At 31.4% G+C, this 144,179-nt stretch overlaps 1 protein-coding gene across 50 annotated transcripts; it reads left to right on the forward strand.

Annotated features, from left to right (window-relative positions):
* The first annotated feature begins 15,841 nt into the window (after positions 1-15,841).
* On the forward strand, positions 15,842-98,485 carry LOC139488479 (paired box protein Pax-5-like). 50 transcript variants are annotated; one of them, XM_071274108.1, is made up of 13 exons: positions 15,842-15,947; positions 37,859-38,252; positions 60,265-60,288; positions 74,829-74,994; positions 77,908-78,105; positions 84,799-85,028; positions 88,634-88,686; positions 88,954-89,239; positions 89,524-89,631; positions 90,349-90,501; positions 91,642-91,758; positions 95,518-95,616; positions 96,333-98,485. In XM_071274108.1, exons 2-13 carry the CDS (start codon positions 37,973-37,975, stop codon positions 96,419-96,421), a joined length of 1,803 nt encoding a protein of 600 aa, XP_071130209.1. In that variant the 5' UTR covers positions 15,842-15,947; positions 37,859-37,972; the 3' UTR covers positions 96,422-98,485. The 50 variants fall into 50 exon arrangements, with proteins under 50 accessions (XP_071130209.1, XP_071130207.1, XP_071130243.1 ...); XM_071274106.1 differs by lacking the exon at positions 15,842-15,947 and adding an exon at positions 33,254-33,453; XM_071274109.1 differs by lacking the exon at positions 15,842-15,947 and adding an exon at positions 33,325-33,453 and having other exon boundaries at positions 95,518-95,607.
* Positions 98,486-144,179: the final 45,694 nt, after the last annotated feature.

A 144,179-nucleotide genomic window follows, 5' to 3' on the forward strand; every position in this document is an offset into this window, starting at 1 on the left:
AAATCATTATGCAATATGTCTGATCATGTTACTTAAATAGTTTGCCCAAATGTGGCTATAAATTACATAGGCACGAATTTGGCAATCTAGTATTTATGCAAAAACTTGACAAAAGTTTACTCTAAACCAAAGCTAGAATTTCATCGTAAAACAAGATATGTATGTTCTTTCAACTGCAAATGTAATTACGTGGTAATGGAGATCTTTGTATGAAAATTCGGAAGAACATGTCATATTAGAAGAATCATAACAAAATTGGAAATGGATAAAACTACTAAACAAATCTTTTAAGTAAAGCATGTTTGTCTTTTGGAATAATCAACTATAGTTGTTAAGATTTTTTTTTTAACCAAACCTATTTATAACCTTTTTGGTTTTGACGGAAAACAAAATCCGGTGGTGAAATTGGTACTGCCTGTTTTGCATATTCTATGGCCACTTTAGATGTTGGTTTTTCTAACCTGAACATTGATGTGTTTTGGTTTATTTAAGATATGTTTGGTGTGGTTTGAGTATTACTGACGTTAAATATATACTTTCAAAAGAAGGCCAAAGATACCAGAGGGACAGTCAAACTTATAGATCGAATATAAACTGACAACGCCATAACTAAAATTAAAATGACAAAGAGACAAATAACAGTACAATGGAAACAACATAGAAAACTATAGACTAAGCAACACGAACCCGACCAAATTGAAAACTTGGGGTGATCTCAGTACTACTCCGAAAGGGTAAGCAGACCCTGCTCAACATGTGTTACCCGTCAAAAAAGGCATGTCGTGAATAAACGATCATCGATATCTTGTATTCATTCTTCATTACATCAAATATTTGATACAAATTTCAAAAGAAATCCTCAGCTAACTTGATCGTGAAGTCTCTGCGTATGTACATTGCGAATTCTTTCATCACAATCTTTGCATGATTTATCTCCCTTTACCTGTTAGTTATAAGAAAATTATTCAATTGCATTCCCTTGCTTCATGCTCTTGTTCTTATTACAGTTATTATGAAAATATAAATGTCTACAAATTTTAGAATATCAGGAATAATAAAACAAGTAAATATATATAGCTTTAAATGAACATGTAAACAAAAACATACAAGTGTTCGTGATTAATATACTAATAAAACAATAAGGTTTTAAAACAATTTCTGAACTCCAAGTCTAATAAAAATGGGAAAGTCCATACAAAATGAAATAATCAAACGCTATCGAATAACTGAACAAGTACAACAAATCAAAAATAACTGTCAAATTCGTCACTTTATACATTCATTTTCCTTGGAATATGGTGGTTATAGCAGGTTTTTATAGCTAGTTAACCCTCAAACTTGTATGATAGCTGTTTATGCTTCCGTTAAATTGTCAAATTTGGGAAACCAACCAATCCAAAGACAAATACATAGGTTTGAGTGACTTTAATTTGGATCCAGCAGGCAAACTATGTAAACATACATCACAGACATGCAACACAACTGACTAAATAATATAAACCGACATACTAATTTATCTAATAAGACGCAAACAAAAACGTTGCAGTTTAATAGTAATAACTCATTATAGAAGCCAAGATCAAAAGTGTGTTCATCAGTCTCACGTCTCGTCTACAAAAATAAGACAATGACGTCACAAAAAAAAACGAGAAAAGTTATGTCGTAAATTGTATATACTGTACATTAAAGAGGAGCGAAAGATACCAGACGGACAGTCAATTCAACTTCTCGATAAATTAAAAATCAAATAGATAGAAATGAGAGGGAAAATAAATACAAACAATACTGTAAAATCTCTTCTTGTTTGAATCACACCTCAGAACCAACCGATTCAGAAATGCCCAACGTTGCTACATTTCAAATGTGTATCCTTGATGTGCCATTGTCTTTAGTGAATATCATCAAATTTGAGTTATAACTATTAAACACAAAAAAAGCTGACAGAACGTTTCGCAGTATATTTTGATGCACTTATTCATATTCTGTTAACGAAACACGTTTCTGACTCGCTAGATGATAATATCAGTAACGATACCAATTGGCCTGCACCAGATGCACATTGCAACAATAAATATCTCATTGATGAATCTCGACGCCAAAATACTTGAACATTGGTTTTAACAACCACTGAGTGGATGTCTCTGATTATTGACTTTTCGTTCTAAAGGTAATCACCAGCTGAGTAGTGGGCACTTTTACAGCACTGAGTCGATACCTCTGCTGGTGGGCTATAATAACCGAGGTATCATCAGCTCAGTAGTCAGTACTGTCATGATTATTAACAAAATTTTTATAAATTTTGAGGTTATAAAGAAAGGTTCCTCCGGCAAAGTTTGCTTTAAATGGATTTTGCTATCTTTTTAGATTCTTTTTGATTACATAGCTCTTCAATTGTTTCCGTTCTTATAAATCATTGGCTGTGTGTGTTGCTGATGAAAATAAATCCAAAAAAGTACGCATGAAACACTATAAGACGTGTGGTTTTCATTTTTTCCATAGATGTTAAGATAATTTAAAATACAACGGATTTCTTTATAAAAGAGTTGCTATGGAAAAGAAAACTCTGTATTCAATAGGTCTTAATGAAAAATTTGAAGTAATAGTGTCGGATATGTACCTTATGTGATTTATAACCGACTAAGATGGCTGTTTCTGTTAGTCCCGTCTTCTTTCACTTTCATGACTAACCAATGTACTTGTCTTGTCCATAAACATAATTAGTAGAAGAGAAATACAAACTAAAATGGTTTTGGTTTTTAGAACAAAATCATTAATAATACAATTCTTATGTAATACAGAAGTCAACATAAAAGGAATTATTTATTTATTTTTTATAAACACTTATAATTAAGACTTGGCGTTAATCGTTTAAACTTTTTAAATTGCATTGTAATTAATGCAGCTTCCTGTATTAAGTTTGAATATTAAATAGAAGTTGATTGAAAAGCAAACTTATTAATCTTCAAATATATTTTGCGGTGTAATACAAGCATATTATTAATTTTAATGCATGAGCTATTTAAATGGGGTTAATGATCTTACAAATCAGAGATGCACAAAATGAGAAGGAGGGGGAAATCCAAAAATGGAGGAGGAAGGGGAATCCCTGAATGGTGGTCTGAGGACGCAATGAACTTGAATAGTTCAAGGTTTTTTGTTTCACTTAAAGTGATCCATTGTCTTAAGTAAGTAAGATGCAACAGTAGTTAAAGTTGTAAACTAACATAAAATTAGGACAGAATCGCATGAATTACAAACGGAGCAAGACAAGTAACAGCGACATGCGATGCAAATCCAGAAACAGCCAAAATAATACAAAAAGGCATAATTAAAAAACTGGTAAATTTGACTAACTTAGGCCTAGTCTAAAGGTACCAAAGAGATATACAAACTAACATATTTAAAAAAAAATCCAACACCAAGGCAACACAATCCGACCAAGGCAACAAAATCGGAGGGGATCACAGGTGCCATGAAAATAAAATTAACAAATCTGCTTTGTCTCTCTCTCATTGTAGAATAAATTACTTCATAAAATGGAAAGCTTTTTATAGCGAGAATAGAGTAGCACACTGAGAAAAGGTATAAACCAATAGCTCCTAATGTCCTAAAAGTAACATTGGAATTAATCCACAGTCCGAACAAAATAGAACGTGAAATAGTAAATGCATCAATTGAAAATATCAAACACCATTTTATAAAGACAACATGCTAGTGATTAATCACGTTAATTAGCTCGAACCTTTGTTTCGTAGAGACACAACAAGCCATTATGCACAATCAACAGTACATGTATTGCACAGTTGCCAACGTATATGCCACAAAATATCATAGTTGCTTGATATTTGTAATTTTTGACAATCGTCTATTTTTATGAAATTTGTGATGAAAAATTCGATTTAGGTTTTACTACAGCAAGTTTTACATTGCATTACATTATGAAGTATCACGATCAATGTTAAACCGATTTGGATTGGTATATACAGAGACTTTTAATTAGTCTTCGAATCACAAAGTGATATACCAGTATCGATGCACATTGCACGTATTATTGCACGTGTTGTTTTACATTCGTTTGATGTGTTCGAACTTTTTGTTATACTATTTGATCAGGAATCTTTCAGTTTTGAATTTTCCTAGGACTTTTGGTATTATTTGTCATATTACTTTTTTGGAATGACATTCACCATATACGCTCAACATCGGAACATGATTCATAAACTGAAAAAGTCAAATGTTTCATAAAAAAACGAGGTACCGACTACTGTCTGGACGAATGGTATACCTGAGGGACTGACTCTCCACCAGAAGTGGTCATTAATGACGAAAAATTGTACCAAAAGTTTGGAAATTTGGAAGTTTGTGTTGACACTTCACATTGTACCCTGACGGTTGATTTCTCTTGCAGCGGTTTGTGGGCACGAAATTTATCAATCGTTATATTCATATTGTCTAATGGAATAAAATTGAGAATGGAAATGGGGAATGTGTCAAAGAGACAACAATCCGACCAAATAAAAAACAACAGCAGAGGGTCACCAACAGGTCTTCAATGTAGCGAGAAATTCCCGCACCCAGAGGCGTCCTTCTGCTGGCCCCTAAACAAATATATACTAGTCCAGTTATAATGAACGCCATACTAATTTTTCCAAATTGTACACAAGAAACTAAAATTAAAATAATACAAGACTAACAAAGGCCAGAGGCTCCTGACTTGGGACAGGCGCAAAAATGCGGCGGGGTTAAACATGTTTGTGAGATCTCAACCCTCCCCCTATACTTCCAACCAATGTAGAAAAGTAAACGCATAACAATACGCACATTAAAATTCAGTTCAAGAGAAGTCCAAGTCTGATGTCAGAAGATGTAACCAAAGAAAATAAACAAAATGACAATAATACATAAATAACAACAGACTAGCAGTTAACTGACATGCCAGCTCCAGACTTAAATTAAACTGACTGAAAGATTATGATTTCATCATATGAACATCAGGCACAATCCTTCCCGTTAGGGGTTTAGTATCATACCGTCATAACATATATGAGAAGAACATAACCCGTGTCATGCCAACAACTGTTTTTAGAATAAATGTGTTTAGTTCCGATGCAAAGACCTTACCAGTGACTCAATATTAACGCCAAAATATGCAATCTTTAATGACTTGACAACAGTATCGTAATTATATCCCTTCTTAATAAGTCTATTCAAAGGTTTTGTAAGTTTCTGAGGTGAATACTGACACCTTTGTGCTTTATAAAGAATATTTCCATAAAAAATTGGATGTGAAATACCTGAACGTATTAGAAGTCTGCATGTTGAGCTATATTTACGAATGATGTCTTTATACCGATGATAAAATTTAGTAAATGTTTTGACTAGTTTGTGATATCGAAAACCCTGGTGTAATAATTTTTCAGTAATACATAAATTTTAAACACTGATTGTTCCTTTGGTTCTTCTTCATTTGGTTAACTATCCTGTTACTTGTTACCAAAATACTAACCGTGGTCTACTTATTATAATTTGGCAGTTAAATAGTTCAATTTGGTATTTTGTTCCAGTATGTCGTCAGCGTGGAAATGCTGAAGGCTTCAGACAAATATTTAATATACTTTACTTAATCAATTCATTTACAGACAAAGGTTGTTGTTTCTCAATTTTTTTACACAAAAAGGGCGATCCAGACGACAGATCTGTTGACTTTTCTTATATATTTTTTTTTATCATTATGACAAATGATAAGGAAGTTTAAATGGAAGGTTTTTTTCTTGAAAGAATATATGAAAAATCTATTCGTTTGATGTGTTTGAGCTTTTGATTTTGCCATTTGATTTCAGACTTTCCATTTTGAATTTTCCTCGGAGTTCGGTATTTTTGATATTTTACTTATTTCTACAATCATGACATCATAAAATAATTATCCTATTTAAATGTTCCAGACATTGCTCCCAATTTTAATGGGAAAAGAATCAACATGCTTCATTCCCATCAACAACCAAGTGAATAGAGAGTGAAATACCTTCTTATAACTTTACAAATAGATAAGTAATTGCAATAATTTCAACATCATTGTGAGAATAAGTGACAATTGATAAATGTACTGAGATTGAAAAGGGCCAACGTTTGCATAAGTAAAAAGCCTAAATAAGAATTCAAATAAAATACCTTGCTCAATTATTTTACCTAATGCTGGCAAATTTCCACAGCTCCAGTTTAATTGTGTTTGTTTTGATTATTTGATATACTCATGTTATATACCTATGATGCATGTTTAAACAGTTATTGTCACGTTAACCAATTATGTCTGTTTTGGTTGCTCACACAATTTTGTCAAAATTATGGAACTGTATACAGCCAGAAGGCTTAGTAACCTATAAATCCTTTTTGATCTGAAAATGCCTGTACGAAATAAGGAGTATACATTATTTCAGTTGTCACGTTAGTTGGTATAGCGTTTGGTTTTGTCAGTTTTAATAGATCACCTCTTTTTAATTAAGATTGGAGTTAAGTATAAATAAAGGCAACAGTAGCATACCGCTGTTTGAAAGTCATAAATAGATTGAGAGAAAACAAACCCGGGTTACAAACTAAAGCCGAGAAAACACATCAACTATAAGAGGAAAACAACGAAACAACAACAACACTTAAGTACAAGAAAAAAAACAAACGATAATGTACCATACACAGAACCGAACTATAAGATATCAACTGCCATTTTCCTGACTTGGTACTGGACATTATAAGAAAAATGGTTGGTTTAACCTGGTTTTGTGGCTAGCCACACCTCATATGACAATTTTAAATATAACACTGAAAGGACAACATAACATGACAGGACTGCTGTACAAATAAATGCAAGAACATTCAGGATAGATATATACACAAATAAACAATACAATAAAACATTTAGACATGCTAATAGTTTAGTTGCATTTTTTACATAACAATTTAAACAAATGTTCCGAAGCATTTTGAAAAGATTCGAAAAAGTATGTTGATATCAGTAAGACTCAAAGGCAGTAGAGGTAGATATGTATGCAATGGATTATCCGGTGGACCACTATTATCCTATATTCTATTGGTTTTCTACCGCATTGACTTATTTCATTAATATGTAGTAATCAGAGATACTTCATATGTTGCGTAATAGGAAATGTTATGAATTATCGATCTAAACTTAAGCTGATTGGGTAAATTGTACACTGCGTAAATATATCACAGATAAAGATCAAACTCTTTAAATATATACTGATTTGTATAAGATAAAAAAATTACCGCACAAAAGGGACAATCCGGATCAATTAATTTGAATTATGATAGGACAGTCCTGTGAAAATACTATAAAGGAAATTATACATTTATAACATTAGTACCTACACGGACTGAAATTACTGGAACACAAATTATCTGTTTGAGGTGACATAAAATCTTATTGCATTGGTTTCTTCAATATAAGGGAAAGATGATTTTCGATCTCCATTTTTCGATTTTCAAATACATGTAAAATCATCAATGAAAAGTTTCATATCAAAGATCTCCAATATAACCTCCGATTATTTGGGGAAATATCAACAATTAATGTTTACTAATGAAAGATTGATTAAAAAAACATACTGATCTGATTTTAATATGGAATCGAAAAGATTGAGTTATGTGCTCCATTCTATGTATAGTATCGCAGCTTCCAACGTATGTGGTCATGTATGATATGTGGACTACTTTATATTGCGAATGTTTCCTAGTCATCAATATGTGTCCAAACTTGTCCAACACGCCGATTCTTAATCAGTTTGCAAATATTAAGATTGATATGTACCTCTGTACATGAAGGCCGTACGGTGACCCGTAGATGTAAGATTTTGTGTAATGTTGTCTCTTGTAAAGTATAGAAAAGTTTGCTCATCTACGATCATACCACGTGTTCTTTTTTTATATTAAGTGTCCATTTCGTTGTTGGGATCTATATGATTATCACGTCCGGTCTGTGTTTTTGTCAGATGTATTTCAGTACAGGAGTCAGGAGTCTGTAATTCAGTGGTTGTCGTTTTTTGATGTACATCATATTTGTTTTCGTTCATTATTTTGTACATACATGAGGTTGTTAGTTTTCTCGTTTGAGATGTTTTACAGTTAGCAATTCGGGTCCTTGTATAGATGACATTGCGGTATTGGGTTTGAGCATAGTGGAATGCCATAGGGTGGCTTCCAATTATCAATTTCGTGTCATTTGGTCTCTTGTGGAGAGTTGTCTCATTGGCAATCATACCACATATTCTTATTTTTCTATATACTAGTACACATTTGATTCGAACTTTTCGAACTACTTTATTTCTATCTTTTGCAACGCAATCAACATAAAACTTCTTAAGACATTTTGAATTTTATGTTTATTTTATGGGAAGTTTTCGTTTTCTAATGTTTGTGCTCATCATATCAATATAAAATGTAATATTTCCGTGTATGAAATCACCCGTGTATGCTTTTACCTGCAATAAATTAAAACTTTACGGTTGACTGGTTAGATAAACTTTGCAATCAAATATTAAATGCAAGATGCTAAATGTAATAAACTATATTGCAAATATCGAGCAATTTCTCTTGAAATACAGAGAATGTTATATGGGGGAAAGGTTGGTTTAATGAAATAACTATATTTCTTTAGGGAGAAATTTTAAGGTTTTGACAATGGGAAACTACTGAATCGTAAATGTACAATTACGTTTAATACCGAATTAATAATGCTACTTGGAGTTAATATTTGTAAACGTGAAAATGATAATTGGAACATAAAAATAAATTTTGTTAAGAATTCAAAAATGATGTGAATAGAGAAAGTGGTATTTTTATCATAAAGAAAGATGAATAATCGACACAAATATATATGATGATTGAAAATGACATGTTAATATTTCTCTGATGCCTTTGTAAATTAACTGTGGGAAAGTCACCAGTTCGAAATATACGATTATCATAAAATTGGTCAAAGATGCTATCAGAAACATTAAACATCGTAAACCAAAGGTTGAAAGAAACATCAATCACATGTGAAATTTCAAAAGAACAAATAATAAAAGGAAATGCAGGCTACAAATTTGATTATTCATCTTGAAAGATCTGGGATAAATGGAGACCAAAATTACCTGACTCTATACGTATCTCCAGAATCTCGGTCCAGACAAGTCCTTTGATATTTGATTAGCTTCTCTTAATTGAAATGATATGAAAATACAACATCAAAAAGCTTGAATTATAGCGCAAACATACATATAAGTTGCAGAAATTAATTTTATTTTGTTTAATCAAAATAATAACTCTTACTCAATGTTACTATCAAATCTCAAATTTAAAATGACTATTATTCATAGGTCATCAAGCTATGAACATGCTTGTTTGTTTAATTTTGTTTGCACTTTTAGTTGAAGGTCGAAACCATGGAAGTTCAGAAGGAAATTTATAAATATAAATTTTACTAATTGTAATTAAATTAACATTTTACAGTTACTCGTAAGTTTAAATACAACTTTGTTGTTTTTGCTTAAAACAATCTTTTTCGTTTGGAAAATCTGAATGTGTTTAAAAACACTTACTAAAAAAAATTGTAAGATGTTTGCATATTAGACCTGGGTCCTTACGACATTAACATACTAAAAATATTTGTAAATATCGACCTTGTAAGTCATGTCAGTGCTTTGCAGATCACATAACTTTTGTGCAAGGTAAAGAATTACTATATCTTCTACATGCTGACTTAATGGATCCAATCGAAATTTAGAAAGTTATTCATACTAAATTTTAAACAAAGTCAGGAATATGGTAGTCAGGAATATTGCAGTTGTTATCTAATTGTTCGTTTCTATGTGTGTTGCATTGTCGTTTATTTTTGTTGCACTTTAGTGTTTCTGTTGTTTCGTTGTTTCCCTCGGTTTTAGTTTGTAACCCGGTTTTGTTTTCTCTCAATCGATTTTTAACTTTTGAACAGCGGCATACTACTGTTACCTTTATTTGCGGTCACTCTTGGTCAGATCAATGTGTATTGTCAAGGTTTGCATGGTATGTGAACCCTCCAATTGCACAACACTGCTAACTATTCTCTCTATTGCTTGGTATTTCAAAAAAGTATGAATTTGATTTTATATTTCATTGATTGTTCCTGAAATACAAACCTACAATGCTTATTTGATACTGATTATTATGAGCGGTCTTCGCTTGTTGAAATTTGAACACACGTATAATATGTTATTTCAACACATTAGTAAATATGTCGCCAAAATAACAGCTACCATATTTGTTTCGTAAAAATGCAGGACAATCGCATTATAAAGATACAAATTCATTTTCCTATACTGAATTATATATGCTGGTTTGCTTTACACAGCCGATGAATATGAATAGAAGATGGTTTTTGAATTAACAAAAATGGATATTTCTTTCAATATGAATATTGACACGAATTCGATTTGCAAATTTACTGCATCCCTGAATAAACACAACATTAACAGGACCGTGGAAGGAATTCGTTATTAGCTGCTGCTGAGGAACAACAAAACACGGGGAAATTATTTTTAATAAGAAATAATTTTTCTTTCGACCTTTGATTTAAAAATGTCACTTGTCAAAACATCAGCGGTAGATATATTGAAAGGTATAGAATAAAGGGATGACAGTTATGAAAAATGGTTGTATCTTCTACATGCAGACAAGACGGAACCTATTGAAATTTAGAAAACTGTTCAAACTAAATTTTATACAAAGCAGATTTTTTTTGTCTTTTATATTTTTTGGAATGTTATCATTGGAATTTGAAGTATCTACATGCAAGATAACAACAATAAAAAAAAAGATATATTAGGGATAAATATTTAAATTACATGAAAATGTATTTACGTTCATTGACATAACGTCAAATTACCATCACTCGTGCATATTCATGATATGTAAATAAGGCCGACAATATAAAGCGTGTCCAAAAATTGGAACACAAACGAGTAACGATCCAAACAGAAATTTTGACTTTAATGCTTTGACTATAATTTTAAGTTAAATCAAATGGTATATGACCATCCATCGTATTTTACGATTGCCTAATTATGTTTTATCCTTTTTTTATTATTCATTTTTGAGTGTTTATTTTTGCCTTCAGTCTTTTAAATAAAAATCTTATATTACCTTAACAAATTTATCACAAAATCTAGTTTTGTGAACACTTACTATAATAACTCTAATGTGTCTTTCCTGACACCAATGGGCCAACACCCCTGTTAATAACAAACACATTTAAGCTAAAAAGAAACCGTATGGCAGTAGTCTTGTCGCAGTTTTTTTTCCCAAACATGATCAAAACAATATTTCTCCTTCTACTTCTAGTCAAATTAAAGGATTTTTTTCTCTCGCCAAGCGTCCAATCGGAATTAACAAGTACCGGGATAGATGTACCGGTATAGAGAATACATTGAAGAATCCCTGTGATAACTCGCTTAACGGCTGACAGGGGAAATGTCCAGCAAAACCCTCCACCAATATAACTTTTATCTAACTCTTCCTCCCGGTTGAACCAGTTGCGGAACCTGCATTTATTCTAAAGTATTATAAAAAAAAACCTCTGCAAATATGTTATGTAAGTAACATTTGACAGTATGTTTTTTGTTTTTGTTCACATATCGTTGTTAATATAGTGGAATGTTATGCGACTGTCCTACAAGTGAGATGTTTAGCGAGCTATAAAATCAGGTTTAATTCCGTCGTTTGGTGTGTTTGAGCTTTTGATTTTGCCCTTTGATTACGGACTTTTCTTTTTGAATTTTCCTCGGAAATCCGGGTATTTTTGTTATTTTACTTTTTTGCCACTGTTGATAAATTCATCTTCATCAGATTTGACATAGACCAAATACATGTACCGCAGTTGTGAGCCTCGTTACGTAAACACATATTACCATCGGGATAAAGCAGTTGTGTTGTCTATTATTTCTATCGTATGTGTGTAGATACCCTCACAATTTTACCAATAAACAGACAAAGGAACTATCATGGTACATTTCATTAAGTTGTCTCTAGCTTGACATTTTATCTTGATTGCATTGACTTTTAAGACAACCGTTTCTTCTGTGTAATAAAAACCCAATGCTACATTTCTGAACATGTCACCAAATCAAAATTATCAAACCCTGTATTTAAAACAAATGTTGCAAAGGGTGAAATATGCTTCAGGAAAATGAAATTGTTGGTATATTTGAGATCAGACATCGTTGTCAGTAGTTTGAGATCAAAACATAAAACCTAGATTATACTATAGGCTATTGAAAGTAAATAGCGCTGAATGTCACACGTGTGAAACTACGTCATCCAACTGTACGAAGGACTAGACGACCCGGATTTGGAGTGTTGCCATTTTACGAGAGGCAAACCGACTACTTGACTGTTTTACAACCATTGTACGAAGGACTACAGAACCCAACCTAACTTATGTCATCGTCCAAAGCCAAATACAGTCGATTTGAAATACCACAAGTATTTCGATTCCACGAAACGGTATCGAGGAACACTGCTCGACTACTTTAATGTCATTGTTCGAAGACGATTCTACCTCAGATTCGACTTGACTGGTCTGTTGCCATTGTACGAACATCGACGATACTATCCAACTTTACTACTTACATGGTTCGAGGAATAAGACGATCCGACGGTAAACTATACTGTCGTATAAGAAGGCGACTGTTTTAACATGGATGAAGAACAAAACAACCCAACTATATATATAAAATTCCACTATCATCGGTATTACTCCGCGGCAGTCAGGACATTTGATATTCAATTCTTATGTAATTCCCGAACTTTAGTTACATTGGAAAAATCGAAAGTAAGCCAAGTGAAAAATGTATTATCAAAATTGAAAATGGTAAATCAAAGTAAAATAAAGAAACACCAATTTGAAAGTGAAAACAAATACAAGTCTTTTTAATAAACTGTAGAGTTGTACTTTTGCTTATAAAAGTTACAATCATTATGTAAAGTAACTAGATTTCAAACATCTGTTTTAAATTAGTTTTTTTACGAAAATGATGTAATTTTGTTATTCTATATCTGTTTACTATTTACAACAAATAAATTTGTAAAAGCTATAGTGTTGCATTGCTATTGAATCAAATTGCAATTTTACTCCAGGCATTATAGACCGCAAAATTAAATTCATGGATTTCAATTGTCAGTACGTTTGAGATATATGAGGACATATGATACGGAGATTTTTTACAACTGTGCACGTGGTTGCATTGTTTAATATCGACATTTAAAAAAAACCAACATTTTATTTTAATTTTCCTTTAGAACTCAGTTGGTTTACTATTATTCACTATCCTCATTCCGTGATCGTTCAAAACCAAATTTTTGAAATCCAATAGTGTGCAAGAACCAGAACACGCGAAGAGCTACATGACCAAAGGGACATAAAAACAATGGCCAATCAATCTTTTATTTTCTCAATTACTGCCTTCTCCACTTGCGGAATTTTTTCCTTCAGAAAATTGAAATTCAATGTACATTCTATCTTTAATTTAAGAATTGCAGTTGTTGATTCATTGATAGGAGTAGGTGATTGAAATCAATGATAAGGGTTTAGAAATAACTTTTCCAACAGAAATGGTTCATATAGAATTATGCTCAAGTCTTTCATACAGTGTTTTTTCTCAAGAAGAAATTTCAATGCACTGATGGGTAAGTATATAATCTGGTCATCTTCGTACAAAATGAATATTCAATATCATTATCATGTCACATGGAAGCTATATACTTCTTTTATTGAAAAAACTCTACTATTCTGGTTCTAAGGCGTTTGTTATTTCTTGCAACTTGTATAATAATTAATAGCTTTATTCAAAAAGATAGTTCACAATTACCCCATCCCCCCCCTTTTCCAACCCCAAACACCAGTCCACTGAACACCGAAAAACACGTTTAATCATAGTATTTTCTTTAGTATCTAAATACTAAAAGCGTTGAAATATTGACTTATATCGCAGTCACGCAGAATACGCGAAAATTTACTAATCACCAACTATGTAGAAAGCAAACGATAGTAATTGAAGTGGGAAGAGTTATCGCCGGATGGATGCGCTGATCTACTGCGCCAAAAAAGTTTATGAGTTAAAATCGCAAACTGACTTACAACTTTTTATATTTCCTAAAATTCTGAGACAGTTTTGTTAAATTATGGTGAGAAGTAAGGAGAGATAATTATGGTGAGAAGTAAGGAGAGATTATAAGTCATTCCAAAGTAAAACTAAAAACTCGTGCATAAAAAGAAATTAAATATTACAAAAACTGAATACGATTGCGGATACAGATACAAGAGATTTAGCATAAAGAACGAACAATCGAACTGACATACTTCCTATCACTATATATTTACTGCTTCTAAAAAGGGAAAAGGATAGGAGTAACAATACATTTTACGAACTTTTTTCGTAAAATGCTACGTGTATTAAACCAGTTCCGAAATATACATCGCTAACTATATAAGACATTAGTCTAATAAAATGCTTTAGATGAAGTTTAATTCGTAGGCATGTTAGCAAAGGTAATCCATTTCTGTTTGCATTGTTTTAATTCAGTAACTAATTCATAAGACGCCAGATGTTTTGAATGGAAAGGTTCATTGTAGAGTGTGTACTTTATATGTTGATGTTCTTATATCATATATAACATTATTGTGACGTTTATTTTCGCTGAACTAGTACACACTTTTTAGGGAGCAGCTGAATCCCGACTCCTGGTGCGGGATTTTATCGCTTTGTTGAAGACCCATTAGTGGCATTGGGCTATTTTCTAATCTTTAGTATAGGGTTGTTGTCTCTTTGACACGTTGCCCGTTTCCATTCTCAATTTTAATAATGTATTTTAATGCTGGTCAAACATTTAAATCGTAACAATTGTACACACCCAATTAAATGTCCTGTATTCATTTAAATAGGATTGAGACAAGAATAACAAACTTATGAGAGGGTTTTTAGCTGTAAGCAGACATGATACTTGGGATTTCAAACTTAAATCAATAAAAACCCTAATCAATACAACCTTACTTTAAAATGTTTTTCAATCAATCTGAAATCAAAACGTCTTGTTCACCTTTTGTCATAAAATAAAGATTGATTTGATAATTACAAATTAAACTATATCTAAATTCCAATCTTACAATTCATAGATAGAAACATATCTGTAGGGCATTTATAGATCTTTACAATCAATATTACTTCACTTCAGATCGGACACGATTAAATCATTGTTTGAAGTTGAACTAGATGTAGATCACAAAGTGACTGAGGAACTGTTAATTCACCCCTCCATGTTCAAATTATCGCTCCCTAAGTCAAAGAATAATCTCCAAAACATAAAGAAGGTTGTAATGAACTAAGACAGCGGAGACACTACACAAAATTATAATAATGCTGAATCAAATTTGAAAAATGATTATGTATATATTCGAATTATACTAACTTAAAATTTTAATTAATCATAGATATAAGCTTGAAAACAGAATATTGACTCGTGTGGTACCAGGATAAGGACATTTTTTTAAAAACAATATAAGTCAGTAAATGGCATATTAAGAAATTTATGAATCAGCTATTTCGAAACAGTAAGATCCAACTAAGGCCGCCAGATGGATCATGGCTATTTTTATGTCCATTTTTTTGTCAATAGTTCCTTACAAGGTTCTGTCGATTAGAAATTAATTTTAAAAATACTTTTATTATGTATCAAATTAAAATTCGATGGGTAGTTTTATTGTCCTGTCAGTAGAGTTCAAGTTAAGTCCGGAAAAATATCGGTATCCGGAATTTGACTTGGGTTTTACTATAATTGTGCATTTCCTGTGTGGGAAAAATAAACAGCATGATACCACTGCAACGTGTACCCCTCTAGACTTCAAATGCAGCCCTTGTCACTACAAAGTAATTATAATTTATTAGTCAAATGCCAGTTTATATTTCCGTAGACAATATAAAACATGCAATTTATACTTGTAACTGATATAAAACTCTGTATGGAGTCCCCCTCTATAAGTACTTGTATGTTGTCATTTATTGCTTTATTATTACATTTTTTACGATGCTACTTTTAAGTTTCTATCTTTATTTATTTGTGTTTCTTCTGTGATGTCACTTAATGGCAAAAAAGTTGACATAATAAATTGGAGTTGGAATATATATGTACCCTTGACAATATGACATAAGATTTTATACATCTTTTTAGCATTATGCATTTGTGTGTTGTGGTGATACTAACTGCTTGAAATTTGAATTTGCATGGAATATAACAAATATTGCATGTCTCTTTAAGTATTTGAGTAATAGTAATGGTCAGTTACAAAACATTCAGGACACTTAATATACACTAGAACACACCCGTATATCGCGGGTCCGTGACTGAATTAAAGTTAACTATGCGCAAGCCTTATTTTAGTATTAGTATTGTCATCTGATAAAGTCATGCTGATTATAAGATACACAGTTTTCTTCTGCTTTCAAATCTTTCTGTTTGAACCCGTCGAACTGGAACTAATCAATTATTGATAATATTAATTATTTGGAAAACAAAAGGTCCTGGAATGGAGTATTTTTTAATCAACAGCATTGTATATTAGTTATAAATATTGAATTCTTTGATTCGCTGTTTTACGTCATGCCCGTTTTCAATTTGAAAACTGTACCCATACGCCTTACTTTAGTCCAGATTTTTAGTATTCGTATTGTTATCTTAGAAAGTCTAACTGATTAAAATACTACAATAGGTAACAATTTGACAATTAAGTAGTGTCAACCCTGTGATTATGACCCGTGTAATACTATATAGCATATTAATCCTGAATACACCGTTTGGTGGTGCGCCTGTTAGATGCGGAACATACAGATAAGGTAATCGGTAACAGGTGGATATACTATTGGTATCGGTATCGGACTCGACCCGGAACTTCTTAATTATTGGCAATATTAATTACCTGGAAAACAAAAGGGCCTGGAGTGGTGTAATTTTTAATCTACACCTTTGTACTATATTAGTTATATATAAAGTTGAATTTTTTGATTCGTCGTTTTTACGTGATGACGGCTGACAAATTGGACCTCGTAATTTTAGTATTATAGATGATACCTTTTTCTGTTAAGTCTTAGGAGTAGCATTGAAATATACATCACATGTACATGTAGAATGCTAATTAAGTTAATTAAATACATACTTTTAAGACTGTCAGACCGTGGTCAATTTTAAAAAATAAATTCTGATGATTAATAAAACCATTTGCCCATTATCTGATAATGTTATGAATGTAATGAGTGAGTTTATATTTGTGCAACTACATGTACATGTACTTTCACTGATACAAAATTTTACCTGTCAAATGTCATCACATTGTGCCTTCCAGATTATAGATTTTAGAAAGTTAAGCAAGGCACTGAAAATGTATGCTATTCTATTTCTCTCAATTTCATTTTAATCTATGGGACACGTTTATATGCATATAAACTTTCTATTGTACAATTAAAAATTTATTATACAAGGCTGACTGTTTTTACCACTTTACCTACTTATTTTAAAAGTAAAATCATGCTTACAATTGGTGCAATTTTGCGGAAAATTTAACTGTTTTCGGATGATTTTGTTGTTTATCTTGATTATAGAGGGGGTCTCATTGGGAAATGTTGGGGGGTTCCGATCCCGGATCCCGCTTACTGTTTTGTCAGATTCCTGTATCCCGCTTACACTATGTACGTAAGCAATTCTCATGTTTTTGTCATTTCCCGGGTACCGCAAGACCTCATTTCCCGTTTTCACGCCACAATAATTTGACTTTCACGTGTCACGCTTACAAAAAATCGGCAATCCCGCGTCACGCTTAGACCCCAATGAAACCCACTATAGAAAACACAAAACAGTTAACATGGTTAATTTTTTCCCCAAAAATGAAAACAGTATACATTGTACAAATGTTGTAAGCATGATAATTTATTTTACTTAATTAAATTGTTTTCTTGACCAAATACCAGAATATCCTACCAGAGAGTGGTAAACATGTCAAAAAAATACAAATTTTAACTTATAAGTCTAAAAGGTATAAACCTCTGGTTCAAAAGTCTTTATAAAATTAAAATAGTCTTATTATCATTTGACAAATATTTGACAGTCATAACAATTGGATGTTAGTAATTCTACCTGTTGTGCAATTTTCATCACAGATTCTCTTTTGAAGAAAAATGTGGCCACCTTATAGAAAATAATTTTATTCTAATTTGGCACTTATTCAGTCCTGTCGGATTTTTATGCAGTTAAGCTGCATTATGCGAGCACCCTAGATTTGTGTTCTACCCAATAAATGCTGAAATACTTGCCATTGTTATTATCTAGCTCGCTACTATGTTATATATAACTAATTGAACACTTGTTTAATACTTTTTATTCTGGATTACAAAAAATATGACCAGAAAAACCTTCAATGATCGTCGATTTATCCAAAAGTTTTGAAGTTACACATAGGAAGTAGTGCTTATTAAGAATCCTTGTGTAGTTCATTATGACTTGTGCTTTTAGCTAAGATGTCAAAGAACAATTGTATGAAATATTTAATCGCCGAAAATCTCTTAAGACAAGTAGTTTAGATTTCCCAAATGGCAAAAGTCGTAGGGATATTGTTTGTCATCAATACGTAGTACAACTACGTCAGTAGTCTATTATATAATAGGTTCAACTGTTCATGCTGTTGGCGGCAATTTCAAATTAGAAAAAGAAATTTTCGTAGCTTTTGAATTTGGAGGCAGGTGTGCAAATTAGCGGTGGTCCGAGGTCCGCGACCTTCCACTTTTGCAAGCAGAATTTCGACCAGGATAGTTGGTTTCTAGCTACGCCCAACGTAGTCACCTTCCACTTGAAAGAAAATAAGAAATTACTTTGCAAACCTTCCATGCAAGTCACCAAAGTCTCCAATTAAACGAGCTAAAAACTTATTTTTATCATTATTATTCATGACAACGATGTTCATTTTGTTCAACCGCTAGCTTTATACAGAAAGTCACCGACAAATGTTGTATAAATTCAAGTAAAATCGTATCTGATTGACCAAAAACAACATTGTAAACACATAACAATGGCGGCCGTGAAGACAAAAGTTTACAATATCGGATCCGATTCCGGAAGCGGATAAGGATAATTCCGGGTTTGGCGATCAATTACAAAATAAATCAAAGCAGGTGAAAAAATAAATCTATGCATGGTAAATGAATATAAACACTAGAATTGTAAACCAAAAGATATACGTAAAAGAAAGAAAATGCAGAAAAATATTTTATACAGAAACTCAAAATTACTTTTTGACAAATTTTAATTTAAAACTCCAATACAACGTGACAGCTGGAAACAGTACGTATATCTAACAATAGACATGTTCATGGTCACAGTCTAAATTTTCTTTATCAGTGATAAATGATGATAATGCATGTGAGATGCTTTTAAAGTGTAAACATATTACTGCAATTTCGAAGGGTTATTTGTTTTTCTCAATTTTGAAGGGTCAATTAAAGTAGCTGAAAGTTTCTTTCTTTATTTTCACAAATAATGCAACTATATTATATATACCTAAATGTAAGTAAATCATATGATATATAGGTGGCATTCTTTGGGCCACTCTACCCCCTCCTGTTTGATATATTGGAAACGGTCGAGCTCCCCACGCCTAAACCATATGAGGAGCAGATCCAGGATTTTAGGTTAGGAGGGGCGCAAACTTAAATTTTCGCTGAGCAGAGCGAGGCTAAAAAAATTTGAGGTAAAATTATCGGAATATTCTTTATTTAGCTGAGAACAACCCATGCTTTGCATATTTAAGGGGGGTGCAAGCCCGCAACCCCCGCCTGAATCCGCCCCTGCATTTTTTCAAGTATAGGACAATATTATAAATAAAATGAAATATAGGGGGGAGTCCCTGGAGTTACCCCACCCCCTCCTGTTTCAGAACTTGGAAACGGTCGAGATCCACACCCCTTAACCATATATATTCATGTTTGTGACTATATGAAAAATCAAATGAAATATAGGAAGAGTCGCTGGGGGTCACCCCACCCTTCCTGTTTTAGAATTTGAAAATGGTCCAGATCCCCACCCTAAACCATATATATTCATGTATGGGACAATATAACAAATCAGATGAAATATAGGGGAGTCCCTTGTGTCACCCTATCCCCTCCTGTTTGAGAATTTGACACCCGTTGAGATCACCACCTCTTAACCATATATTCATGTACGGGACAACATAACAATTCAAATGAAAGATAAGGGGAGTCCCTGAGGTCACTGTACACCCTTCTGTTTGAGAACTTGGAAATGGTCAAGATCTTTACCCCTAAACCATATATACTCATGTATGGGACAATATAACAAATAAAATAAAATATAGGGGAAGTTCCTGTGGTCACCCCAACCCTCCTGTTTGAGAACTTGGAAACGGTTGAAATCCCCACACCAAAACAATATATATTCATGTATGGGCCAATATAACTAATTAAATGAAATATAGGTGGAATCCCTGGGGTCAACCTACCCCTCCTGTTTGAGAACTTGGAAACCAATGAGATCCCCACCCCTAAACCATATATATTCATGTATGGGACAATATAACAATTAAAATGAAATGTAGGGGAAGTCCCTAGGGTCACCCTACCCCCAGTGGTGGATCCAGAAATTTTCATAAGTGGAGGCCCCCTGCCCCCCTAAATCCTCAGCTTACCCCTACCTGTTTGAGAACTTGAAAACCGTTGAGATCCCCCCCCCCCCCCTGAATTATATATATTCATATGTATGGGACAAAATAACAAATCATTTACATTTACTATGGTCAGGTCAGTCAGACCTCACCTTTGATCCCTGTTGTAGTGAACATTTGTCTGATTCGTGTCTCATAACTTTTGTACTATAGAACACAAACTCAGTTTTCTTTCCAGGGAAACCAGTCCATTCATACTATTACATCTTCATACTAAGTCAACTTGAACCTCTAGCAGTCGAATAAAACCAAGGTTAACAACCAAGTAGAACAACTGCAATCATTGGGAACTTGTACCACTGCAGACTCACCATAAACAAATATACATTGATATATGCATTGCTTTTGAAACCTTGATAACATATAAATTATTTGCCTTAATAAATAAATCATTAGATAAACATGAATGTGCTATATATGAATGTTTAATGTTGAGGCAACATTGCCACAGTTTTCATAATTACGGTTGCCTTGGTTTTTGGTTAACTGCCTTCAGCGCTTACAGCGCTTTGATTTTTTTATGTTTTGACAGGATGTTACTTCAAGAAAAAATATGGAGCAAGTAGGTATATATGTAAGTTATCTAGAGTTATCAATAACATCTATGCAAATCAAAGCTATAGCGAGTGTTTTCTTGTGTTTTATTTTTCTCTCTTCATGCTGTTGCTGGCTTGCATTTTAGCTTTTTTAGATCATACCTGTATGAGTGCATGAATAATGTTTACTGCTTAGATCTGCTGAGCAGAGGCAAAGCTGTCTACATATGAACATCAATTATTTTAACATGTTAAAAAAAATACATGGCCTCTAAAACTTAAATTAAGTATAACAGACACTGTTTTTTTAAGAATGAAAACATGACAATTTAAGGGACGACATCAAAAGATTGATGTAAGATAAAAAAATTAATTCAAATAGTTTGGGGGTGGGGGTTGAACTGCTGCAAGATTTGGTTATCCGACATTGATTTTTACATATATCCATATGGGTCAATTGATTTTTCCCAAATTAAGTTAAGAGGGGGGTGAGGGGGTAGGTGAAAAAACTATGTGAATTAAGTTTTTTTATCCTTCATTGAACTTTTGATGTCCCTAAATAAAAGTAAACATTACATAATACATGTAGCATAATCCCGATTGGGAGTCAGGAATGATCTGAAAAAGCAAGCAATGAAAAGAAAAAAATACTGATCCTCCTTTGGGCCTCTGGTTTGATTAGCTTGTTATATATGATGGAACCAGCAGCATACAAAAAAATAAGTAACATTTTAGCAGCTGTATGTTGTGTGTGTGTATTGCAGTTTTTTACCAACTCATTGATGTATACCCTAAATGCTTTTGGATGGTGTTGTTATCTCTTGTAAATGTATCAATATTATTTGTATGTGACAAAAAGATTGGTAGCATATTATTTTCTCCCTGTCCTAGAACTTTTAATTTACTCAAAGGCGGATCCATCCATTTTGAAAATGGACAAAGAGGGGGGGGGGTTCCAACCACATTTCCCCATTGTCCTAAAAAAAAAAAAGGGAATTCCAATCCCTGGACACCCCCTGAATCTGCCACTGTTACTGGTATGTAGAAGGTTTGTACATAAACTTATGGTGCGGTCTGTGCATATCATTTGAATTTTTAATATTTTAAATTATCCAAAAAATTACAGGATATTGAACTTTTTCAGTTTTGGCATGTTTGGTGAAATTATTTATTTATGGTATATGGTTTGTCAGACTTTGCTGAGCTTCCTCTCTCATAGTTTTCAAGTGAGAACTTTAACATAATCATGATAATTCAGCTTAAAGTGCATATTATTTCCAGTTCTTGATTTTCTTAAATTTTCCACTAAAATTTACAGAATGTTGAACTTTGCCAGTTTGTAATTCTTTATAAAATTTATGCAAACAAAGTGCTGGGGTTGTCTGGGTTTCTAGTACAGTTTCAACCTAAATTTTATGCAGATTATTTGTTCATTTATATACTAAAGGTGTGCATATATTAGGGATTAAGATTTTCTTCCAATTTTCCACACTTGAGACATGTAGGATGTTTAACTTTGTGTTATGTCACATGGATGAAAAATCATTACATGATGAAGTGAAAATGTGTTTATATGACCTTATATATCTTTTCATGCAGTAAATGGAATTTCAAATAAGTGTCAGTGCGGTCGCACTTATACCCAAACCATCTGCTAACTAAATATTACATATAATCCATAACAAAATAATTAAGACGATTTGGTATGCTTGCCATTGAGAAAAATAAACACTTGTGACCAAATGATGTTTAAGAAACAATAGGTCATCCTACACAGCCTTCAACAATGGGAAACAGGGTTTGTAAGCTATAAAAGGCCCCTAAATGACAAACGTAAAACAATGGAAATGAGAAAGACAAACTTGATTTATATCTGATTAAATGATACACAAAACAGCGACAAAACCTCAACCACTTATTTAAATAAAAACTCAAAGCACTTTTTTCGCAAATATTTTTTACTAGTTTTTGAAACTATACAAAAATTAAAGTTTTTTAAAAATAGCCATTTCATTTATGACACAAATGGAGCAAAATCTGCTTACTTTTCCAGAGCAACTGAAATAACCTTTGCCTTTTGGTGAGGTTGGTTTAGATCTGCATTATAAAGATGTATATTTGTCACTATGTAATATTTTGTAGTTGTTTGCCATGTCATTTTCAGTTGTTGTTGCCTTGCTTGTGTCGATCCCTCTTTGTTTTATGAATTTGCTTAGACTCCCTTTGATATCGGCCCCTTCTATAAATGCAGAAATTCTTGTGACTTTTTCCTTAAAAAAGTTGAAAATTGCAGTGAAAATTCATCTTTATAGTCTATTTTTAATTCTCTTAGCATTATGTACATGATGTAAACCCGGCAGCATTTACTGAAATTGCAAATATCTTCCAAAATCCAAGAATAAGTGCACACTAGAATTCCTGGATTAATATGCAGTAATGCAACCTTTCTTGACCTAAATTTTATGCTTGAGTGAACTTGAATTTCTAATTTAGGCTACTGAAAATACCTGTCATGCCTGTTGTCTTACCTGTCCCCACATTGTACAGTATTTATGTTCCAGACCATATGAGTATTTGGACCGTACGCGTACGGTCCGGACCGTATACGTATACTCGTACGGTCCGACCATACGCGTACGGTCGGACCGTATGAGTATACGCATACGGTCCAGTACGAGCTGACCATACATGTTATTTAATCATATGGGTTAAATTGAAACAAGCATTTATCACAATCTTTATTTTTAGTTTTATAAATTGTTATTGATAATTTATTACAAATAGATAGATAAAATGAACAAACGAACAATTGAAATTAAGTATTTGTTTAATTTTATATCTGAATCCCATTTTGGTACTCTCGCCCAAGGTGACACAATTCAAGTAACGTAATATTTTTATTTACATTTTCATGTATGCAGTTCATGCATGTTCCTTTGCATTTGCATTTTTTGGTAAAGTTGCTAAATATTCTAAAACAATTGACCTCCCACATTATGTTTACTTACGATATCTTCAATTTCAGTGATCATAATTCAATTAATGTATTACTGATCGACATGCTTCATACAAGAGACTAACAGATTTAATAAGGGTGAATTTAAAAAAAGTTAAAATATAAAGTTTTTGTTTCAATTACAATTGAACTTTTTTAGATTAATTTGATATTTAAATTATGTTGATCTGCTATATGCATTTGTAACCAATAAACTTGACCAACTTTTAAATATTAGTCAGACCGTACGCGTACGGTCCGACCGTATGAGTATTTTGAAAAAGTACGCATACGGTCCAGACCGTACGCGTACGGTCCAAATACTCATACGGTCTGGAACATATATATTGAATAAATTGAAATACCATTGGTTTATTTATAGTTATGCAAATGTATATGCATTATTTCCATAATAAGATTGATGTTTTAATGCAGTTATAACTTTGAAGTGTGATCTCCATATAACAAATGTTTACTCTATAACCACTCAGACGGGGATATTTAACTTTTATTGCCAAGAATGTTTTATTTTTACATTATAAAATGATATTTACTTTTGTTTGTCTGAATTACTGTGGTTAAACTCTTTATTTGTATTATTAGTGTGTTTTTAATATATATCAAAGAATACAACCAAGAATTGTTTTATTTATTAAACTTTTAAGGACTCTCAGTGTATAAATTTCAAAATCAAACTTTTGAGAGTATAAACAAATTTTGAACATATTTAAGGTAATATTTTACTTCCTATATTAGTTGCCTGTTGGTTGTCCATTCTTTTTTTCATTTAAGGTGGTACTAAACCCCTGGACTAAAATTAATTTGGCTTGTTAAATTTTCATAAAATTTTGACAAAATAATTACTTTGACCATTTGACAAAGATATAAAAATTTCAAAAAACATGAAACACACACTTTAATGGAAAATTTTCATTGAATATATAGCAGTTTGACAAACACTTATTTTTGTCATAGAGAAGCTTAATGTTTCAATAAAACTTGATTAAAATGTTCAGCTGACTTTTTCACAGAGTTATCTCCCTGTAGTGTTATGTACCATTTTGACAACTCCTTCTTCCTCATATTTTGTAGAATCATTTTGATGGTGGTGTTCCATTACTTATATTTTGAAGATGCTTTATATGGAGATTAAAAATGAGATATTATTTTTCAAGAAGAACCTAGGATTTCCAACCTTGACCTTGCTGGAGAGTTTTACTTTAATGAGAAATCAGATTGACCAACAAAAGTGACCAGTAATTTTTCAGTAATTGAAATACCTGAACAGTTTACTGTTAATTTTTTCTAAATGTATTTCATAATATAATTAGTATTAAACCAATGCTATACTATGATATTAGTATATGTATTTTGCTTTTGAAATGGATTTTGTCCAACTTTGGACCAAAACTATGTCAATCCCATAACAAATATGAAAATCTGCAAAGATACACCTGATATGTTTTTTTTTCAAGATATTTTTGACTGTATAAATGATTGATTGATTGATTGTTGGTTGCTTAATGTCCAGTGGCAAATATTACATGCATGTTCAGGACAATTGACTGAATGAAACCAATCTGTAATTGTTGAATAAGGACAATAAAACTTTTTTCATCGAATATTCAATCTATAAAGAGATTTAACTGTATTTAAAATTATTCAGCCCCACATGATATCCAAGTTTTGTACTAGAAGACATTAAAAATTCCAGTTGATCTACAAATGAGGTGTGTATAAAACCATGATAGAAAAAATTCATGCAATATATATACATTTTAAAAAATATATTTCATTTCTGAATAGCCTATGAATTAAATGTTGATTAAAACATGATTAAAAATGATGTAAATATACATTAAAAAACAAAATATCTTTTATTATTGACTGTATATATAGCATGAAGTATATTAAAAATGTATGTTTATTTCTCAGTGCTTTTGATGTTTTTTTACCAGTTGTAATAATTACAAGTTGTGATACAGTTTGAACTGATACGTATTTATAGTTATTGGTCCCTGGATACAGTCACAATTTTACTTTATTTTTGGCTGACATTTGTACTTATTTTAATAGATTTGTAATAAAGTTGAAGTGAAACAAAACAAAACATATAATAAAAAGAAAAGAAAAAAAAGGTAATTGAGGAGCCATAATGTAAGAGGGCCTGGATGGGGGTCCTTCATATCTGTATTCTTTATTTTTTAAAGTCATTTTTCTCTATTCTATTTTTATATTTTAGCACCCCATTATACTCTTTTCTTTATATTTTTTGTCCTTTTTTTTCTCCACTATTTTGATTTTTGTCCATTATTCTGTAATTTTTGTCCATTATTCTCTTTTATATAAACTCCTACAAAAGGCCTTCGTGTAACAGTATACTTAAGCATATTAATGAATTTATCGTTTAGCTTGATTTTAATCAACCAATATGGAATATAGACAATTACTAACATGACTAACTAGATAATTAATAGCAATATCTAGAGAACAATATCAGTTTAAATGAACAAATCTATTTCAGAATTGTATACTAGTACATATTTTAAATTGGGAGCTTTTAATTCCCTGGCATATATTATATTTCAGAAATATGCACTTTTGAATGTACAAATAAAATTGAAGTTTCCCCTTCTTTTTGGCCTTATAATCTCCATGAAATATTTGAAAGGCCTTCTAGTTGAAACGTTTCAAATATTTGTTTAGCATTTTAATCATTTTAAACCAAAACCCATATTACTTCGTAATACACCATTTTATAAGCTTATTAATTCTGTAACACACCTACTCCCTTTTTAATACAGCTTTTTAAAAGTTTTGCAACTGTTATTTTTGTTACTAACTTTTGCATTCTATATTTTATTATATAACCTGTTCAATACATTATTTATATTGTTGCAATGTCAGCAGTCTTTATGATGTGTTTTGTTTTCCTAATGTTACTTCTTAAACTAATAAATTGCTGTAAATTCAGAAATTATAGTGTGCATTTATTTTGAAATAATGTTCAAAAATCATGATAGGTTTCGTAGCGGGACAAGCAGAAAAATATTGATTCAAACTAAAGATTTTAGAATGGACAGAATTCAGAATACATGATAACATGACAAAATTCAGATAACATAATAGCATGACAGGATTCAGAATACCAATATTAGATCAGTATTTTGGTTATGATGATGATGTGATAAGTTCCAATAAATGCCACAAAACTGTTTTTGTTTCCATTGATTACCAAATTCATCTTTCTATTCTAAATATAAAGACGGGTTAATCAGAGAAAAAGAAATTTTTTGGAGGGGGGACTTACAGTCAAGTGACCAGAATTATGAAATAGAATGAGTAGATTGGGGAATGAGAGGGTCATGGACATAATTGTATATCATTCAAAAAGAAATTACTATCATTGTCCTCCAAAATGTGAAATGTTTTGCAGCATTTTGATATTTCTTTTACATTGCAAGTACTTTAAAATCTGATTTAACAAATATGGTTCTGTTTGTAGCACTAAGCTCTAATGCTAATGAAAAGATTTGTTTTGAGCCAACACATTGCCTCATTTTCATTTTTACGATAAATAACTCAAAAATTACAAAAATTGAATTTAAGTTTGGGCACATATTAATATAAAAGTGTTTCAACATTTTCTGTGTAAAATAAATACACATGGAATTGATCCTTCATATATTATCCTCCAATGAATCACCGTTCCTACAATAAAATTGAGAATGGAAATGGGGAATGTGTCAAAGAGACAACAACCCGCCCAAATAAAAAACAACAGCAGAGGGTCACCAACAGGTCTTCAATGTAGCGAGAAATTCCCGCACCCGGAGGCGTCCTTCAGCTGGCCCCTAAACAAATATAATTATACTAGTCCAGTGATAATGAACGCCATACTAATTTCCAAATTGTACACAAGAAACTAAAATTAAAATAATACAAGACTAACAAAGGCCAGAGGCTCCTGACTTGGGACAGGCGCAAAAATGCGGCGGGGTTAAACATGTTTGTGAGATCTCAACCCTCCCCCTATACCTCTGTTTACTTTCCATCACTTAATACATATCTGATTCTCGATATATAAAGAAGGCATTGGAGCCTCTTGTTAGGTTCACGACCGGAATTTTCTTCCATGCAGTTAATATCTTTTCAGAATTGTTCATTACTGTATCAGTGAGGTATTGATTCTAAATCCTTGTAAGACAAGAAAAATCATGATGATTCAACTTATTATTTATTGAGAGAAAAAAATAATGGTCGATTTTGAATCATTAATAATGCTTGATTTACTTAGAGAATGAAACATACAGCATGGCTTAATTTCTGTATTAGTTTTCTTAATATGTTTGAGAATGGATTGGCATGGGTTTAGTCAGATTGCTTGAGTACATGCAATCCCGTTTGTACAATATATTGAATGTCCAACTGTATTTATTGTCTTTTGAAGTCAAAATGTGTTTTTTTTTTTACAAATAAGAAGCTAGTGAATCAGATGCATTTGTTACGCATGACATGTTTGGATATTCCTTTTAGAGTCGATAGAAATGTGTGACAAATATTTGACAAAATGAGTTAAAGGATAGACTGCCGTATACCGTAAAAGCATGATTGCTCGATGGCGTTAGTTATTTCTGAAACACCGTGCATTTTGTTGTTGGTAAAGTAATCTATATAGTGATGAACAGTGTCAACACACAGGATTTCTACCAGTCGTCTCTCGTCCTCGCATTTAGGTATTCGTTATTTAGACTTCAAATTTCACTAGGTTGAATTAACCTAGTTATACCTACGTGTTTTGCCGAATGACTGAGACAAATAAAACGTACATCGGTCGCATCTCCTAGCATTTCATTCCTTTTGGGCCAACTGATTTCGAATAATTTTGAAGTGAATGGAGAGTAACAATATTGTCAACCGTGTTCCTCTCCCATACCCATGCTAAAAAGGTGCTCAACGGCTTGACTGTGTGGGATGTATAAATACGCAGCCACGTCCGGTAGGATTGGGAATGTTTAAAATTTACATGACTTTTGTTGGAAGAGTGTCATACTCTCTGCATGTTCCAAAATCGTTACAAAAAGATATTGAGGGTCTGCATCATGTGAATGCATGTACAAGGATTGTTGTAATGTTTTAGTCCTATCAATTAGTATCCCCTTTGCTCATTTTCCGGCGATAGTCGAGTTCCATCCGATGACACTCTATTCCAAAGCTGTCTATAGATTTACATTTTTTGTTTTCCTGCAGAAATGAAATATTCGCCACTATATGTTACGCAAGCAACAATAAATTATTTCATATAATTCCTGCAAAAAATGTGACTTGGCTCTGTATAAAAAAAATACATTAATTGATCGATGTTTTGAGTCCAGCGGGTAATCATTTAACCATATCCAAGATTGATTGATTAGTTGTTGGTTGTGTAACGTCCAGTAGCAAATATTTTATTCCATATCCAAGACGTGAACAAGGTAATGTGATATTCAAGTGTATTCTTCATGTAGAACACGAATATTAACCCTGCGTTAAACTAACAATTACAGCTAGTTTATTGAATAAATGCACATTAACTATGTGCATTTATTCAATAAACTAGCAATGATTCACTAACAATGATTCAGATTGTGTAAACATGCTATTTCACAAGGTAGCTATCTAGATTAAGACGTTTTTCCTACTTGAACTCATTGCTCCAATCTTACTCTCCTGCCGAAAACAATTGTTTCCAGTTTTTTTGGTTGATCGGACAAGGATCGAACCAAAGATTTCATTAAATTTTTGGAAGTCTGAGAGTTAAAATTACTTTTTGACGCTAAGTGAAAACCACAACCCGCGCTTACAGTATTTTCCTATCTTTATATGGTTCGGTCTGAAGTATAGACCTTGATCTCAAGTTAAACGGAATAACACTATTTTCCTGACCTTGCAAGGTCGTGTGACTGTCCAAAGTCAGGATATTCGTCAGAAGATGTCTGTATTATATATTTATGTTTTTGGTTTTTAGGGAAGTATATCTAGTGTCATATTTTATAGTGTATTAAAATTTCCAGGCTAGTTGAGATTTTCAGCTTGACGTTTTGTATAGAAATTTTTCTATATTGTTTCAAACTACATTATTCCATGAGTGTCTCTAGTTTTTTGTGTCGTTGGTTTGCTGTCTCATTGACGAACACTAAATATCTCGTTTTATTTGTATTAATTCATAAATTGTATTTATATTACGAAGCCATGCGAATAGAAAGTTCTGAATATGGCATATACAAACTTGTATACTCGTCTACCGGCAAAAGGCGTGCGAAAGATATTCCGTCCCGCATCCGTCGTCATTCATATGTTATTCTTTTTTCAAATCTTCTCTGAAGCACAATGAAAATCGAAACCAATTTTGACCACACGAATTCTTTGATTGTCATGCAAAAGGTTGGCCTTGTAATTTGTTATATAAACTTGATAACTGACTGGACTTTTCCCGCCGGCAGAAATGCCCATGATGAAAAAGGGGGCAAGTGTTTTGCAATGCAGAATACATATTGATAAATGTAATGTTTCTTGAGATTCAGTTGTAAAACTAAACTTGTATTTTCTACGGAAGGCCTATCCTGTGCCAAGGAACGCTAAAACTTGAAACCTTATTTTAAAAACATTAGAGCTCATGATAGTTATTACTATATTACAGGGGGTATTTAACGATCTTGAATACCCATGAAGGTCTCGCACGGAACTAACTATTATACACACCCTTTTGCCGATTATATGTACAGCAATACAATAGGATCAAGTTCCCGATTGCAATTAAAAAAACAATTCACAGTTTTGTTATCGTGTACAACAGCTTTTGTCTTGAGTTTCCAATTACCATTAAAATACAACAGATTTTGCAATCATGTACGGCATATTTTAACAGTGTTACCTATTGCATCTGCAGTACCGATAGCCAGTTATATAGGTTGTTTTAATTAAGGAATAACATACATGTGTAATATTTTTTCTGCCGCCTATAAAGAAATACAATAAAAAATGTGTTGCTCACTGATGATAACCGGCGTAGTGTGCCTCACATTTTTGTCAAGTCTTAAACTTTAGTCGAAAAAGCGAGACATAGCGATCCTACATTACGTTGTCGACGTAGTAGGCGGCGGCGGCGTCCACAAATATTCACTCGGGTGATTAAAGTTTTTGAAATGTTTAAAATAACTCTTAAACTATCATGGATTTCTACGAAACTTGGACAGACGCTTGTTTAGGATCATTAGCAAGTATCTAAGTAAATTTTGTAAAAATAAAATTCCATTTTTACTTATTTTACTTATAACTGGATTTAGTTTTTTTTTCTGCTGGGAAACATTACGTTCACTCTGTGGTTAAAGTTTTTTGACATTTTAATAACTTTCTTAAACTAACCTGAATTTCTGCAAAAGTTGGTCAGGAGCATGTTTATGATCATAAGCTAGTATCTAGAAGGAAATTTTGTTAAAATTTTGTACCTGTTTATCTGTATTGCACTTATATATATGGACTTGGTTTTTTCTTTCAGTTAACATTACATACAGTCTGCTGTTAAAGTTTTTAAAATATTTATTAGATTTATAAACGTTCCTGGATTTTTACATAAACGTTCCTGGATTTTTACAAAAATGGACAGAATTTTTATATTAATTAAAATATAATATCAAGAGGAATATTTTTTTTCCTTTTTTTTCTTCATTTTTGTTGAGTCTGCGACTAACAGCAAAAGTAGGGGAGACACTGGGTTCCGCGGAACCCTTACACATTTTTTTTTATGTCATTTCGAATAGACAGGGAAAATATTATAGTCATTCCTAATGATTTAATTCTATATTGCATTTTAAGAGTAAATCATGATAAATAAAAATGTCGATAACGTCTCTGTCGCATGGCAAAAATATATCCATGAGCGGGTGTCAGCCAATCAGACAACTCGTTAGATCCATCTTGGTGTTGACTGCCAAAGCCCAATTTAGTTAAATGTTTTTTTTCTGTATAAACCTAGGCACTGGCTACCGAGCAGAATCGTATGCAAAGTATCTAGTCACACAATTGTTTGGTACGCAAAACCACATTGTAACATATAATGAAAAAGGCTATTCAGACAAGGCTCTGTAATGAAGACTGCGCTTTGACTTACAATGGTTTACGTTTATAAATTGTGACTTGGATGGAGAGTTGTCTCATTGGCACTCATACCACATCTTCTTATATATCTATGTGAAATGAAAAGATATGCATTATGCCAGAGATATATAATACAATCGCTTCCGGAACCCACGTGATAATGATTTCATTTATCGTTACTTAGATTCTACTAGAATTGCGAATCTCTTGTATTATATATATGCCTGATTATACTATTTAATTTTCTGTCGTTTTAAGGTGTACAAAAAGAGGCGGAAGATGCCATAGGGAAAATAAAAAAACAAAATTTAAACATTTCTCAGAGTATTTATATTTTTCTTTAAAAAGTTTTCTGTTTACTGTGGAGACTTCGTTTACCCCCCCCCCCCCCAAACCCACAAAAAAAACCCCAAAAAACAACATTGAAAATATTATTATTATTAGTTGCATTTGATCTTTAGTTTACGGTTAAGAAATATGGTAATGATTATAAGGAATAATATGAAAAAGGGAAGATTTAAAAAAAAATCGTGACAGGAATTTTTTCACAGATTTGTGAAGTTTACTTTAGTTTAAATATACATCAGTACATATGTCTCTGAGTATAACTATAACCTTCTGACATAATGTTTTTATATGTATTTTGATAATTTATTTTCTTTAATTAAAATCTTTAATTGAAAAATAAGGGATTTGTTCAAATTTCATTACAATTTCAATTACCGTTAATCCTTTGATTATATGGAAATTAAATTGACATATGAATAGAGATTTAATTTTGGTAGTCCTTTGTTGTTCGTCAAGTTTGCCAGAGGGGTGTTTAAATAGACGCATTACAACTTGTTTCAATCCGGGTACTTTTCTACCTTGGGTGTCAAGCGCATTGAATACTAGGATTTGACTGGGGTTGAGTGAGTTTGAAAGCAGTTTGTATATTGGCTTTGGTCGTCATCGATGACTGCCTGACACGCATCAGTACCAAGGTTTGTCAACTTTATACTATTTCATATTGATTACTCTGCTTTCACACTTGATCGAGTGCTCTTAAGACCATTGCTTTATGCACTTTGTTTTGTTTTTAAAACGAACGGACAGTTGAAGTCGAAGTAAGGGTGTAGAGATCGGAGTCTCCGCTCGGTACTTGCTAGACATTAATTCGTTTTTGATGTTTATTACCGTCTTTTTTTCTTTCTCAACGATTCGTTATAGTGTTAAATTACCCATGGTGTAATAAAAAAGGGTATTTTAAAATTTAAATTATTTTTAAGAGTTTTTCCGCAGAATAATTTGTATACAAATTTACCCGACGATTTTTTTTTGCAAAGCCAATAATGATATTTTGTAAATATTTCTTACATGTGTTTTTTTTATATTATTATAAACTGTGAATATGTTAATCGATTTTCTGTAAAGTACGCGAAAAACTTTCCAATTTTAATCTGTTGTCACAGAAGGGTTGTACTTAAAGTTCTCGTACAAAAAAAAGCGATAGAAAAAGTTGTAATGTATTCAATCTCTTGAAATGTATCGGTATCACTTTCTCTTTTCTTTTAGATATGATTATTTCACGTAATGACAATGATACCTCAACTCATTAATTCTATATGAAAGATGTTTACAGTTTTAATATTCGATAGACTATCATTAATAGTGTCATTTGTGGTTTTACAGTTTTTTCTTGTTATATTATCTTGTTTGGTTTCTGCCTTTATGACGTATACTACACATTTTGTTAAGTCATTTAAACGAATTAAAAGTATCTTTTAGATATTTTTTGGGTTTGAAATAGTAGAAACGGAACTGTTGTATTTTCAAGCACAATCATTGAGAAACGTCATGTACTTATCCTAGCCGCTACCCCCAATTAACCAGGACGATTTTCAATAATTAAGCTTTATTATTGTGTATAACAATACTACTAAACCGTAGTTATTCAATACAAATAACTTGAGTATAACCTATACCCGTAGGAGTTCTTTAAAAAACAGAGCCGTCAATGAAAGCAGTTATTGTCTACTCCAGCTTAAGTCGATTTTTCTATAGGTGTGTTAATACAAGAAGAAATAAAACTTCTTTTGTACCTGTGTACCTATAGTTTGTTATAAGAATTTTTAAACTGTGTACAGCTTAACTACCCTCAACTATTTTCAATGGGAAAACGACTCCAGTAATAAAATAAGAGACGATTAGAGAAATTCTTAAAAAACTCTTATTTCACAATTTTCCTGACCCTTTTTATGAAATATATATGTTAGTGGTTATCCTATTAAAAGTTTTAATTTGTAAGGAAACACGATTTTTTATGGAAATTTTGCCCATTTGTTTACTTGTCGAACGACATTATTTCTTCAACAGTCAATTTAAAAATATTTAAACCTAATATGGATTCTAAAGTTAGTCAACAAATACAGCGATCTTAATGTTCAACTGTGAGGACCTGTTGAAGGGTATTCTTTTCTTAACTTAGAAAAAGACTTGTACCCGAATATTTTTTCCCCAGCAGCATAACGGTGCATGACGGGGGATTTTTTTTTTGGGGGGGGGGGGGGGGGGGGCAGAAATACTTTGTTGCATGGTCTGTTCAATCTTTGGTATAAGTATTGTTTTGTGGACTTGTTTGTATTTTTGTTTTTTCCTGCCATTGCCCCGGTTGTTCGTCTTTCTTAGACTTGTGAGAGTTGAATGTCTCATTAATATATTCAGTCTCCTTTTTAATGATTAAATTGTTACCGAAGTGCAAATACAAAATTAAATATAAAAGATTTATTTTTAACTTAGATTTTTTTTTAAATAACCAGAGGGTTTCTTCCTGAGTTCTTGGTGCCCTTATTTATAGTATTACGATCACAAGAAGTGTTTATATTTTTGGATACAATCGAGGATTGAGTGCCATTGTTCCGCAATCGTTGGTATCATAGGAAGCTAATGTTTTTTTTTTATAGAATTGTTCTAATTTATTAATATATTCGTAACTACCTGTAAGTCCCAGAATTTGTCGATCTACGATTTAAAACTATATCGTAAAATTCGAATGAAAAGTAATTTTTACTTTACTTTCATTTGAGAAAAGATACTTCTGCCGTTAACAGTCATTTTCTTTTATTGTTATACATTTTGCTTTATAAAAATGACCTGCTTTTAATCTTACTAAGTAACTTTAACTAGTCACAAAGTAATGTAAGAGAATCAGAAATTGGGTTATTATATCCGGGCCCGTTTTGGATATGATGCCCCAAAATGGGATAGCATTTTACTGTTCAAAACAAAGCTTTTATCGATTCAACAGAAACTATTGCAATGTGCAAACGATAACATAAAAAGCGACAACTTTTGGTTTATAGAAAATTTCCTAATACGGATTGATTGTTTATAAGTATGATGCATTGGAAGAGGCTGTTCTTCGGTGGGATCAAGCTATCAACTTGTTGATTTTCTGGAAAAGTTGCTATTCAAAACTGCAATTATTGTTCTAAACTAATACACTTGTCAACATTTTTGCTAAATTCAAAAATTAAAGATTTTTTGGGCACTGAAAATGATATATCCCTTTTGAGCTATCATACACCGAATGGTTATTATGACATAACCTGTAAAAGACCATTTTAAATATTTGAACTGTCAACACACAGCTTATTTATTTTTTTTATGTAAAAGAAAAGTAAATAAAAAGTAGTGCTTAGCATTTTAGATATTCTCCAAACCTTGTTGAACAGTTTGCTTGGTTTAAAAGATTTAAAGGAAGTATAATGAGATTAATTTTACAGTTTTATTCTCCACAAGTAGAAAAATTATACTATTATTCAATGTTAATCTATTCAAAGATAACCGTATTTATTACTTTGATTTTTTATGTTAAGATATTTTTCGCTGGAATTTTAATTATTTATCGGTAATGAAACAACAATAAAAACATTTAATATTTACAATGACTTGAAACAAAGTTTCATTTTCATGTTTCACTTTTCTTCATTTGGAAAGAAAGAAAACAACGCTTCAAACAAGTGTCAAGTTATTTTTTTTCAACCTTAAAACAAATATTTGTATTTGGGATCAGCTTGCAAACAATTGAATCGATAGTATATGTTAATTTACATATGTTTATTTGTGTAAAATGTCAACATTTTTGTGAATGAAATGTTCTATAATATTTAGAAAGATGACATTTTGTTACGTCATTAGTTTTGTTACATGTACACGTAGTTTTATGTACTTGTTTGGTGTTTTCCCCCCGAAGGAAGAACACACTATTTGACATATCTTCATATGTTAATACAAGGTCCAAGTTACTTACAAGTGAAATAGTGATGTAAGTTGTGTATATTTACATTTACAACTAGGGAGAAAATGAACCATGTAGACCAGGGAAATTTAAGACCATGCATGAAACTTTCAACTCGTATATTTTAATTTCTGATTATCTTTTTTGCATAAGAGTCTTGGAAATACTTATTTAACCATTCCTAATTGAAAAAACAGAATTTTTAGAAATAAATAAAAGGCACACTGAAAGTCCTATTTGTAATGTAGTTTGCAGCTGACCGATAAAGCAAACGGGTGCGACATAGAAATGAAATTGAATCCGGGATTATAACGGCAGCCGGAAAGACTGTTAAAAAACTGCTTCATCACGATGTGGTAACTAATACAGTCTTCGCCATTAGACTTTCCTGCGTAACACTCAAGTTACAAGTAAAATATGTCCCGTAATTTTCTAAAGCAACCAATTGGTTTGCATACGTAAGCTTTGATTATCATATTAAAACACAAAACCACTATATTCCATTTAAAATATTGATCAACAAAATTGAAAAATACAATATTTCAGAATTTTCCTCAATACACAATTTGTTATTCATCTCTCAGGTATACAAGTATACCTGCATACAAAGTGTTTTCTCACGTAAATAAGGAATGTCACCTTCGGGCTGTGACGATAGCTTTTTAATGGCGGGAAAGCCATGGTCGACCAATCAGCACTCTTTCCGAACTTTAAATATGTATGATGGAAATTAGACACAATAAGTAGAATAGAAAGCGCTTCTTTTCGTCGTCCATAACTTTTGTGTATCCATTTCAATCAAACTGAAATATTTTTGTGCTTGTATTCCTCCGCGTTGTAGTTGCACACCTGGTTCGCAGGTAGACATTCATTTGTGGGCCTTGTCCTATCTACGGACGACTGGCTGGTATTGACAGGTAAGTTTTATACAGGTCTTCACGGTGCAATGCTCTCATTTACGTTTCACAGACCTCCATACCTGGATGGGCACTGTCAACATTTTACCATGTGTATATTCGGAAGTTTCGCATGAGACAATACTTATTTTTTTGTGAATGAAAATGTGGTTTATTGATTCCAAAGGTTTATTGTATAGAAACTATTTACAGATCAACCGTAGTAATTAAGAAGAGAGGATCTGAAGGGGTTTTAGCGGTTGGTCAGTCTTCCATACAGTTCAAAACAAGTGATACCGTATCGAAAAACAGCTGAAGCAAGTCCCAATGGAAGTGGAAACCAATCGGGAGCCCTCTCCAGAGAGCGTAACAGAAGAAGAACAACAGACCGTTACAGTGACAACAGAAATACATAATGTCAATGTAAACGAACAAGAAATTTTACATCCAACAGAGGCAGAAATTATACAAGTGGCAACAACAGATATCTTACAACAGGCAGCAACAACCATCTTATCCCAAGTCAACAACAATTATATTACGGTTCCTATCAGCATCAGCAACAACAACAATAACGAGGAACACGACAAAATCAAATCAGTGAAAGGTAAGCGGCCATGTGTCTATGTCAATTGAACCAGCACGATGTAAATAACACACTTGTTTTTAAAAAATTCACTGTATATTACACTAACCATATTTATTTAACTGTTAAAAACCATTTATTGATGGTTGGTATTACTTTTATTTTGTATAATAATGGTTTTCTGAGCGGGAAATAAAATGCTACTTTTTTGCCGTCTCCCTGCATTACCCCATCGACAATATAATACCACGCAATTTGTCAAAATAAGATGACATTATATGTGTCCTCGTCATTTTATTATAACCACGAAAATGACTTAGAAATGACGATCACATCAAGTTGTTGGTCTGCACACCTTAAAGGCTTGTAGTACAAAAAAACACTCCATAAATTAACATTTTTTATTTAAAAGTATTAATTATATTTTTTTAAGAAAATAACCCGTGATCGATATCCGCCTCAAGTTATTTTTCTAATTGTCAATAAAAATAATTGTTGTCGAAGATAAACTATGGTTTTGTTCAAATTTTAACAAAAGAATTCTATGAGAAAATTGTTTGGATGCTATTTCCTTTATAAGCTCAAGGAAATTAAATCAAACCACTAAAATGAATAAGTACACGGCCTGTTTTTCTTTTACCAGTGTTGTGTTATTTCACGTGTTTTTAATCCTTCGTGTAAAGATTTTGGAACATTATATGGCCAAATAATAGGTTTAATAAAAACCGTAGAGGGACATAAAAGGATCCATGTTAACAATCCCTGTATTTATAAAAAGATGTTCAGTTAATTATATGACACAGGTGTTGTTACTGTCACAACTATAACACCTTACACGAGGGGTGAGGACAAGTAGGTCAAAGTGGTAACTTTAAAATCAGTATCTTCTCTGAAGCTCAAACCTTAAGTGGTAACGTTAAAATCAGTATCTTCTCTGAATCTTAATTCTTAGCTATAAAGAGTAGTAGGCCGAGATGGTACATTAACATCAATATCATCTCTGAATCTCTATTCTTAGTTGTGACTTCATGTAGTTGTTTGGGGTGGTAACTGTTTAAAAGGGAATCTTTTCTGCAGATCAATTCTAAATGTTATACTGGTATCTTGATTTAAGTAGTCATAATTTCTAATTTTAAACTCAATAAAACATTGTATTCATGGTAGTCAAACTGAGTTGATGGTAAGAGTATTTCTTCTTTATAGTGTCAATCAATGGAAGCTTTCTACTCTATTTGGCTTTGTTCTCTAGGTTTTCTTATATCTTGATGTACAACCCATCTCTTTTCTCTCTTCTAGTTGTTGATTGAACTTACCCATGATTAATTAAATGCATCACAACATGCAACATCACAACCAAAACCATCATCAACATCATCATCAACATCATTATCAACACCTATATGGTAAAGCTGACCGTAATTATGTATTTAGGAGTAAAAAATAAGATGTTAAGTTAATCATATGACACATGTGTTTATATCTGTCACAACTGTAACACCTTACACAAGGATTAAGAATAGTAGGTCAAAGTGGTAACTCTAAATCAGTATCTTCTCTTGAACAGAGGGCTTTATAAAGAATATTAGGTCGAGATGGTAATTTAAAATTAGTATCTTCTCTGAGACTCAATCCTTAGTTAAGACTTGGCATGCTTGTAGGTCAAAATGGTAACTTAAAAATCAGTATCTTCTATGAAGCTAAATACTGAGTTAAGACTAGAATGTTGAGATGGATACTCAAAAATCAGTATCTTCTCTGAAACTCAATACTGTGAACATAAAGACTAGTAAATTGAGATTGTATATCAAAAATATTATCTTCTCTGAAGCTCAATCCTTAGTTGAGACAAGTAGATTGTTTTTGTTCTATTTGAGTTTGTTGTCTCGGTTATCTTATATCTTGATGTTCTTGATGACACCTCTTTTCTCTTCTTAGTTGTATAATGGAATTTCCCTTGTATGATACGATGCATCATCATCACAATTAACTACCACCATCAACAAACTAAGATTATCAACACAACCTTTATTGTTATGGTGACTTTAATCCATGTTAATTATGTATTTATTATGAGTATAAAAATATGTTCAGCTAAACATATGACACATGTGTTCTTACTGTCACAACTGTAACATTTTCCTTGAGTGTTAAGACAAGTAGGTCAAAATGGTAACTTTAAATCTCAATTTTCTCTGAAGCTCAATCATTAGTTAAGACTAGTAGTCCAAAGTAGTAACTGTTTAAAAGAGAATCTTCATAGAAACTCAATCCCTACTTTTATACTGGTGTTTGATTAAAGTAGTCAAAATTACTATTTAATAATGGCAATATAACTGTTTTCATGGTCAGTGTTTTTCTCTTTATGAAGTCATAAATGGAAACTGTTCGTTCTTAATAGGTTTTGTCCTCTCGGTGTACTTTAAATATATTGATGTACAATTCATATCCTATCTCTGAAACTTGTTGGTTGGTCATTTTGAAATTCAGCATGAGCTCATTCATCAGCATGAGCTCATTCATCATCATAACCACCATCATCATCACCTATGGTTAATGTTACTTTAATTATGTATTTAGGAGTTAACCAAACTCAAGACAGCAGGGTGATATATGTATGTGTACTCACTTTACTCGTAAATTCCTTTTTTACATAATTTACATAATACTATATTGTAAGTGACATATTTGTTGCCATCCGTATACAATCATAGGGTATCAGATTTCACTTTGTCATTGTTATGATGGAATTTACATGTGTTGCTTCAATTCTATGGGAAGAAAATGAACATTAAATAACTAGAACCTGATATGAGCTTTTTTTGTACGGATAATTTTATGAATTTGTTTATGAAGGTTTGTTTGTAAACCCATCTTCTATAATTTTGCATGGTTATTGTGTTTTATTCAGGATCCTGTCTTAGTTAATTTGGCGTGCGTGTTCTTCGCTTAAAGTTACGGATTTAATTGTTTGAAATCTAGATTGTTTAGAATTTCAGTTTTGCAGGTATTTGGGATGGTTTGTTTGCATAGTCTTATCCTTTTGATGAGTGTATGACCATATCTTGGTTAATATTGCATTTATGCGCTAGTTTATTTTGCATGCATGTCTTGACCAGGGTGCATATGTACAATTTGTTTATTTCCATCAACTTCGTTTGTCTGGTCTTGAGCTGGTCTTCAGAATGATGTATACATTTTCATATTGATGACTACACATTGATTGTAAAAAACTCAGCTAGTTTTAATTGTCATATTTTAATATATCATGGCTGTTGAAACTAGATAGACTTGAAGTGGTTCTTAGATGAGAAAATAAATCTAGAAACTGCATTGTCATTTTTGCCAAATTAAATGACGCTATGACACACAGTGGTCATACACATCCTTCTAGTAATTATTTTGAAAATATGATCACACTGATATGGCGCCTGTGTATAACGGAAAAACACAAACGTCCCCAAGGTAAAGTTTTTAAAAAGTTTATCTATTGTATCTGGACAGTATATGGCCATATGTCTTTACTTGGGGCATTATGAATCTTCACTTCTATAAGTGGTATATACTTTATCTTTTATCTCAAGATCTGAGTTGTACCCACAAAGAATGTCATCGCCTGACCTTTTATATAAAGTCATTTGAAGGTTTGATGTTTGATTACTTTCAGTTTTCAATTATCTTATAAGTATTATCTAATTTCTATATGGCAGTAAACATGTACAATGTGATGACTTCCTAGGTTGCAGATATATAACTGTACAGGATTCCCAATAAGTTTGAATGCTTATGTAATGTTTTGAATTTGTCACTTTAAAACCACTAAATAAATAAAACTAATAATCCACAACACTTGAAATGTCCGTTTTGTTTACGACGGTAAGATCTTTCACTTGGCTCTGTTCAATTTAATACAAAACCTTATGGTTAATTCACTTCATGCTGTCCACATGACTACTGATGTCTTATAATGAATTTGAACTCCTTTATATGGAAGACCAAATGTAAGTGTCTGTTCCTAGTGAATGTCTCATAACATACTCTCAATTCAAAAGTTCTGCATTTTCATCAAATTTATTAGGATGACTAAAATGATAATTGGGCAAACAACTGAATATGAATATCTTTATAGTAAAGAGTAATGCTTTTCGTAGAAATATGTTCCAGGTTATATATTGTGATAGGTCCAGGAGTTTCATTATTTCATCCATTTGTACTTATTTCGAGACCCCAAGAATGACATTTATATCTTTAAAGCTGTAATTAGTATCCTTGCTTTTATTTGCTACTATTTTGAATTATATCTACTTGGTTATATAAGGATATACTCAGTGGTAATATCCATCCTGCTAATATTACTATGCCACCAATTGCAATATAAATGCAAGACCCGTTGCTAGCATTTTAATGAGTGGGGTGGGATATCAAATTCATTTCATTGTCATCTGGAACAACACTTTCTGCAAGTTTTTCTAAGTGTTTAAGTAAACATTAAAAAGTCAGCTCATGGGAACAGTATAAAGGTGGAATATTTTTGTTCCTGCTAGCTCTAAGAGGAAAACACGTTTGTGACAAACACATACAGCAGTTTTATAACTGCATTTTATGGCGCAATCAATTTACTTCCATTTAAATCTTGTTAGAAAAACAACATAATTAGTTTCTTTCTTGGTAGCTTATTGTATTCTGTCCTGAACTTAAATGTCCAGTATGATAATCTTTTTTATCGATATTCAATAATTCAGAACTTCCTGACCTTTCTTGGCTTCCTTTAAATTGATATGAATTATTAAAATTCTATAAAGATCTCAGCTCACAAGTCTTACTGCGTCATTTTGCGAGTAGTAGTTCATTGCATTGTTGTGAAGTCGCACTCGTTAATGAATGGAGGTTTTTACTTTATTACAATTTACAAATGTTTTGTCAATTTCCGCTAATTTTATAGAATAACATAGTCCATTTGTTAATAGCACCACTGATTGCTTAAATTGCATTCCTGATATTTTTGTTGTCGGAGAAGTGGGAAGAATAGTATTGGTCAAAGTACCGATTTGTAAGAACGTGTATATACAAGTTGATTTACGCTGACACTATCAGGATGTTTTTTCTATGCCAATGAATGGTATAAAGCTTGATGATTATTTTGCAGAGAACCAAACAAGCATCCATGTATCTAGACAGCTTCAATTTGACTTTTATCTTCTCAGTGAAAGAATGAAGTGACTTGTTTGTCCAATTCCCTGGTCATATGTCTCTGAGTACATACAGTCATTGTAAAATACTGGTTATTCAATGCATGTCATCTAACATCAGAAATAATAATTATCAACAGGGTCATTATCTCACTCATACATATTGATTTAATATATTAAAGGTTTTGTAGGTATCATTTGTTTTTGCGACCACCTCTATCTACACCTTTAATTTTGTCCAGTTCCTTATCAATAAATTGTATAGTGGCCAATGGTTGCTTTATATTGCAAAAGATATATTCGCTTCATGTTGCCTTAAAATCAGAAATGAATACTAGTACTTTTTCCCACTCTTTTGCATTTGATCATATATTTCATGCCACCATTGATACATCACTGATAACTAAAGTCACTAGCATTCACAAAGACAAGAGTAAAACCCATGCAACAACTACTTTGGGTTACCTAGCAGGACAGATTATACTGCCAGTATCAGTTTAATTTATTCACTTCAAGTTGCCTTTTTAGAAAAGAATACGATCCTATATAAAATATGTACACATTTTGCTTTGGCGCTCGTTGTCAGTTTGTCACCGAATTTTGCATTTGAATGTCCATTTGATATCGTTTTCTTACATACTTTGTAATTCGACATGCTTTGTCCCTGTGTTATTGTATGCTAGTGACTCTAATGTTAAGTCATATGTCTATATGGTGGCATGTTAATGTTATGTTATGTTACTTTTTCTGGTGTCGGTTTTCGTTTACAATTAGTTTATGAAAGTCTGGCCGCTATAGTTTTGAATTAGTTCATTTTGACATGACGAGATTTCATTTTTGTATTCATTTTGTATGTATTTGTAGATAATGTTATTTACATGTTGGTAGTTAAAATGTTTGGTAAGGAATTTCAGTTCTCTGACCCAATAAGCCATTATTCTATTTTATATTATCCGTTAAACCCACAACCCAATGTTTTTTTTACATTTTTTAATAGCCGGTTTACCAATTGCTTTTAAATGATATATAGCTGATATGGCTTTCTTGACAATACCTTGCAGTTATACATCTATAAACAAACAAAGATTTAGCTTCTGTCTCAATCAATAAGAACAAATTCAAGCTGACTTGTCAATATCAAAAACAATGCAGCAGTCTTATTTCAAAATCGCCATTCACTTCTATAAAGTTTGTTAACGTTGATGAATAGTTCAATATTTGATTACAGTATTTGCTTACTAGTTGTCAGATGAAACAAAGACAATATTTGGTCTGAGTAAACATATTCTTCGCATGCTTACATTGAAATAGATATTCAAATATAGGAGGACGGGGAAGTGAAACTAAAACACAATCGTTAATAGAACTTGGCATGCAAACATTATCAGACTTGTCAGAATAGTAAAGGGTAGATATCTCCAAGGAATAAAATAGACGATTAAAGTAGAAAACATAATTACAGTGATGATCATCTTCAGGTATTGTCTTATCAATAATGTATACCTGTGCCGTGATTACCTGTCCGCTATATTCAACACTTTCTCCAAAAGGACAAAAAAACATGTTTGAATATGTTTTGTGGGTAAAAGAACGTCGTTTGTTTTGCTGGATATGACGGAAGGATATATATTAGCAACGAAAGTTTATAATGAAATTGGAGTCTTCATGTGGACAGCTTCTATATATGCATTGACATTGCATAAGTGTATTATTATGTAGCCTCATTTTAACACACGCTTTTTACCAAAATGTTTAAATTTATAATAACATCATTATATGTATGCTTTGTCATTTTATCCAGTAAAAAGTGCATAGTCTTCCGAATGATTTTCAAAGAAAGCACCATCACACCTTTAGCTGGAAAGTCTTGAATGCTGTTGAGAGTTCAGATTCAGAATAATTTTTAATTCATTAACATATATCCCATAGTCACCAGTCTACTTTTATAAATGCATTGTTACCTACACGACTTATACATACATATACATACATGATAGTCTATGCATATATCTTATATAAAGCTCCATAATGCGGGCTTGGTCCATTGCCCCTATCCCCTTAAATCCTCTAAAAAAGTATATATCCAAAATTACTGCAATACAAAATATATCTTCACAGTTTTCCCTTCTCTATTCAGATTAGCTTTTTAAGCAAGCATCGACTATTTAAAAAAAAATAATCATCCCAGCTATTTCTACATCTGTTCATTTATACATTCAACAACTTGATTACTGCAATTATTCCAGTAATTGGAAAGTCAGACCAAAAAGAGTATGACAAAAGCAAAACACAATTAGTATATTTGTTTTCTTGAAAATATCTACACATTTTTGTAACCAAGAAACAATGCGTACTGTTTTGATATAATGTTTCATTCCTATTGCATTGTGGTTTCCGTTTCGTTGTATAGAAAATTAACCTTCATGAATAGCATCAACCTTTTAAGGGTTGGTGACAATTCATTATTAAGATATAGTCAACTTTGGTTTTAATGCTCCACATGGTATATGCTTAGTAGATACATGCCAATCATTACTTACACTTACAGCTCATTACAATACCAGGATTAAAATGAAGTATGCCACTCGTGCAGTACAAAGACTCATTAGTGGTGTTAAAATCTGATCAGTTGAAATTCCAAAATAGAAACAAAGTTGAAGAACACTGAAAAGCTAAAAATAAAACTGAGCCAAATATGACTTAGGCCCTTTATGTCTGGAGTAATGAAGAAGATTTTCTTTAGCAATATAAGGCTGGTGGTATCTTCTGAGACTATATATTACCAGTAACCTGCAGTATTATCAACCCAATGGCTGGGAAAGGTAATCACAAAAGCTATTAGGCTTAAATTTAATACGGCATGCAGATACCCTTTTCGTCTACATAACTTACACAGGATAATTGGTAACAGGGGCTTCTCACTATACTACTGATAATTACACAACACCTGTAAGCAATGCAATGTTTACAGTCATAAGCCATAATCATACTGAATCGGTTGTTATTATTGAGAATCATCATACATAGTTCATTACTCGACACAGAGTTAGTTTTAACTCTCTGTGTGTCCTTACTTCATATGGAATCAATGATACGGCATCATTTTAAATGTTCAACGTAGAGAATGTGGATGCACGTAGACATAACCAATAATCCTCAAAAGAGTCCATGTAACAGACTGTCATTATCCCATACAAAGTCACTGATTTCAGACACAACTCTTTATCCCATCGGAGGTCCGTGACTATACAGACATTATCATGCTCTCGCAGAGAGTCATTGATATCAGCCATAATCATGTCGATGGATTAAATATAATTCCTTACCCCATACGAATTATATGCTTTTAAGCTTCATTAAGAACCACTGACTACACACTTTTTACCACATTAAGAGTCGATAATTGCAGACATAATTCGTGTTCTTATATATTAAAGTTATTCGTTTACCATTAGGCCTAAACGAAATAATACGTGCTTCAAATAATTGTACAATAAGTGAGAAACTCCAGTACAAAAAAAAGACCAACAGTATAGATACAAACTGATAGTAAATATGATGCATGTTGACTATATTTGGCTATTTTGGTTTGATCAGCTCTTCAAAGTTTGTTTCGGGTTTTGGATTTTCCGATATTTAGGTCTCGAACATCATTGAAAACATTAATTGTCAAAATGCGCATATGCATGGTTGAGTAAAATTGGTATTTTATTGCTATTTGCCAGCAGAAGGCTAGTTGCTACAGACTGAAGTCAGTGACAATATTTGTATGAGTAATTAATGGTAATGTTAGTCTTTTTTGGCTTTATTTCAGAAGGGCTATGTCTGTATAATCACGGACCTCTGATGGGATAAAGAGTTTTGTTTTAAAAAAAGTCATAAGCAACATTAGCCCAAAAATATGAAATTAATGCAAAAGAAAAAATTCGTTGGGGATCTGAAAAGTTTTAGGTCGAAACTTATATTATACACTTGTATTGAAACAGGGCCAGTCTAGTGGAATCTCCAGATTAAAAGAAATCCTTTGAACTGTTAACCTTAAAAGTTATATTACATGTATTATCTTAGCTGTAATTGGCAAAACCTGTCGGATTCTTTGATCATTAATAAACAACCTTTTTTGTTTTGTTCTTTTTAACTGTTTTGATTCGAGAGACACTGGTAAGTCTTTTGAAAACAAAATGCGCGACTGGCGTTCACGGTTTGAAAAATCTGGTATCTATATGATCATTTTATATTTAACATCATAACAGTTCAGTGACATGCATAACGCCTGCCATTTTGAGACTGTTTCCCTAGCGTTCAGGAAATAAAACAGTATCAAATCAAAAGCATGTATATGATTCAATCCGAAGAGGTGTATACACATATATATGATACAATTAAAAATGTATGATTGGTAATAAGGCTTACAAGAGGGCAATTTAATTTGGTCCTGCTTAGTCATTGGAGATATTTTTATTGGCAAAGGTCTTTACAAATTTTACTTGCAACTAATTATCCCCAAACACCACACGGAGGGCAATAAAAAGACTTATTTACATAATTCAAAAATAACACACCTTTACTCCAAATAGACCTTTAGAAACTGGTAGACTTTTAATTTTATTTTATGAATATGATGTTTTAAATCGAGAGAACACATTGAAATCTAATGGCATATGTGAATTAAAGAAATCGAAATTATAACACGAATTTTCTTTTGTGGACAATTTTGGTACATGTTGATGCTTTTAATATTGACTGTAAATTATACAACCCATTTGCCATATTTTAGGTTTTTATTGAGCATTTGTATTTTATTACTTTTGTTACACTTTGCCAGTGATATGCGTTATTATGTAGGCTATATGTCGGTTAGAGATGATAGAATCGTGTTTTTTAATAAAATATTCAAAATTCAGTTTTATGAAGCTTGATTGATAACTTTGCCTATGATTTGGTCTCGTTTCAACAGGATGGTAAACTGTAAATTAGGTTTTTGAATTCTTGTAATGAGATACTTAAAAATGTCCTGTTGTTGGACATTTGTCCTCGCAAAACTTTTATCATTTAGATTTTAGCTCAAATGGTATGCATTTTTGCTGAATTTTTGGTTTGTTTGTTAAACAGACTCCTTAATTTTAAAATTATTCAAAAGGTTCGGATTTCATTAATTTAACGATTTTCACAAGCGTATATAGAACACATAAAAACGAAATATATTTTATTTATGCCCTAGTTATTCATTTATGTTGGGTTTTTCAGTCTTTACAACACCTTGTCAAAGTATACAATTACTAGGTTTTAGTTGGTATATTTACTGAGTTGTAGGGGTTTCATAAAGCTTTCAATGTGAGGATGAAGAATGGAAAGAGTTTCAGGTTACAGATATTATCAAGATATTTACTATTAAATGATAAAGAAACTCTAAATGACACAATGGAGCATTCCTTAAATAGTCAATGTTTAGAAGTAGAATTAATTGCCCTGAAAGGAAGTTGACCATTTTGCAAAGAGGTGCGTACCAGGGGAAAACCAATGTTTGTTTCCATAATTTGCAAACTTTTTGTACTATTTAAGAAATAGTTCTTGACATCTTTGTTTTTCTTCGACTAAATTGCATAGCCGATCCAAATCGGTGCATGCTGTGCTAGTGGTGGTTGTGAGGTCAACATTTTGTTTTCTTTGTTAGGTTAATGTCAGTGAAACCACAAATGACGTTTTGTTTGCATGCAATTGTATTAGCCATGGCACATCTCATTTCCAAGAAAATTATTTGGTCCTGCCCCTTCATTCATGTTCTATGGCCTTTGATACCTTTGCATATAGTGCACTTGTTTAAGTTTTAGATTATGTCAGTTTAAGGGGAACCACTCATGATAAGTCCAGACTATTTGGTATGCAGTTTTTCAATATTTGGTTTACACTATTGGAATTTTATACAGGCGAGACATACATGTTTCTCTGTGTCAACAGTGTATGTTTATTAATAGGTTTATATTTATGTTATATTGAATATTCGTTGAATAACTATACTTTAAACCTAGAAGTTGTTTTACTGTGATCATTAGCACGTCAACACTGAGGTTGCGAGTTCGAACCCTGTTCATGGCAGGTGCCTTTGACTATGATTGCATATATCCTTTCGATGGTCTGTTGTTCTCTTCTTGTACTCTGCCTTCTCCTGTCAATAAAAAAAAATGGCCACGCTGGAATTAGCGTTAAACACCTATCATTCAATCATTTTTCGGACCTCTACATCGACAAATTTAGAAAAGTCTGGTTAGCATGTTTAGTACACGTGGACTTAGGACTGGTAGAAGTATTAAAAAAACGAAGCAATCAAGAAAATCCAACAAATTATAGAACCATACCACCTAATGGAATTTGCATAATTGTTTTTAAGTGAAGTGGATATGTTTGATTTTGTTTTGCTTTGAGATTATTTGTACAACAGAAAAAAGACAGCAATAGTAATTTGAAAAAAAATGCTGTAAGTTTTTAAGAATTCCAGGTTTGGTGTGACAGTTAGCGTCTCGATTCTGCTTTATTTAGTTGAAAAGGATAATTGCAATTTGTCGACAATTTAACATCTTATGTCCTAGTAAATCTTAAAAAAAACGTGTTATTGATTATGTGGGATGTTTATGATTAAAATGCATGACTTGTTACGAGAATTTTATCTCATGGGGCTTTCATCCCGAAATAGCTACTAAATATTAATGTGTTAAACTTTTTTCATCAAAGTTTTAACGTTTATTAGTAGTTATTTATTTAGAAATATATATTTTACGATATACTTTATAAAGAATTTAAAATAACCATTAAGGGAAAAACGTAGGTATCGCAAACTTTGATCAAGAGCGTGACGCACACATACCTTCGCAAATATAGATACATATCTTCAAAGTCCAGACCATTAGGGAATCCAAGTTTTATACCTTTCAATTGAAGATGTGTCATACTAGGTTTAATGGACGAAATTCGATTTTTCTCCTTTTAAAATATTAGTTATGTTTTTAATTTGTTTTCTCGTTCAAAGAATACCTGTTCCATGTGCGATTGTGGCGATTGTGAAAAGTATTTCGAGCCTTTGTTCAAATTATACATATCTGATATAAAATAAAACGTTAAAACACTTTTCCATTGACAATAACTAGATGTATTTATTTTTAGATCGATAGATGTCTCAGTACGTTTGATGGTCACTTTGAAGATAAAAAAAGCAAACTTTTTTATCTTTCGAATTAATTGAACGCTTTGTTATTTATAATTATAAATATATGTATGGAACATTACTAAAAAATACGAATATCTTGAATGATCTTCAACGAATACATTCGGTCACAATCGGTTTTAACCAACATGGCCAAAAAGCAAAGAAACTATTGCTGGTGTTGTTTTAGAATGGGGTATCACCGCCAACACGTTGAATTTACCGGCTTTTGGTGCTTGAACTTTAGTAACCTATATATAACTTACGAGCATTAAACTTTACATACACCATAGTCATCATAGTTGATCAATTTCATCATATTTTATGAAAACTTATTCGTGTCTCTGCAATATTATATATGTTTAATACCGGTTTCCTTTAAATATATGAAAGTCATAAAGTTTCTCAAATTTACCTTCTCTTTGCCTTTCAGATTTCTTGTAGGGTTTTAGTAATGTACAAGGTGTAGCATTAGAAATGATAAGATCAAAATTAAAATATACAATCTGATAAGAGAGGCATTCATGAAGGAGTTTTCAACGGAGACAAAAAAATTAAAAAACGAATGTCTCCTCTCGATTTAAATGTTGAAGAGTCTCGTTTTGTTTGCTTGCATCGATTTTTATACCATAGCTCTACATGTTTCTTTTTACACTTCATTGGAAATTATAGCTGCCATATTCACCAATTTTTTCGTGCATGTTATTTTTTTTTGTTCGTATTCACTGTTTCGGCAAAGCAATCCCCGCAATATAAAACATCTTGCATTTTAGCTTATTCAAAGGTCTTCAAGCTTCTACAGTCATGCTGAGATTATCAAATACAACATACTACTATTCCTGATCAAAATGAAATATGAACTAAAGATCTTATTATTCATTTTAATATTTTTGTTTTGTTTATGTTTTAGTTTTTGTTATGTTTTTGAATTTCAATTTTATAGGTAGACAATGGCGGAAATATTGACATCAATATTTTATTCAAATTATTATTATTGATTTAGTTTTATTTGTAATTTTTACAGAGGCATAATGTTACATTGAACCGTATTTCGTGTATCAATTTACCTGTTTTGAATGTTTTAATGTTCATATTCTGTACCATACATATTAATGTCCTCTATATCGATCTTACATCAGTTAAATTGAAATACATCAAAAATATTGAATACAACTTTTCAAATATTAAATACGAAGAACTAACAAACTCAGTGCAGGTACTGTTGTCGTAATTGAACATTTGTATACCTTTCGGTGTTCTTTCATAACCTTCTTAAGCCTAAAACTTGAATAAAGAATATCAAACATACATCACAAAAGATCTCAGATTCGATAGCGCTTTGGTCGATAATTTGATTTTTTTTTCAAAGTCGATACTTCCTATGACCCACATTAATTACTGAATTATTTACATTTAACTGGCTTCCATTTTGTTACTCATTGTTTGTTTTCCTCACTCTTGTCTTCTGTTTTTGTACAAGGGAACATGTTGACCTGTACTTTTATACCTTTTTATATTTCAATAACGAAGTTGCACAACGTCTTGTTGTTCTATTTGTAAAGTGTTTGTGTTGTTGGTTTTTCTCCTCTCTTTCAAACGATCGATTTGATATTAAAATCCTACAAGTGCTGGTCTCTATATTTTTCTCTTTTATATATTGTTGAATACTTTCAGTCAACAAAGCAAATTCTAAGTTTAAACAGTGAGTGACTTGTCTCTTTTCCATTAGAGTAGTTTTGTAGTATTTCGAGGCGTTCAGGTATAACATGTGCTATTTTTGCATATCTCAACTCATGGCTACAGACGCTCATGACTAGCAGACCGACAAACGGCAATTTTCTTGAATGAAAATATTTATACATTGATCATTGTGATTGGTATATTAACCTTGACATAGGACAAGGTCTGTAGCGGATTAGATATGTACTTATTTAAAACCACAGTGCAGCTTAAACTCCGGAATTCATTTGGACCGTGGTTAACTTTGATTGTTTTTCGTTCGTTCACATTTTTTTCAAAATTCTTTTTTGGCTTTCTTTCTTTCGAATTATAACAGGGATTACAGTTTAATTAAATTTCTCCATTTAAGGTTTGGTATGAGTATTTCAGTTTCTTTACAGAAACAAAATGGAACCAAATCGGAATCCATTTTAGTTGCGTTTCACTTTTCGCGTCAGGATAATCCTGTTCGTTTTCTATCGCTGTGATAAGCAAATTTTCTACCCTGCTTTTAAAAAGAAAATCCACCTTTAAAACTCTTTCAACTGACTGAAAAGGAAGTATTTTTCCTATAAAATTGACTAACCCACCATTACGCTTCTAGATTGAAATTACAAATTTTAATTACTGGAGCAGAAAAGCAAAGTCGATAACTCGACGTGGTCTTATTCATCCAAGCTGAAAAGAATAAATGTATGTGTGCGAAAATCACTTTCAAACTGTTTGTATTCATTAGTTTGTTTCACATTGAATTTACCTGCTATGTTGCCATGGCAACAAGTATTAGCCTTTTTACCACCTGAGGTGACACTGTCAATTTTTCTTTTGGTATAGATCAGTTTCATTTAGTGCATGCCTTCAAAACGTAAAAGTGAACAGGATAGCTATTTAAAAACTCCGCCGATATTTTTGTATAGAAAACTGCAAATTTTGTTGTGATATTTTAACAACTGAGTAGCTTAATTATTTTTATTGAATATAGCACGCACTTTTGATTAAGTTTCTTTTAATTTGTCTTTGTTGTCTGACGTACTTCATCGTTTAACTTTCAGCTATTATAAGTAAATAGATGAATTCGTGATGTATCGAAACACACCTTAGTTTTCAAGCTCGGTTCTGTCTAGTTATTGTTCTTATTTTTAGATGGATCGCTATTATCTTGGCAAGTGTGATTGATACTGACGGGTCACTTTTTTGTATCTATATAATATATGTTAGGGGAAAAAATGTAGATAAAACAATGAATTACTAAAATTAACACGGAGAACATTGCAATGATTTGTTCCTTAGGTAAGATTTTTTTTAAATTCATATTTCTTTCCACATTTATCCCTATGCTCCCATCTAAGAATAACGCAGAGGTTTGAATGTTGATTAAAATATGTGACTGAAGTATAGATACTATGAATTAAAAGGGAGATGTTTATTCAAGAGAATTAAAAAGTGTTTTAAATATCAAGATATGCTTCACCGTTAATTTTTTTTCTATACAAAGAAAACTATTTCGATAAATGGTACAAAAAACTTTCATCACATCCCAAAATTGGGGGAAAATATACCTACGAGGATTACAGGGGTTGTGGGATAAAGGTCAATGTAAAAGGTCAATGTAAAGTAGCTACCCAAAAATACAAGTTAGTCAAAATATGTATGAATTGTTATGCATTTCATGGTGTAACCTTTCTGATGAGGAATTATATTTAAATTTTAACAATGTTCCTGCTAAGTAGAGGATTTGTGCCAATTATCCATTATTATATACCCCTGTTTATTTTATAAAGTTTTAATACCTGTCATTCGTCCTTGAGAGTTTGAACAAACAGTTCCATTATTATATTTCTGAATTTAAAACCGATATTTGATACCATGTTTTAACTGAACAATAAAGTCACGAATATTTTTAAATATGTTTTTATAACTAACAGGTAAAAATCTATCGTAATGTGATCTGTATTTTCAGTAAACAATATAAAGTGTATACAGTTCAGGGGTAGTATTTGGTGGCAAGGGGTTTTTCTGTGTGTGTGTTTTTTTTATAACAAAACTCTGTCGTTTCAAGAAAAGAATGGGATCAGTAAATAATGTTTAGGTCTTTGGAATTTTATACCCCTTATGTACCTCTGTATTGACTTAACAAACTTCAAATATAAAAGTACAGTTTTTGCTCACAGTTGGTCTATGACACGTGGGTTTTAGCAGTTTCTTGGATATTTTTTAGATTGTATACTTTTTTCTCCCGGTTTTGGTTGGGTTCATGTTGCTCAGTATTTTGTTTTCTATGTTGTGGATTTGTGGTGTTGTTTGTGTTTTGGTATTTTTTCCTTCTTTTGCCAAGGCGTTGTTAGTTTGTATTCGACTCAGTTTGAATGTCCCTTTGGTATCTTTTGCCTATCTTTAAGAAATAAAAGATTATGTATACGAATTCTTTTTGAATAAATTATGTATTTTGTATCTTACTTCCATACCTGTGGGAATTTTTGAATTTTGAAATACCTGAAATGGTGATATGGTTCTTTACTGAATGAAAATTTAAATCAAATTTAGATTGTACATGACGATGACGTGTTCATTAACATAATTTCAAACAACATTCGATTTTACAAACATCTGAACTTATATACACATATGTATGTCCTACTTGTTAAAACCACCTGTAGAAGAACATATATTTGTACAATATATATGTTTACATTGTTCAAGTTATTGAACTCTTCGTCAAAGAATCTGAGTCAGCCAGCAGTACAAGGAAACGCAGAGTTTGTTATGGTTTGCGCACTGCTAAGCGTAAAAGGTCTAGATATTATACAAATAACTGTATGTTGAAGGCCATGTTCACTCATTGCTTCGCTTGTTCGACAGGTTACTCAAGGCCATGTTAACTTGTTGCATGAGTAGTCGGTGGTTATTTACAAATGATTCGCGGATTATACAGACATTTCACACTCCACCACAATCCTATTGTAAACAAATATTGGTACTCATTGCACAATTGATTTAAATAGCTTGTATTTCCAATAGTTAAATCTGTATATTGGTTTTCAAGAGTTAATGCCCTTTGACTAGTAGTAGCTGAGATCATTTTGATTTTTTTAGTATATCGTACTTGCTATTTGTGTATAGTTAAAATAAGATGATTTTAATGGTCTCCTGAAATTGAAATAAAAAATCAATGGTTTTATACTTCTATTGACTTGAAAGATATTGACTTGAAAGATAATGCTTATCCATAGTCGCTACCAAACATTGAAGAAATAATGTTTGTGACAATCATACCATGCACATCTTATTTTTATGTTATATAGCCTTTTCAATAACTCTTTCGATACGAAAAGAGGAAGGATATACAAGCAAAAGCCATATATCGTAAAAAATGACAATAACATAGTCACAAAGTTAACGAAAAAAGAAACAGTTCCAAAAGATTCTTTGGCTGTGTCTCTGACAAGTGGACATAATCAAATATTCCGATAATGGTCAAGTTTATACGACTGAGTAAAACTGGTGAAAAAGAATGGAGATAAGCAGAAGTATTTCTCGTTTAATATCTTATACATGCTTTGTCTAAAATATTCAGAGAGTCCCAATAGCTCAATATCTAAAGAAAATGTTATAAGCTGACATACCTTTTGAATTCATAGAAAAGCTTTCTAAGATATTGTACTTTAAAATGTCATTATGATTTGATTCTCCATAAACAAATACTTGTAAGGAGATGTGGTACGATTTCCAATGAGACGACTTACCACAAGAGTTCAAATAAGAAGATATCAGCCATTACAATTGGTTCTCCAGTCCTGTTATTGTTAAGCATGCACTTTAACATACATTTGGTATTTTTCTGTTACCATATGGTGTGTTTCATTGAAGTAGAAGTAAACGCGATGACGTATTTGACGTTCAATTCTCTTTACCGGATATTTTTTTTTGAAAAGAGTATTAAAAAACAAAGCCTCTGTCAGAGGGAATCGTGAGAAAATGACAAAGAGAAGAAAATTAATCAACACGTTAGATTGTATGATATCTTTCAACAATCAAATCTGTTTGAGAGAGATGTTGTTTTCAGAAAAACAGCACCGGATTTGAAACTTTGTGTATGAAATAATCGAAAATTTAGAAATCTACTTAGTAAATTATTAAATACTGCTTGACAAAACTAAAACTGTATTATACTTTAGAAAATGGATCGATATGAGTTATCAATAGTACCCCAGTAGTTTTAATTAAGGTATCACTAGGTGATAAAACGTAAGCGGATTAGACACTATATAATTCCGTTTTATGTGAAGGGTGGTGTTTTGGTGCATTATAATATATACATGGATAATAAAGATCTCCTACCCATGTTACATAATTGAACGATGATTGGTGTCTAAACTTGAATTAGATTTTGCGCATTGTTGAAGGCCATAGGGTGACCTATAGTTGTTTGAACTTCTACGTCATTTTGGTCTCTGGTGGCGAGTTGTCTCACTGGTAATCATAACACATCCTCTTATTTTTATTTGAGGAAGGCCAACGTCCTGTATCTGTATACCCGATTCCTTGTCTAAAAGAACTCATTTTCTTACAACTAGACGTTTGATAATTGAATTTGTAAAACATTTGATAGGTCAATTGTATCTTCTAAAAATGTTGCCCAACAACAATAATGTATGCCTTACCATTCAACATGTTTTACATTTGTAACTGACCTTGCACGACTAGAACTTGCATGTCTTTCTATCATTGGCAAAGTACCGGTCAGTTACGTGCCGATTTGACGTCCATGTGACATAACCAATAATCTGGGTATATTTTTGTCTGTATCAGAACCTCTTCATCTTTAAAAGATCTAAAATGATTACGTTTGTCCTTTTTCTGCTGTATATTACTAGTTTTCTTATATCAATAGCTACGCCAGTGCATCCTTTGTTTGTTCTCTACTATTCAGTTGTGGCGGTACACACTTTTATTGTATAGATCTTTGGGCGGAATCCAATTCTGTCGGATGATTTACTTATATTTTATAGTTTCAATCAAATATTTCTGCTTTGAACTAGTTTTCAGAACACCTTGGAGCATTTCTATACGGAGATTCAAAAACTTATTATCTTGTCCTTGTATGACAAGCTGATTCCCCGTTAGAAGACAACGTGTACACATGTACTTAAACCTGGCCCAGCTCTCTCATGAAAGGGTCGTAGTTAGCCATACAAGGGATCAGTTTAAAGAAACAGGAAGTGGTATAAGATGGGCTCAAATGTGAAAACTTTGAAATTTTGAGTTTTGTTTTAAAAGTGAACATTTCTATGAGTGTTATATTATATCAGTAACTAATATTAAAGATTATTATGGCAGTTTTTAATGAATGTAATACACAACTATAAATAACATGTAATGATAAATATAAGTATATGGATTGAGGTTATATTGTTGCCCGGGGGGTCTGTCAGATGTCCTGTACATCTATCACTTCGTCACTCATTTTGATGAATAATTAAGTTCTTAAACCTTTGTACAAGGTAATCGGCTCCAAAATTATTCACCTTGCATTATACTTACATGTTGTGTATGAAGTTGTTTGTCTTTCTCTTTGTTTATTCAATTGAAATATTATTTGCACATGGCTCTTGATACACATCTCGTATATCAATTTTCTCTGTTAACTTGTATTTTACAGGGGAAAAGATCTTAGTACGTGCATTCTTTTGTCGCGCAGTCTTATATCCTTAGTTTTACCAGAGAAAAGAAATATATTTTCAATCTATGGCAAATGTGTAATGATTTTGAATCATTGTGATTGTTATTTGGTCTTTCTAGTCTTTTTTTCTGGGTGTATTAAACCGTCCAAAGAAGGACAACTCCCTGAGCAGTTGTTTAGCTGTTAAATTATGTGAGAACATGTTATGAATATTTAATTATATCATTGAAAATAAAATCTTTCACATACGGGTTTTTGTAAATTTTGTAAAGTGCTATAAAATGTAAAATCCCACCACAAAAGGCGTTAACAGCATTTTAATCAACTCTGATTATCAATTTTGACTGCATTAAAAAAGATTTTATATTTCGATAAAGACCATATTTATATCATAAAGCGAGATTTTCTTTTGGCAGAAACATACACAGCATGATCCTGTCAAATTTTAATGGAATACGACTGTCTTTGTTACAGATATTTTCATCAGATTCTAATGTGTCGCCTCGAGCTTTTATGTATCCAAAATATAAACATAAAAATCTTCTGAAAAACGATACATCATGACTTTAATTTTGACCACATAGAGTGAAGTTGAAGAAATATAAACCTCCGATAAACCTCTACGTGTATGGGTGGGCAGTAAAATGATAGAAGAACTCAAAAATACAAATTCTCATGAATTAAATAGGCAGACGCAGATTTATTTGAAAATCTGTTTTTTAATCTTTCTATTTACAAGAAATGTACATGATTATGATAAAAGTGACATATCATGCTATACCTCATTCTTTTTTATGATTTTAACTTGTGAAAAACGCAGTGTAAATATATTGTGTCTGTCAGTTGAATTTTAAGCATGTGCAAGAAATATTTCATACGGTATATATTTTGTATATTTTCAAATTGTTAAAGGTGTACTAGATTCAATAAAATTCCCTCTTTGTCAAATCTCTTCCTCGCATTATGATACTGCTTGTACGAGTTTTTGTGTACCCCCCCCCCCCCTTTCTCTCTCTTTTTCCAATTGTAAATGTGAATCCTTTTCGTACAAAATGAAGGTCAAATTTATAAGCTCGCAAATTTCTCTTTGTTACATATAGGACTATGAATATTTTTGAAAAGTATGTGCCCCACCCCAAATGTTTTTCATTAAAAGAAGGGCAGGTGGAAATTTGTTCACTATGAAATCATTGGCATGTGTTATCGAAAGAAAAAGGTTGGTGATGCAGCTTATATTCCATTTTTCCGAGTTTTAAATCTGATGTTTTTTGTGGTTGCTTTAAATACATCTTCGCATTTAAAATATTAAGATCTATTGCGGGTGGCTATGAAATTTTAGTTTAGATAAATAGACATTTTGACTTATTTCACAATGACTAATATTGTTTTTAAAAAGATTATTTATTAATTTCAGAATAACATTATTGATCAAATCTTATTATTTGAAACTATTTGAATGAAACAATATGACCATTTTGCATTTATTGACATACCACTAGAAAATTGACCCAGGGTTAGATCCGGTATACACTAAATGACTGCGATATCGCGTGACTGTGTCCTATCCTGTGGTTTCGGATTCCAAATCTCAATTACTTCGTATTTTCGGATTTGTTAAAGAATAGTCAATGAAAATAATTTAATACGAGTTTTCATATTTTGTTGTTTTGTTGTAGCTTATTTTTAATTTCCAAATATTTAATTATTTTCTTATGTTTTTTGGTTCTCATATTCTATTTTGTTTACTTTTACCGCCTCGATCTTTGTTACTTTATTTTTTAAACTTTCAAGTAAATAATGAATGTATGATATTTTTTTATATATCACAAATGAGATGTTTCATTTTTATTGAGTGCCCACAATCTGTCATGAATATGTGATATATAAACCTTTGACTTTGTTTTCGACCAATTATCGTATTCATACTCAATATACAGTTAACTCCGCCTTTGTCATATGTGGGCGGATACAGAGGCGGAGTCTTTAAGCCGTCAGTTGATAACCAATTTGTTTGTGTTTATGTTATGTTAATCATGTCTAAAAGGTTGCAACCCACTTTTATTGCAAATATTTCATGCGAGAACAGCAAAAAATATATATTTGATGTAATAAATTTGTCCATTGTGAAATTTAAACATGTAAAAAGAAACAACTTTCCCTGTCATACAGATTTATGTTACAATTTTATGTGTATTTAATATTCATCATTTAAATGATGCATGATTTTTAATTTGAAAATTTTCATTTTAGAATTCGGTGAAGATAGCGTTTTTGGTATGTGAAATTTGTTTATTATTATTTAATACTTTAACGATTTGTTTACCCCCTCCTTTACGCACACACCTAGCAATACATGTACAGTGCATGCCATATGTGAAACACACCATTCCTATCTAAAAACAATAATAATGCATTTCTTTGCTACAAACTTTATTTACAAATAATGTTCTTCAGATTTAAAATTGCTTCATTTTTAAGACTTTTTTAATTGAAAACTGTTTCTTAAAACATCTTGCAATGCTAGTTAGTGAAGCAGAAATGTTGATATTAAAAGTCATTTTAAAATACTTAAAATTATCAAGTATGCCATTAACTACAAATTGCCTGAGATCAATACATGTGTTTTAATTAAAATACTACCAGATGATAAACGACTTCAATAAATACATACCCGAAAAACAATTTTATTGAAAAAGTAGTTCTTTTATGAATTTAGAAATAAAAACAAACATCAAATATTCGAAATTTAAACCATTGAGATCATTAAGTCACTAAAATGTTAGTTCGTTAAAAACATTAAAATATGAGAAATATTATGCAGATTTTAAAGAATCAAATTGCTGCATTAGATCGTTAAGTCCACAACATTAGTAAAATTTTCAGATAATTTTTCAAACATTAATCAAGTACTTGCAAAGCAGAAAATAATGTAATTACTGCAATCGGCGGTGCGGTTCGTTGCACTTATCAAATCTGTCGCGCGAGGTGAGAATTTAATGGGAGCAAAAGCAAAATTTTCGCCTTAATGCCCAGATATTTTACAACAAACCTAATAATCTGTAATGGACACCTCATTACAAATGTAACGGTTTGAAATAAAACCAAACTTTGATTAAAAGATGCCCCTATATTTAGATTTGTTGTTAACACATGGCAAAATAACAGAATTCTTGTCGGACTTTAAATTGGATCAACCTTCCTTTTATTATTATTTATTTAACCATTCTTCAAATTGCTGGTAAACTGAATCATTTAACTAAGAAACTAGTTTAATTAAGGTTCGAATAACATTCAGTACAAGACGTTATATAATGCATAAATGTTTTTAAAAAGAATAAAAAAAAAAAATAGAATTGTGTGTACCCATCACCCAACAACTGAAGTGTTTAATGGCTCCATTTATACACTGAACTTTGGTGATTTTATGCAATCCTTGCATGACGAATTGGGTGATTTTTTTTACAAAACATTTGTTACATTAACTTGCATGTATTCAGAAAAATAATAGTTTTATCTTTCTGATATTTTTTATTTAACTTTTTGTGTTCTGGTAGAGGAATTTTCTAACACTTGTTTATATGTCATAGTGTGTAAAATATTAAAATATGCACCATCCCTGCATAAATTGGTTATACGATAATGAAGTCTTGGCAATTAACAGAGAGATAATGAAACGTTTATATTAATTAAAACTCATCTTATCTCTAACGTTATACATCTTAAAGAAAACTTCGTCTGCATCTTCGCTAGATAAAGACAAGCAATTGGTCTCTGATTGTCTCATTTAGATTAATAAGAGAATAACGATTATGAAGAAAGACCCACGGGTAAGGTAAAAAATGCTTTCATCTGATCTAAAGTCATGCTGAGGAATAAATTTACATTTAGATATTCAATTCGCTTTCCCACGCAGGTATCTGGACAAGATTAGGAAAAGTAATCATTTTTCAAAATTATTCCTTTTCTATATATTTAAGATATTTCATAAAAAAAAATTGAGGTTCCATCTTTGTGTTTTTACTGGATTAGTCAATATCATCTCCCAATAACATTAATAGCAAGAGCAATTCAAAATATTGTCTATTATAATACACGGATCGGATGCTGGAACGAGTGAAGAGAAACCCGATTAGAAAAAAAAATATTTGTGTGTGATGCTATTACGATTTTGTTGATGAAATCAGTTTTAATGCGATTCACAGGCGTTACTCCGTAACCATCAGAGTGAACAGTTTAACGGTAAAAGGTTACTATGAGGCGCGTGTCTGACCATTTTTTGACAAGATCACAAAAAATTATTAGCAGTAAAACAAGTGTCTTGTAAAAATTGTTCTCGCCCACTTTGTTAACAATCGTGTTTATTTGAACGCATCACAGATAGTGAATGTCATTTTGCCGATTTGCATGCGATCCCTTTATCTTTGTGTATGAGGACGGAATCTTCTTAGGAGGAGAGCTTGTGCATTCGTTACGGATAACGTTTTGAATATGAATGAGCCCGATTAGGCGAAAGGATGCGAATGGAACTTATTTATTAAACGATCTGACACCGGGATGTATTGATGTTACATTTCTATTCATTTCATTGCTGCTCTTACAACTTTCGTTTCTGGAAGAAAATTCCTTTACTTTTTAACTAATTAACATCGGTTAGCGATATTAATATACTTCACAGTGTTTTGAACTCATTTGTGTTAATAAGAACAAAGCGGAAAATGATATACTTAGGTGATTCTATGCCGTACCCGTACCAGCCCACTTATAAACAAGGGCCTTATTGTGACTTCAGCAACCCCTGTTCTTACCAAGGGGTAGGCCCAGTGGTGTCAAATTCGGCCTGCAGATTTAGTTCCGTTTCGCCAAATTATGGACATTACGCTTTTCAACACGGCGGATGTAATGCATTTTTCAACAGAAAACCAACTCGAATAAAAGGTAACATTTTATGTCTTTAAACAGTAAATTTTATTGTTAGTAGTAATTTAAATATTTTACTAAATTTTTCCTGTTCTATTTTCATCTTGAAAAGATAAAATTCATTTCTTTTAAAAACCAACAATTTAAATTCTGTAAATGAACGAAATTCCCTACATAACTGAGCTAGGAATTTAACTTTTTTTTTTATAATTATAAAAAAATAAATAAAACACTTAAAAAATCTCAGAGAGAAAATTTATTTAAGTTTTGTCATTCTTTTTTTTGAAAAATGAAAAGTGCAATTTAAAAAAATAATAATATTAAAACTTTCTGTAACACCTTCGATAAAGATAATTTTGTTTGGAAGATTTATTTTGTTTCTCTGTGGTAGTTTACAATCTAAACAGGAAGAAATAACAAGTCTGCATTATACATTTAGATCATATCAGAAATATCAACCGCTGGATCAAGGGATGTTGCTGTGTATTGTAGAAATTACCATAAATTTATGTCTACTTTGCAGTGCAACGAGAAAAGCATATCTTACGTATCAAAAGACAAGTAAAAGATTTTTCTGTGACAAATTTCTTGAGATGATTGATAAAAACAATGTTTCATTGCAAATATGTGTCATACATCTTAATTTTGGTTTGAAATCGAGAAAATAAAGGAAACAGTTGTGTCTCGCGGTTATTTACGATACGAAATATATTGCCCTGAAATTTATTACAATTTTTTTTCTAACATGATGGAAAAATTCTTTGTAGGGAAAGGAAAACGTTTTTTTCTTGATAGATCTCGCTCATCGTTCATTGATTATCATCAACGCCAGAGGGCCTGAGAAGTAAAATCACTTTTTTTCTCCTTTGAACTTTGAAAAAGCCGACAAAAAGTTTTAATGTATAGTGTTATCTGCCCCACATCAAACAATTTATGTTTTTATATAAAATACAAATAAATGTACGTGGCACAGAAACACTTTTATGAGCAATACAAATTTGTACCATTAACACAAACATTTAATTATTTAAATACGGGACGAATTCGTGTCCCTAACGATATAAATTTTGATAGTATTTTTTAATAATCCCGCATAAAATAACAATTCATTACTCCAGATTACTGTTCTTGAAATCAGAAAAAAAATTGTTCTAATATGAAGTTTACGTGTTCATAAAATTATCAGTAGAAATCATAAATTCCAATTGTCTTTTAGCTCTAGTTGGTTAGTAAACAAGGGACAGACATATTAATAAATGTTGCCATATATAAGTATGAAAATATTAATAAATGTTACAATAAAACGAACGACAATGATTTACAAGTTGTTAAACCATTTACAAATGTTTTCATTGTCTGACCTCTGTTTTTTCTTCATTCATCAAAATTTTCACAAAAAGAATAAAAGGCTGATAAATGACGGATATGTCCATCTCGGAAGTCCATCCCGAAACTAGACATAGCTTAATGACGTTTCGGAATATTTTCATATTATGAAGCATCAAAATATCTAGCAACTTACCACAATAAGACTTGTTAATTGAGTAACTTGTGGAGGTTTTTTGAATAAATTAATTTAATTTTTTAATGTTTAAAAAACAAAAAAGTGGCTTCTGAGTCAGTAGTTGACATATGACAACTTGTACCATTGACACACACATTTAACAAATAACAGTTTAACACTTGTAGGTATTAAAACATATATTAACATAAAAATTCTTTGCACCCTTATGTTTTTATCGTCTCTTTATGTAAATTTGAGATGTAGTGAAAAGGAAAACGACAGTTTAAAAGCAGATTAAATGATAAGAGTTATCTGATCTGGGTCAATTAAGGTCTTTGAGGGATGAGTAAAAGAAGGAGTGAAAATTGGCGTGACGATGTTTAATAGGACAAGATATTAGGAACAAGTGCACGACCAATTTTGTGCTACTATTATCACTTGCCGTGACATTTTTGTAACCTGAAGACTTTTATCTCCATGTAATATTTTCCCTCAAGAAAGAAGATGACAGACTGGCGCAAATGATCTATTTCATTGGGAATAACAAATTAACGTGTTAATTATTCGCAAGTTTAAATTAATGAATTAATTGCAAAACAAATAAGGTGGGGGGGGGGGGGGGGGGGGTTAATATATCTTTACTGTTACAATTTGGGAAATGATCTTTGGTAAAGTACGTGGCTTACAGGTGAAGGCGAAATATGTTGATGTAGACAATTTTGAGTTTTATATTTCTACAATTACGTGCGTGTTTTTGTTGGGAATGTAATAGGAATAAGCATTGCATCAAATGAGAAATGTGAAATAAACTATTATAGTAATACATGAAATAAAAATATAATTCTTTGATTATAATAGTTAAACTGATAATGTAACATGAAAGAAGAAAAAACCAAACCAACATAAAACGACAACAAAATAAAATCACATAAACAACAACAATAATAATAAGTCTTAGGTATTATAATTATATTAATAATCATAAAAATAGCAGAAAACGTGTAAATATTCAACAAGGAGTAACTACTTTTTTTTAATCTATATTTATTCAATGTTTGATAAATTTAAGGGTAAACAAAAAACTGCAACATAACAACGTTTCCTTATTTTTGCGAAGAGGGAAATCCATTATTTCTAATCATATTGGAATCGAAGAATCATATAAGATAAAGTCTGTTTCGAAGTGCCGCACATACATATAAACAAATATTCTGATAGAAAAGTTAGGCGACAGATACCAAAGTGACATTCAAAGTTATCTCGTAAACAAGCTGACAACGCCATGACAAATAACCGAAAAGGACGAAAAGACAACCAACGGTACACATACAAACCCCAACATAGATGATAACTGACGATTAAGAAACACGAACCCCATCATAAGTAACACAGCCATTGAATTAACATAATTTGAAATAGGTTGCGTTCAAACATTTAACCACGGAATAATCAAATATAGCTTAAGGCACAAACGCAAATCAATGATACAAATAGATTTGCAACCATATTATTGTGGTGACTCCATGCTTGATCCCTTGGACCTACAGACTACTGTAGCCCATGCATTTATATAGACTACTAAATCTCATGGACTACAAAACCATAGGAACATTGGATGGTCTCCCGCCGAATACTTGACCAATTTGACACACAGACTAAATGGAACACTTGGGTGTACTGACTGCTACTCTCCTTTGCCCATGCACGTATTTGTCACATTGGACGTCCCGACTTGCTGACTATGAGTCTTTTGATAAAAAAAAAAACCTACTAGACCTCTTTGATTTGCAAATATTTGGGTCTTTTAAACTCTGAGATTAATGAACATAAAAGAAGTTGACAATGGAACTATTGGGCCAACAGACAGTCACACCTTTTGGATGTACACAGTGACACCTTTTGCTCCCAGCCTACTAATTCATTTGGCGAAATATCAGGTTGGCTCACAAAGTACTGACCCTTCGTCTGAAGAGTTTTTGAAATGACACATTACAAAAATCGTTGCCTTTGAATTTACTAATTTTCCAAGCACAAGACCCTCTCCCGAAATGATTAGAATTTAATGGAACTGCTAGAGTAAAAATTAAAGTGAATAAAGTGCAAAATTTTACAAAAAGATAAGATATAATTAAAAAAAAATGCATAAAAATATCTTCTTTAATTATCATTGAACAGGTTTACCAAATATTATTAAAACATATACACTTTGATACATATTACTCTTTAAAATGCGGTACTTTTTTTATTCAGTAATTAAGGAAACACAAAAAAGACAAATGTAGTTTTGCTATATGGATGAGGGGAAATGTTAAATTTATGCTATGTTGAAAATACAATTTCATTCAAACAGAACTGACAGCACTGTATGCCAATGTCCGTTCGTTTCCTCGTCCTACCCCGTCTTGCGATAAGTTATTTGTGATTAATTTTATTTGAATTTTTCAAACTTTTTGCATTACGTTTTGCTTTATGAATGCATGCTCGCTTTTGATTAAGACGATTTTAGATTTATGACTCCCGTTTCGTTAAGGATAACTAAAGAAAAGGGGAAATCCAATTTCCAAACTTGCAACAGTTTTAATTACATTGGCATAGGAGATATAAAGGCTACAACTTAACACATTTAAAATAGAGGAAAATAATACGTAAAACAAGATGAATTTTTAAGTGGTTAAGTTAGCCGTAACATGATGAGATAACGAAGGGGGTATGTATTCGCCATATACCGGACCGACATTCGTAAATAATATGCCATATACTGGCAACCTTAAAAAAAATGTTTTTTGATGGTCCGTATAAATTATCACATTTAAGATGTATATATATAATAAATTGGCTGTTCTCTTTAACTTTTCCATGACCAGTCTATGGCTGAGCAGTTCTTGATAGGTATAAACAACTGCACAAATTATTATGAGGTGAACAGCTCGACCAGTCAAGACTATATATTAGCTTCATAAAATTGTTGTATTAGCTAGCTATGATACATTGTATATACAACTGTCGTGTGTTGCTATTTTATGTCGTATTAGCTAGCTATACTACATTGTATATACAACTGTCGTGTGTTGTTGTATTAGCTAGCTATGATACATTGTATATATATACAACTGTCGTGTGGTGTATTAGCTAGCTATGATACATTGTATATACAACTGTCGTGTGGTGTATTAGCTAGCTAAGATACTTTGTATATACAACTGCCGTGTGTTGCTATTTTATGTTGTATTAGCTAGCTAAGATACATTGTATATACAATTGTCGTGTGGTGTATTAGCTAGCTAAGATACTTTGTATATACAACTGCCGTGTGTTGCTATTTTATGTTGTATTAGCTAGCTAAGATAGATTGTATATACAACTGTCGTGTGTTGCTATTTTATGTTGTATTAGCTAGCTATGATACATTGTATATACAACTGTCGTGTGGTGTATTAGCTAGCTATGATACATTGTATATACAACTGTCGTGTGGTGTATTAGCTAGCTAAGATACTTTGTATATACAACTGCCGTGTGTTGCTATTTTATGTTGTATTAGCTAGCTAAGATACATTGTATATACAACTGTCGTGTGTTGCTATTTTATGTTGTATTAGCTAGCTAAGATACATTGTATATACATGCACTGTCGTGTGTTGCTATTTTATGTTGTATTAGCTAGCTATGATACATTGTATATACAACTGTCGTGTGTTGCTATTTTATGTTTGGCGTAATTGTTTTACGTTTATTATATATTTTGTATATAAATAAGGGCGTCGTATTTTTTTCTCGTTTGAATTGTTTTACATTAACATTTCGGGGCCTTTTATAGCTGAGTATGTGGTATAGGTTTTGCTCATTGTTGAAGGTCGTACGGTGACCTGTAGTTGTTACTCTCCGTGTCATTTTGGTCTCTTGTAGAGATTTGTCTCATTGGCAATCTTACCACATTTTTTTTTAATATCAATAGAATAATGAAATGTGGCCTCACTTTCATCGCATTAAGGGACTCAGTAGTCAATTCCATTTATTTCATTCATGTTGTTTTAAATAAGATTGAACAAGGCAATATGTCTTTAATTGCCAAACAACTTGTGTTGTTACTGTAAAAATAAGGTCAAAGAAGATGAAGTAGATTGACAATGAAACAACTTTATCAATCAAAGACCAAAGGACGAGAATGTTAACAACTGTAGGACTATGGTCTTCAACAATGAGCAATACTCTAACAAAAACTTAGATATAAAAGACCCCCAGCATAACTAAATATGAAACAATTTAAAAGATAAAATCAACAGCCTGATTTTTGTTTAAAATAAAAAAAAAAAAAAAAACAATAAACGAAAAATAAAATAGTACATTATAAACTAAGTTAATATAAACATATAAACTTTTAACTAAGTACAAACAAACTAGTTCACATGTTGTTAAAAGACTCACTTAATTGAAGATTTGAAACCTTTAAAGATACTGTAAAAAGAAACCTCATGATACCATAAAGGATTTTGTCATATCTGTAAGGATTTTGGTATATGGAGAATTTTACGTAGATGCCAGATCTTTGATTGTTTTAGACTTGGGAACATAAAGACCTTACCCTATTATATAGAGACACATGTTTATTGTTGATGTCGTTTCAATGATTTTGTCGTTCAGTTGCTGTCATTGAGGAAAACTACACGTTTCTTTTCATCGCATTACTATACATTTTTATGCAAACACTCAGATAAGACAAAATCTTATAACTAAGGCTTAAATATATCAGAATGAAAGAGTGTACAGAAAATGTGAGAAATAATTGCCTTGTATGGAGTACCAGCTTCGTATTTTATTTTAAGAAACCCGCGCTTTCTCGTGATTCCTTAGCTGCCTTGTAGCAGACGACATTCCAGTAGTCTGATAAAAGAATGGCGAGAGTAACACATGTGGTCGATGCAAATTTTAATTTTGATTTTCTGGAATTCTTAGTCTTAGTCTGTCTGATATGTTAAATAGTGTTTAATATTTATGATTAATTTCAATGAAATTTTGATAGTAAAATAAAAGTTGAAGTAGATTAATAATTTGTTCCCATCGATTTGAAGAACACGTGTTACATGTCTTTTTGTCCATGTTAACCACATGTCGAGAACCTAATATGATATGGATTGTCCAGGGTGTTGTATGCTTTAAAATTGTGTTTTGTGTTTAATTATCTGTATTTATCGCTCAATTTTTTGCTCAAAGAAATTCACTTTTAGCCTCGTTTTCCATGTTATCACAGGTGGTAAATTCAGGATTTCTTGCATGGAATTTGATTGGTTGTCTCACGGATGGACAGACACTTTTGTTTAATTCCTTCTTATGGACTACATCTTTTAAGTGGAATAATAATAATTTTCTAAAAAGAAAAACTATTTGTCTCAGTGACTTGCACACAAATTGTGTCTTCAATTATTCACAATTTCTATTAACGACCATATCATCAAAGGAAAACTTGAAATAGACTCATTACTAGATTAGGAAGTCGTACAGGTTTATTTTATTGTTTGAAAAATTAATGGCGACAAATTACCTATGTATTACGCTTTCCTTTGGTTCCAACTTATCGTTATAAGATCGATATATCATACAAAAAAATCAACATGGTAAACGACCTTAGACGTCATGGCCTTCCTTAATATGTACTAATTATACATTCCGGTACCAATAAAATATTTATACATTGTTTCTGCTTTGGAAAAAAGCAAGCATCGCTGATACAGCTTCCGAATATCTTTGAAAATTGAAATTATGACCCTAGAATTGTTGTCAATTAAAGATCATAAATCAAAGCTATTCCAATTCTAAATTTCCGAGACTTTTTTTAAAATTAAAAGTAATGTGTGTAAGGTCGGCACTTTCAAATAGCATCATTTATGAATTAACAAAATATATGGAATTACTAATGGTTTTTATGACTTTTTTTCAAATTTTCTAAATGATGATTGTGTTTTTATGGCCTTAATGTCAATAAGTTCACTGTATTATTGAACTCAATTATGTTTTTTATGTTTGCTTTGGGAAATATTTTTCAAAGCATACCTTTTGTATGTAAAATCATTGAAGATCTAAGTACTAGTTAGACATATATAGTTTGCATACTTCTATATATTAAACCTTTCTGTTTGCTGTCGAAAATTCTTTATATTTATTTGTGTAGATTTTGATTTTTACTTTCAGCTGATTTCTTAACTTGCATAAAACATAAGCATTTACTTAAGTTATATTATTATTTTTAAAATAACCCAAGACAGTGTTATATATATCTGTTGGTTGTTACTTGTTTAAGAATTTGACAATCAGCTCTTTTTCGACGGTAATTTTATTAGGGCGTATAAGAGTTGACCAAAGCACGTTTTTTAAGCGCAGAATTATAAAAAGGTTACAATATAACAATGCTCGTGTTTTCAGTTCAGTATCATGGACTAGTCTGCATTTGAAACATTCAAATGGTAAAATCAAAGTAAAATCCCCAAAATATAGATGATAATTATATGTTACTTCCTTACGTACTTGTATTCAGGAAATTATTCTTTTGCAAGATTTGTGATATTTCGTTCTTGGAATATCCATTTATTGGTTACTTCCTTTATAACAAATCTTTCGAATATGGCTATGCTAATTTCTATATTAAAAAAGGGGGGTGGGTGAAGGGGAATTTGAACGTTCAATGCACACAATTCCATGCAGTTTGTTTTCTTATATAAACTGTTGCACGGTTTTCATTTTTTTTTCATCTCAAATATTGACAGTTAAAATCATTTCTATATTTATTTGCGTATACGCTCTGTGTTTTATCTCCAGTAACTTAACATTCTGACATTAAGAGCGGCTTTCAATGGATGCAATTTATCAGGGGTTGGGGGTATCCCTTTGTAGTTAGAAATCCTGGACTTTCCACACTATCAATATCTTCGTAAATAATATTCACCACACAAAGGAGTAAAATGTCTGTTTGATCTGAACTTGCTTTATTTAAAATCATAAACTCTGACATACATACATCTGATAACATCAATGATTAGATAATATTTGTATTTATTAAATAAAAGAATTGATGCTAACTATGACCAAGTTGTTGCAAATTATTGAACGCCTCCACCCATGTAATTGCAAAATGGTTGATTTTTTTTTTTTGAAAAATATTTTTTACGGGATGACTTATAAAAGTAAAGTTTGTCATCCATCGAAGGGTTGGTTATATGAGGTATATTTTGGCTCAGGTGTGAAATTACTGTTTGGTTTGGGTAGTTTTATAGGAGGTCTCGTATTTACAAACTTTAATCTGAATCTGTTAGAAGATACACCTGTTCGATGCAACACGATTTTACAATCGTCAATATTAGCATTATTTTTCAATAAATGATTAGTACTAAAATTAATGTCGCATTTCATTTACCTTTAGATAAATAAAATGTTTGTATTTCAGAAGGTAATTTGAGGTTATTTTGTCCGTTCTTTTGTTCCATAATGGGACTCTCACCTGATTTTTTTCAGTCAGGATTCAATACACAGATGACAAAACTGACAAATGACTGAGTGTTCCGGTTGACTTACGATGTTACAGGTGGGCTGGTCCCAAGGTTGAGAGGGCTGGACAATCTTTGATCGATGAACCGCGTCAAATAGAATCTTTAGATACATCGCTTATGAGGCTTGAATTATGTTGTAAACTACGAATGAAGTTTGATATTTTATGATACATTATTTTGACGATGACTCTTGTCATAAAATAACACTCGTTAAAAACTTTGTTTAAAATTCCAATAAATTGTTTAAATTAAAGGAAACGTTTTTACAAAAGAGACAGTTGGGACAAGTCATCCCTAGACAGCCACAGTCTCAATATTTACTAACCTGTTGTAATTCTTGTGGTTTTCTGACCATCCGGATCAGTGACGTTCACCGACCCGAGGTGCCACTCTTTAATTATTATGATGGATTTATCCACGGCTTACCGATATCATAATCCAAATATAAATATGATGGACTTTTATCATTCTTGTAAGAGTAAGTTAGAAGTTACACTTTAATGGGTTAATTGGTTAATTTATATATTCTTTATTATACTAAAACATGAAGAAAATACCCTAATATTGACAAATAGCATTGCTTAAAAACATTCATTTTGAATTAAAACATTTTAAAATTGGAAATTAATAAATAAACAATTATTTTTATTTTTTAAATTGAAATATTAACTTTAGCTTGTAATAATATTATAATCAAGAAAAAATGGAGGTATTTATTGGTTAAAAATATTGACGAAAGTAACAGGTTTAAAGAGCATAACACTGATGTACCTTTATATGTATATTAGTGAAATTGATGATTGATGCATCATGGTCTTTTAACTTCATGCATATTTGACGAAAGGTCCCGAGCAGCAACTGAACCTTAATACTTATCTCTACCTGGATTAACGATTGTTTTACCTCGAGGTGTAAAATTAACTTTTCCGGACTATCGCGCACAAAATTAGTTTGATATCGACATGAAAATGTACACACGACTTGTATACAGTTGGTAATAGTGCGGAACCTCTCTACCATCTTCCCTTACATCATGACATCCGAGCGGCGTGCAGTGGCCGGATCAAAGCACATGAACTAATATTATTGTAATCATTGAAATATATAAGAACAAGCATAATAAAAGTTTACACGCCATGATGCTCTGTCGATTAAAATACGAATTACTGCCAGACTCAAAACATAACTAAATAATTTAAGCCTCGGACAGTCTGTTAAAATATATCCCTGTATTTCTTTCCAAATTGTAAATTGAAAAAAGTGATAATTTATTCATTTGACATTAAGTGGATGGTCAGAAAAGTTCAAAGGAATATTTAAATCTATAAATCTATTGGCATACCCTGCTGGACAAAACATTATATCTCTGTGGGCTTCAAACATTAGCGGTCTGTAACAGGAGATTTTTTGTAAGTAGCCAAAATAGGTTTCAAATAACTAAAAAAGGATTTTTTATTTTTCATATAAGAATGGATATGTTTGAATCTTGAAGTCGTGAAATTTATCACACTCCTTGAACAACTTCTGTTGCCTATAAAAATTATATCTAAAGACGATATGTTTTCAACTTTATAGGTTCATCGAGTAGAATAATAAATAATATTATCATCATTTTTTTAATTATTCAATGTGACAGCATTATGAAGAAATGAGGACAAAGCCTGTTAAACACAGGGAATCGATTAACACATATTTTATTGGGTGTTTGATGATGTTTTTAATTGTGAAATTGGTAAGACTTACTAATTTGGTATATGATGAGTCAGATGAATGAACAAGGACATTGACAAGAAGAGAGTGGCATTCTTGGACCTGTTTGATTCATTCCAATCCTGAATTATATATACATATGAATAAGGACTATGTGCAAGTTTAAACAGTATATAAAAGTGAAGAAAGGTTAAATGTTCAAATTACAAATTCAGATTGTTAATAATGATGTCAAATTGAGAGATATATTTTTTACCGTCTCTTTGATAACAAGGATGATTATCTTCTGATCATAGCCAGCTGAATGTTGGTGTATAAAATAAAATTGACAAAATAACAATTAGAATTATCTTTGACATTTCGTCCGGAACGTGTGAGACAAAAATATATATAAGTGGAATTTATACTTGAAACAATCAGTTATTTGAGAACAATCTAATTATCTCATATTTAAAGTTTTGAATTGTTTTAAGGACTTCAAATTCAATTTAAGTTGGAAATGACTTTGCCTGATCACAACAGTGATCGGTGCGCTTGACTGGTCTCCGTTTCTAATGAATCTATAGACCGCATGGATTGCTCACTGAACCCTCACTTCAAAATAAACCTATTGCGTTGAAGGGTCGCTACAATAATAACAATAGTAGTGTTAAACAGGTACCCGGGTTTTGGTTCACACACATATCCCATAACAGAAGAGATATCGCAACCCTGACTATCGGACGGTTTATTAATTAGCGAACCATGCAAAACACGTGGCCGGGGGCATATGGACCACCCTCCCATCTAACTTACCAGCTTCCCCCTCGCCACACTTATGATGTATTCGCTGGTAATTACGATGCTTTTGCAGGTAAAATATTACAAAAAACATTTTATTGACATTTTTTTCAGCTTTGCATATACCAACTTTGTATTTCAGATTAGTGCTTGGAAAAATTACTTTTAATTTTCCAATAATATTTCATGTTTTTGATACACCTTGAATCAAACTAAACGTTTGTATCATTTCCATTTCAGTCCGTTTTGACTTGTGTTTTTGTTGTTGTTAAAATTTTCAAAAGTTTATCTGAACACAACCGCGAACTTCATAATTTATCCATGCCATATTTTAACTATAAATAACGATTTACTTTATATTATAGGTCATGGTGGAGTAAACCAACTCGGAGGAGTATTTGTAAATGGAAGACCATTACCTGATGTTGTGCGACAACGAATTGTTGAACTTGCTCACCAAGGAGTACGGCCCTGTGATATATCGCGGCAACTCAGGGTTTCTCATGGATGTGTCAGTAAAATTCTTGGCAGGTCAGTAGTCCATTTTTATGTTGTTTACAGGAGTAAAAGTTCCGTACCGTACCGAGTGATTTTTGGGGAAAGGGTAAAATGTAAATGATGGGAAATAACCACTTATCTACATAAGAAAATGCGTGTACCAAGGAAGGAATGTGACAGTTGTTATCCATTCGTTTGACGTGTTTGAGCTTTTGAGTTTTCCATTTGATTAGGAACTTTTCGTTTTGAATTTCCCTCGGAGTTCAGTCTTTCTTGATTTTACTTTTAAGCAGCTTCACCTATTTTAAATTTAGATTCAGTAATCCATATTTGAGTACCATACTTTTTTTTTATTATTAATTTTTGAAAACATTAATATTAATTATTTCATGAATCTCATTTTGAAAAGTTTGGCTTCATGATGTCAACCAAATTTGCATAAATCTATTACCGAGTTTGTTTAAAATATTTATTGCTAAGAAGAGTTCAGTCTTTCTGGATTTTACTTTTAAGCAGCTTCACCTATTTTAAGTTTAGATTCAGTAATCCATATTTGAGTACCATACTTTTTTTTTATTAATTTTTGAAAACATTAATATTAATTATTTCATGAATCTCATTTTAAAAAGTTCGGCTTCATAATGTCAACCAAATTTGCATAAATCTATTACCGAGTTTGTTAAAATATTTATTGCTAAAAAAAAATACATTTTAGGTTTTTACTCAATGATACTCATTTTAATAAGTCTTCTACAATTCAGTACATAAGTAAATTTAATAGGTTAGATGCTCTATTTAGATACATATATTTCAAATACATTAAAATAATTCACAGCGGATGTTGACAGTTTTATTAATACAATAAATAAAATGCCATAATAATATTTTATACCTGATAATAAAACGAAATAATATTTCTGTCTGTTAATTATTTTTATAAGTATCAATAGCATATGCAACAAACCAAGCTATTTATAGATTTACCTTGCGTCCATCTAAATAAAGTCTGAGACCAAAAACGAAACGTTAAAGCTAGTGAGACTGGACAATTATTTTTTAAAATTATAGATAAGATCACAAATTTTCAAACAAAAACTACGTTTGGATTTAAAATAAGATTATAGAAAATGTCAGCAAATAAAACTTGCACTTTACACTAAATACATTAATGAAAACTAAAATCAGATAATCTGTATTAAAAGAGATAATGTCTTTCCCAAACAACTGCATTTAATACATCCAGAAGTTGGATTTTATATTCTCCATGTTTATGTGTAAATTGGTACATAATACAAGATCAAATTAATGATTTTCTTTTTTTCCATCTTTATTGGTATCAAATATAACCAGTTAAAAATACAGTGTTATTGTTCAATATAATTTTGATTATATTTTTGTTCATTTAAGCAAATACAATAATATCAATACGTGACACTATTAAAATAACAGTAAATATTTAGTCTATTCATATCAAAGAGTCTATTATTATACGATGCTGTGCAACCGCCTAACGATAATTTTTTTCTATCTATCAATAGTGGTTCTGATTGTTTTGATTTAACATGTAAATTGGGTCCAAGTGTTTGCTTTAACGTCGATAACTGCATGGAAATATTTCTGTTATTGAACGGATCAGTGAGACATTCAATTGTACTAAATGGCCACTTTTGATATTGAAATTTTTCTCGAACTTATGAATATAATTACAGCATTACTGTTTGCTAGCTATTTTAAGTGTTTGATGTATTTTTATCAAAAACAGCAATTCCGGAAAGGTGGATAATAATGTTCCGATGGCACAATTTTCCAATCATTTGAATCAGAATAAAAGTTAAAGGATGTTAATTTTTTTCCATTTATAAATACCATCCTCGCAGTGATGGTATTTATTTCTTTTCCTTCCGATATTTTGATTTCCAAAACCGAAGTCCTAAATTAGAGGTGAATTATGAGCAGCCCAGTAACAAATTAAGCGGACAAAGGGATAATTACTGGATAGAGAGGGACATAGGCCCCATTCATAGAGAGACAGGTTTATGACCGATGTACTAAGGATTAACATGCGTTTAAATTGTTAGAAGAAAATAAAACATACTGATCACGGATAAGGACGCACTTTGTACCCCTTGCCCCAGTACCCTCTACCTCACAAGATAAGTTTTAATTTATCTTCACCAATTATATGAATTAACCGACCAATGCGTTATTCTTGATCGACGAAATGCAGTGTTGTTTTACAAATTCGACTGTTCAGCCCTAATCTCAAATCGCTATCTTCTTTCATTGATACATACACTGAATTAAGTTTGAATAAGACAAGAAAAGAGCGTTTTTCATGGCCATTGAAGAGCATCGAACTAGCTTCCTGAACTTAACACGTGCTTAATTATGCGCAACAATAGGAACATAAAGCACTACTGTTAAATGAATATTTTGGAAACATTTTACCTGAATAGACCTTGATAGCTAGAGTGGTATATTATATGGTCATCCTCATCTTCAGCAACTCGTGATGTATCCTCGACCGTCCTGCAGGTAAATAAAGGGAGGGACCAGAATTTTCATAAATGGTTAAAATCAATTATAACAATAGATCAAATTCAAGGATTGTTATTCCATTGTAATTTACCTTTTATGATTTTTGACGAAATAATTGGAAATTTATTGATTGATTTTTACCGATTAACATAATTACAATATGTTGTGAATTACTTATGTGATTCATTTTTAAATTGTAATAAATAAAATGGACGATGAGTTAAATAACACGAAGTAGATATTACACATTTTACATATTATAGACAAAGGCTCTTTACATAGATTTTAAAAACGAAAATTAAGGAAGTAAAAATAACTGAGGATAGTCTTTTAGTAATGACTGTTTATTTGATTATTTTCTTGGTATATTATGTAATTCTTTTTTAGACTGATATATTTTTATTTCAGATATTATGAAACAGGTTCTATTAAACCTGGTGTGATAGGAGGTTCAAAACCCAAAGTAGCTACACCCAAAGTAGTGGATGCCATAACTCGTTATAAACATGAAAACCCTACCATGTTTGCTTGGGAAATCAGGGACCGGCTACTGTCTGAAGGAGTCTGTACATCAGAAAATGTCCCAAGTGTTAGCTCAATCAATAGGTATGTATCAGTAGACCATACTTTGAATTTATTTTCCTTTTGTTTGTGTGAACTGTCAGTGGAGTTGACAGGTCTAGACACAACCTAATATTTTATTCCTAACTTGCAATGCCTATAAGAAATAGCTTTCAGGTTTTTTGGTGGTTTTGCTGTACTTTGTCATTTAAGGCAATGTATTACTGAACAAGTTAGTTGTACATTCAATATGTTGCCAATGCACTTTCCACACTTACTGTTTTGTGTTGTGTCTTCACACCTTGATTAATTTCTGATATCATGTTTATGTGTTTTTAGATTATATGATGAAACATTCCTTTGATGTGCAACGAATGATATAATTTCGGAACTGAATGTGTAAAATATAATTACCCCCTTCCCCAATATGTTCCACTAAAACTTTTCTATTTTACTGTTTTCAATAAGTAGCAAAAAATAAAGGAAACAGTAGTATACCGCTGTTCGAAATTCATAAATTGGTAAAAATAATCAGAGTTACAAACTAAAACTGAGGGAAAAACATCAAATATAAGAGGAGAAGTACGACACAAAAAGTGTCATGACATCACCTATAGTGTAAAACCAGAGCACTGGTCAACATAACTCCTTTCAAAGGGTCAAGCTTGGATTTTTTAAAATTTTTGTGGAATGTTTGGACACATTTTAGATAGGTATAACAAATACCGAATCCAAGGTAAATTCAAAAAGTGGAAAGTCCATAAGTTAGTGATTTTAAAGTAAAGAATAAGTGAACCTAGATGATATTTGTTAGATTTCCAGTATTGTGTTCTATTTGTCCACTCAACTGCTCCTGCAATATGCCAACTAGAAAGTTTATATTTTTGCCGAAAATATGAAGTATTCATGTTTTTGCTAAATATCCACTTTTTAACATGTTCAAGATAACCATATTATTTTGTTTCTATAAGTCTTTTATTCTGCGCACATTGTCAGTATGATTTTGGTTTCTCAATCATGATACTGTACCGGAATTTGGTCCAGAATAATGACTTTTTCTGTTAAAAAAACCCCACCCCATACAGGCATCACATTTGTCAAGCTTGTGCATATTTGTATTCTGTGTACAACGTTCTGTAGAAACACTTTATACATTTACTAGCTTGACAGAATGATTTTAATAAAAGGTTGAATAATTGATCAAAGACCACATTTATTAAAAGCAAAAGCAACACAGAATGTTTAATCCGTTTAAAAAAAGTAATTTTATTATTCGACTTAATTTTTTTCCTATTAACTTCATTTACATCTTTGAGTGTCAAAAAAGATCAAACAGTTTGCCTAGTGTCTGGTCAAAAGGTATTAAATGTAAATTACATTATTATCTCCATTTTCATTCTGGGAAAGAAAAAGACCAACCGTTTTTGACAAATGCTGAAGTCTCTTGGATCATTCCATATGGTTTTTGTACTGATTATTATATGAATAAAAACTCGTGTATGAGAAAAAACTCATAAATGAATAAAAACTCATCAAAAATACCATTATTGAAATTAATATAACCATTCTTGTTACGTGTTTAAAAGAATGAATTTGAAGCATCATAACAAAATTTGGATATTAAAATCTGTCATTAAACGTTTTCATTGAAGCTTACTTGGTTAAACATTTTATTATAATTGTTAAAACAGTTAAATAATGTACCTTTTATTTTTATATTCGAAAATACACACTACCATCGCTTCTGGTGATACCAAGATGACAATCTGCTGAATATTAAAATGTCGTCTGCTAATTTTAGCATTATGTATGACCTATATGAACTCTAATTTAGATATTGAAATATTCTACAAATTGTCGTATTTACATTTCTTGCACAAGAAAAAAAATTAACAAGTTATTCCAGCCTTATAGGTGTAGCCTGTTGTGTCAAGTTGATAGTCTTTAGATGTTTGCATACAAATTTACTATTGCAATGAAGCAGAACTTGTATTGAGAAGTTGCACCAGTTATACCGATCGTCTAGGGAATCTCGCGGAGACATTGCCTTTGAAATCAAAACTTCGGTCTGGAAATTATGTAGTTGATATTTGTAAAACACACGCGCTAGGTCGCGGGCATTTATTGTGTCATGAAGATTGCCTAACCTAACCGTTAACGAATAAAACAAACTCATTTTGTAAACATTCTAATTAGTAGTACACATTTAACGTAACAACAATCCAAACATCAAAGCAATCACAAATCGCTTAAGACCACCATGGTTAAAAAATTAGGAAGATGAAATAGAAAGTATATATCATAATATATATCCCACACTATGCTGTACTCAAGTAGTGTTCAGGTTCATGTGTATCTATACCTCCTATATATTGATACAAAAAATACTTCGGTGAGTCGATCAGTATATTCGTGTTTGGAAAACTAATAAAGTTTCTTTGAAATATAGACGTTAATAAAATATTGACAAAAAGTCATCAATGATCACTCTCTGAAATTTTGCTAACAGGATGATTATTAATAACAATAAATAAACTAAGAAAATGTTTTCATTAATATTTTTTTATCTTTTATATTGACGCTTCATTTTTATTCGTTTTGTTGGTTGATAGCATTTGTTTTTATCAGTTTTTGTGGACTTCCTTATTTTTAATTAACCTTGGAGTTTTAAGCTTACAAAAATGTGAATATATGTAGAAAATACCATTTACCAAGCACATACTATGTCTACTTTGAAGCTTAACGTAAAGCTTAAATGTCTTTTGATTTCCTTTCTGTACTTTTGAAGATATTGTGATTGATTGAGATATGATATGTTCTATACTTCTTTTCAGAATTTTTTATAAACTCATTCATATTTTCAATAATCTGTCAACCATCTGGCCCTAAATGCACTCACATCTAACCCTCATCCTCTGTTGTAATGAAAGGTAAAGGATAAAAGAAAGATTCTTAATTTCAGTTTTGTTAACGTTGATTTCTCCCCCATCATTCACTGACAGTTTAATTTGCCAGTAATGGAACGATATCAACAAACCATGGAGCGAGGCCATTACGCCATTTGTCGTCATTATAGCTAAGGCAAATTTTCATTACAGTTTTATTATTTCAACTCTCTATTATGAGAGAATTTGTCAATTTTGCTGCTTCGTTTGTCACATATTAAAGCTATACACAGAGCAAATGGCAAAGGACTGTGCCACAATTATAAGTCAGCCAGGCGGAAGTGTACCACATAAATGCATTTTACTGACTGATTTTGACGTTGACCTTACAGCTGTCATCAATTCAGCCTCTGTCTTCTTAGTTTGGCCAGAGTTACATTAAATGAGATTTAGATGAAATCTTAAGTTAATACTCATTTTTCTTATCAATTAATAATATCTTTATAAAACAAATATTTAAAATTTTAATATGAATCTTTATAGAACTCGTCTAGTTTTATTTTTCATACTTGGAACGTCAGGTTTTCCAAACATTTTGTGTATTTCTAAAATTCTTTCAGTATACTTAAAAATGTCAAAGAATGAATAATACTGAATTTTCGTTTACTTAATATTATATAAATCATAATTTTGTACTTCAATATATTTTCTGTGTCATTCATAAAAAAATAAAAATAAAAATTTAAGCACCAGCTGGTGAAAAAAAAATGTATTGTTCTGTTGCAATAGTTATTTATGGCAAAATAGGGCTGTTCGCACATGGAAACTTATAATACCGATGTTACGTAAGAAAAAGAAACACGGTATACTCCTATAGAGTTAAAAGTTTCGGCAACCGGTGATGATGATCAAATAGACACGAAAATTAAGTATTTTGCTTGTTTTATAAGTCAATAAGTCTAAGTATCAATAAAGCACGTGTATGACATTGCCTTCATTAAATTTGAATGCAGATTTACCCCCCATTAATGCCTGGTCATGTTGCTGTCTCCCATGGGGAAACATTCTGTAAGAGATATATAATTAATAATGCAGCAAAATTGTTTCAATATAATGTTAGTACAAACTTTGTTTTGTTTCATTGACAGCAGTATAAAATTTTAATCGAAGTTATTAATTATTATAGTGATAATTTGTGTTATGAGTAAGCATATTGCATAAACAACATTTATCGAGGGCATTACGCTTTATTTTGCATTATGTTATAAAGCTTGATAATGTTTCGAAAAAAATTATTATAATTTCGGGTGGACATTTCTGTTGATTTTGCATTATAGCTTGTAACCAAATTATAAGAAAATGTGTTTCTTATACACTCTGAAAAATGTTAGTTCGCCTTTTACATTGAAGTTCTTGCATTGTACAAAATTTATAACTATATGATTATTTATTATTGAAATATATAATTATCAAGTCAGCCTCCATAGAAAATAACTTCAAAATTGGTGTACCTATTGTATGGCATGAATAGCAGTGCAATAGACACTGTAACTGACATCTTGCCCTCGAATTGGGATGTGATTATTGTGTTGTCAGTGTAGAAGGGAAATAAAAAGGTATAATTGCTTGTAAATTTGAAACTGTTTCGAGGTTGCTTGCGTGCCTAATCACCATTACGACTGCAAAATGAAAATACAGTATAGGTTACACTTAGTATTGAATTTTTATGAAGAATCATTGGGTACATCGATTAGAAAAAACCGGGTGTGTTGTGATTTGAGCTGGGGGTGAAACGGGTGCACTAAGTTGTTTGGTACTGATGGTGTGCATCCAAGTGGATGAGATCATATGACAAACCACACACTATTATACCAATACAAATTATACAGTTGAATTGGTCTATATCATCGTTCTTACAACTTTATTTCAGCATATCCTCTTCAGTTCAAGTATATTTCGTGCTTACTCGAATTTGTTTGAATAGGTCGATTCGGTTGCGTATATAAAACAATGCAAGATAGTCTTTAGAATAGAATTGCTCTTTCGTTTAATATCTGCGTTGTTAGCAGTCTTATACCTTTTTATGTAAGAGTAACAACAGAATGTGCCTCTTAAATATTTTTACATATTTTCATTCCGAACAGTATATTAGAAATTATTTCGATAGTTTGTATGAAGATTTTCTGTAAACTAGAAACAAAGGTTTATAAAACTTGGCAATCAGTTTTAATTAGTAGTTTTAGAACAATAAGCCTCATGCTAAAACAAAAGAAGGACATAGTTTAATACCACATGGGAACTTTTCATTGTGCCTTTCCTTAAGATCATATGTCTTCGTTGGAGAGTGTCAGTAAATTTACAAAAAAGATTCGATTGTCATAGGTCAACTGTCGTTTTGTACTATTGTCAAAAGAAAACCATTTAGTTTTTAAAGTATAGATAAGATTAATTTATCGTTTTCTTCTTAAATGTTTTGACAAAATACAAAACCTTCTTAGTTTTTCACCTTGGTGTAGAAAACAAAAGTGTTGGTTTTTGAAACCGAATCTTTGACTCAGCATAACTTGCACGTATTTTGCATTTTTGTCTTTGAACCTTTAAAATTGTGTGAAATAGAGTTGATTAAATCGATTATGATAAAAATCAAGTTTGTTAAATACTTAAACAGTAAAAGCCATTATGTGAAACTAACACTTCCAATTTCTTATAATTTTAAACTGCCACACATTCAAACTATTGTTAAAATAAATTATAAGATTAACAATAAAACATAAGTAGATATTATCATTTTTAAAACATGGTATAATGCATTGGGTTTAAAAACAACATTCATTTATAAATTATAAACAATAATATATATTTGTTTGTATTTATCAATTAAATATTTGTGAGTTTTGTCGCAAGTTCTGCTTCAATTTCATAACTTGTAATTAATTTCTACACATGTCAAAATGAATTTGTAATTTCTGTTTTTTGACAAAAATAGCGATAATAGTTATTTTTCTGAGTAGGCCATGATTTTATAGTAATTGAAACATTGACTGGTTTTGAATCATGAATGGTTTCTTCATTTGTGGTATCGTCTCTTGTTTTACACTGGGGAGAATTTCCGTTCTGCATCATTTTAAACACGTAAAAGAGACGTTTTCTGATTTATTACCCACGGATTTGAACAAAAACTCATATTTTATCGAATAATAGGAATATAACGTAATGTTATCACTGTTCTTAGATATGCCCGTCTTTCATCCTCTTTCACCAATCTGAAAGAAAAGATAAGAATGTTACGACATACTGAAGGGCACCAGACAGTGTTCTGTATGCGTCAATCTCTTGTGAATACAACATGGTGGTTCTTTAATATTGAATCCATTCATACCAACGTTATTGACTGGAAAGTCTAAAAGAAAATAGAATTCTGATAATTGCAATATTTCTTTTTTGATATATTTAGTTGGTTTAAAATATAGTCCTTCACATAGAAAACTCTAACTGTGATGACAATTGTTGCAAATAGATACATACATATCTTAGACGTATTAACAGTTGTTGTCCATTCGTTTGATGTGGTTTTATCATTTGTTTTGCGATTTGATTAGGGACTTTCCGTTTTGAATTTTCCTCAGAGTTCAGTATTTTAGTGATTTTAGTTTTTAGTCGTTGGCTCCAACAATGTATAAACAGCATTGGTATGGGATCAACTATACTGTACAATTTGTTTTAAAGTTTATCTTATTTGGTATATTGAAATTCAGCTTTGTCCTTACTATCTGTCGTTAGCCATCTAATTAAAAAAAAAATTGAAAAGATTTTTTTAATCATGTTAAATTAACAAACTTTTCATTCGTTCTAGGATTGTTCGAAATCGTGCTGCCGATAGTAATCGATCTATAGACCAAAAGAGTCCACCGTTACCAAATGAAGCACATAGCCCATCAATGCCACATTCAAATTCCCCTAACGGAGATGCCATGCAAAGAGGAGGAACCTACTCAATAACAGGAATACTTGGAATCCCACACCAACCACCTCAGAATATGACAGACCCAAATGCCATCAAAAGGAAAAGGGAAGAACAACAAGGTAAGTTAACATATGATAGTTGCTTACCATTCGCTTAATATTGTTATAGTTGATGTGTTTCCCTCGATTTTAGTTTGCAATCCGGATTTGTTTTCTCTAAATCGATTTATGACTTTTTAATAGCGGTAAACTGCTGTTGCCTTCATTGGAGCTTTTGATTTTGCCGTTTGACAAAAGACTTTTTGTAGTTTGAATTTTCCTTGGAGTTCGGCATTTTGGCCATGAATCCTTAGGATGTGATTGAATTTAATATAGACAAAGAAGATATATTTTTGGGCTATTATTTTCTGTTATAAACAAAACTTATAAGGCGTTTCGAAGTATTTAGTTTTCTGGTAATTCATTTTAATGTTTATGGGGAAATAAATTCCATTGGGTATGACTAGTTTGTGAATAATGTCTGGGCAAGCAAAATCGTGTGAGAACGAAAACAAAACAAAAAATAACAGAAAAAGAACAGGTTATCAGTTTAGTTTTTTTTCCTAAGACAAGATGGGAATCAGTTTCTATATAACAACATGTCCAGATGAAAGAGATAGGAAATTGCAAGAAAAGAAACGCCTCCCTCAGAGATATCAGATAGTTTGTCCAAAACAATACCTGCAATCAATTGAATAAAGACCATACCATAGTTTTGTTGATTTGTTTGCCATCACGCTACAGTTATCAGACGATCTCCGAGGACAAATCTTACGCTTAGTCGGAGGGCATTGTTTCTATTAGAACAGCATTGTGAATTTAAACTCGTATGTCACTGCTATAAAATAAATTAATCATCAAAAGGTTTTGCTTGTAACAAAGGCATGCCGGGTAGCTATGGTCCCAGTTAGGTTGATGAAGTCAGATGCTATCTTTCCTGGATACCTGAAAATCATCTATTGAAGAATTAATTGATTTTTAAATAATTCATAAACAGGTTGCAAGTTGTTTGTGACAAATAATATTAACAAAGATAGCAAAAAAAAAATGTTGATGCTTAATTTACAAATTTGTAATGACAAGGTATATTAGTTATCCGTTAATTCCAATATGATAGGAATATGAAGCCTCTTTTCAATGATAAAATCAGCAATTAAGGAAATGTGTTTTAGTTTTAATCCGAACAAATCAAAACTGAATTCAAAAATATTCCTTAAAGATTTGAAATTTTTCAATTAACTTTCAATGCTTAAAAGTACTTTTGATTGTAAAAAAAAACAATTATACACCCGTTCGGTAGATTTGCCACCTGGATTTTAAAAATGAAATGACTGGTTTGAATAAATTTTAATGTGCTTTAACTATGTTTTCATCTTATAAATAACAAAAACCTAAAGTACAATGAAATAGAAATAGAATATAGTGTAATATTTTAAAACAAATGATTTATTTATCCTATAGTTAACATATCATGTTATTAGATATAATACATTGTATTTATTATCCAGTAATTTTGGCATTGAATGCCATTTATTTTTGATTGAAATCGGAAGACATCAACCCAAACTGTTAATTCAATGTTTTGAAAGCATAGCCATCCTTTAATGAATCAATCGATCAAGCTGAACAACTTATGCATTCTTGTGTAATGGACCCACATTTATACGTCTCTTTCACCGTTTTTTCATCACTTTCTTTATAAAGTAACCAGCCATTCATCTGTAAGACTCTTTTGTCAAATAGAATGCAAGTCATTTGGCTGATAATGTATAAAATTTTACAGCTACGTTGTGTTAACAAGCAAATAAATATATACAAATCAATGATGTGAAAATCTACAACTCATCTTATTTTATTGACTTCATTAGAAGGCGTAAACTTCTTTAGTAAACTATAACAAATTTGTGCAACATTTGGAAAAAAATAAATGTGAAAAGGATCAAGGCTCGTTAGGTTTTAGAGTTGTATTTGCAAATAAGAAAAATTAAAGCCCACACATAAATAGAAAGATGGTTCATATTAGAATAAAGTTGGTTATTTTTCATTAATAATGTAAAGTAGATACCAGTACAACCTTTCTTTATCGTGAAGAAACCCAATTCGGTTCTTGAAGACGTCTTGATATATTTAAATTGTGTCTATCGGTAGCTGCCTCGTGGGTGTTGACTGGCATCTACTTTTATAAATACTTTTTGCATTAAGTAAATTTGAATAAGTTATTCAAGAAAAACGGGGACAGATATGATATGATACAAATTGTCTTGTTAAAAATTGGAGATAATATATAATGTCCCTGCACATAAACATTTTAATATGATAACAATTAAACAGATTAAAAACAGAAGATACATTAAAAACTATCACAGTTAGACATCAATGAGAATTAAAATAATGAATAAAAAAAAAGTCTTCTAAACATGTATTTTTTGTACTTATGTTTTGGGGTAAATTTTTATTTAAATGATAAATCATTTTACCAAGGAATGCAGTTTATTTATTTGTAAAAAACAAAATTGAGTGCCTGCTTTGGAATTTTCTCTTTGGCAAAGACATTGTCTGTCGATGCAAGAAATATGATGACAAAAATACGAAATGACAAGTATGAATAATTGTGTAAACCTTACAAAGAACATAACAATAAATTAAGACGGTTTGTGTAGCATGTAAAGAAGCAGTCACTCAGTGGTAATTCAATCATTATAATGTAGTTACTATTATAAATTATCATGGAAGCAACTAATTCTCTAACTCAGATTGCTTTGAACATATACACTTCCAGACTGGCTTCATTAAGACCTTTATATGTTGTTTTATTAACTTCTTTCCATTGCAGTAACAAGATTTGTCTCTTTTTCTTGTCGTTAAAAAGGAACAACTCTTGATTGTGTCAGTGACTTAATGCGAATCACTTCCGGTAATCTGGTGTTCATTTCGTGTGTTAGCGATTGCAGGATGTTTTTGGCAATTTTCTATTATGATGCATCGATAATCCTCTGGTCTTATTATTGGAAACACGAATTGAAGAGGAAATTAGAAGCAATTGAAAAAATCAAAAACAACTTAATAAGGCAATCAAATGGTTATTCTAATAACTATATTTTAGGATTGGAATGTCATTTGTAATCCTAAATCTCTGTGCACTAGGAATTTGTCATGTTTGACGTTTTGCAAAGTTAAAAGAAACAAAAAGATATAAGTTTTGATTGATATGTCCTTAAGTAACCCCATTGATCTTGGTAACGTTGGCCAGTTTTTGATTTTCTGTGTCGGCTGTTATTTGCGTTTGTATTCTTTTTGCTGTTTGGAACATGCATTGGGTTCTTTCTCTGTATATTTGCATTATTACTTTTGCATGTTTTAATTGTTTCAAATTTAAATTATTGTTCATTTCTTATTACTTGCCTTGTTTATGCGATAGGCTTAGCTCACTCCATGATGTTTAGTTAAGGCAATTCCCTTATTTTTTTAACTTGATTTTTATGTTAAAAATGGGTTAACGAGTAAAGAACATTAGCGTTCTACTGTTGACTCTTCTTTATACTATCTTTTCATAACCATAACTAGATGATCAAGTCATTAATTAAAATAATGCACATAAGGAATAAGTTATGTCTGTTTATTGTGTTTACTCATTTAGATTTGGGCATCATAAATAAATGGTAACTATTTGATAATTTATCTTGTAGTCAATGGACAGCACGAAATAAAAACAGAACCACCAACTGATAATAACCTTGATGTAAGTAGAATATTCGAACATTTAAATCTTATTTTGATGAATTCTATATATATATGTTACTTGACTGATCGGATGTTTTCTCCTTTCCCCTTCTTTAAATTTATTAAATAAATGAGCAATCTTTCATCTTATTTTATTTTTCCTCGCACGAAAGGAAATCTATAAAATACAGCAGATTTATTTATGAATGTATTTTCTTTCGAATGATAATTTATTTAACTAAATTAATATTTTGTTTTATTCTAGTATTATGTTTTATCTCCTCAGATGTGGTATGCAACAGCCCGTCCTCCATTAAAAATTGCCAGACCCGAAAATGGCAACTTGGATGCACCCCAAATTCTGATGAATGCAGCAAATGCACAATTATTTAACACAGCCGTCACAATTCACCCTCCTTCATACAACGTCAACGCTCAATTCATTACTACGACCACTGCTGGTGGAGAGATGAAATTATCAGAATATAGCATGCCTTCACCTGCCACAGCAAACGTTACACAATCGGAGTCACAAGTTCAAGGTCAACCTGCTAACTACGTTACATCATTAGGTATGCTTACTAAAATAAATGGTCAAGGTTCCGTGTATTGTTATTTACTAATACTAAAGATATTATGTGGGAATGTATATGTAGTTAACAGCAAAACGTTTCAATTTATTTTCTTTTTTTAAATATTTTATTCTTTTTATTACCTTAATAAAACGTGGGAATGCTTTACTTTGAATTTTTACATTGAAATATATTTTTTTATTTTCTATTATTTTTTTTGAAAGATGTTTAGGGCTTTTTTTTATTGCATGGAATTTAGAATAGAATTTTGTTTCCTTTTCGAGGGCCAACCATGTCCGAAAGTTCATCACTTGAGATGAAACCCATAGTTGTCACTGTTAGGTCAGATGGCATTCTGCAGACGGTTCAAACAACATCGGTTGAATACGAAGGTACATCTGCTTTCTAAATTCACTTTTTGAAAAGGTGTTCCTTTCTTCCTTTTAATGTTTGTATGTCTCTAGTAGCAGTGCTATTTTCTTTCTTGTAGTTCTTTTAATGTACCACTCTTAAAGAAAACGAGAATATTATTTGTAATTAACAAAGTCCTATCATTTGATAAAAATTGAGTGATTTTGTATGAGCCAGCTTATCTTGTCTTGTACGCGTAATTTTTCACCGATAAAAGCAGAGTTTTCCGGTATCTTGAGATAAGGATGAAAATTGATTGAACAATGCTCCAGTGAATTTCACAAAGTTCTTTTGATACCTGACATATTCGTTGTTTGCCTCAGCATAAGCTTTCTTGATAGCAGTTGATAATGATTTGTCAAACACTAGTAGGAAAACAATTTAATTATGGATTCTCTTCAATTTAATTGTTTATGGCTTATGAGAAAAACACTTTTTCATTAATTAATCAATAGACTTTCTTTTGATTGCTGAATGTATGAAGAATTACATTTTAATTATAGTTTGAAAGACAAATGAAATATTTAGCTACAAATATGTTTAAGAGTCTGAAATAACATTTTTGCGGGAATTTATATTTAAATGTAGATAGATATATTGACCTTTTGCATTTTGTTCTGTCCTGCTTAATCTAATTTGTTGCCAGCTGTTGTATATTGTTTGTTTTCCTCTGCATGTTGTCGTTTTCCCATTTTCAGCGAACAACAATAACAATAGTAACAACACTACACCTCCCCCTAAGCCTGGTACACCTTCAAGCAATGAGGGAAACAACCTGACTGAACTCAAACCCGTTCAACCCACACCCCAGTCTTATACGCCGTTGCCATCGTTTACCGGACAGTTTTCAAGTAAGCATGACTTTTTATTTATTTGTTAATATTTTTATCTTTATATTTATACATACTTCATTGTAGTTTCGTGTACAATATAGAATTTTAGATAAGTTTAGATGATATCGTCGGTTTTAATTTTTAGATTTAGATTATTCTAGCTTTTGCTTATATGATCAGTATACTTCCGACTTAAACTATGTGATACTCTTATTGCTTTCAAATGTTATTTTTTTATCTGTTCTCCTACCTCTGAATATCATATTTTGTAAACCTAGATATATATATCAATCAAGAGTAAAGAAAGTAATTTGTATTTAATTCTGAATTGCTGTCTTTGTAAATTAGTAATAATGATTAAAATATTTCCTTCCATTGATTAATGCTTAAAACGTTTAAATTTCATCTATTGCATTAACATTTGCTATATAAAGATATGAATTAAACAACAACAAAACCATTGATCAATACCAATCGTCAATAAGAAGTATATCCTTTTTGTTATTGTTTATTCAATTTTCCATAATCACGATAAGTTAAAGAAACATAGAAATATGTTATGTTGTCCGAATCACTGTAAAAGTACCTTAAGGTGCATGTATTTTCTACCCAATTGTATTTTGCTTTTCTAACAAGAGAAAAAATTTAAATCATTTACCTATATCACTAAATTTAAAATAAACCATTATATGACTTGTTTTCCTGAAACTTCAAAGACAGAGTCTTCCCAATATCTATCTTGTTATAATGTCGATTTCCTCATACAGTCTTTGATGCTTGATTGTGATTTCTTGTGCTAATTTCCGGTTGTTGTGTCCACTTCCGTTATCTTGATACCATGCACGCTAACAGCATGCTTTTTATATGCAAACCTAACAATAATGCTTTTCATGTTTTCATTTCCCGATCATCATAACATGCTTGCTTGTTACTTCATTTCAAATCACCCGAAAACAACTCAAAGTTTGATTGATAATCATTTTGTAATATCAAATTTTGTTGCGAGATGACAAATATAGAAACAGAAAAAAATTCTAACATTTACATCTTGCGATTTACATCATCCAGGACCAGATTGGCAAGTCTCGCAAGTTAACTTTAATTTCCCCTTTAATATCCTTATAACATGTATCTTTATCCCATATATCTGTAATTCAGGTCAGGCCAGCAGTATAGGCAGTAACCCTCCATCTTATCCCGGTTTGCCCATCCTTGGAACAGTTGCATCACAAGTCGTTTTACAAGGACATAACCAATCAGCTATTAACGTGCCGTGTAAGTTTATATGCACACTTTTTAGTAATGTTGACATGATTTAATACTTTAGTAAAACTCGACGTCTGAAATACCAAGGGAAGATTTCCACCTAATGTTCTGAATCAAGATGAATAAAAAGGGTACGATCATTTCCTTGTGTTTCTTTGATTTGTGTAATAATAATATCTGTAAATTGAATTTAGAACTTCCTTTCGTCTTGATATAGCAGATGATTTTCAACGTTCAGCTTCATAAAAGTACTTTCTATAAATTATCAGTTTGACACCTTGACAAATTGAATCATTGTAAACATATGTTAGAGGTTGTGAAACTGGCAACTTTCTGTTGATTTTTTTGATATAAAAATAAATAATAGCAGACATGTGCAATCAAGATAAAATAAGATTTTATTTACCGAAACCATTGTCAAGAAGCGTTCCAACCTGTCAGTTTTACAGTTCTATTCATCAAGCACAAGACGGAAACAACATGTATAAATTTTCTATCTGTTCAAACTTTGAAGTTTATTAAAAGATATTTCATTTTGGCATCATATGTTTGACCTGCTGCTAGTCTTAGAATGTGCTGAATTTTAGTTATTTTAATTTCATCTCATCCTATATTAGTCATTGTAGTCAGTAGAATAATTTTGCTAAAATTCTATTTTCCAAACCAGCGAGTGTATGACATGTTCAACGGGCTTGTAATTTGCAATTTCTTGTATGAATTTTGTTGATATATGACCATTCGCGGATACTCATTTATCATAGCGCTGTTCTGGAACCTGCATGGTCCATAGTCTCTGAGCATTCATTAATTGTCTCATTAATGTTTGAATTGACTAATTCCAGCATTAAATCTTGACACCATAATTAAAACATCTTCTATAACCGACTGCTTTGACTTTTCTTTTCTAATAATACTTATTTTTATTTCTACTTTTAAGTTTTATTCTCAAATAAGATGGCTCTCAAAGCTGACTGTATTTTCAGTTATCCGTGATTAGAAAAAAGAATATGCTAATATACTCGATATTAATTTGTGTTGTAATGAGACATTTTATTTCCTTTCCGAGAATAAGTCTTTAAAACAGCACTTAGTCAAAACCGAAATGAAATCGTCATGGTAATTATCAGGTTGTGTCATCAAAATTGAATGAAAACTGTCAGTCTGTAGGCAGGACAAGAATTTGATGCTATTTACATCAATTGCTACTCATCTTTGGTAATTGGCAATAACAAGCAGGAACGACTTCAGCACGCAAACTTGTTACCATTAAGATCGTTCTGTAGTAATTTATCTAGCAAATTACCTGGATATTAACAACAAAATAAAATGACAACACTGATTGATACATGAAAGCAACGATCGACGTTTTTCCGTTGCAATACTCTTAATAGACTTGAGAACTAACATATTCTGCTAATGGTCTCTGGAGTACATTTGTCACTGATAGAGATGGGTTAATAAAATTATCGGGTAGAAGTGAGACCTTCGCACAATGTTATCACCGTAGTTGAGATTGCGTCTCAGAGGAACGTTTGATTTATATTTCAAAGCCATTCGACATGACAGGATACAAGGTTCAAACAGAATAAATTTCAATTCTCATCATTTTTATTCAATATCTGTCTTGTTGAATTGAGAAATTATATTTTGATGTTTTATACAAATGTAATGTTGTCCCATACATTTAAATTTTTTAAAGAAACGCTTTATGACGTTAAAAGTATGCATATTTAGCAAAATTAAAACTACTATTTGATTCTAAAGATAAATTTGTTTTTACTTTAAATATTTATATTATTACCTTCAGCAATTAATTAGAAAGTGCAATTTTATATGAAAGTATTTTAATTGATCACATCCTAGTTTATATCTAATTTATTCTGACAGTAGTTTGGAAAAGTTTTTTTCGCATATCAATCTGAAACGATATCACCATATGAAAAATAAAACGCAAATTAAAAGGAGCCTAACGTTAAAAACTGTTTTAAGATAAAATCGTTATTTTATAAGGTAAATGAAGGAAATGTGAAGCTCTGGGTGATATTTTTTGTGATAATAATTGTCAGTCCTAAATCAATAATTTCCCGACATATAAAAAACCATGAATGTAATATTCTGTCATCATCTAGATAGAGTCGTATTGGTATTGCGCGTCTCATAGGGATCAGATAGCGCTCAATCAAGACTCGATTAAGCCTATAACAGCAAGCCCTGTATTTATATCGAAATCAGATCGCTTATTTCTGCAATCAATTTAATCTATGTAGTCTGAAAGACCCCTAAATAATTGGCCTCTGAGGATTTCTAATAGAGTAACGGATCACGTTTTTTTTTCAATCTCGGCGATCGGTCGTTTGTCGCTTAATTGCGAACAACATTAATTTGTATAGTAGGGAATTTAGATATTACAACTAATCAAACTCAGAACAAAATATTTCCTCTTCCATTCCAATAATCACGAATAACTTGGGAGATATAATTATTAATTTTATATATAGTATGTAACTTGTAACGTATACACAAAATGATACGTCGTGACCTAAACAGAGAGAAGTTGAATGAGAATATTTCATTCATATTTTATTCACTCAGATGCAACTATACGGAACTGTACCCCAGACGTGCAGACAGATAGTTGATAGATAAAATTTTTTCAGTATAAAAATAACTAGTTTATTTTATTTTATTTTTCAAACTGGATTTTTTTAAAAGTTGCTCAGTGTTTTTGTAATGTTTAAAACTAATGAAGCAGTAAAATAAAACCTGTCCTTTGTCAACAAAAGAAGTAATTGGAGAATTTTCAGCCTTTTGACTTTCTATGCTGAGGTTCTTGTTAATACATAAAAACAGGTATAATTGAACACCTTTTATGTTATCTAAAGATCTTGAATAAATTCTTATGGCTTTGTTCCAAAAGTATATCCCTAATATCGGCTGTTCTTTGGAATCCGTCATCTGATATGCCCCATGGCTTATCGTGGTAAATTTTAAACAAAAGACCTTACAATTAAGTTCCCTCTGTCACGAGAGATCTCTTCCGTCGTTTAAAAAAGACAAACAATACATGATTTAAACGATAAATCAACCGTCTGATAAATCGTCTTTATAAAATAAACTACATTTTTGCGAATGGAAAACAAAAGGAGTACTTTATTTGTGAACTGTGAATTCTTTGTCAAATATAAAACATTTCCGTTGTCTTTGTGGACCAAAACAATATATCTAGTAATCAGTTAAAAAATTCAAAACTTATTAAACTTTAGTATTAAAAGGCATTTAAATTGAATAACAATTCTAAAAATATTTTATATTTGTAAATAATGTACAAAGCTAATCCTGACAAGATTTTATCAGATGGTGTGTATGTTTTTTTCAACTTCCATCTTTGACTGTTTTCTTAACCGCTATTGTCTGTATTGTCTACAGAGATTAGACAAAGTCAGATAATTTACTAGTGATTTATACGTTAATACATATCATATCATCTTGTGTTTCAAATTTCTAATGATAATATATGCTTAAAAATATACTGAATTGATCATACTTGGACATCTGTAACTGGACTACAATGTTGGTCACTTATTAACTTATTATTATACGGCATGACAATCAGGAGAGTATACTATATTGCACGTTGAATAAGTGCCTTAAAACATGAAAATTAAAAATGAAACATTGCAAGGTATATATGTTATGCCTGAGTTGTTGTAATTTCTAATTTAACATATGTTTTTTTTATTTTATTTTTTATGTATCTATATTTTTTAGCTGGGAACCCAGAATATTATAATACAGTAGCTTACTCCCAGTACAATCCCACACCTTACACAGATCCTCAGTGGAGAGCCTATCCCACAGGTATCATCAGTAAGTGTTTAAACACCAAGCACAAAGTACAGTCAAAATCATTCTATAATCATTCTATTATGGAATGTGTAAAAATGTTAACTTACTCCATAAAAAAAAGATATACTAAACCTTGAAAGCCGACTTTGACTGTACATTGATATAGAGTGCACACGCTATTCACCTGATTGTTTATATTATGCTTTTGGTGTTGTGATTTTTCTACGTAGAAGTTCCTAAAGGGTGTTAAACGTTTTTGGTACATATATTGTGAATTTGAAACAAAATATATACATCACATTATTTTATTGGCAAGTGTATTCACGGGAAAGCACCACTTTTATATTGATTAAGTGGCATTTAACTTTTTTTTTCTTATAACATGATCAGGTTACATAAACAAACTTGGTTTTTTTTACAATAAATTTTGTTTTTCACAGAATGATTTTTTATGTTGTTTAAGGTAGTAATTAGGAATCAATTCTAAGTATTCGTTTATCTAACTGAAATCAACGCAACAATTACAAATAATTTCCTTAAACTTTCAACAGAAGTTAAACTGTAAAGCACTGATATACATCTCTTACACATAAGTGTTTACGCCATTGGGTAGTTGTTACAAATATATTTAAACTTAAAATCTCAGTAGAGAATTCCGAATATTTTTTTTAGAATTTCTTACCAGATGAAATAATGATTCAATACTATTTTTTAATATCCCTAATTTTTTTTAACAGACGCATCATACTATTACCCACCTGCAGGAGGAGTTCCAGCAAGAACTGAAAACAATAATACAGCTGCAGCAAGCCCTTCAAAGTCATAAAATTTGTGGAATCTAGTTTTTGACATTAGAATTTCATGATCTGCATGTACTGCTGTACACCAATCGACAGCAATAGGATTGATATATTCGTTAAAATGTTGACTCAGTGTACAATTGTCATCAGTAAGCGGTTGATATATAGTGTTACCAATTGATTTAACGAATTCGAAGGAATTTTACCAGTACATAACAAAGTGGATAACTTACCTCATTATAAGGAAGCCTGCTGAGTTGGACAGATTTTTTGTGAATCTCAGAACAATACAAAAACATGACAATTTGCAATTTTATGTATTTATTATGTTTTTAAAAGACAATGACTTTATATGGACTGAGTGTTGAATTACATAGAAAGTTTACAGCATACAGATTTACAAACACATTTACAAAAACCTTGGAGTATACAGTGAACAGACAGATGATTTCTGTTTTTAGTAACCTCAAAATCTATATGTAATTGAATTTATTGTTTAAATATATCACAGATCAATTCTCTTTAATTCAACTTATTTAATTTGGAGAAATTATTAATTGGAAATTTTGAACGGATTAGTAGGATGAGAGGGATTATTTGACTCTTGAAAATTAAAATATAGTAAGATTCGTCAACCTTTTCAAAAAGATAATAATTTTGTACATTAATGTATAGGGTAAATTAGACTTAACATTTTATTACAGAACCTCTAAAGGATACTATTTGATAGTAAATTTTTGGAGTGATTACTTTTGGTTTTAAATTGTCTGTTTTACATTGTCTGTAAACTCTTATTTTCATATTTGACTACTTCCAAGTTTAAAGTTGATGTAAAATGTAAATTAGGACTGAGCTCAATGATGCAGTATTAGATGTTCAACACAAGGTAGCCATAGGTACTCTAAGCATAATATGTATTGTATACTCATTTCTACATTTGCAATTTTGTTGTTTTTTTATAAATTTGTTTTGAATATAAATGCAATTTGTTTAATGTAGAGCAACACAATGATAGTTTTAAAACATTTGTTTCATACTCATTATAGGGGAGGGGGAAGGGAGGCTTTCCATTATATGTGGAAGGACTTATAACACAAATGATCTTCAAACATAAACATGTAAGTAATAATTGAACCCCGTACCTCAATGTACATAAGCAGGGTATAAAATGTGTGAAAGTGATTGAAAGAGTGCATACAATGTACTGAAATCAAAACCTGTGTGCAATAAGAATCATTTTTATGCATCACCGTGACATATCAGTTTGTATTCACTAAAATAAATTATTTTAGCCAGGATATTTTATGAATAATGAATCGATTCTATTTTAAAATATTTTTACTCTAGTTTTTAAATAATGTCTATGGAAATATTCAAATGACTCAATTCTGCAATGAAAATAGATCTGCATAAAATTATATTTAAAATTGTTTTGATATGCAGTTTGTTTGAGGGTGAATGGTCTCATAATCATAAGAATTTCATTTGTGTCTTGCCAGTATATTTCATTACCATTGAGAATCTCATTTATTTCATCACAATGATTTTGTGGGTTAATTGCACAGTAATAGAAATGCACAACTTTCAAACAATCTTTCAAATATTTTATTTAACTTGGATTTTTATATTTTCTTGAATGACTGAATAATGCAAAGAAAATAAAACATGAATAGTTTCATGGTTTTCCTCTAATTACCGTGGAAACCAAAGAAAAAATATCGAAAAATTAATAAATTATTGTTATTGAATTTTATATTCAACTCCAGAGGTGTCTTCATCTAGATACTAGTTTTCTTTCAGTTTAAAGGTTGTACCAAGAAAACTTTTTTTTAAATAAATGTGCTATTTGTATGTGAATAACTACTAGAAATCCTATTTTTGCACTTGTACAATATATATATGCAGAAGTGCTAGAACTTTTTTAAATGTATATATTTTGGTCAGGGTAAAGTAAGACCTTTACCTTATCAGATATTATATTATAAGAATTTATTGGTTCTCGAATTCGCCTATTATATTTACATGAAGAAGATATATATATGTGAACAACCAATGGCGTAAAAGTTTACCAATAAAGTTTGTTACATTGACTTCTTATATTTTTTTCTCTTATTCCATTTAATAAAACAAATTATCAGTATATTTGTATATATAAAAAAAGATGTGGTTTGATTGTCAAAGAGACCAATCTATACTATAGGTTACAAATTGGTCTTCAACATTGAGAAAAGCCTACACCGCATGATCAGCAACAAAGGCCCCGAAATGACAAATGTAAAAAAAATCAAACGAAAACTAACGGACTAATTTATGTAAAAAATTATAAACGACAACCAACGAATTGCAGGTTCCTTACTTGAAACATGCACATACGTGGCTGTGTATATCCCGCAAACAAAAATACATTAAGTACAAATCTGAGAGTACTCTGAGTTACTGACAGCTAGTTCAAAGCCAAAAACAACTGATAAAACGCATGTATCTAAGACTAAATTATCAATCAGTACACAACCAACATCCAATCAATTACATTAATAGTAAAGGATTTGTTTCATCTACATGGGATTCCAATTGTCCTGAAAAATTCAGGCCTTCCATATATTTCAGTTACTAAAATTGCAGCCTAGTCAATACTATTGACATACTCGGGAAGACCATTAAAATTTCCTTTTCAAGTCGTTCAGTGTGTACTCGAAGGCATCAAAACCTTTTGAAAAGATTATAACAGATGCACTAAACGAAAAGGTATTTCAATGCATATATAAGTGACTTTCATGAATAAAAGACATTTATGTTTATGAATTCTAGATTGATTCAAACCTTAACTAATTTTAACAAATTTCTTCTAAACAAAAATGGATTTACTAAAGTGCAATAACTACTGAACAAAATGTTAAAATATGCTTTGAACTTTTAGGTTCATAAAATGTGTTTATTTTACTAGGTCTGAACAAATCACAATAAATAATATATAATTTGATTTATAAAGTTTCAAATATATGAGTACGACTGACAGAACAGTTTTCTACAGATTGAAGTTAAAACAAACGAATGCCAAATGTACAACAGTTCATGAACATAGCTAGATTGCTTGCTTTAGAAACTTTAAAAGGATGTAAACGCGTTGAAAATGCCCAGATCCAGTAAGAGCCTCCGTGCTTCATACAAATTGTGCTTTTGTCAACTGTTTCACAATCCCATACAATTACAAAAAAAAAAAAAATGTTTTAAGTCTTCACGTTGTATCAGTGTACAGAGTACAATTTTTAACTCTCATACCAGTCCTGAAGGATAAGTTTATTAATTCTCCCTTAATATTGCGAATGAATAGAATATGTAATGCTGTTCTAGAGTGAACATAATGATATGAGCAAAGAACGACTTGGTTAAGTACGAATATATTCATGAAGACATCCTAAAATTGTTCGATCTGCAAATGTATTAGAAAATGGTGGCTTTCGCTCTGCTAGCTTTGAACCCCTCCTACTGTTTATCGTGGCTCCTGTGATGGGATTGTATTCAGTGTTTACTTGATTTTGTGTTTACCTTGGTTTATCTTTTCTTTGACCTGCACCCTCGATTTCTTTGACAACTGTGTTCCCTCAGTTTGTTTACCTTAACTTGTGTCTTATGTTTCCGTCGCCGCAGATTGACAATGTTTACCTTTTATGTCTTGTTTGTTTTACTCATAAAACTGGCATACACGTGAGAGGGTTGGCTAGTTATAAAACAGGTAAATCCACCATTATCTACGTGAGGAAATGCCTGAACCAATTCAGGAATAGGACAGTTGTTTGCCATTCATGTGATAGGCTATGTTTGAGCTTTTGAATTAGTCAGTTGATAAAGAACTTGCCGGTTAGAATTTTCCTTGATGTTTGGTATTTTTAGTATTTTACTTTTTTCAGTGTTTTACCCTGACTAGTATATTATGTGTCCAGTGGCTAATACACCTTTACAACAATTATTACTAGTACTCGCTTTAGATTTTCTTAGTTTTGTGTCCAGCACCCTGGACCACTTTGGCAAATATGTTCTTACCTTAATTTTAATCTTCTGTTTCCGGTGCCCCAACCATTTGGACAACTTTGTTCAAAATTATTTTACCAGTATATAGTATTCGTCTGATGGGTTGTAACAGATTTGAACATCGGTAAACTATTGTTTAAACAAACTCATATATTATATATATTACATGAATTATGAAAAATAAAGTCAGAGGATGCAAATCAAGGAGTTTTTGAACATCAAACTCTCTTCATGAGCTACATGAGTGAATGACAATGGATAAAGAATGTCAGTCGCACAGTTTTCTCATACAATACGTATAAAATAAAGTAAAAAAACATATTGACATGACTGCATGGTTTAAACTTATCTTTTCCTTTAAGGCCACTATACATCATGTAGTACTGTGTCACAACCAATGATAGCAAAAGGAAAGGATGGCATCACTTGTCTGTCGAAAGTTTATACGAATTATGAGTTAATAAAAACGTAGAACGTTTTAAATGCTTGGTGTTTTGATTATACTCTGTAAAGTTTGTAGATGACTGTTGTAGCTGTCTTTCCGTCTTTTTTTATAATTCCGTCAGTCTTTCTTTTTTAATTATGCTAGTATCTTCTAATATTTTTACAATCTGCAGATATCTATATCAATGGTAACTGCATTTTTGGACCTTTAAATAAAACAAAATAAATATGATTAGATTAAGTTAATTTGTATTCATGCTATAAATGTACGTAAAAGAGTGAGAAGATACCAGACTCAAGGGGGCAATCAAAATCTAAAGTCGAACAAAAACAGGAAATCTAATGACTTTTAAAATTAAAACGAACATGCCATTTCACAGAAACTAAAGCTTGAACAACACAAACCTTCCCAATGAAACGTCATGACAAAAAATAAAACGAATACGAAAAAAACAGTCCACAGAAACAAAGTCTTGAACAATAAGAACCTTCCCGATAAAATCGCGGATAAAAACTGGTAATCCCGATGGATATAAAGTTCCTGTTCTACTAGCCAAAAAAATATGTTTTTCTGGCCCATATACGTATTTCATTATTAATCTAATCTTTTGTCAGCAAGGTTGGTTTTTTTCCGTACTGATAGTTCACTGGATTGCATATATTTTCTCTTTGAACATAACTAAGGACGTAAGAGGTACTCTGCTACTTTGTGTTTCATATTTCTATATTCATTGAAAAAGCAATTCAATTCTCACCTCGGTTCAGACACGTCAATCATTGCAAACCGTCTGGTGGTCTTGTGGTGCATCGTGATTGACTCCAAAAAAACAGTTGTTGGCATGACACGGGTTATGTTCTTCTCATATATTTTATGATAGTATGATACTAAACCCCTAACGGGAGGGATTGTACCTGATATTCATATGATGAAGACATAATCTTTCAATCAGTTTAATTGAGGTCTGGAGCTGGCATGTCAGTTAACTGCTAGTAGTCTGTTGTTATTTATGTATTATTGTCATTTTATTTATTTTCTTTTGTTACATCTTTTGACATCAGACTCGGACTTCTCTTGAACTGAATTTTAATGTGCGTATTGTTATTCTTTTACTTTTCTACATTGGCTAGAGGTATAGGGGGAGGGTTGAGATCTCATAAACATGTTTAACCCCGCCGCAATTTTGCGCCTGTCCCAAGTCAGGAGCCTCTGGCCTTTGTTAGTCTTGTATGATTTTAAATTTTAGTTTCTTGTGTATAATTCGGAGTTTAGTATGACGTCCATTATCACTGTACTATTATGCATATTTTAGGGGCCAGCTGAAGGACACCTACGGGTGCGGGAATTCTCGCTACATTGAAGACCCATTGGTTGCCTTCGGCTGTTGTTTGCTCTATGGTCGGGTGGTTGTCGCTTTGACATATTCACCATTTCCTTTCTCAATTTTATCCAATACAAGATGGCATTGGTTCGTCCCAATGCTGGATCAAATCAAAGACTTTTAATATTTTCTGCTTCATGTTAACCACATGGCATTTTAGAGTAAGAACAAAAGCTGTTTGGCCCGGGGTGAAACTACTGTTTTGTGCAGGGTAACATGTCATGCTATGGGCTACTCCTTTTTGCATTAGCACGTTAAAAAAGCGACACAATTCGTCTGTTTCTTACAAAACAATGTGCATATTCAGATCAGATCAACTTGATCACGTACTAAATATGCTTTTAAAATGCCACTGAACGGCAAAATGTTATTAATCATCATCATTAAACATTGCAACAATTCAAAAACTAAACATTTGTATGACAATAAGGAAATTGATTTTCGAATCAAGATGTTTCTTCGTTTATCAAATATTAAAAACAAGTTAACACAAAACTTTTACGCATAATATAAGTTTTTTGGTTTATTTTTTTCAATTTTAGAAAACAAAATACGGGTTAAACTGTTTGTCCAACTTTATATTTTTATCTGATGATTTAAAAAAAAAGAGATGGTCGTAAAAAATAAGTTAAAATGATGAAATTAATGTTGCACGATATCTTTATTGCTGATCACAGGAAGAAGAAAACACAAATGTTTGCAAAAGTCATATAAACTAGAATTTAAAAAAATCAAATGCGCGATTTTTTTCTATTGTGTATCATAATTGATTGTCAATTCAACAGAAAATTTGTGGAATATTATTTTTGAATGTTTTCCTGATAATACAACATTAATATTGATTTTCAATTAGAAGAAACATATTACAAAATTCATTGGATTTTATAAACAGTTTTTTTGCTTTGAAGATAAAAATAAAAGTTTAAACAACAACATTAAAATGAGAACCTGTTCTGTTTCCGTTCTTTCTTAGATGAGTTTCTGATTTTGCTTTTGAGAAAAAATGTTAAAGAAAATGACAAATCTTTCTTATTCTTTAGAACTGTATATCAAAGTTTAAATTAGGTACGGTTATATCCAATGAATTTAATTCAAAAGTTGCGAAGCAACAAGTAATCTTCAAAAAAAAAAGAAGATTTTCCAGAAGGTATCCCGAATTTACAAATTTAAAAATATAAAGGGTTCAAAGGGTTCTGTTTGTCACATTGATTGCAAACTTTAAAATTAGGCAAACATAATAGCAAGCTGCAACAAAATAAGATGCAAACCAAACTCTTAACTTTATAGATCATCACTATTATATTTGTAATATGTAGTCTGTTTTCTGAAGAGAAAACAAATTACCTGGTTTGGTTCATTTTACTCCATTCTAATCTTCTCATCTGTAGCTATGGTTAGATATAAATTGTTATTTTTGCTGACGCTTGTCATTTGGACATTGGCTATGGAGAGTCACTGTGAAGCAGTAAGATGATGTATTATTGTAGTATCCCTATTTTAACAATTTTACCTATTATGCTGTATTGTTCACGCATCGTTGTCAATATAAAGCAATTTCGCCATTTGATTAGGGACTTTCCGTTTTCAATTTTCCTCGGAGTTCAGTATTTTTGCGCTTTTAGTTTTTAAAGATCTATTATACTTTAAAAAATAATCTTATTGTGTATTTCGGTTTCGTTTCGTAATTTTGATGTGGTGTTCTTTATTAAATACTGCCTAATTTTCAACTCTTCTTGTAGAAATATCTTTAAATTGTAATAACTAACTTCACACTTAGACAATGATATAACCAACAAAAAAACCAACAAAAAAAAAATAAAAAAAAAAACCGCAAGGACGAAAAAAGCCGAGATGTTATTTTTATCCCCATGACACAAGTTGCTAATTATTTATGTTACACGCCTGGTATAAATCATATCTATCCTTTTATCCCCTTTTCTTTTCTCTTTGATCTTTTAAAATGCAACGTTTTTTTATGTTCCAATTTCTTGTAATATTCTTCAAAAATATATGTTTCATTTTAAAATGTTGAAAGTGATGAGGATGTTGAAGTAAATTAATCATAAGTAAAAGTTATCGACCATATTAGGATGAGATTAAAGACTTTAACAATGTTATTGGCTGCTCCTCCAGCAAGCATACACCACTTAGAAGCAAGAGTAGACGACTCATCTGTTCGAAAATTAAATATGTTGTAAGTATGGTGGCCGGTTAAGGCCATTTCGCGTTTTCGACTTTGCGTTTCCGCGTTTTCGACTTCTTCTTTTCGCCTTTTCGACTTCGCGATTTCATGTTTCCGCGTTTTCGCCCTATAGAATATGAAAGGCGAAAACTCGAAAACGCGAAATTGCCTTAACTGGCCACCATACGTAAGCGTTACACTGTTAACAAACAGGAATAAATCTGAATCAGCATAAACAGGATACCTTCTGCTATTATCATGAAAATGCATGCTATGATTAGTGCACTTGATTGACATTATCTATCAATCAATCCATATTTTAAGGGTTATTTCTGTTTCTTTTTGTTGATTGGCTATAGTTCGCTCAATTCCAGTGGCAAATAATAATGCTTATTCAGGAAAAAAAGCACAAGTAATACGTTCTGACCAGAACGAACGGCAACAGATTTCAACTGTCACTGAAAACTGAGGGTATGTTGGATCAGAGCAGACTTTTAATCTTGCAACAAGCCACCTTTGGACCTAAAAGAGTTGTGGCAAAATATTTTTTCAACGTCCAGAGAGTGTTGTACTCGCCCTTCATGCGATTTAACGTTCCCATTCTGACCGGACGTGGCTGCGTATTTAGCCAGCCAAACGCCAACAGTCAATCTACTACGCAGCCGGCCGAGATAAGTCCAGGTTTTATCAAATATAACTTGTACATGTATCTATACCAAAGACATTCCTTTGATGTTGTTTATTTTAATTTCTGTTTCGTATACGTATAAAGATACAGTTTTGCAAAGAAAAACGACAAAATGTTATTTATTGGAATGTAAAAAGGTAAATAAATGCATAACAATTTTTTTTTCTGGTTGTTTAGTATTCATTTTCCAATAAGAAGGGTTTTTCTGTGAAACAATATTTGATTTTTATCATTATGTCTCAACTACAAGGGGATGACCATTTAATATTCTTTGGGAGTATACTAGACCAGACTATTCATTTGCAAATTCCTCCTTCCGCAATTCAACCAGCATACTAATTCCCTTATATGTGAACCACAAAACCTTTGAAGGTCTTCATATTGAAATAAAACAAAGATGCAATGATACAAAAGATGAGCTTTATTCACAGAAATTATTTTGAAAAATATAACAAAGCTGTTCGACATTTTTCTTCTGTTGTTCATTTTTTCGTCGTTATGTTGCCATCTGTTTTTCTGTTTTTCGACTTTTTTTTTTATTGTTCGACTTTTTATGTTCTTCCTCTTGTTACTAAGTATTGTTCCATACTGTAAGCACCTACACCCACGTAAAAATTGTCAATCAATTCTAAAGAAAATGTCTTGAAAAGTCTTTTACTAAGTGAACTGACATAGATCTAAATAATTTATGAACTTAAATTTTATTTCGATCAAGTATATAATTCAAATCATGCTTTTAGCGAAGCAATAAATCGGCAAACGCTAGATTTTGCATGCTCTTTATATGAATAAATCAGAAGATGTGACATGAGTGTCAATGAGTCAACTCTCCATCAGAGACCAAATGACATAGAAAAAGAAAAATAATGAACTTCAAGAAGAATTCAAAATTGAAATTGGAAAGGTCCTTATTGAAAAGTAAAATCAAAAGCTCAAACACATCTGACGAATGGAAAACAACTGTCATAGAAGTTGACAACTGTATATATTTATTTTTTGTTCGAACAACTCAATTCAGTCAGATATTTGGAAAACAGATTAAAGGATCTTCAACTTATATTTGTTATTTGTCCTATTTGCCTTTGAATTTCCTTCTGTGCTTTCTTCCATATTATTTAAATCACTTTAAATTATAGCGCAATTAAATGGAAATGCAATGGCTATATTATGGTCATAATTAAACCAGCTTGACAGTAGTTCTGTTTAACAAAAGTGATATATAAGTTTCACTAAAATGTTCTTATAGTTTTGTCCTGCTGATGTGTTTTGTCTACAAAGTTAACTTATTACTGGACAATGTAATGACGTAAGCATTTTTGTACACTGATAATGCATAGTATACAAACTTTTAAAAAAATCTCCAAAGATTCTTGAGAACACATTTGATACCATAACAATATCAGCAAAACTCAGACATTAGAAATAGTCTTAAAAAAGTATGATCTTTTGCCTAACAATATCAAAAAAGTATATTACTGATATAATTCGAGTTATATTCAAATAATTTAATTTTGATACGTGTGCACCACATTTCTTATCTTATTTCTTCATAGACACAGAAAAAATATTACAGTCATCCCTTAATGAATATATTTTTTCATGCAAAAACTGTATATCACTGCGCAAATTGAAATGTTATATACCTGCATTACAATGTCGGTTGCCTATTTATGAAATTAAAACTCAATATATAAATGTAAAATTGGTAAATCTCGGATAATCATTCAAATGCAAGATGTTCCTTATAGGTTGTATCTCCGTTTCATTGAAAATCATAGTTATATATTATATTTGCATTCTTCAAAGTCAAGAAGTAGCATGTGCCATTTTTATTATTAATTTTGATCTTTTTGTATTTTACTGATTAATGTTGTTTTACTGATCATTTAAATACATTTTAAGATTAAAAGTGTTTAATGCTTAAACACCTTTTGAAAACCTTCATGGAATTATAAAAAAATGCATATGCTACTTCATGGTCATGCTACATGTGGACGTACCATTCTGTAATGTATTATAGGAAAGTAATTTAAGATTGTAAAGTTTTCATAACTTTGTCAAAACTTGATGGAATTTTCCAAAACGTTTACCAATGCTTCTATGTTTTTAAAAGACAGCACGTGAGATAAAAGTTTGCTGTTTTTATTATTTATATTTCTCCATTTTACTGATAATTGGATTTTTTTTTGGCAGAAAACATTACACTTTCACATCGACAACAGCAGACGACAGAATCGACGCATTATTACGCAAAATCCTTTACTAAATTTAAGTGAGATATCACAAATTCATACATGTCACTTCTTTACTTTTGATATCCGAACTCTTTACAAAAAAATTGAAATTCGTGTTTAGTACACGAAATACACTTCAGTTTCATGTACTGATCTATTGAACACTAGTACATGATGTATGTTTGACATAAGAGATTTCCTTATTCAAAATTTATTATCCGCTTAGATTCAATTTATAAGTTATACATTTAATCGTGTCTGCCTTGTCTTATTGACGAATCCTCGTATAGGTTCTTTACATAATTGATAACAATAATTTCAACGCTAGCACAAAAATTGTTTTTGTATGAAAATATTTAACATGCTGTTTTATGCAATTATTTGATTATTGTCACATAAGGGGTTCGGTGCTTCATGAATAAAATAAAATTACATTAAAGTCTATACTAAGACCTCCATCTCCTCTCAGAAATACGGTATCCTTGTGTGGCATTATCATGTTGGTAGAGCTGATAACCTCGTTACAGGAATACAGACACCCATTAAGACAAAGTCCACAGCAAACTTATGAGGATGACCTCCATTTTGTTTTTAGTTTTTGTGTGGTTGTTTTGTATTATGCTGTAATTTCATAGTTTTGCAGTGTTCCTATTTTGGTTGTCTTCTCCTTTATTTACCTGTTTGCTTGTTCACGGATGAAGATTAAAAAGGGTGATTCTCAATCATTTATGTATGCACGTTCCTGTCTCTTGCCCTTGTCTACTAGTAACCTCGTCAGTAAGGTTATCTTATGTCAAAGTTTGGAGAATTTGATAGTGTATTGATGGTATATCTTTAAAAATGTTTCTGTTCACAAATTCATAGTTTTTATTACAATTTCTATTGATTTAGAGCTCGAATTTATTTCTTATTGTGCAAAACGGTATGCTCTCCTCTTTTTGTCTAATTGGTCACCAAAGCAGAAAAATCTCTCAAGGTTTCTGACCCCTTCTGTAGCCATTTTTGTACGATTATTTCAAACTTCAATTGAATCCAAACTACAGATGTAATCAATATACCATTTAGGCCATTTTGAACATATACCAAGGCGAAACTTGATGCAAAGCATTATTATTTATTGTTTCATTGCATTTAATAGAAAAAGAGTACGTTGCGGCAAGAAAACCAAGATTTTTATAGAAAATCCACAGTATTTTATATAGAGATTTTTGTTCTAAAATTTGAAACATAGATTACTTACTTGCTTTTTTATGATGTGCTAGTGTTTATTTTTGACAAAAAGTTCTTAGCAACCTGTAAATTTCAAAATACCTTCACTAAAGTCGAGCACACCCTAAAAGGTGTACTTGATTTGATCCATATTTTAATTTGTTTTAACCAATTGCTACATTAATAAACTCGGTTTAAGGAAATCAATGCTAGCACTGCATGCAATAATCTTATATCTATCAGTCATCAAATTGCCAAATGTGAAAGGCTGTGGATTTTCTATAAAAATGTCCATATATTTAGCATTGAATCAACACAAGGGTACATAATCCTCAACTCTTGTTAAATCGGTATAATATATAGTATATTATAAGTACAACAGCAATGAAACTTATTAACAAAAACGCATTGAAAAATGTTCGCAGTTTCATGAAAGAACGCTTAAAGTACTTAAAAATACTCAAATCATGAATCCATGTAATTCAGTGGTTGTGGTTGGCTGCTGTCGGATATATATTTTTTCGTTTAAATTGTTCCACATTTTGTCATGACGGAGCTTTTTTATAACCGACTTAACGGTGTGTGTTTTGCTCATTGTCAAAGGCAGTACAGTGACGATCAAGTGGTAGATCCTCACTTTTTGTTGGATAGTGGTCTGTCTAATTCACAATCTTACCACATCTCCTTACTTCATATTAACATTGAGATACGTTGCCAATATACACTCTTGTACACTCTCACCCTAGTTTTTGGTGGGGTTCGTGTTGTTTATTCTTTAGTTTTCTATGTTGTGTCATGTTTACTATTGTTTTTCTGTTTGTCTTTTTTCATTTTTAGCCATGGCGTTGTCAGTTTGTTTTAGATTTTAGTTTGACTGTCCCTTTGGTATCTTTCGTCCCTCTTTTATATCGGTGACCGATCTTCAGAGTAGATTAAGTATTGCAACACCATAAACAATATAGGAAAACACGACCTTGCACAATGTTTTAAAAAAAATATTTAAAATTTAAATCCTGAAAAAACACAAGAGAAATCTAATTTTTGAGTTAGTTTTATTTCTCCTTCTTTATTACATTTTCTGTCACATATCTAATATTATTATAGATTAACATGTTGTTTTCATTTTGAAAACCCAAAAGAATGGTTTACATAATAATTTTACTTTTTTTTTGTCAAACTCGATACATATTGATAATTTATTCCGCCTGCGTCTTCAATTTTGCCTTGTCACTGCTCGTTTTAAATTTTCAACTACTTAATCAAATCTAAATAGACTTACATAATCTTAAAAAGAAGATTTAAATGATCAAAATTTAATAACCACGGCAAAACATTTATTAAACAGTTTCAATTTTAACGACGACAGACGAATAGTTACACATTTGTGTGCATTAAAATCGAAAACTTGAATATTTGAGAAAAAAAAAATTCTGTAAGGTCAAAATATTATATCTAATGAGCAAAATTGAAAAACTAAATTCTGATTATTTTAATGATGTTGTCAAGTCACTGGACACACAGTTTTGGTTGTTATTTGATTTTTATCAATTACGAATATATATTATCTTGATGTCTGCAATACTGGATATATAAAAATGATAACACTCTAAACAAAATCGCGGAACAATATTACTTCAAAATCATTATCCTCCTCTTTCACCTTTTTTAACTGGAAATCTGTTTTAAATGAAGGCCACAATTATTGTTGTCGCGGTTTCAGATTTATAGAAATAATATATTTGTCAACAATTGGACATACAAACAAATTAGCTGGGAAGATGAAACGAATTCCCATACAAAGAATACGTAATTTTCACGCAATCCTTGTTGTTGATGTACAGTCTTTGACATTCAAGTTCTAGAAGACCATTCATTAGCAGATGATGTTTTAGTTGTAAAGGATCTCTAAACTTGATTCCAGTAATGTGTCGAAACAAAAAAAAATGAAATCTATTAACATCTTAAAGCACCGAAGCAAAACCGGATACCACTTACGGACTATTTAACAATTTAAACATTTCAGTAGAAAATATTGTACCCGTACCAGCTGCTGAAGTTCTACTACATTAAGTTATCAGCGATTTATCATTTATATGTCTTATTGTTACTTTTGAAATTATAGAACCTTTTGTATGTGCAAGTCCGAAGTCAGGAGCTTGCCATGATTTCAGGGGGTTGTCGTTTGTTGCTGTATCCTATTTGTTTTTCGTTAATTGTTTTCTACAATAATCCGGCCGTTAGTTTAATTGTTTTACATATGTCATTTCGGGGCCTGTTATAATTTGGTGTGCGTTTTGATTATTTTTAAGACCGTATGGTGACCTGTTGCTAACTTCTACATTATTTGGTCCCTATTAGATAGTTTTCGCTTGGACAATTATACCACATCTTCTTATTTTTCTATGATAAAATACTACATAAAGTATACATTGAAATTAAAAGAAATACTTCTTGATGATATACGTGTATAATTGGCACACAGAAGATATTATACTTATACCCGATGACTTTTCTTTAAAGAAAAATGTTTTGAGGTACAGTATTTTACTTGGTCATTGTAGGGCTGTGGTTTTGATGATTTGTTCAATCAAATTTTATCACTTTCGTACCACTACGAGCTATCTGGACAAAACATTTGTGGTTTTAAAATTTGATGAATGAAATACAAATTTTAAGGTAAATCGGTAGCAAGTAAACTAATCATAGAGATGATGTTGGTTTTCAAATAGCAATGATTTATACATCAAAAAGCTATTTCTATGTAAAAAATTAATATATATTTTTGATCTAGTGATTTGATGAAAAGAGATATGTAACGTCAAATTTGGCTTTGTTTTTATTACTTTTGAAATGCTGGCTCCAAATATAATTTGATTTCTTTGAAGAGACACCTTTGATATTTTTTCTAATGGATCAAAAACGAATTAAATATGACCTATCGTATTCATATATAATATAAATCAAATATGTAGCTGAGTCATATTTGAATTTCAGTTCATTTGTAAAATGTTACTTAAGAGAAAATGTATAATTGACCATTAAAAAGTAATAATTCTACCACCTGAAAGTTTATTTTAATACTCCAAATACAACTAGTATTATAAAAAAAAACGTTGATGCACAAGATAGAGAAAATAAAAATAATCTAAATCATATCAAATGTGGAAGAGACAAAATATGTGGTTTTATCGCAAATGAAACATTTTTAAAGATTTAATTTATTATTTTAGTTTTCCATTAGCCTTCTTCTGATTTAAAATTTGATTTATTTTCAATATTACCATATAAAACTCTTTTGCAATAAAGATGTTGCACAGACAAAATTATGACAGTAAAGGTTTGTTAACAAGACATTTTTCTTTGATATTTCTCACGACAATTATCATTAAGGTTAATGTATGGTTTTCTGACACAAATGAATTCTCACTATCATGTAATGAGTTACTCAAATTTATATTACTAATAATTTGGAAATTTTTAAGTAACAATTTTCTCATGTGCATAATATCACGTGTTATTTGAGTCCTCTGCACGTAACAAGAGCAAATACACTTTCAACTGTTGTTCTTTAAATAAACTTATTCTTGCTATCAACTAAGTTATACCATTTCTGTTCGCAAACATCTGTTTCCAGGAAAATAAGTTCATTGGGTACAATAGGGACAAACAAAACGTTTGGGAACATACGAAAACGGCCTGAACAGAGAAGTCAACGGGTTACCCTGTATTAGAATTGGTATGATTTGTTCGCGTCTCCATTCCAATATTATAAAAATCTTTTCACACACAATAAAATCAAATACATGTATGAGTGGCAGGATTGCTTTCTTCGCTGAAGAACCTGTTATCATATTTTTGAAGTATAGATAATTTCATATTTAAGTAAAATAAAAAATCTGAACTTCAAAATCACTGTCATGATTAAATACGTATGTTAACAAATACATAAAGACGAATGTCATGTCCCTTCCTCGGTACCTTCTCCTTATATGATCTTATATAACATAGGAAATATGGTGTTTTGGATTTTTCCAAGACCTACTGGATAATGATACCATATATGAGAATTTTTGGATAATATTTGTTCCTGTTCTATTGAATTATTGAATCATTTTGTTTCTTCTTTGCAAAATGCCTATACCAAGTCAGGAACATGACAGCTGTTTTCTACTTGTTCGGTTGATTGATAATGTTGATTTTGTCAGTTTTTATGGGTATTCCCCTTTTTGAATTTGCCCGGTTTGAGTCCAGTAATTCTGTTATACTTTTTTCTGCAACATAAACAGATATAGGCGGCTGTCGGTTAACACTCGTGTGAGTTCTGTTAGTTAGTTTTATATGCATACTTCGTTTGGAAGTAAGTCTAAAAATGCTTTATCTGCATTCACTGCGCATGTACTGCATATGTCCAGCGCCATAGACCGATTAGCCAACTAATCTATAGTGCACTCGCTCGCCTATCAGTGATAATTGTTGGTCGTCAAACATTCAATGTCTATTTTCTTGGTTAGGATAAACAAGCTTTTTTTTTTTTATAAAAAGTAATTTATAATAAAAAAAAATTTTAATTACTCTTAACTGTATCCATAGAATGTTTATAGTGAAGGTATTGTTCGTCAGTTATTGTAAATATTGTATACGTACATATCATCTGACAGCTTTTAAACGGACAAGCTTGTAAATCTGTTACTTTCTCCGTTCTTTTCTTACTTTAGAATACATGTCAATGTTTTGGTAAATGGAAATAAATTTTTAATAAGTGCCAGTTTGATTTAAACAAAGTCTGTTCATATACGTAATGTTATTTGGTGCGAATCGCACCGTGATATCGGATTCAGAAATAGTCTGCAAAATAGTTCATCTATGTTGTTACTTAAACTATAATCCTTGCTATTCAATCTGTATTATTACTACATATTCTTACTAAAAACTAATTTTCTCTACAATGAAAATTTTATTAATTAATAATTTTTTCTAGTCTTTGGCGCCGCATTTTTTCAGAACATTTTTGTGTTGAGGAAAAAATGGTCACGGTCGACTGGCACGTCTCATTGCTACCCGCTGACTATCATAAAACCACTTATCGAAACGATCTATAAGACACCCTCTCGTTTTCATTAGTACTGACTACTGACTAATTTATTTGACTTTCAATATAGCTAAAACCATTTACAGAAATAAAGAAAACATACTGGTGAATCAGCAGAAACTGATAAGAGTTAAAATGCTTTTTTCTTTACTTTACGACTTTTACAAAAATAGAGATTGGGTCTACTTAAAAGTCAGAGAACTACCTTTTTAGTAGTTGAAGAAAAAGGTAAGATGAAAGAACTTAATAAAAAGCTCAATATCAAACGAAAATGTCCTTTCACATCATTCAAATACATAAATAATAATAGTTAAAATTTAATCAAAAGAATAAACATTAAAAATTCACAATAAATTTTATATTTTCCCTCTGGACGGTAATATATGCAAAATCCATATTTAGATAAACAATATTCATATAATTTGAAATCCAAAGAACTATATGTCAAGCCTGTTTTGAACTGCGTCAACTGTGGGTTGAAAGCACTAATTCTACCAACTTGTTATCATCAAAAAGTATGTCCTTGATTTAAGATAAAATAATTCTCACATTGATTTCATCTTTATGATTTTTATTTTATTTTTTATTATACGTATAAAATATCTAAATGGAAAATGTACTTGTATAATAAATAATACTCATCACGTATACTATTCACCGATTAACATTGTAATCGTGATTTCGCAATAAGAGAAGGACTTAAGCACTAGATCAATGATCTATCTTACACAATTTTAAGCATATATGTTTCAAGAAATATCTACCAGTACAGGGCCGTAACTAGGGTTCGAATTCAGGGGAGGTAGGGGTTTGATTTTTTTCTCTCAGTAAAATGGCAAAATTGACCCGTTTTCCTTCGATTTCCTTACTTAAAGACTTATCAGTAATGCTTGAACCTGGAAGCAATTTTTATGCAAACAATTATTATCTGTATTTAAAGATATTTTTGTTAGAAATTCAAACTGGTAAGTTAAAAAAACATATAAAGCAAGATCATAGAACGCAAGATATTTTTTTTTATCGAGGACCTTGAATTTCAATATTGTTGAAAGCTGAACAGACATGTATATAACTACAATGAATGGTAGTGTTTAACTACTTAGGCAATAAGTATGTTGATTTATCATGTGACCCGTATAACTTTCGATTAAGAAGTAACTTGATTTTTTTTATTGATTTTTGGTATTTAATACCATTTTTTTCAGCACTATAAGGCTTTATCCTTGTGGCATGTTTTTATTGGTGGAGTAAGCTGGAGTGCCCGGAGAATACCACCTTCGGCAGGAACACTGGCAATCCTTCTTAATTAAGTATACTATATGAAGATCAAAGACTATTTGTGTGCGTGACTGGAAAAATAGTCAGTATATATTGTTTACTGGACTTTCATCTACATCATATATATCTATGCTTTATATTTCCTGTAACTATTGTAATCATATAACTTTTGCTCGAAAAAATGGAGGTTTGAGAGGGTGGGGGTTGGAACTAATTGAGATTGCAAATAAAGGTAACATTTGAAATGTCAATTGAATTAACTTGTTTAAGTTATCTGGCGAGGGGATACTTAATCACATTGGCATTTGTATATTACGCCGATCCTTGATGGTCCAGAGTCTTGTAAGGAGTCAACGAATTCTATTTCCGAGACGTATTTACTTTAAGAATCTTGTCAAATAATTTAAAAGTCTTTAACTTTTGTTTTAAAACAATTTCTAACTTGGTTTCTCAAAGGTTTGTACCATGAGTTATACGACGGGTGCCAATAGTGGATCAGGAATTTGTGTACACTCAGCAGCAAATGGCGAAAACCGTTGTTTTTTGGCAGGGTTGACGTTGCTTATTTTTCAGTTTTCTGGTTTCTGTTTGTTTTAACGTGGTTTTTCTTTTGGTCATGGCGTGTTGTCTGTTTTTCCGAAACGTAGGTAACCTTACAGAGGAATAACTGTTATTATAAAAATAGTGTTTTTGGTCGATATTTATATTTATCTTTAATATTACTAGTTTTTGATACAAGCTAGATGTGGAAGAAAAGGGATACTTCGAAAGTGAACGTTTAGAGAGTCTTTTAATATAACAGTCCATTAGGGGTTAGTGCTCCAAGATGATAAATCATTACCTTTCCGAGCACCTGAAACAACTTTCGATTTTTAAGTGGTTCATGTTGCTAGAAAGTTAGTTTCTAAGTGGTATCTTTTTTGCTGTTGTTTTTCAACTGACCAAAGCTTTGTCTGTGTTTATTCCACCTCTAGTTTTTACTCTTTATTATTCATTTTGTATCCAGTGCGGTTGTTTTCGTAGTGGCAGTCATTGGAAATTTGTTAATAAATTTTCTTTGCTTACAAAAAATATTGATTATTGTACATTGATTTTTTATTGTGTTTATGGAAAAAATATTAATGTTACCAATGTTCAACAGTAAATAGTATTAGAAAGAATTATCACACAACACCGAGAGCACGTGTTTGCACTTAACATTTTAATTACACGAAAGCGACACTCAGTAATACTCGTATATGATGAATGAACTTTCTGTCAAAAAATAGTATTTCTCCAGTCATATATAACTTCAAATTTCAATACAACTTCTTGCATTGAGTAGAGGTGAGACTTGATGGTGAAAAATCTGTTCCATGCATTTCCGACAAGTAGTTCCGGTAAACAATAGAGATCTTCAAAATCAAGCCGTAATTAATGTTCGTGTACTTTGTCGTGATTGCTATCTTTGTTAAAGATATACATTGGATGTAAAAACAACTATAGATCAGTGTAATAGAATTTATACTTTCAACAAAATTCTAATACATTTGATAGTATCTGATTTCCGGATTCAAATAATTTAATATTGTTTTATACATCTTTCCATATGTTAAAATGTATGGAAAATTCATCAGTTTAAAATTATTTGCAATAATTTAAGAGAAAATATGTATGGATATCATTTCAAAGAAAGAATAACGTCCCCGGCGGTTGGTGCGTTTTTCAAACATGGTACAGCTTCAGTGAGTGGTATTACCATCATCGACGTACATCAAAGAAAAATACACACGTCGAACGCCGGCGTTGATGCGAGTGATGTAACAATAAATTTGATTTAAATATAAAAGTTCACGACCTCGTGCTTGGACTCAGCAGGTATGCAATAACTGTTGCGTCACGAAATTTTGAAATTCAACGGTCAAATGCAGCGAGTTTTATTTTATGTTTGAAAAACGCGAATATATTCGTCTCCATGGACGCTACTAGCAGTATTTTATAGATAAACACAACAAAAAAAGTTCACTGCCGAGGATAATTGCGATTGCATTTAATACTATTGGGTCTATTAAATCGACATTATAACGTGAATAAAATTTGAAGTGATAAATAAATCATTATAACTACATATGATTTTTAATAACCTCTTCTGTTTTTGACATTTACCTCCTGTCCTGAAAAGTTGTTATGTTGAACATTTAAATTTACATACCTTGCTTACTTTTGTATATTATGAGTAGTAAAAGTTACATTGCAAAAATAAAGTAATAACAAGTTACCTAACAACAATTGCAAGTTTAAATTCATTATGTGGGAAGTCCATACGATCAGACAAAATCAAACGTTTGATTATATGTTTACCAACAGAACAAGTGGAAAACAACTATCAAAGTCTTGACTTGGTACAGGAATTCACGAAGAAAATATGGGTTTAAACCTAGTGTTATTGCTAGTTACAAAAGGTGTGCTCTACTTACAGGAACAAGAATATCTTAGTTTCTATCTTCCTAAATGCAGGTTTTCATATTGCTAAAGTTGTAAGGTATTAATGTAGTACCATAATTAGAAATTAATAACCATGCTCTAGCACCTCAGATCACCCCGGTTGGTTTTTTGTTGTTGTTTTGTTATTATTATTTTTTACGGGGGGGGGGGGGGGGGGGGGGTGTCCCTGTCGCTTAGGTCTTCGTTTTCTATATTGTGTTTTGTACAATGTTGTTGGTCGTTTTTCTGGTTTTGCCATTGGATTGTCAGTTTGTTTTCGACATTAATTTGAATATTTTTTTTGTATATTCCGCCTCTCTTTTATTTTTAAAACAACATAGATCTGTTTTTTTAAAAGTAAGAAGAAAAAAAAACACGAGTAAAAACCCTCCCTTGAAAAAAACATACTGAGAACACTGGTGTCATCAAAGTGTATACGTTCAAACATTTTTTTACCTAAGCTGAAAAATGTCGAATTCCACAACAAAAATATGTTTCATAAGCTCTATATGAAATTTAGATCTAACCACTAGTTGCACGAAAGATGCTCAATGCGCGACTTGTTTGGTGTAAATTAAAAGAGAGCATTTTATTGATGATGACCAAACAATACTTAGGTTGCAAACACTCTCATAATTGGAAACTCTATACAATGAAAAGCCATCTATAGAAACGCAAATTTAAAACTGCATAACTCTACTTTTGAGAAGAGTAGAAAAATTAAAATAATACTCTGAATTTTAATCCCCATCTTGTTTTATCTGTTTTCCAAAATTTTGAAAAGAATAACTTTCCCGCCTTTGCTGATAACATCTCAAACCAATAGACTTTAAATTCACATTTTACTATCAGACAACACTTTAAATTTAAGTTACACTTTTCACTTTTTTCCTTTTATACAAGAAAAATAATTCTTCTCGCTTCTGATATGCCTTGTAACTTTCTAGTAACTAAATTTACATTTCCCTTGTAATGGACTTTTAAAATCTGTCATTTACATGAATGTAAACCAAGAAACCTTTTTTACCACATGTTGTATATCTCTATTTACATCCGCATTTTAAAACTGCATACAACCACGAAATACTAATTATGATATTTAAGTCATAGCGTAGTGACCTTTAATTGATTTAATGAATGAAGGTCAAACAGGTATCCAATTTTAGTGTTGATGAAGGAGGATACGGAAGACATTCGGCTTAGTACACCACTCTACCGGTTCAGCGCACTTCGTTAGATAATCAATCGAGTGCACCTTTCCGTTTACCTAATTTAATGCAAAATATTACATTGTTTGTCGTCAATGCATTGGATATCAGTGTTGCGGGCTAATGGCTTGCTTAGATAGAGTAGTTTGTACCATTCAATCTGATAAGTAAATGAATTACAGCCTAACACAAATGAATTCATCGCCGTAGTACGGTAGATAAATGATAATAACACGACGACAAATCCATAAATATGAAAATTTGCAACAGTTGATAGCTTGGATTGAAATTGATAAAAGTAAATTATGTTTGTACATTTGATTGAACTGTTAATTGTGTATTGATATGCATCGTAGGCCCATGGCAAAATAGTAACCATTATCTAAAAAGATCTGCGAATAACAATATTGCTGCAAATTGGTGTCAATTATGACAATGAACTATTATGCGAGCACCGACTATTATTTATTTTAAAGATATTCAATGGATAAATAGTTATGTTTATGCAAAAGTTACTTAAATGTCAAGAATGCAGAAGGACACAATCCGTGCTACATGTATTGCTTTTTTCAGTTTTTACTTTACATCACAGTTATATTACACACCAATGATAAACACATTTTGAATATAATACATGATACATTATACAAATATACACCGACAAAAAATCACCAATACGCTTGACGTATTTCGTGTAGTTTGAAACCAGCAATTAACCTTTTATAAAGTATTGCAAAGTCATTAATAAAAAAGGTTAGCATGCAATTGAGGCCTATTTTCAAACATCTTCAAAGCCACACCTTTCACTGTGGCCTTTGCTAACATTTATAATCCATACTAAACCATTTTATAATTAAGTGTTTTCTGTCCTTGTTTGTAGTGTTTGTCTTTTTATGTGCGTCTTGTTAATCTGAAAATTCAGATTATTCCTTGGAAGGATGGATATCTGAAAAAGGCTAGTTTATAGCGCCGCCACATTGTCATATGTTTGTCCCAAGTCAGTGACCTCGTTACAAGTTGTATATGTAGTATGTCATGTATAAGTGTTTTAGTTATTTGAATGATTGAGTTTTAATGACGGATCTTTCTTTAATGCTTCTATTAAATTTATGTACAACTTTTAAAACTCCAGACGACTATATACTCGGTACGATTACTCGAGACAATTAAGTGACCATTTAACTTAAAAAAAGAGGGGAGGGGGTTATGTTTTTTCCAAATATAATGTTCTGATTCCCATATTGATGAAAACAAATATACTGCTCAAGCAGAGGACAAACAACAATATTTTGAATCCAGATTTTCCTCATTCCTTACAGTGTTAATTTTTTAACGAAATTATTTGATTAATAGTGTTGAAAATGTAAATACAGTTGTTCTTTGTGTAAAAACAAATTTCTGACTCAACCAAACAATCATGCCCCTCCCCCTTTGAAGTTAAATGGTTGCTTCTTTATGGCTTGATATAATGTACAGACATTTGTCTTTTATTTTAGACTGTATGTTGCCTTTAAGACGTATTTTTGGTTATTTGTCGTTTATTTTGTGTCTCTATGACATATATACCCTGTATTGCCTTTTATTCATATTTTATAATTTATAAACACACTTTTAGTTGTTTTCTATAGTTATTTCATATTAAAATACTATGTCGGTATGGGACCTTGGTGACCAAGTGGTCTAAATAGGCTATGATTCCTCCATCAATAAAAACCAACGTTACGAACTAACACAATAGTGCAATCTTAAAAAATAGTGCACATGTGTTTTACTTGTGATTGATTCTTGCGTTCTTTCACATGATCACTTCTTTGACCTTGAAATTATCTATTCTGTCTATGAGTTGTGTCGTAATTGCATCGTTCTTTATTTGGGTAAACATTATAATCTTATTGTGAAATATTTTATGCTTCTTACACAACCTCATCGCCATTACAAACAACTGTTACAGTATTAACATTATTTTTGGTATTTTTTTCCCTTTTTTGTGAGTAAAACCAGGATAGTTTTTCAGATTAGATTGAAATGTCGAAAAGATGGGTGGATTTTAAGTGTGCAAAGAAAATAGATAGGATCATAAACATATCGTTATTTTTTAACTAAAAGTTTCAAGGTCAACATCGACGGTACATGACATAATGACATGAAATGTTCATATTCATTAGTTTACATTGAAGGATGAAACTTGACTGAAACAAGCATGATTGAATGGTCTTGCATACGAATCTTCAGATACTCGTACTCACCACATTTAATCAGGCTGTGCGATTTTTGGGCGGTTTATGTTAAACTAACTCCATTCATAAAAGAGGGACGAAAGATACCAGAGGGTTCGACTCAGCCAAACTCATAAATCAAAAACAAACTGACAACGCCATGGCTAAAATGAAAAAGACAAACAAACAATAGTACACATGACACAACATAGAAAACTAAAGAATAAGCAACACGAACCCCACCAAAAACTAGGGTGATCTCAGGTGCTCCGGAAGGTAAGCAGATCCTGCTTAATTATAAGTTGTTCCTATTTAAAACCATCTTTAAGGAATTTCGAAAATTCCTAGTTATTTGTATAACAAGTATTTTCAGTATTGTACAGCTAAATCTTGTTTGCCTTCATTTCTTTTTCTCTATGGTACTTTTGCAGTGCAAGCATGTTGCATAAATATTGCATCCTTAAAATACACAGCCTAAGAGAGGAATAAATCACGGAAATTAATTTGCCGAATTGTGTTTTATCTATATTGGCATGTGAAGTTACACCGAGTAAGTGTTTAGACTCCTTAGAGAGCTATTGCTTTACAAAGAGTTAACTAATCAGTTTAAATGGTTAGGAAGGGTCTAGACATCAAAGATAAAAACAATTAATTATTGTAATTAAAACCTTGTATGATACTGTATTAAGCGTTTTGAGTGTATGACATCGCAATAAAAATCTGTAGAGAAAGTGTTGTTTTGGACGAATTAATCACTGAAGTGCATTAAAACACAATCCCATGATATTTGTTCTGTTGTCCTTAATTGATCTCAAATAAATGTTAGTGGGATTGTAGTTAAATCCACTCTCATTATTTGCCAAATTGGTATCACACCTGTCCGTCAGCACTTGTTTTAAAAGCTTAATGCAAAAAATGTCATTGCAGATGGAGTTGATGTCATTCTTCCGCGGGCGAATGGGAACTTCTTTAGAAAAAAACACAAGGTGGTAGATGGAGAAACGTTGTGTTTTGGTCCATTAGTCAGAAAAGTGGTAACATAAATGGAAAAGGAATGAAACAAACGAATTCTCCAACAAACCAAGTTGATAAATCACACAGTGGCATGTCGTTAGCGTTCAATATCCATTATTTTGACATTTGGTACATTTAGATATATACTGATTGCAATTGTATTGATTTTCTGTAAATATTCACAGATAAAACCCATAATCTCAGGGTGGTTTGTAAAAATTAATTGACATATGACTTTGATATTTTATACTTTGAATTAAAAATATCTCGAATCAGATCAAATTATTAATTTTTATATCTGTACCCACCAGGCCCATATATTCATATCAAAACACTTCTCTTAATTTGTTTGAAATGTAATGGAATTTTAAAGTTTTAGATTTTATGAGAAAAATAAAAAATGACTAAGAGCAATCATCTTTTATTGCATACAAATGTCTGCAACATGCTAAAACTTGCAAAATGCTCTTGGTTTTATCGTAATGATGACGTTATATGTATGTATATGTATGTCGTCAGCATATCTTATCTAGCTCATGCTTGTTAATGTCTATTAGATTGGACCATCATCCTAAACATGCATGACATATTTGCCATTGGACGTTAAGCAACCAACAATTAGATTGAGACCACGTTTAGATAAATATAGACACTAAGATGTCCGACATATGATATATGATTGATTGATTTGTGTTTAACGCCACTTCCAGCACTATTTTAATATCAAGATACAACCAATTTCAAGGTTGGGATAAAACATCTCGTGCGTATTTCAACTCAATATCTTTATTTGTAAAATATCGTTACATATCAGTATTTATATCTTAACATTGAGAGACAAAAGGAAATATTTCATTTGAGTAATTTTCGCCTGACACTGTGGTAAAAATTTATTTTTCATGTACTTTTATAATTCATCTTATTACAACATATTATTTCTATGTGACACAGAAATGACTTGCAATCTAAAGTTCTAATCTGATTGTCAAACCTTAATTGCTTGTATACGTTTTGTTGTTTTCTGCAGCGATTTATTATAACACGCTACCATCACTACAGAAATTGATGTCGACACGAAAATCACTTTAAGTAACTAATTTTACAAATGTTATGCAAATAATCAACTCTACGACAGTTGATACAGATGACACGCACGAAAAATGGGATGACAGGTCACTCGATATCGCCTCGGATCGGAAATTAGGGTTTTGACTTTAATGAGATTTATGTGAAATACCCGTGTTCATATAAGCAACGTGTGTTTCATTTCGTACCTGTTAATCTCTATTAACCCTCAGCACTGACCTCTCTCATTACAATATTGAGGACCTTAATGGGGTGATTTGATTATGTGATTACTTGGCCGTTTTTATAGTGATTATTTGATTACCTGACCAATTATTTAATGATTATTTGATAATCTAGGACTTTATATTTGATTATTTGATTATCTTGCTTAGAAAAATATTCAATGATTATGTGATTATGTTGACAAAAAAATTGTGATTATATGATTACTTGGACACCCCCATGATGGGCCTCAATATTAACTGGCCAGTATCATGATTGATTAACTTCACGTCGAGATAAGATCTCACCTATAATGATCAAATAATGTTTAAATTCTAACAATTTGTTGATCTTCTTCGTTTTTCCAATGTAATTTGATGGCTGACTTTTCCGTGGCCTTTTGTTTAAAAAACGCTATAATTACGATAGTTAACTCCGTGAACGATACCATTGTTAATTCATCATTGAGAAAAATAATTCTGTGCTTTATTTGATTTTATCATGTTTAGATATGATAATCTACAAATGATGCAATGTTGACATGAAAAATGTACCCCAAAATATGTATGCTCTTTACCACAACCAGCAAAAGCAGTGCATGCGTACGACTCCTTTGGACCTTTTAAAAAAATAAGCGAAACATCAATAACTACAATTAATAGTAGAATTAGTTTTCTTTTAAATAAAATATCTACAACATTAAACAATGCAGAATAAACGTTGGTTGCGTTATGTACAGTAGCAATTATTTCCTGCATGTTCCGTACGATGTATAAGAGTCATTAAACTTTAGTTTTATTCATTGTACTGTCTTCGATAACAATGAACATATTATTTGCATTGCTTTAATATGATGCAACGTGCATATAGATATCATAAACTGGTGAAATCTTTTAGAAAATGCCTATAACAAGTCAAGTATATGACAGTTGTTGTCCATTCGTTTGATGTGTTTTAGCTTTTAATTTTGCCAATTGATGAGGGACTTTCCGTTTTGAATTTTTCACAGAGTTCAGAATTTTTTATGGTTTTACTTTTTACTACTTTTTATCAAAACTATCGATTCCACCGACTGCAGGAATTTAATAAAAAAGCATAGTTTCTGCTAACAAACTAACGATTTATCCTTAGATTTTATAAAAGAGTACAGGTTAAGGCTAGTGTAAGAGTAAGGATTGGGTTAGGTTCAGTTTTAGCTTTAGGGTTAAGGATTGTTTTGTATAGCCTGATATTGGTTTGGCACCCCTAAAGTAAACGAAGGCTGTATATTTCTATCTATTGAAGTGTTATTACATTTATGAGTGTTTTCCTGTACTAACGTTTGTTGTACTTTTTGTAATTTTACAGAGTGTGTCCTATTCCCGATCGAGACATTTTGACCAAGTTTAAATTCGCATGGCGGGTGATACATGAATAGCAGTAGAAGCTTTTCCTATTGTCGAACTCAGTTTCGCTCTTTTTGGAGATCATTTGATTCCCTCAGTTTCACACATCGTTGTCAATAAATTGGAATTTTATGAAATTGTCATACAAGTAAGCTGTTTAGATTGCTATACACCAGGTTTAATCCACATTTTACTACATAAGAGAATGCCTGTTTCAAGGCAGGAGCCGGTTTCACAAAAAAACTTACAACTAAGATTGATCGTAAATCATGAACAATTCAGTATACTTACTGTAAGTACTCGTAAGTTTATTTTGTGCAACCGACTCCAGGAATATGGCAGTTGATATCCATTCGTTTGACGAGTTTGAGCTTTTAATTTTGGTATTTGATTATGGACTTTCCGTGTTGATTTTTCCTCGGAGTTTAGTATTTTTGCAATTTTACTTTTTTTTCTGTTTGTAGCTTTCATTCCTGTTCCTTGTTTACCATCGGTAAACTGTTGTCGTCCTAATTAATAAGGTATCATTAACTCTTCTTCATGACCAGTTCCGTTCACTAAGACAGTTCGTATCAAAAATAAACTTTGAAGACAACAAAAGTGCTCTTTACCCTTACTTTTGATATGATTAAAACAACAAGATTTTCTTACTATATTGATTTAGTTTAACCTAATTACTCCGCAAATACTCATACAAGACGAATCTTACTAGAGATATCTTTGAATGTATCAAAGTTTTAAACGTTTAACTCAAATCAAATTTTCATACATGTAGGTTATTAATAATTCGCACACCTTGTACGAGAAACATTCACGATTTGACAAAATCATGTTTTAGGTAGAGAAATAAAAAAAAGATGTAAATTAACATCATACAAAATAAATAAGAAGATGTGGTATGAGTGCCAATGATACTATTCTCCGTCCAAGTCACAATGTATAGAAAGGTAACAATTATAGGATAAAGTATAGCCTTAAACGTAGAGCCTTGGCTCACATCAAACAACAAGCTATAAAGGGCCCCAAAATGACTAGTGTAAAACATTTCAAACAGGAAAACCAATGGAGAAACGAGAAAGCTTATTTAAACTTTCAAGCAATAATAAGACCAAAAAGCGTACCTATACACTGACAAATATAATATAAATGGCTTATTTCGCAGACTTAATTCAACATAAATGCAGGTGGGGAATTCAAAAGAACCTTTAAAATGTTATATTTGAATTCAAATGATATGCATATTATTCAAGCTTTCAAATTTTAAGCAAGTGTTTAAACTTAAAAAGCCTTATGCACCAATATGCACCAATATATTTGATTTGCGTTGCATTATTATACACATGTTCTAGTATTGGAATGTATAAGCCACCCGATAGTTTACAAATGTCAAATGAGGAAAAACATTGAGTTCAAACTATCATTATAGTTAAAGAAACATCAAAGGATAAAATATTAAAACATGAATAAAGAATTCACAGACATAAGTTTGATGGCCAGTTTTACGTCAATTTGTTACATTAATTATGAATGAAAATTTCTTCTTTGTGGCAAACACATTAAATTATTAATTTTTCATGTTTCATACCATTTTGAGGAATTGATGCTTTGCTTTTTTGTAATTAAAATAGTTCTCTCTTTCTTTGAAACTTGAGGTTATATTATGCATTATATTTCTTAAATCTTGATATAAATTTGGCGCCAATTTATGAATATTAATGAGTTTATATCTTTGATTATTGATGTGAAATATGTTAAACAAGTCATTTGGTACACTCAGTTTGGACTATTTTGTTTTTTAAAAGAAAAGTTAGTACTTGATTAAGGACTTTTCGTTTTGAATTTTCCTCGGAGTTCAGTATTTTTGTGATTTTACTTGTTTCTTATAAGTATAAATTGTACATACTAAGAAAGAAAATATACTCAGCAAAAAATGATAAAAATAATATATAAAAAGGTCAAGATTTGGTAATGAAACCCCTGTCAGCCAAAATTACGTCTCATTAATATGGATAAACAAATTGTCTTCAATGTCAATGAAAAGATGCCTTTTTACTTACGGAATATTTATTACTGATTGTTTTGGGTCATAATATATAATTTACGTCTAATTTAGTCTGGGAACAGAAGATTAAAATCCTATACTGTAGAAAAACAAATTATTACATTGACCAATGGTAGAATGATCGATTAGGATACATCCCACAGATCTCGAAAAAACCGAGGAAGAAAATTAGAAGCAGCGTACCAGAACTGATGTCAAAGACGAGACCGCCATGGGGAAATAACAATATCATTCCCTTCCAAACTGTTATCAATAGTCGTAACCCATTCTACATCGCATCTTAGCTAACTCGAGCAGAAGACATTGATTATAGAATTATAGAAGGAAAGAACAACGCGATATTATCCTAAATAAATCATTTTTATTGAAAAACTCAATAATCGGGTAAATTTGTGTAATACATGACAATTAACAAGCTATTAAGACATCTGTCGAAGATTTTTCCACAATCAAAAGGTTCCCATCAAAACAATCGTCATAAATATTATCTTTGATTTTATATTGATAATGCAATTGCGGTTTCAACTTATTTTGCAGTTTGCAAATTGAAGCATTGTCAAAATAGCAAATGAATTTTGATTTAAATATCTTTATATTGAGTGAAATTCTCAGGGCTGGTTATTCTTGAATGTGAAAAGAGGTATTTTCATTAAACAACCTAAACCAAGGTTGATTGATGAAGGAAGCAACTTTGTAATTGACAAAATGCACTATATAATTGATCAAATAAATAAATAAAATAAACAATTCACAACTAATGGGGAAAAACTGATTTATGCTTTTACAAGTTTACACATTATAGAAATTCTTAAAGTTCAATATAATTTTGTTGTACGTATGAAATATTGTTGACTCTTTGAATATTGGAAGACGGAGAAAATTTCCATCATGAAAGATGCATTATATTGCTTTGATATTTATTTTCAAATGAAAAGGATTAAATCCGTTAAAAAAAACCCAGGTTTGTCATTCCAGAAATAATTCACCACCTGTAAATCTTTGATGACATATTAAAAAACTAGAACAGAGAATGAAAAAGGGGTAAAAGAGACACATGCACAGACCGAACCGAGTAGATAGTAGTCCTAGATCACCAACAGTCAATAAAGTTTAATAACACGAACCATCTCAATAAAATAGCAAAATGAAACAAAAATGTCAAGAAGCACAATGTATGTAAAATGAAACTTAAGTTAGATCTATTAAATTTTCAAAATTTTAAGCAAATATGTTACTTATCATTTGGTAAACCATATTTGTTAAAAATTACTAGTTCTTTTATGGTTGAAATACATTATACTTTTTCATGACGTGTTCCAAGTTTTGCTATTGAGAAAACAGAAAGAAAGTGGTAAAAAATATCAGTTGAAATAATAAACGAAAATAAGTCACAATTTAACGAAAAATGAAAAACAAAATTGATATGCGCCAAAATAAAATATTGCAGTTGCATCATTAACAGAAGTAAATAGTAAATAATAAAAACAAAGAAGACGGGGAATATACCAAAAGGGAAATACACCTCCTTAGATGGGAAAAAATCATGACATAAAAAGAAAACAGACGATTAAACAAAGCTTTAAACAACAGCTAACGAAACGCTGCAAAAAATAAAGATTGAGCAACATGAATTTAAGGAACAACGGTATACTACTGATGCCTTTACCTAGTATTCAGTTTATATAAATTTACATGTTTTTTTCCGTTTTATAGAGTTATTTGACCCTACGACACCACCTAAAAATAAATAATAAGAATTAAAGACAATATCTACAGTGTTTGCATTATAAAACCCTACAAGCTATTTGCGTCCAATCTTTTGTGGTAGTGAATCTTCTTTGCATAATAATATAGACACTTGTCTCTTTCTTCAACACACTAAAGTTTTGAATGTGTTCAGGCTGATGTCATAAAAGATATCCGAACAAAATGTCTATTTTTGTCTCAGATTTAAAAACATCCATCTTATCACTTCATACGGGCCAACATTATACAATTTTATATAATAAATGAACCAAGTATAATAATCAGTGGATACTCTAATAACTTTCTTGAAACTTTGATCTTCATTTATACCTGAAAAAATGATGACTTAAATTAAAAATGTACTGCCCTTCTTTCATTGATTCAGCTGACTTATCAGCGGCATTACATGGATAAAGTATATCAATGGTATTGAGCACGTCAACACCAAAAATTAACCCATTCGAGGACATTATATGCATATTTATATTAATACTGAATTGATGAAAACAGAATACGAACAATCACTTAATTGACTAAAAAACACGAAAACACCAAATACACTTATCTTACATGCATACCTTAACTAATTGACATTTGTAACCAATAAATGGCATGAACAATTTTGAAATTCGGTCTTCAAACTATCTAAATTAAAAAATTGCATCAATGCATCTTGCATTAAATAAATTGAAATATTGCACCCATATGTATAATGGGATGAATATACTTCCTTGGAACGAAGTCGTTAAGACAGAAGAATCATTTTACTTTCTTCTTTGTTGGAAAATTAACTAATTTCAAATGTCCCTTAAGAGAAGAAAAGCTATAAGTTCTTAGAATAATTTATGCATAATAGATGGTTAATCTAATCTTGAGGTACATAAAAAACAGTTATTATGATTCGTGTTTAAAAGATTCTAAGACACCAGTTCTCTCTTAATTATGTGACAGTAATTGACTTTCGACCTCAGGGAATTCGATCATGTACTAAGCGTATTCGTTTTAAATTCAAATCCCATTGGATTATTAATTTTTCATAATTCTTATTACAAACTAGTTAAATCGTCTATGTTGTATGAATATAGAACATTAATAGGTTGTGAATACATCACCCAGGTTGTATGCCAGCGACAATAAAGTCCAATAAATTTTTACATAAATTCAAGGTAAACCTCTGCTTAACTGAAAATAAGAAATTTCAACTCACAGCAAGAATAAATTTTACAATCGATGTCAACAAAGATGTAATTTTCCTTCTGTGTTTGATACCAAAATTCCTACTGCTTCCTGCATCAACCATTGTCATCAAGTATTCTGGTCTGTTCAAGTTCTTTACAAAAGTCAAAGAGATTGTTTTAATCCGATTGCATTGGTGGTCTGTGAAAATAAAAAAAGAGACCAGAAAACTATCTAAGACTGCTGATGTTACTCTAATCGTTTTTATTGATGTGACATTTAAAAAATGAAAGGAAAGAGTAAATAAAAAATAATTACATTTTCAAATAAAGGTTATAACATGATCACTATGATAGCTAATATACTTCTTAAAATCAAAATATTTTTGGTCAAAACTGATAACGTTCAAATTTCTTATGATTTAACGCATTCGTGAATCACCAACGTATAAATTGTCGATTTTGGGGTACATACACCATTATCAACTTACAGTGATTGATTTTTGGTTGCTCAATTCCAGTGGAAAATATTTCATGCATGTTGAAGAAAATTAACCAAATCATACTGTTTAGAGTATAAATAAAAATACAACAGCCATAAAAAGTAGAAATGATATAAATATTCACACAGTGTCGACAAGATTCAAATATATAAATTACTGTCATATAAAATTGTCTATTGAATTACTAGTATTTGGTATTGACAAAAAAGTATCAATTTCTTTTATCACTGTATTGAACTATTTATATACAATGAAACTACCAAGAATGGGCTTACAGTATAAAGTCAAAGTGTTTCTATGTTTGTTCTCCTGAGAATAAAATCCATTTGAACTATTTTATATTTGAATTCTCTATCAGCTAAAACAAAAGAAAAAGACAAAAACCAACGTAAAAGAATCAAAAGGAATAAAAATTACCTCCAGGGGTAATTTTGAACAATAAATTGTAAACAAATTTCAATCATCAAATACATATATTTTACCAATGCTATGCTTACAATCTGTTGAGGGTAGAACTAAAATGTTACTGCATGCAGTGACTCGAGGCATTTTCCTTTTTTTTTTTTTATAAATCTTGTTTATGACCAGCTCACAGTTTGATCTTATGATTTTATCTTTAATTTCTTACCAGTTTTTGGTATACAAATTTTAGACAGTATTTGTTCAGTTTACTAAATATTAAGTCACCAAGTTTATTCATAGTGAACTCTTTCGTAATGTCAAAGATATATATCCATACGGAAATTAAAATATTGTCTTCGTTGGTTGCAATTGAATTATGTTCTGATAAATATATTGCTCGTTCATCAAGTTTTATTTCTCGAAATACTCCGAAGTATATTAATCAAAGTCATTAGAAAGGTGATTTTTTATGCAAGGAAGTGCAGCACCAACAATTACAGATAGAATATAACAATGACTAACATGATAACATTGCTACAGGGAAGGCAGAATAATATACTGTGCATGTGAGTTCAACAGTGTCTATTCCTAGAGAGACAGATCATTGCTCATCGACGGAACTATACATTAAAGTCATCAAGGATGCTAGGTTAATATTTCATTCGCTAAACACGTGTTACGTCTATACAAGACTCAGCGTTTGAGCTCGAAAAAGTTGGAGATGCAAAGTTGACAAAGTTGATAACAATGTGACAGTTGACCAGGAAATAATAAACAATCACCAAATAAATGTACAGTAAATAATGTTTTGAAATACAATGCCAAGGAAATGGAAACTATTAGTTAAAGGAAGATGAATAGCCTTAAATATTTCGAAATGATAAGTTTGCTATATTATACATACTAACTGGTTATAATAAAGGATAGGTGCTATTCAAATTATTTTCTTTTTATGTTATTATCAAATACTTTTTGGGGGGTTTCTTGTGATTTTGTACTCTTTTTACTCGTATTTGATTTCATCAAAGTCACAATTTGTTTGCTTATTTGAATTGTGTTGTTATCGTTATGTATACTTGAATGTAAAACTCTAAAGACGTATTAATGAAGTACTCAAATGCTCAGGAATTGTATTGGCTAGAGGTTCTACAAGCAAAATGATTCTCTCACATAAAGTAATGTAATAATTTGATAAGAAACCCCTATCATAATTTAAATTAAAAAAAAAAGTAGGAGGTGCCAAAATAATAATACAGTTAGGATTCTGACTCAAGTTTCCATAATTATTATAAGTACTACAGTTGCAGATACAAACTGATACGCTATAATACGTAAGTACAACGTCCATGATTTACCGAGGGAAATAAAAAAAGAATCAAATGATAAAGGAGGTGTACAATGTCATTATATGAAGATATACTCAGAAAGTTTTGACTGGGCGTTTATGGGATGAAGCTGAAAGCAACATTTGACCGTTATGGAATAACCGTTTCACAAATGATATCGGATATGTTCCTTACGTCGTAACTACAATCCCCTTCCCTTTCATGAATGTGACCTACCGAATTAGACTATTTACCGGATTTGTTATCACATAAGCAACACGACGGGTGCCGCATGTGGAGCAGGATCTGCTTACCCTTCCGGAGCACATGTGATCACCCCTAGGTTTTTGGTGGGGTTCGTGTTTTTTATTCTTTAGTTTTCTATGTTGTGTCGTGTGTGCTGTTGTTTGTTTGTCTTTTTCATTTTTAGCCATGGCGTTGTCTGTTTGTTTTAGATTTATGAGTTTGACTGTCCCTTTGGTATCTTTCGTCCCTCTTTTACTCATTTACTGCAGTGTGCGGATAGGGTTAAGTCCATATCATATGACAAAGTTAACCAAAAAATCATTTAAATGAAGAAATAAAATAGGAGGTGCGAAAGTTCGTCATGTAAGTACGTTCTGTATATGTTACATAGATTCTTGTTAGTGGTTCAGAGACGGTTGCGAATACATAATACGACATACGAATGAATGACAGACACACAAACAATCTATACAGCCTGTTTCAGAAAGAGAGAGGCTTTTGAAAATGTAGATCAATGGAAATAAGGTTTAATCTTTCCCACATCACGTGGTCAAACAATACAATACAAAAATCAGTACTATTTATATACTAAGCAGCATACAAAGCAGATAACAGTCTTCAATAGTGGTTGATTTTCAAAACAAGATTAAAAAAAATACACGCGATCTGATCTTTGCAACTCATCCATTATATCAGTATTGTTCTTCATCGTTACCGTTCATTGTAAATTGTGTTCACGGTATTGTACTTTTTGACTTATCCTATAAATGAACAGTTCAGTCCAAGCAAGTAAGAGGGACAATTTACTTCTAGAAAACACAAAGGTTAATTAAAAATGAAATAAATAGGTAATCAGCATGGCGTTTAAGTACCAAACCCATTAATTATTGAAATTATGAGGTAAACTTTTAAATTGACAATGCAAAGCATAACAGACAAGTTCTCACGAGAACAATAGAATCGCAGCATACACTTAGTTGTACACCGGCATCAGACAAAGAATCAGCCAAAAATTGGGAAAACAATTATCAAACAGATATCAAACAGATACAAGAAACTTAAGACAAATATAAAAAAATGAAATCCGAAAGGTGAACAAGCTGTTAATGACAAATGTTCTATCCAACAAGTTATGCGCATGTACCAAAAGTAAATGTCAAAAAGGTGCACAAAAAATCAAATTAAAATTTCAGTAATGTGACAACCAGACCGACCGAAACAGAAAATACACATAACTAATGCGATTTAACAATGAAAATGCAGTAACGTAAAAAAAATACGATACAGTCAAGTAAAATCAACGTCCAGAAAAAGGTATAAGAAAGTGCAGCGCCATGAATTATAGAAAGAACACCCAGATAAACGACCAACATGATTACAATTGTAACTCTAAAACAGAGTAGACAGAACAATTGTAGACAGCGTATGCAAGAAGTCAACACCGTCTATTCAAAGACAGACAATGAGGCACATTACACGCATTTTGTTTTAAGAATAACCGAGAATAACCTTAGAGAAAGCACAGTTGCTGCAGCCACCATAGAGGAACTCAGAGCTAACCATTTGCTAGACATGGACCCGACATAGATAATTCATTTGTACATAGCACAGCACTTTATAACGTACTTAGACGAGGGGACATGGACCCGACATAGATAATTCATTTGTACATAGCACAGCACTTCATAACGTACTTAGACGAGGGGACATGGGCCCGACATAGATAATTCATTTGTACATAGCACAGCACTTCATAACGTACTTAGACGAGGGAACATGGACCCGACATAGATAATTCATTTGTACATAGCACAGCACTTCATAACGTACTTGGACAAGGGGGCTAAATCTGAGTTCTTCTCAAACGAGAAGCCAAGGAAAACTAAGCGCTACTGATATCAGAAGCCAAGGAAAACTGAGCACTACTGATATTAAAAGTCGTTAAGGATAGTATCGGTATGAAGCAAACTTGATTTATCTGTGTTATATTTTGTTTCAAGTGTTATACAGTAGATGCCATCCCCATTTTAATAAACTTTTATTGCATGTTTTTTGAAAGTATCCTTACGTGAATAAAAGACATGAACATCGAACATAACGCTAGGAGTCTTGACTCAATGAAAACTGTTCTTGAGAGTATAATTTGCAGGAAATTGCTCCAATTGGATAATGTTACTCTGTCTATAATAAAATTAATTACTTGGTATCTATTCGAGCTTATCATGCGGTGGATAACACAGAAGGCTATCTTTATCAGTGGTTTCATAAGTTACTTATCGCGACTAAGGTTAGTGGCTATCCTATTGGTTGCTACACTCTATGTATGCCCTGCCGCAGAACAAGTGGATTATTTTAATAGCTAAATATACACAACTCATGTGTTTATCACTGGGTCGATACCTCTGCTGGTGGACTATCAGTCCCCGAGGGTATCTTTCAGCTCAGTAGTCAGAACTTTGGTACGAAGAAAAGCTCAGGTTTCGACTCCCTCAGGCAAAATTGACTTTAGATGAATTTGGCTATTTATTTTAGGTATTTTTGTTATATAGCTCTTCAACGGTTTCGGTACTTATAAATCCTCGGATTTCAAATGTTTGGCTTTGAGCGTTCCTGATGAAGGTAAATCCAGAAAAGCGCCTCGGACACATAATATATTATCTGTCACAAACATTAAGCTCGAATTCAAAATATTCCATAGATATTACCAAAATAAAAATAATAATTTTGCAAAAAATAATTAATGCAAATTGTTTAATTTGACGGCAAATATTTGTTTTCTGATAAAAACGAATACCGTCCTTCCCGAATTACAATCTCGGTAGAATTGAAATTTGAATCTAAAGTTTTGAATTTCATGTGTATAAAGGACCTATAAAACAATGAAGCTTCAATACAATTAGTCACCTGTATCTCATTAACATCTCGCAAATTATCGATAAATTCTCGTTCTACCCGTAAATAAAGATATGGAGATTTCATGTTGTAAAAAATAAAAAAAATTAAACTTCATGGAAAACGATAATGGCTTGAATATTGAGATAAACGATGGATAGGGTTTTGTTTCTCCTTTTACATTAATCGAATATTTATCCATAAAATAATATTGGAGTCATCCATATGTTAAGTTAGTATTGTTTTGAATGTCATATCAATAATGCACTGTTATATAAAATTGTTGCGTCAGAGATTGTTTCAGATAGTAATATAATTTAAATATTTCATTACAATTGTCAATAGGATAAACAGTAATAATTATGGTCAGGTACTATCCAACCTTATAATTGCTTTGGGAATGTGCAGTTGTATTGTTTAGATTCACATATTGTTATGTGTGTTGTGATGTTTAATAGGAATTTTTAATTCTGCTTTATCATCAACCAAAAAGATACGTTCAGAGATAAAGACTAATGAATTTTCAGTTTATTAAATACGAGATTTATTAACAAAAAATTGAATATTATCTTTATCAAAGACAGCAGAAATCTAATTAATCTATATAAATTCATTGTTTGGTCATGGCTTGTATAATATGAGACAAGGATAGCTAATTTTGGAGTACACAATACATGCATTAGGGGAATTCATCTCTTGGTTAAATCATAATTCCGTATTCTTTTTCAGGATTTTCCTTGTTAGATGGTTCTAAATTATGAAAAAATAGAAGACGTTAGAAGAGTGCTTTCCAAGTACCAAGTCAGGAATATGACAGTTGTTGTCCATTCGTTTAAAGTGTTTTATCATTTGATTTTGCCATTTAATTAGGGTTTTGCCGTTTTGATTTTTCCGCGGAGTTCAGGATTTTTGTGATTTTACTTTTTTTTCTTTCGATTTGGAATGTCTGTGTCACATATAAAGGATCTATACACGACATGCTTCATTCCTCTACTTTTCGGTTGCGTTATTTCAAATGAGTATCACGACGCCCCTAATACAACAGGTACTCTTTATCCTTTGCCATAGTTTTCACCCGGTTTTGATGTGGATTGCTTTAGTTAATTTTTAAATATTTTGTGTATTTTTTTGGAATTTTTGTAATCTTTTCTTTTTGGTCAAGATTTTTTAGTGTTCAATGTGTATCTCCTCCGTTTCTTTTTAACAGAATTAGCAACAAGGGATGACTTATAGTTTATTAGAAGCTTTTGACTCTTTGTTTTGGTTGTTTCATTTCTATATTCCTTGTTTAAGAATTCCAACTATCCATTATTTGACAATATGAAAATCTGACGCATGGGAATCGAATGCGTTTTTTAATCTATTTCTTTACCTTTTATACTTGCAGAATTCGTGTTAAAAGGTTTAAGAAATTATCGTTTATTGTATTTGAAGTTAAAATGTAAACAATAATTTATCATTAAATCTGTGTTTTTCAAATATTGAATTAAGATTCTGTTGATTACGTCCATTTAAGAACTGATCAAAGAGCTGTATATTCGTTGTATTTTGTGTAAACATATATAAATGGTTTTTTATTTTTTATTCAAATTGAATTGAAATTACAAGAGCATACAAACTAGCATGCCATACTATTCACTCAAAACTGGACATTGCCTTTTGAGATTTTTTAAAACTGAAACTGTTACTTATTGTTTTATTTAATTCTATAGGATTGTAAAAGAGGAGCAAAAGATACCAAACCAAAGAGACATTCTAACTCGTAGATCGAAAATAAACTGACAACACAATGGATAAAAAAGAAAAAGACAAACAGACAAATAATATTACACAAGACACAACATTGAAAACTAAAGTAACAAGCATCTCATGGATCTTCAACCCTGGAACAAATTATCTATAAATTCAATAAATAGATTCAGCAAGTGTGAGTCGTTTGTACTGAAAGGGCAATAAAATTAGGCTGCCCCTGTATAAAGACGTTTGTTTGCTGGGGGCAGAAATATTGCCTTGCAACGGGACTTCTGAAACAATTGTTGTTATGTTTCTTCAACAAGGAGAGTGGCACTCTCCCTATACAATGCATAAATTGTAATCGGTTCCAACAGTTCCTGAATTGCAGAATATGTATTCATCCTACAAAGTCAAAAACCGAGCGTTCCCTCTTCATGTTTTTGCTTTACCGACGGATGGGGCAATCACGTTATTAATAAATTTATATAATTCTTCCTAATAACACCTTGAGCTGTGCTATTACAACAAAAATGTTCCAACCAAAGTAAATTATCAAGGTTCAGTGATTGCGCTGAAAATATTAAGTTGATTTAAAATGTTCAGCAGTTCCCATTTAATGACATCCAACCTCAGATCTCTATAATGAATCACCTAAATGCAGTTTTATGCGACTGTGATACAAGTGAAAGGTTTAGATAATTGTAAAACCAGTTTTTACCCTCTTGTTTTTCTTACAAAAGAACAAGGCAGTTGTTTTCCATTCGTTTTTGATGTGTTTGAGCTTTGATTTTGCCGTTTGCTTTGGCACTTTCCGTTTAGAACTGTTTATGTACCAAAAAGTTTGCTGGAAATTGGCGAACTTGATTATAAACACAAATAAATTGTTTAACCTATCGCAAAGAAAACTATATAACAATTTCTCAGTTCAGTTATTGATAATGCTATTTATGTAAAAAGCATTTACTAAATGGAAACCAAGATACAGACAGAAGTATAATATATATTCGTTTAAAACCATCAACTCACCATTTACTATATCTGGATCAGGTAAAAAAATATTTAGAATGCCTTTTCAGTTTTATTAATCATTTAGTTCTTGCAAAAGCGGAATAACTCTAAACTGAAAATAAAATACTTACAAATTGTATACTATCACAGCTAGTACAAGGAGCAATAACTCAAGTTAGAAATGCTTCATTTGAAGAAATATTCTTGTTAACAAGGCATAATTAGATAACCTACTATAACCTAACAGACAGTGCCACTGTAATGTAAGAAATAGCAATAAATATTTTCAATGCAATATAATTGTTCACTTTAAATAAGAAGAAACATGAAGGTCAAAGTACTACCTTCAACACGGAGCCTCGGCTGCTCAAACCGAACAGCTAGCTATAAATGATACCAAAATGACTAGTGTAAAACCATTCAAACAGGAAAACCAACAGTCTATTTATATAAAAAAACGAGAAACGAGAAAATGAGCAACACCAACAAACGGCAACCACTGATCAGCTCCAAAATTCAATAATTAAAACAGAAAACCACCGGTCTAATCTATATAAAAACGAGAAACACATATAAACCACTTCAATAAACGATAACCACTGAACAACAGGCTTATTCATAACAACGAATTTTGTTCACATATTGTTCTCAATTTAATGAAATTTTATGCTCTGCCATACACGTGAGAGGTTTAGATAGCTATAAAACAAGGTGAAGGTCACCATTTTCTACATAAGAAAATGCTTGTAACAAGTCAGGAATATGACAGTTGTTATCCATTCGTTTGATGTGTTTGAGCTTTTGATTTTGTCATTTGATTACAGACTTTCCGATTTGAATTTTCCTCGGAGTTCGGTATTTTTGTAATTATTTTTTTTTTATTAACATAACAACTTATTCATTGTAGCCTGGTAGATATGGTCTAAGCCGATAACCATAAAACTTAGTGTCTTTATGTTGTTTGGATATTCAAGGAACCGGCCACGTCCACTCTGTGTAGTATTTTTATTTGTATCCATCTGATGAGTTAAGCCTTTTTCAACTGATTTTTAGTTCTTTCTTATGTTGTACCGTTACACCACTGTCCCAGGTTAGGGGAGGTTTGGAATCCAGCTAACATGTTTAACCCCACCACATTGTGTATGTATGAGCCTGTCTCAAGTCAGGAGCCTGTAATTCAGTGGGTTTCGTTTGTTTAGGAGTTACATATTTGTTTTTCGTTCATTTTTTGTATATAAATTAGGCCGTAAATTTTCTTATTTGAATTGTTTTACATTGTCATTTCAGGGCCTTCTATAGCTGACTATGGGGAATGGACTTTGCTCATTGTTGAAGGTGTGCGATGACCTAGAGTTGTTAATTTCTGTGTCATTTGGTCTCTTGTGGAGAGTTTTCTCATTGGCAATCATACCACATCTTCTTTTTTATATTATATTGCAAAACATTGAAGATCCTATACACTACATTTATTTTTAAACAACCCAAGCTTATTCCAGTTATATGGCTAGATGTAACCTGTTTTCAGCTAGTTTTTTAATTAATCCAACAACTTCCGCATTTATATAATGAAATGAATGAAAGCTTGCTTAATGTCTTGTGGGGGTATTCATGCTTATTGATAAATATAACTGGAATGTAGATAAACTCTTCATAGATATTAGGATTAATTTTTAAATTTACGCCAGACACATGTTTCGTCTACAAAAGAGTCATCAGTGATTCTTAAATCCAAAAAAGTTAAAAAGTACAAAAAAAGTACAAAGTTGAAGAGCATATTAGAATGAAATTCAAAACAGTGTGGCTGTGGCCATTGATTGAAACCTTTGGTGACCCCACAGTTTAAATGTCTATCGTAGGTACGTCGTGAACAGTGGTCGTTACAGACAAACGTTCACGTAAATTGTCCTAGTCAATAAATGAATTTGACGTGTCAATCAATGGCCACAGCCACACTGTTTTGAATTTCATTCTAGTTATTCTCATCTATTTTGTCTAATGCTTAGTTCGTTTCTGTGTGTGTTGCATGTTAATGTTGTTTCGTTGTTCTCCTCTTATATTTGATGTGTTTCACTCAGTTTTAGTTTGTAACCCGGATTTGTTTTTTTCTATCGATTTATGAGTTTTGAGCAGGGGTATACTACTGTTGCCTTTATTTAGGACCAAAATTCCTTAAGGTTTTGCCAAATACAGCTAAGGTCATTGCCACTAGAAAATACTGGTATGTGCGATAAGACAGAAATTTGACAGCAATCTTTAAATGCATTGTAGCAACAATTTTAAAGCAGACATATAACAGAACATAGCACTATTCCTACAAAACACATATGGTTAATGTCAATATTTCAACTAAATGTGGATGTATATATTTACTATCCATCTCTAATGCAGTCTTGATACCCCTCTCATGAATTGATTTTATAACACGATGTAAGAAGTCAAGGAATACAAATATTACTATAACCCAGTCAAGGAATACAAATATTACTATAACCCAGTCAAGCTAAAAGACCCAGAGAAATGTTGATGACAAGTGTAGGATCCCTACATTATACATGAAACATCTTTGCAACAAAATAGTTTATTTTTTTACTATTTTACCTATTATGTATGTTTTGTTCATGCATAGTTGTAAATATAACGGAATTTGATGCGACTGTCATACAAGTGAGATGTTTAGCGCTATAAAACCAGATTCAATCCACCATTTTCTACATTTTAAATTGCCTGTACCAATTGAGGAATATGACAATTGTTGTCCATTCGTTTGATGTGTTTTATCATTTGACTTTGCCATTTGATTACCGGTGTCATATGGTATTTTGAACCCCATGGTAAATTGACCCCGGGGTCAAAATACCGCTATGGTAAATTGAACCCCCCCCCTGTATGGAAAATTGAACCCCCATGGTAAATTGAACCCCCCTGTTTTTTTCATCCTAGATGAATATTAGAACATTTTACATTATTCTAAAGCTTATCATAGATTAAAAAACCATTCATACAAGAAGGGGAGGTACATTTTCCATGCTCAATTAAAAGAAATATCTTTGCTTGGTATAAGTGCTCTGAAGTCTTTACCAACAAAATGTCATTCAAAATACTTATTGACACATTATAACTAGACCATATGTAGCTTGAATGCTTTAATTATTTGTAATTATAACATATGTATATATATATATAAGGGTAGTTTTGATTTTCCATGGTAAAAAAAGGGCGAGGGGGTCAAAATACCATGGCTAAGTAAAATTTAAAAAATATCTTTTCCAGGAAGTTAAATACATACAAACTACTTATTTGTGTATTCTAACTACATAAAAGAGTTCGAATTGCCAGAATTTCTGAAATTAAAGGCCTAGAGTAGGGGGTTCAATATACCGCAGGAGGGTCAAAATACCATGGCAAAGTCAAATTTTCAAAATATTTTTTCCATCAAAGTTAATACATACCAACTACTTGTGTGTGTATATTAACTACATATAAGAGCTAAAATTGCCAGATTTTTTTGAATTGTCTATAGTAAGGGGTTCAATATACCGCAGGGGGGTCAAAATACCATGGCAAAGTAAAATTTTCAAAATATCTTTTCCATCAAAGTTAATACATACAAACTACTTGTGTGTGTATATTAACTACAAATAAGAGCTAAAATTGTCAGATTTTTTTGAATTGTCTATAGTAAGGGGTTCAATATACCGCAGGGGGGGGGTCAAAATACCATGGCAAAGTAAAATTTTCAAAATAACTTTTTCCAGCAAGTTTAATACATACAAACTGCTTATTTGTGTATTCTAACTACATTAAAAAGTTAGAAATGCCAGAACTTTTTAAAATTAAAGGTCTAGAGTGAGGGGTTCAATATACCGCAAGGGGGGTCAAAATACCATGGCAAAGTAAAATTTTCAAAATATCTTTTCCATCAAAGTTAATACATACAAACTACTTGTGTGTGTATATTAACTACATATAAGAGCTAAAATTGCCAGATTTTTTAGAATTGTCTATAGTAAGGGGTTCAATATACCGCAAGGGGGGTCAAAATACAATGACAAAGTAAAATTTCAAAATATCTTTTCCAGCAAGTTTAATAAATACATCTACCTATGGGTGTATTCTAACTACATAAAAGAGTTAGAATTGATAGAATTTCTGAAATTAAAGGCCTAGAGTAGGGGGTTCAATATACCGCAGGGGGGTCAAAATACCATGGCAAAGTAAAATTTTCAAAATATCTTTTCCAGCAAGTTTAATACATACAAACTACTTATTGGTGTATTCTAACTACATAAAAAAGTTCAAATTGCCAGAATTTCTGAAATTAAAGGCCTAGAGTAGGGAGTTCAATATACCGCAGGGGGTCCAAATACCATGGCAAAGTAAAATTTCCCCCTACTATAGACCTTGAATATCAAAAATGCAAGGTTCTAACTCCTTAACATAGTTATAATACTCCAATAAGTAGTTTGTAAGTATTTAATATACTGGAAAAGATATTTTGAAAATTTTACTTAGCCATGGTATTTTGACCCCCCTGCGGTATATTGAACCCCCTACTATAGACCTTGAATTTCAAAAATTCAAGCTATTCTAACTCCTTAACATAGTTATAATACTTCAATAAGTAGTTTGTATGTATTAAATAAACTGGAAAAGATATTTTGAAAATTTTACTTAGCCATGGTATTTTGACCCCCCTGCGGTATATTGAACCCCCTACTATAGACCTTCAATTTCAAAAATTGAAGCTATTCTAACTCCTTAACATAGTTATAATAAACAGGCTATTATTTAAAGTTGGAATTATTTTTAATTATGGAATTTGTTTAATTTTCTGTGCTGGAAATTTTTAATAAATTCCATGTTTATTTGGTATAATAATGTTTTGAGCGGTTCATAACACTTTCCATATAATGTATTTTGTTTAGATAGTGTTGTGCGCAGCACAGTACATTCTATTGAAAATGTACTATCTTCTTTGTAAAAGAAAGTGTTGTGCGCAGCACAGACCATTGAAGTACAGAATAAGCATGGAATTTACTAGAAATTTCAAGCACAAGAAATAATAAAAATTCCATGATTAATAATAATTCAAAGTTTAAATAATAGCCTGTTAATACTTCAATAAGTAGTTTGTATGTATTTAATATACTGGAAAGATATTTTGAAAATTTTACTTAGCCATTGTATTTTGACCCCCCTGCGGTATATTGAACCCCCTACTATAGACCTTCAATTTCAAAAATTGACGCTATTCTAATTCCTTAACATAGTTATATTACTCCAATAAGTAGTTTGTATGTATTTAATATACTGGAAAAGATATTTGTAAAATTTTACTTAGCCATGGTATTTTGACCCCCCTGCGGTATATTGAACCCCCTACTATAGACCTTCAATTTCAAAAATTCAAGCTATTATAACTCCTTACCATAGTTATAATACCCCTATAAGTAGTTTGTATGTATTTAATATACTGGAAATGATATTTTGAAAATTTTACTTAGCCATGGTATTTTGACACCCCTGCGGTATATTGAAACCCCTACTATAGACCTTGAATTTCAAAAATTCAAGCTATTCTAACTCCTCAACATAGTTATAATACTCCAATAAGTAGATTGTATGTATTTAATATACTTGAAAAGATATTTTGAAAATTTTACTTAGCCATGGTATTTTGAACCCCCTGCGGTATATTGAACCCCGTACTATAGACCTTGAATTTCAAAAATTCAAGCTATTCTAAATCCTTTACATACTTATATTACTCCAGTAAGTAATTTGTATGTATTTAATATACTGGAAAAGATATTTTGAAAATTTTACTTAGCCATGGTATTTTGACCCCCCTGCGCTATATTGAACCCCCTACTATAGACCTTCAATTTCAAAAATTCAAGCTATTCTAACTCCTTTACATAGTTATAATACTTCAATAAGTAGTTTGTATGTATTAAATAAACTTGAAAAGATATTTGTAAAATTTTACTTAGCCATGGTATTTTGACCCCCCTGCAGAATATTGAACCCCCTACTATAGACCTTGAATTTCAAAAATTCAAGCTATTCTAACTCCTTAACATAGTTATAATACTTCAATAAGTAGTTTGTATGTATTAAATAAACTGGAAAAGATATTTGTAAAATTTTACTTAGCCATGGTATTTTGACCCCCCTGCGGTATATTGAACCCCCTACTATAGACCTTGAATTTCAAAAATTCAAGCTATTCTAAATCCTTAATATAGTTATATTACTCCAGTAAGTAGTTTGTATGTATTTAATATACTGGAAAAGATATTTTGAAAATTTTAGTTAGCCATGGTATTTTGACCCCCCTGCGGTATATTGAACCCCCTACTATGGACCTTGAATTTCAAAAATTCAAGCTATTCTAAATCCTTAACATAGTTATATTACTCCAGTAAGTAGTTTGTATGTATCTAATATACTGGAAAAGATATTTTGAAAATTTTACTTAGCCATGGTATTTTGACCCCCCTGCGGTATATTGAACCCCCTACTATAGACCTTCAATTTCAAAAATTCAAGCTATTCTAACTCCTTAACATAGTTATATTAC

This window comes from Mytilus edulis, chromosome 9 (genome assembly GCF_963676685.1).
Source record: "Mytilus edulis chromosome 9, xbMytEdul2.2, whole genome shotgun sequence".
NCBI lineage: Eukaryota > Metazoa > Mollusca > Bivalvia > Mytilida > Mytilidae > Mytilus > Mytilus edulis.

Bases quoted from the DNA above. Each gene is read 5' to 3' on its own strand.
- LOC139488479 (XM_071274108.1), top strand. From the start codon at position 37,973: ATGGAAGTGGAAACCAATCGGGAGCCCTCTCCAGAGAGCGTAACAGAA. The intron at 74,995-77,907 runs GTCAGTAGTCCA...TTTTTATTTCAG, and splicing joins GTCAGTAAAATTCTTGGCAG to ATATTATGAAACAGGTTCTA. The intron at 91,759-95,517 runs GTAAGTTTATAT...TATATTTTTTAG, and splicing joins ATCAGCTATTAACGTGCCGT to CTGGGAACCCAGAATATTAT.